This window comes from Oryzias latipes, chromosome 4 (genome assembly GCF_053564925.1).
Source record: "Oryzias latipes strain Hd-rR chromosome 4, Olatipes_Hd-rR_3.1".
Lineage (NCBI taxonomy): Eukaryota > Metazoa > Chordata > Actinopteri > Beloniformes > Adrianichthyidae > Oryzias > Oryzias latipes.
Window position 1 is genome coordinate 14,225,155 of NC_136240.1, and position 144,179 is coordinate 14,369,333.

At 36.5% G+C, this 144,179-nt stretch overlaps 6 protein-coding genes, 2 long non-coding RNA genes and 3 other non-coding genes across 34 annotated transcripts; 8 read left to right on the forward strand and 3 right to left on the reverse strand.

Moving 5' to 3' along the window:
- Positions 1–912: 912 nt before the first annotated feature.
- nppc (natriuretic peptide C) lies at positions 913–3,691 on the forward strand. The gene is made up of 3 exons (NM_001104684.2): positions 913–1,114; positions 1,962–2,255; positions 3,182–3,691. Exons 1-2 carry the CDS (start codon positions 1,022–1,024, stop codon positions 2,232–2,234), a joined length of 366 nt encoding a protein of 121 aa, NP_001098154.1. The 5' UTR covers positions 913–1,021; the 3' UTR covers positions 2,235–2,255; positions 3,182–3,691.
- A 4,475-nt stretch (positions 3,692–8,166) lies between these two features.
- ncl (nucleolin) lies at positions 8,167–15,140 on the forward strand. The gene is made up of 16 exons (XM_011473963.2): positions 8,167–8,371; positions 9,378–9,476; positions 9,557–9,659; positions 9,957–10,064; positions 10,390–10,773; positions 10,946–11,089; positions 11,266–11,349; positions 11,529–11,652; positions 12,098–12,234; positions 12,323–12,449; positions 12,585–12,721; positions 12,890–13,019; positions 13,431–13,573; positions 13,763–13,889; positions 14,038–14,309; positions 14,392–15,140. Exons 1-16 carry the CDS (start codon positions 8,354–8,356, stop codon positions 14,451–14,453), a joined length of 2,199 nt encoding a protein of 732 aa, XP_011472265.1. The 5' UTR covers positions 8,167–8,353; the 3' UTR covers positions 14,454–15,140.
- LOC111947411 (small nucleolar RNA SNORA57) lies at positions 10,164–10,301 on the forward strand. The gene has a single exon (XR_002873239.1). It is a non-coding gene; the product is annotated as a small nucleolar RNA SNORA57 (small nucleolar RNA).
- Positions 11,394–11,450, forward strand: LOC111947410 (small nucleolar RNA SNORD82). Its single transcript, XR_002873238.1, has one exon. It is a non-coding gene; the product is annotated as a small nucleolar RNA SNORD82 (small nucleolar RNA).
- On the forward strand, positions 13,062–13,196 carry LOC111947419 (small nucleolar RNA SNORA75). The gene has a single exon (XR_002873246.1). It is a non-coding gene; the product is annotated as a small nucleolar RNA SNORA75 (small nucleolar RNA).
- A 9,627-nt stretch (positions 15,141–24,767) lies between the features above and the next one.
- Positions 24,768–28,186, reverse strand: b3gnt7 (UDP-GlcNAc:betaGal beta-1,3-N-acetylglucosaminyltransferase 7). Its single transcript, XM_004067954.5, has 2 exons — positions 28,012–28,186; positions 24,768–27,240 (listed from the first exon to the last, which is right to left on the reverse strand). Exon 2 carries the CDS (start codon positions 27,237–27,239, stop codon positions 25,980–25,982), a length of 1,260 nt encoding a protein of 419 aa, XP_004068002.1. The 5' UTR covers position 27,240; positions 28,012–28,186; the 3' UTR covers positions 24,768–25,979.
- Positions 28,187–36,889: 8,703 nt separating this feature from the next.
- On the reverse strand, positions 36,890–67,022 carry armc9 (armadillo repeat containing 9). 20 transcript variants are annotated; one of them, XR_013655728.1, is made up of 27 exons: positions 66,781–66,961; positions 66,070–66,229; positions 65,805–65,930; positions 64,402–64,572; positions 63,915–64,070; positions 63,708–63,800; positions 61,247–61,271; positions 59,952–60,109; positions 59,678–59,764; positions 58,494–58,529; positions 56,254–56,288; positions 56,056–56,167; positions 55,742–55,834; positions 54,218–54,308; positions 53,674–53,797; positions 53,265–53,404; positions 52,335–52,411; positions 51,989–52,063; positions 51,785–51,875; positions 51,620–51,672; positions 49,948–50,046; positions 49,555–49,670; positions 49,209–49,363; positions 48,139–48,241; positions 47,172–47,309; positions 44,813–44,997; positions 36,890–37,870 (listed from the first exon to the last, which is right to left on the reverse strand). XR_013655728.1 is itself a non-coding variant. In XM_020702341.2 (26 exons), exons 2-25 carry the CDS (start codon positions 66,142–66,144, stop codon positions 44,814–44,816), a joined length of 2,475 nt encoding a protein of 824 aa, XP_020558000.1. In that variant the 5' UTR covers positions 66,145–66,157; positions 66,781–67,022; the 3' UTR covers positions 36,890–37,870; position 44,813. The 20 variants fall into 20 exon arrangements, 11 of the variants coding, with proteins under 11 accessions (XP_020558000.1, XP_020557999.1, XP_078802672.1 ...); XR_013655729.1 differs by lacking the exon at positions 36,890–37,870 and adding an exon at positions 39,939–40,289; XR_013655731.1 differs by lacking the exon at positions 58,494–58,529 and having other exon boundaries at positions 66,070–66,157; positions 66,781–67,022.
- On the forward strand, positions 66,701–69,790 carry polr2h (RNA polymerase II, I and III subunit H). 3 transcript variants are annotated; one of them, XM_078946552.1, is made up of 6 exons: positions 66,701–66,802; positions 68,203–68,296; positions 68,675–68,758; positions 69,028–69,121; positions 69,224–69,307; positions 69,461–69,790. In XM_078946552.1, the coding sequence occupies exons 2-6, from the start codon at positions 68,224–68,226 to the stop codon at positions 69,576–69,578; spliced, it is 453 nt and encodes a 150-aa protein (XP_078802678.1). In that variant the 5' UTR covers positions 66,701–66,802; positions 68,203–68,223; the 3' UTR covers positions 69,579–69,790. The 3 variants fall into 3 exon arrangements, with proteins under 3 accessions (XP_078802678.1, XP_020558003.1, XP_004067933.1); XM_020702344.3 differs by lacking the exon at positions 66,701–66,802 and adding an exon at positions 67,025–67,160; XM_004067885.5 differs by lacking the exon at positions 66,701–66,802 and adding an exon at positions 67,309–67,498.
- A 1,464-nt stretch (positions 69,791–71,254) lies between these two features.
- On the forward strand, positions 71,255–82,953 carry mfsd8l1 (major facilitator superfamily domain containing 8-like 1). Of its 3 annotated transcripts, none has more exons than XM_011473971.4 (12): positions 71,255–71,718; positions 75,773–75,958; positions 76,095–76,157; positions 76,949–77,068; positions 77,206–77,285; positions 77,363–77,702; positions 77,924–77,997; positions 79,089–79,302; positions 79,761–79,883; positions 79,987–80,117; positions 81,544–81,653; positions 82,564–82,953. In XM_011473971.4, exons 1-11 carry the CDS (start codon positions 71,643–71,645, stop codon positions 81,619–81,621), a joined length of 1,485 nt encoding a protein of 494 aa, XP_011472273.1. In that variant the 5' UTR covers positions 71,255–71,642; the 3' UTR covers positions 81,622–81,653; positions 82,564–82,953. The 3 variants fall into 3 exon arrangements, with proteins under 3 accessions (XP_011472273.1, XP_020558002.1, XP_004068003.1); XM_020702343.3 differs by having other exon boundaries at positions 71,256–71,718; positions 82,525–82,953; XM_004067955.5 differs by having other exon boundaries at positions 71,256–71,718; positions 82,530–82,953.
- A 48,089-nt stretch (positions 82,954–131,042) lies between these two features.
- LOC144992025 (uncharacterized) lies at positions 131,043–132,404 on the reverse strand. The gene is made up of 3 exons (XR_013655737.1): positions 132,308–132,404; positions 131,877–131,930; positions 131,043–131,238 (listed from the first exon to the last, which is right to left on the reverse strand). It is a non-coding gene; the product is annotated as an uncharacterized LOC144992025 (long non-coding RNA).
- LOC144992026 (uncharacterized) lies at positions 131,233–132,977 on the forward strand. The gene is made up of 2 exons (XR_013655738.1): positions 131,233–132,085; positions 132,782–132,977. It is a non-coding gene; the product is annotated as an uncharacterized LOC144992026 (long non-coding RNA).
- The last annotated feature ends 11,202 nt before the right edge of the window (positions 132,978–144,179 follow it).

Genomic DNA, 144,179 nt, shown 5'->3' on the forward strand with positions numbered 1-144,179 from the left:
TTGCTGGTGTGTAACTGCAACCAATGGTACAATGACTGCTCCAGAATTCTTGCTGCTTTAATTGATTAGCCTTACATACTTCATATTGAATTTCCTCAACATGTTAGGTCAAGATTTGGTGTCCATCCAGAGATTAACTGGTTTGAGGGGTTAATGGTGATGCCAAGAGTTTGTGAGTTAAAATCCTCATAAGATCTGTGTTTCCTGACTGTGGACAAAAAAGTTTCCATTACAGAAATATTTACTAAATTGATTTGAAAGATTGTCATTTGTATTTGGTAAAAAATAAATAAATAAATAAATAAATAAACAAACAAGTCTAAAAGGGCCTTTATCCAAGTTGAATTAACTTGCTCACAAAATAGAAAAATAGTATTTTTTGCGTAAACACTTCGCCTAGATTTTAGGTAAACCAATCCACCCATTCAATTAATTTCACTGAGCGTCCGGCTGACATTTTGAAGGTTTATGCGCATGTGTTTATGCGCAATAGCCTGATTGAGCACTAAATTAAATTTTTCCCATTAAAATTATAATGATTTTTTTGTAACAGCACCGTCCGAGTGGCATAAATGTCATGTTAAGTGTAATGATCCCCCACGTAACTTGTTGAAAACAGATAACGGGTTCTTGTGCCAATTTTTTTCCGTTCCGACGAGGACGCAGCATTTTATCAGCTGCTGCGTCATAGTCACAAGTCCCAAAAGTTAGGTCTTTCCTTTTTAGACAGCTATTGGTCGATATCATTTCCTCTTAAACCTCCCATGACCGCAATTATTTAATGAATCCGTGCTCAGGGGCAGGTAAGGAAAAAAAAAGCCAAAGGGAGGGCCATTAGTAAGGTTGTCATGACATCATCATGGGCTGCCTATAAAGCTGGGAGAACGAATTCTCGGAGTCAGAAGAGAAGAAGCTTTGGAGTTAAGTGCGCCTTCAACCTTACACTGAACAAGCAACTGAGGCTGTTGTCCTTCTTTCTGAGCGCCAAGAGGAATCCCAGCAAAAGACGTCTTTTATCAAAATGAACTTGTCATATTTAGTTGCATGTGGACTTCTGGTCACCTTCCTTTCAGATAAGATGGATGCACAACCTTTAACTCCAGCGCAGCAGAAGGTAAGACAAGTCACTAGGATCCAGCTGACTAGAGAGGAAAATATATATTTCTCTTTGTAGATTTTTTTCTTGAAAGGGGGTATTCTGGCTCTGGCGCAAAAAAGATCAACAAAAACAAAACAATTTGACACATCACATTTTACTTTTATTTCATAATCTTATAGCAAGTAACACTTTAAAACATCTCTTCGGTGTAAGAAGAGCAAATATTGTATTATTGACTTTTGTCATTTTTGCATTTACGCGCAAAGGACAGATGGACTTATGATGAGACATGTAACAGTAAATGCTTTTTATATTCCTAATTTTAAAAAATCATCTTTTAAAGTTTTCTGATTCGTTCTAGAGTAGGAGAGCGGACAGGCACCTGTTCCGGCCGCAGTGCAAAATAACCGCTAAACTGTTCTTGGAGAAGTGAACTCAGAATTTAATTTACATTTTTAATTCTTTGATTTATTTTTTCTCGTTATTTCATGTTGCTCTATTTCACTAAAGACTCTAAAATCTTTCGGTGTTACTTTATAATTTCCCTTCTTTTTCCAAACGTAAGGTGCGCATCACTGTTGCGCCTCAGTCAACTTTGAACTGTATGATGTGTGTATTTTTGTTGTGTGTCTGATCTTGTTCGGGTTGTACTGGAATGTAATTTCGTATGTCAGTGTAAAAGCTGTACATTTGACAGTAAAAGCTTCTGATTCTCATTAAATGAGTTTGCCAAAAGTGACATGTAGACTGGCCATTTGCGCATATAAATTAGCAAGCGTTTCGTTGTTTCTTTTTTTTTTCTAATTTTCCTTTGCACTATGCATCAGCTTACACTGCTTATCTGGTTATGTTGACCTTCCAGTCTCTTAGAAGTTTGCTTGGTGAGGAGCTGGCAGAGTTTCTGGAGTCTGGAGAGAACGAAAACCGACTGGACGACGTGCGCTCCCGGATGCGGTTACTGCGAGATTTACGCGTGGATACCCGAGCCAGAGGGATGTGGGCTCGTCTCCTTAACGACCAACCTGCCTCCAGAAGACACAAATCGGGAAGCAAAAAAGGGGGCTCCACATCGCGGAGCGGCTGCTTCGGACACAAGATGGACCGGATAGGGACCATCAGTGGAATGGGCTGCTAGGGTTGGAGCAACGCTGTGAAGGTGAGTGTGATTTCCATTAACTATCTTCCGCGGAATAAAGCTGGATTTTAAAATGAGATGTAGTAAAATGGGGATGAGAATGAACTGAAGAAGGGGAAAATTGGTGAATGAATTAAAGTAAGGAAATTCTGAATTAGGTTTGTTTTTGCTAACAAGTTAAACTAATTCAAAGAAAAAATTCTGATTAAAAACGTATAAAACAGCAGCGTATCTTGTTTCTTTAAAGCATCTTTGCAGATTTTCTCAATCAATACAGATATTTGCTTAAAAAGGCTAAATGAAAGAAGGAAAAAAGGCAAGAACATGTCAATAAATCATATTATAAAGTTTTTTTCCCCACTCTTTTATCAAGTAAAGGTAAACAATAAACACATGTATTGCAATAATTGAAGTAAATATTGTGATTTTGATTAGTAACAAGTTCCGCTTTCAACCTATTGAATTTGTCTGATTTTGCTTTAGTTACTTTGGGTGTCCGCTTGACCACATAGTTGATGTAAATCTGAACCTAGTCACAAATTAAAGAGTAAAGCCATTCCCCCCATCCCAAAAACAATGATTCAGTGAGTATCTTTGTGGGAATTCCTCTTTTTCAAAAGTGTTTTGGCCACAGACAACAAGGGATTGTTGGTAAGTAAAAAGGAAATAGGTGACACACAATTAGTCCTCAGGGTTGGGGCCCCTTTGTGGTTGTGGTGAGGTGTGAAATCTTGTTAGAAGGGTGTACAGTTTTATGACTAACTGTTGCTCATCAGTTGAAGCAAATGTAAACGTCTGGTGTAAACTGAGGATCAGTCCAAGTGACATATTTTTCTTTATCTACCCCAAAAAATGAGCAGAAATAACATAAAAATAAAACAGATTTATGAATGTTTTAACTATGTTGTTTCTAAAACTCTTTCTTCTTCTGTTTCCTTTTTTTCTAGATCTCTGGACGATGGGTATGGAGAACAAAAATGGAGTTTGTTCTCACCTGAGGATAAAGGGGGAAAAGGTATATTTGGTACGAAAGCAAGCCTGACCAGCATAAACAAAGACTGGGATCAAACAAAGTCTTCATATCCGTTTATACATATATACCACAAATATGACATACACATGTATATATAGACATACATGTTTGCCGCCCAAAATGTTCAACAGATACGAACACAGAGAAGTCATACAACATTGTGAACAATGCTGTAACAACTACAAGGCTGTATATTATTGCTGCTGCTGTACATTCAAGTACTTCATCTCCCCCTGCATAAATGTATTTATGTTTAAATAATATTTATATGTTTATAAAAAATATATTTATAAATGTGTTTTAATTTATGTAACAATTGTAAAATTGATGCAAACTGCAGGCCAATTCTGTTTGTTACATTTTCTGTCTCAAATAGTTGTGAATGTTTCAGAAAATGATAAAACCATAAATTCACATGCACTCTTATGTCATCTCTTGGTCTGTCTGTTTCCCTCACAATGGCACATTTTGGACTATAAAAAGTTTTTTTTTATGGAATTAGTCTCAGCACATGTGATACTAAAAAGTAGTAGGATATCATTTTACCTTCTTCAACACAGCAATTTTTGGTGAATAAAAAGTAAACAAGCTTTTTAGGTTGTTAAAAAAAATAAGTGCCCGGGTCATTGTCTTTGATGAACTTTTAACAAATAGGATTTAGGTCAAAATTTGCAATAGAAGTTAATGTAAAATGTGTAGAATTGTGACCAATAATGACTTTGAACCCCTTCCGTGCTCGTCTTTTTATCACTTTTTGCAAAAACATCCCCAGACGTTAGCAGTTAGCTGTTCATCATTTGTGTTACACATCATGCACATGCAAGTTTTTATCCAACATGGCATAACACAACATTTTGGAGGATCCTGAACATCAAAAAAATACATTAAAAAACCATGACAGTAGCAGCTCATTTAACCTTCTAGTGCCATACAACAGATGCATACAGGAATTTGACAAAGAATGCAGCCACATGTAAAACAATGCTAGAACAGTGAAGATCAGGCTCTTACTTTAAAAGTTTTGTTACAGTAACATTTAGGATTTGGATCAAGATTAAGATTTTGATGCCATAATTTAAGAGATTTATTGATATTTATCAAGTTGATACTTATATTGAACTTTGCAAATATGAAGATGTGCGGTGCCTGTTCAACACAGTTTCCAGGGCTACAGAATGAAAGAAAAACATTCAAATCAATGTGCTAGCTGTTCGAAAAAAGGAAAATATATGACAAAAGCAAGTCTACAAAATGTCTTTTATGAGGAAACTGTGATAATAAATTAACCATTAGTCTTTAAGAAAGGTTGTTTCATAGACTTGAATGATGCTCTATTACAAAAGGTAATGGAAGAATCATGATCCTTTTTGATCATGGATACATTACAATGTGTCAGACCATCCTTTACTGCTTCCATGTATAAGAATTGTGTGGACCATTATATTCTACAGTCTGCAGAGAAAAACAAAACTAACAAAAGAAGCTTGTTAATGTCTTCTTCACAACAGATGATGTAACAAACAGCTTAAGTGTTGTGATTAAAAAGAATAATTTGTCTTAAAATACAATCTATCTTAACACATAGCATGTGCCCATAGTACAGAGTTATTAACATGTCAGATAAGGGTCCATAAAAACTTCACAATAAATGTGTTGCTTACTTTGCTCAAATTTGAAATAAGAACAGTTAAGAAAAGTGTCTCCAAAAATTAAATGCACCATAGTGTAGTCAGTATACAAAAGCTCCTGGTTAATTTTATGCTCCTTTTGGGTTTTGGGGATTTCCACAAGCCTGCATTATAGGTTTAAATTGTGGTTTCAAATTGGCCTTAGAGTGTATAGAGTGTAGAGTGTATGCAGCATTGTGAAGAAATTTTGACCGTAAAGCATTTCTGTGCTACAGCATTATGAGAAACACCAAATCTAAACCATATTTTAAGGATCCACACACAATTGATCAATTCCTTTAAAACAGAAATGTTTGTTTTTACTTTGACAAATCAAATATTTCAACGTGCAAAACCTAGATGCTTTAAAAATGAGTTTGATTCCATACTACTACAAAATATATTGTTCTTTACAAATATCAATATGTCAAATGGCTGTACCAGTTTCTCTTGACTGACCTGACAGATGTAAAGAAAATTCACAAATAATGGTTTCAACAAAAAATAAATAAATACAACTTTTTGTTGTTTTTTGATGCATTAAACATGACTATTCATTTTTTTAAACATATTGCAACATATGACATCTCAGTACTTTGAACACATTAGGAAAAAGATTCTCTTTCTACAAAACTAGACACAGTGTTAACACTGAAGCTCTGTGGTGAGATGCAGATGTAAAACGCAATGCTGCCTCTTTGTGGTGTTGAAGGTTAATTACTCAGAAGTGCTGCGTAAGTCCCCCTGGCTGTAAATAAATTACTCATCAAAAAAATCATAAGTACATAATTTGAATATTTTTTGGTGACTTAAAAACGCTTTCATCTGTCGCAAAGAAAGGTTTTTGTAACTCACAGGGAAAAAAAAAACACAGAGAAGCTTTTCTTTTATTCTAGAGCCATTTTTGCCTTCTCTTTCTTAGGTTTCTGTGCTGTGTTATGCTGAGAGTGAAAGTATTTTGTTTTATTTATGAGCTATTATGACTGTTGTTTGTCACCTCCCCTTCCCTAATATTTATACTTCCATTTCCCGTACATGCTTGTTACGTTCCTGACTTAGGAGATTTGAAAAGAAGAAGGCGTTACATAAAGAGGCTTGGGGTTCACACACAGTCGACTGGCTAATAACCAACATGGTTGAAACAAGAGCCACTGCCTTTGCAGGGCAATGACAGTTCTTTTATGTGGCTGTTGATCCGTTGCCGTTGGTGTGATTGGATGCCATCGTGAGCATTAGGTGTAGGAGGCAAGTCCATGACTCTTTTACCCCAGCAATCCAAACTTTCATAGACACACAGAAAGAGTGACAAACACACCCTTTGATGATGCAAAAATCCCCCAAAATCCCCCTCTTGAAGATGCAAATCAAAAACCATTTTTATTTCCTGGTTTTGATTTTTGCAAGCCAATAAACCAAACAAATGTGTGGGTACTCATGATAGCCAATAGAGCATAAGCTCAGGTAGAGTTACGGGAATCTGGACAGGGCATCATCTACCAAGTTTCCTGAGCCTTTACTATGTTAAAAAACAAGGTTGAGCCCAGCGCATGAGACACTGTTTGTGATTACGCATGTGCAAGAGAAACACAAGTGGGTTATGTTAAATGCAAACAACAACTGGATGAGAGCTTGACACCACCAGGACTGTAACATTTGACAGACATGTTTGTGATTTCAGCATTTTCCAATAGTGAATGCACTTTGCAAAGACTAAGAGGAAAAATGTCCTCAGGAGTAAGAATCAGAGGGTGAAAGTGATGACTTGAATTGAAAAAAAAGTAGAGTTAAAAAAAAGTAATATATACAGTCATTGCAGCCATTTTTAACAGGCAAATGAGAATATAATTTAAAGGAAGTAAAATAAACATGTATACTTGTTTATAAGTGGCAGTCCGATACCATAGTTGTCCCCCCGGACAAAAACAAACAAAAAACCCCATCAACATTGAAATTTCTTAAACATGACAATTATTCCAGTTTAGTCAAGATATCATTCCGTTTAGGGTCAGATTGCCCTAGAACACTTTCACTATAAAAGGTTCCACCATCACTTCTGCTGTGTCATTTTTACCCGATATGATACATCCAACAAAAAGTACTTGTCATAAAAAATAGATCAAAACATGAAAACACATGATAAATTAGAGTGGTTTTCTTTTATTTTCAACTATAGTATGAATAACAAAATGAAAAACAAAAACTTAAGAAGCTCCTAAAAACATGATCAAAAATTACTGAAAAATTAGGAACTTGAGAACCAAAAATTCCTAAAAAATGATCAAATTATATTAGAAACTTGGTCTCTGTACCACCCATTCCTGGGACATGTGAAATTTCTTTGGTGAAGGCAGAGACTCCTTGACCACACGAAATATTGAAATTCATGTAAACAGTTTTACTCGGGTGAAAATGTACCCAGCGATAGTGCTTTAGATAACAGCCAATATAAGTAATCATTACAGGATTTTCAATGTGGTGACTAGCACTTGTACATGTGCGTTAGCGCTGAAATGATTAAGTTAAGTGAAGGTTAAACTTTTAAAAAAAAATGTATATTTATGATTGCAAGAACTATTTTGAAACAAACAAACAAAACTTTAGGAAAAAGAGAAAAGCAAACGAAGAACTAAAACAGAAGGTTCCCATAGCAGTCAAGTGTTGAGAGAAGACAGGTGGCATAAACCATCTGGTACAATCCATCTGCGCACATGGGATACAAAAGACCTTTTATGTCGGCTTAGAATTTAGCTTCGTGCGTAAACACAGCTTAATATCTAATACTTGCCTCAACACACAATAACAGCACTTTGCAACTGCAATTTATTTTGCAAAATATCGTTTCCCCACTTAAAAACAAAGCCAGGTTTCTACATTGCATCATTTTATCACTCTTTTTATCATGGTGTGTGTATGTGTGTGTGTGTGTGGAGGGGTCGGCATTGTGCGGATTTTAAACCAAACAATTTTTTGTCTTGTCCCTTTTTTTAATTTGATTATAATTTTATGCATAGCACTTTGAGTGACCTGAGTTGTAAAAGTGCTATGTAAATAAGTTTGATTTAATTGGATATAGTTACCAGACATCTAAAATGAATTATAATATTAACAATAATTAAAGAGAGAATGTTTATTCTTTTACAACTGAAATTTGCACTTGTACAGCAATCCGTGACGTTTATTATTTTTTTGTCAGCGCGCGGGCACGATGCAAAATTACCAACCTTTGATTGGTTAAGCGCCGTCATGTGGGCGGAGCCTCGTTGGAGGGCAGACCTGACCAAACGCTGTTGCGGATCCTCTGTCTTTCTCGTTTAATGTCCCACTGAGTAGACAGGGCCACGTGCATACAAGCAGTTTTACAAGTTGCATTCAGAGATCCAGATTCTAGTGTTTCTTTGAAACACTCTTCAGAAGCAACCATGGTGAAGTTAGCTAAGGTAAGATTCTAAATTGCAAATTGTGCTGTTGTTCTGTGTTGACGCAAGTATTAGATATTAAGCTGTGTTTACGCACGAGGCCTAAATTCTAAAAGTTGATGCGTTTGCTAATAATAAAACTGCTATACGTGCCAAATGTCTAATCGTGATTTCAAAACTAGGTTCGAATTGTTATTTTTGTAAATAAATTAGCTATTTGGGGAGAAACGTGGGTTCCCTCGTTTTTAGACGTCGCTTTTCTGTCGACAGCACAGCAGCCATGTTGGTGCCTTGCTGTGGATCGCAGGCCGAGCTGGGCCTGCTAACGCTAGCCCTCTACTCAAGATGGCTTTCACGCTCGCCCTCGATTTCAACTTGAAGAAAATACTTCCCCGTCTATCGATTTTCGATGAAAATTGTATTTGAAGATCGTTTGTGTTAAGTCAATACAGTCAACGATGAGATTAAGTAAACTTAATATCGTATTAAAATATTAGTGTATATTTTGTGACGCCATTCCCAACTTAGCGTAAATGCATATGTTTAGTCTTGGTTGATGGCTCCAAATTTTACAACATAATTTTCTATTTTATGATATGGTAGTTGAGCAAAAATGTTTTAAATTCGCGTTAGTTAGCACTAAAGGTGTTTAAAAAAAAAAAAGCTAGCGTGCTGCTACTCTGCCGGCCTCCCCTCCCGTGGCCCACGTGGGTCGCACGAGCTCTTCTGACTGATGCATGAGGCCAACAACGAAAACCCAGAAGTATTTTCGATGTGCAGTGTAAACATTTAGTCTTGGTATGTGTGAATCAGCCGAAAAGGACTTTAATTTTTTTGGCGTTTTTGAATGCTACGATAAGGACTGTCAAACTATTTTTCCACCTCGTGTTAGTTAGCATGTGGACCATCGTGCGAGCGTGGTATCCGGGATGCCATCATTGTCACGTGTTCCTTACAGCCTTTACTTTAAAAATGTGTGTCGTGGCAATTTTTTATTATTAAACCCATTTTTAACTATATCTTCCAGCCTGCAAAGCAGCAAATTCAGAAGAAAAAGGCCCCTCCACCCCCTAAACAGGTAGAAGAAGAATCGAGTGATGAAGACGGCAGTGAGGAGGAAGAAGAGGTAAACCATTTTCCTCCTTTATTACAAATTTTGGAATAATTTTACCAACACCCACTTACCTTTTTCTCACTTTTTTTAAGAGTCCACCACCTAAAGTCACAAAGAAAGCCACCCCAGCTAAAGCCACACCAGCTGTAAAAAATGGAAGCCAGGCTAAAAAAGCAGAAAGTGACGAGGATTCAGGTAAACAAGTTCTGTATATTCTATTTTAGACATATGGGTTAATTTAGGTTAAGATTATTTTACAACTTCATCTTTTAGTGTTTTTCTTTTATTCAAAGTGATTCATTGGGTTGATTATTTGAAATAGCATATCTTTTATATGTATAAATCAGTAAGGTAGTTTAACATTCTATCAAGATTGTGGGTTAAAAACTTTAGAATTTGCCCTGTGTCGTTATGCGGCATCATGCACACATGTAGTTTGTAGGTGTTCAATTTGTGAAAAAGTTTTTCATAATGACTCAAAATCATTTACAGAGGAAGAGTCTTCTGAAGAAGAGGCTCCACCCCCAAAGAAGGCACCTGCAAAGGCAAAAGCCCCCGCCAAGGCTGCCCCTGTTAAAGCACAAGAGTCTGAGGAGGATGGTATGTAGAAGCTACTGTTTTTTAACTATGTATGACCACACCACTTTACGTTACTGGTAGGCTGTTTTTGAGGAATGTTTTAGAAAAGTTGTTGCATCTCCTCCATTTCTTGGCATACATGTGGTTGTTTAGTACTCATGTGTGTTATGTACGGAGGAAAATCAAAGGCAGCGCTATGTCTTCGGTGCCGGTGTGTATTTGAATCATCCGGTTCTATCCTCAAACGCTGTCACATTGGTTTGGTTGGAGGGGAATTTTCGTGTTTATGCTGGAGACGTTTTCCATTTTCGCTCAATAGTTTTGATTTCTTTTTTTAAATTCCAAGATGAGTCTGAAGAGGAGGCCCCACCCCCCAAAAAAGCCAGCAAGGCTGTTGCAAAGCCTGCTGCCAAGCCCCCAGTAAAGGCTAAGCCTGCAAAGGAGTCCTCAGAGGAAGAAGATGACGATGAGGACGACGACTCAGAAGAAGAAGCTCCACCTCCAAAGAAGGCTACTCCTGCAAAACCAGCCCCCAAAGCCAAGGCAGCAGCTAAAGCAGCCCCAGCTAAAGAGGAATCTGATGATGATGATGACGAGGAGGACGATTCAGAAGAAGAAGCTCCTCCCCCCAAAAAGGCTACTCCTGCAAAACCAGCCCCCAAAGCAAAGGCAGCAGCTAAAGCAGCCCCAGCTAAAGAGGAATCTGATGATGATGATGAAGATGATGATGGTAAGTCGGCAAAACAAGTGTCAATTAACTTCTTTAACAAATATGATCAAACAGGGACTTAATACTGATCATGTATGATGTCACCACTTAAAACATCTGACAGACATGAGCTGTGGAGCTCTCAGGGGTTTGTTCAGGATGGAAAACGCATCTGCCTTCTTTTACTTTTCAGACTCTGAAGAAGAGATGGACACCACTCCCGCAGCAGCTGCTACAAAGGGAAAGAAAGCTGGAATGGTGAAGGCCAAAGAAGAATCAGAGGAGGAAGATGATGAGGATGAGTCTGAAGAGGATGATGAAGAGGAAGAGGGGGAAGGTGAGTGTTGATAAATGTTGCATAGTTTTAAAGCATAAACTCACGGTTAAACTAATGCTAAGACAGCACATCATGAATATAAGTAACAAATATTTTTGGTCTCGATTTTGCATTGAAAAAAAATTAAACATTTCCTGCATACAACTTTGTACAAAGTCTTTTTTCTGTCTGAACAGAAGCCCCAGCTAAAGCTGCAAAGAGAAAGGCAGATGGAAAGAAAGAACCAGTTCCTGCTAAGAAAGCAAAGTCTGATGGAGAAGGCAAGTACAGACATGTTGGTTTATCATTCTGAAGTTTATTTCTCATGATGATCAACAAGGGACTTAATACTGATGTGTGATGTCACCTTGAATTATTCTGAATATGCTTGGCCTTATTCTGCATTTATTGCTTTCACCCACATTTGGATTGTAAAAACTGTTGTTTTGTGTTTTTCCAGGCTTCTGCTTGTTTGTTGGAAACCTCAACTCCAACAAAGACTTTGACGAAATCAAAGCCTCGCTCAGAAAATTCTTCTCCAAAAACAGTCTAGAGATTGTTGATGTCCGGTTAGGAGGTTCCAAGTAAGTTTAAAAAAAAAACACACACGTCTTGCCCGGACAAGAATGTGTGTTAAAACCTGAGATGTAGGGGTGTTTTCCCCACAGTCATTTGGGAACCTTTGTCCTTTTAAAGGTCTTCCTGGTCATTGCTTCCTTTCATGGCTCACTTGTTTTAACTCAAATAAATATATGGTTACCCCGGTTTCAATTGCATTGCACCACAAGTTTAAGCTTTTTAAGAGTGTTGTTCAAAATGTTTGTTGCTTGCTTCACAATGTGTGATATAGCGATCCTGCAATGATTCATTTTTAGGGGTTGGAGAAGAGCGACTGAATTCAAGACAACTCAAATGTTTTTGTGATCTTAAATAAAGAAATTCACGAGTTCAGCCAAAAACCTTTGATGTTCATTTAAGGTAGATTTAATTTGAGGTCTAATTTTCTAATTTTGCATCTTGCTTCAATAGGAAATTTGGCTACGTTGACTTTGCCTCAGAGGAAGACATGAACAAGGCAATGGAGCTTAATGGCAAGAAATTCATGGGTCAAGAACTAAAGCTGGACAAGGCCCGTCAGAAAGATAACTCACAGGAAGGAAAGAAAGGTAAACATGCACCTTTGCAAAGTTTGTCTGCTAAATGTTTGAAGTCTGTATTATCAGTGTTTTTCTAAAATTGATATTGGTTCTACAGAGAGAGATGCGCGGACCCTTTTTGTTAAAAATCTTCCGTTTTCTGCCACGGTTGATGACCTGAAGGAATTGTTTGAAGATGCGGTTGATGTCCGGTTACCTCAGGGACAAAACGGTTCAAATAGAGGGTAAGAAAAAACTCAATTACAGAAGTCACTTTTATAGTTTGAAATCTTTAAAATAACTTACCAGCCTTATGCCCAATTGTTTCTAGTTATATCTTACCTTGTCCTCATATCAGCTTTTCTGTTTCTTTAATGCAGCATTGCCTACATTGAATTCAAATCTGAAGCTGTCGCAGAGAAGATGATGGAGGAGGCCCAGGGAGCCGATGTGCAAGGGAGGTCCATCATTTTAGACTTTGTTGGAGATAAGAGCCAAAAAGGTGGCAGAATGTCAGGTACTGAGTCCTGTATTGATGATATGTAACTACCCAGAACTGTTAGTAAAATCCTTTAAATATATGTACTCAGTAACTGGTTCAAATGCTCAAACCTTAAAACCTGCTTAGGTGTGATGAAAGTTAATTGGGAATTGAACAATTTCTACCCTTTTTGTTGCCGTTTAGCATCAGGAGGAGTCAACAAAACGTTGGTTGTAAATAATCTGGCCTTCAGTGCCACAGAAGATGTTCTACAGTCTACGTTTGAAAAAGCAGCTTCCATAAGGATTCCTCAAAGGGACGGCAGACCTAAAGGGTAAGTGCTGGAGAAGACGGTTATTGTTTACAATTCTAGAGCACCTTCTCATGAGCTCCTCTCAATCGCATCCATGATTCTGTACGGATTCGCACGAGAAGCAGAGCCAGTGCACAGATCAAAACAGGCTCGCCCTACATGCTTATGGGTGTTGCCCATGTCTGCTGTGCAACAAATATTTTGATTTGATGAATATTTGATAAAATGATAATTTAAGAAAGCTGTTTAAACAGTTGTAATAAAATTGTACCTGTATAAATTATTGTTTTCAATAAAAAATCTTTCTAGTGTTCTCAGTATTTTCAGTAGCTAAATACCAATTGTAATAAATTTGAATGTCAATACTTCATCAATCAGAAGCAGCATTCTGTGTTGCCTGGTAATAATGTTAGTTTTTTTTTTTTGCTCTAGTTTTGCTTTTATAGAGTTTGAGAACGCAGAGGATGCCAAAGAAGCATTGGAAAACTTTAACAACACAGAGATCGAAGGCCGATCAATCCGTCTGGAGTACAGCCAGAGTGGCGGAGGGAGAGATGGAGGCAGAGGAAACTCGGGTAAGAGCTTAGTCTTTGGATGTAATCCGGAAAGATTTTACCTGATATGATGACAATCTTGATCTCTTGAAACTCTGTGAAGAATCAAAAGATAGTCAAGTCCTGATCTGGTCAATGTTAGATCTTTAAAGTGGGTCCATTTGTTTTGTTGATTATTTTAACAGATTTTGATTTTATCCTCTCCATCAGGTCCAACAAAAACCCTCTTTGTCAAGGGGCTCTCAGAGGACACCTCAGATCAGACGCTTAGGGATTCCTTTGAGGGAGCTGTTGGAGCCAGGATAGTTACAGACAGAGAGACGGGGTCCTCCAAAGGGTAAGTTGGGTAGATGCAATGATGGGCCTTGATTTCCAATAAAAACCTAAGAAGGAGCTGTTTGGCTCATGTGAAGTTCAGTTGGATCATCTTTATCTGTTGGATCTGAATAAAACTGTAAGCTCTAAGGTGTGTGTTTCTTCTCCAGCTTCGGCTTTGTGGATTTTGACAATGAAAATGACTGCAAAGCAGCCAAGGAGGCCATGGAGGATGGAGAGATCGATGGCAGCAAGGTGACGTTGGACTACGCCAAGCCCAAGGGTGAAGGCGGCTTCCGCGGAGGAAGAGGCGGCGGTGGCGGCTTTGGGGGCCGCGGTGGCGGCTTTGGGGGCCGCGGTGGCTTCAGGGGAGGCCGTGGAGGAGGCAGAGGAGGAGGAGGAAGGGGTTTCAGCCGTGGTGGTGGACGTGGTGGTTTTGGAGGTACGGAGAGAGAAAAAGACATCTGGATCACCCAAAATGTTTTGCTATCAGTTCATTAACCGTTTTTGTTCCTTCTATTTAGGTGGAAGAGGTGGTGGATTTGGAGCAAAACCTCAGGGGAAGAAAATCAAGTTTGATGATTAAAATCTGTGTTTTACATTTGAATGGACTCTGTTTCACCATCTTCTGAACTTTTGGACATTCCAGGAAGTGTCATTGATTATTTAACGGTAAATGGGCTTTTTTGTTTTTTGCCCGTTTGCATAGACCCCTCACACCTACTGTACCCTGTGCCAGAAGCATACTTTGGACCTTTTTGAGCTTTTCAGTGTAAAGTGTGAGGACTGAATGTCCCAGAAGAAAGCCTGCACTCGTTTCCTACCCAAACAGTCTTTTGCTGAAGGATTGAAGTGGATGGAGTCTGGCAGGAAGGGTTGTGAGAGAAAAAAAAAGGAAAGATGCTTGTCCAGTCAGATATATGGTGTAAATTTAAGCAGTTTGTATGATTTAATTTTACCTTTTTTTGTACAAAAAACAAATTAACTCATTTATCCATACATTTTTGTTTTTATTTTTGTCATGCTTTCTTTAGATGTTAAGTTTTACTGTTGTTTTCATAGTCCATGCTCAGAAGTTATTGGATGTTTGTTATGGTTGTTAAACGAGGCTGTGACTGAGTCATGGATAAAATCTAATCTATGTAACAAATGTTTGTAGAACATTGAGTATTTTTTTCCTCAAGATTTTCACGATAAAAATAAACCTCATAAGTTGTGATTTTTAAAGGTTTATTTTTATTTTACATTTCATTAAATCTAAGTAAAACTTGCAGTTTTGTTCATTTGAACTTAAGTTGCCTGGTTTGAAAAAAGCTTAAAATGTTAACAAAACCAAACATGTCCTGTTTTCAAACGTCTCACTAGGGGGCATACTTGTCATGTTTTAGGATTTGTGCTTTTGTGTAAGATTCAGCCCACAAATTTAGTGTGGAATAAGGTAATGGAATGTTACAGATTTAAAAGTAAGATTAAATCTTGTGCAAATTTAAATTGAACTCTGATAGAATTATTGCTTTTATAGGGCACATACAGCTAGCTTCTCAATCCACACAAATTCAAATTTGTTTTACGATAATATACTGGTAATAAATTGGTCTATTTTAACCAATCAATGCTAAATCAAGAAATATATGAACATGGATATGTCAAGCTGAAGATATGAACTGATAGGAAAATGAAAACATGTATATATAACAATACTTTTATGTATCGTAAATGCCATTAAAATTTAAAGCCAAAGGCTTATCTGCATTTGAAAATATACAGACACGGAATCCATCAAATATTAAGTCGTCAAATAGTTTGATTACTTGATAGGGAGTGGGAGTAATCACCTGTCAAATATTACCTTCAGGGACTTTGTGCTGGGAAACGACAATATCCTTATGGGAAATCTTTCACTTAAATCCTAAATAAATGATGACAAATCTAGGACATTTGTCTAAAATCACTCAATATGAAGAAAATAAAGAATTTCAGTAAACGTCCATGAGAAACAGTGAGGCACAGAATACTATCTGCATAAATGTTGAAACTGGTTCTGTCCAGAGTCCCACACTATTACTTTGAGCACTACTTAAGTCTACATCTATGGCTTTATCCAAGTTCCTTTACTACTCCCTATAGTGTGTTTGCCATTTTCTCACTAGATTGGGGAATATATACCACAATTCACTGAACAATTTTTGCGAAGGACATTTTTTAAATTATTTTTTAACAAACCGTTTTCATAAGTAGTTGTCATAAAACGCTCATTTCAATTAGATTTTCATTTCGTAAAATCAGTGATGTCATATTCGCCATTAAAAAAAACAAAAAAAAAGTAGTGAGCATGGTTTTTGGTAGTTAAGGATTAGGGTAGGAATTCAGGCACATCATACAATTCTAAAAACCAGTGACAGAATTTTCCCAGAAGCCAATGCAAAAACTAGTGTGCATTGATGCTCACTAGTTGCTCACAATAGTGAATACAGACCACAGTGCATTGAATTTTCTAATTTTTGTTTTTATATCATCCAAGTTTTTTATCACCACACACCGGATTCACAAATAGTCTCTGTAAAATGTTCACATTTATTAGGTTCTAACTTTAGCAAATGGGTGGCGTTTATAACCAAAAAGTTGTGAGTGTGTGTCTAAATTTCATTAAAATCCAGGGCACTGGATAGTCCAGCACTATATAGTCTTTTAGGAGATACAGAGTATTGAGGGAAATCGGACACAGCATTAGACTTCCCTCTGATCCCCTTTGAGCGACCCCTTCAGGGAAATTGGATTTCCAGAAGCCTAAATACAGAAAGCAGAAATTGCACATATATGCAAAAAGTACTTCATACATTATTTTCTTTCTCTTTGTTATTGGGAAGTTGTAAAGTTTGATGGCATGGGGAACAAAAAATGTTCTTTTGTCTGTCCTACACCTCGGGAGGAGCAATGTTTCACTGAGCAGAATCCTCTGTTTGGTGATGATGGTGAGCACGGGGTTACTGTCACGTCCAGAATGTCCAGCAGTTTGCCCTATATCATGTCCTTTCTGCCATAGTCAACAGAGAGTCCAGTTTCATGCTAACACCAGACCCAGCCTTCCTGACTGATTAACTTGTCCAACCTAGATGTGTCATTGAATGTGCAGGCGCCTCAGCACAACAAAGAGAACATTACAGAATGGTCAAACATCCTCAGCAGTTTGCTACAAATGTTAAATACTGCAGTCTTCACAGGAAGTACATCCTGCTCTGTGTCTTCCTGTACAGCTGGTTGGTGTTAAATATTCAGTCCAGTTTGTTATCCAGCTGAGGTATTTGTACTTTTCAGCAGCCTTCATCTCAGCTCTCTCTAGCAGGAGCGCACAAGGTCTTGGTCTAGATCTCCCAAAATCAATGACCATCTCTTTTATCTTGGAAGAGTTAAAATCTAGGTGGTTGGTGTTGTAACAAGCAGCAAAGTCTTCTACTCCTCTCTGTCACCCTTACTGTCACCCTTAATGCACCCAACAATTGTTGTGTTGACAGTATACAGTTCTGAGCTGTAGAAGTTAACGATGTACGGGGTGAAAAGAGCAGTAACCCTGAACCCCGTGGGGTTCCAGTGCTGCATACCAGTGTCCTTCCCTCTGATGCACTGTGGCCTGTCAGTGAGGCACCCAGTCCTCCTAGCAGGGGTCTGGAATGGTTCAGAAAGAGGATTTTCACTGTTCTAGGCCTCTCAGCCAGATGGGAGTGGACTCTGTGTATCTGGTAGAGAGTTGCATCCTCCACACATACGCACCTGGTTTGCAAACTGCAGGGGGTCATGGACATATTGCACCTGGAGGCAACCCAACTGCTTTTGGGCAGAAGGCGGGGGGTGGGAAGGGGTGGGGGCACACTCTTCATCACACTGCACCTTCTGTGACTGTGGTAGATCTCTGATTGTAATATCACTGGTTTAGTTCCTCCCATGCCCGACCATGTGTCGTAGTGTTTTTTTGGCAAGAAACTGAAACCCACATTGCTCCTGGTGGTGCCAGTGTTTGGGAGCGGAGCTGCCATCAGATTGTGAATGGGTGTCTGCATGGGTAAACAGGGCTGGGACTATAAAGCACTTTGGGCCTTCAAGGAAGGTAGTAACGTGCTATTTTGTTTACGTCATTTACCTTTTACCCTGAAGAGGTCGCCAGTCCGTTGCAGAGCCATAGGACCACAAACACACACTGACATGCACACCTAGGGGCAATTATAGAGTCATTAATTAACTATGAAACATGTTTTTAGACTTTGGGAGAAAGCTGGAGTGCCTGGAGAAAAACCCTAAAATGCTTATTTACAAAGTAAGGTCCCAGCTATGACAAAAACATCCATACTTAAAATGCTAAGTTTATTCAGTTTAACTGACATTAGCTGGTGACTGGGTTTCATCTGCTCAACAATGACCCTGAGCTTTGGCAGCTTTTTCATGTCAGTGACACCCCCACATGAGGGACAGTGGTAGGCTGTCATCCAGCACCAGCTTCTGAACAAAATCTTTGTTGCTGAAGGTGGCTGGGAGGAGGCTGTGATGATGGAACCACTGAATAACTCCATTTAGTTGTTTGCTAACTCAATGCTTGAACACTGTCAGACTTCCGGCTACATTTTCTGTGTGGCGTCTGCCGTCTAGGATGACCTGAGTGCTCTATGAAGCTCTGTCAAAATTGTCACTGTTTTGTTTATACGAGCATGTAGGTTTTCGTGAGTTATTTAGTCAAGCAAAACATTGATAAAAATGCAAACAGCCCTACTTAATATTTCTGCCAAGATATACTGTAGACTAATTAAAATTCACTTTTTTTTAACTTCTGCTAAGAAGTGCGGTTTAATTCAATGTTCAGAAACATGCAAGTGAATCTTTAATTCTCAAGGGAAAATTGCTCTAGGCAAATTAACTTGGATTGACATGTACTTATCAGATTAACGCAGTGACCTGTTAAAACATTTATTTTTGTGATATCCTTGTTTGTTTTTCCAACACTTGACACACTTCACAGTTGGTTAACTGGCATGCAACCTCACCCAACCTGCTCTACCAAAAGAATGATTTATTTAGTCGTGTAAAATTTATAACTAGGTGACTGACATGATTCATTTGCATTTTTTTTTATGATTCTGCTTCGAATTTCAGTAAAACTATTGTCACATGTGCCAAAATGCCACAGTGTGGTGGCATTTGTTATCGGGAGGCGGCAATTAAATTTTTACACGCTGCCCAGCGGCCGACGAGGTCTTAAGACCTGGCAGGCGGGTGGCAGGAAGGCAGCAGCGGGATAATTGACTAATAGGAGGGTCTCCAAGATCCCTAAAATCGTCTGATGATTGGCCGATTTCAGACTGCCACCATGCAGCCACCCCCTGCCCCCGTGCTGTCGCCTCACTGCCACTGTCCAATCGTCAGAAATCGTATGGTAGGAGTACGGGCAGTCAACAATGGCTGGGGTTCAAATAGTAAGACAGCATTGATGCTGCACAAAACTCATCATGACGTTGATAGCACCACAGTGACTCAGAGGTCTGCGTCTTGACGAATTGCGTTTGATTCTGAGAAGAACACGAAGAAGACAGAACATTGTGCTTTCTTGGGAGGCATGTTATCTAAGAATGTGTAAATTGACAAGATTATAATGCGCGCTCAAAATCTGAGTTGCAAAAGATCAGTGGTGCTATTCGGCACCACTGACCACCTCTGTTGGTTGGCTGTTGGCCGGTGCCACTTGATATGGACGGCCGCTGTCCAGAGACATCTAAACATCGTCCAGTCAGAGCTGCTGCCGGTCGGGGTCTGGCTGCCACCACCCTGTGGTTGGTTTCATATTGACGTCATCCTGACTGACTGCCGCCATCTTCATTCAACATAAGATTACCATTGATTACTGGTAATCTTTGATTAGATGAACGTTGCAATGGTAATCTAATGTTGGGTGTATTAGGTCAGAGAACTTGCCTCAGTTTCTCTGAATCTTTGGATGCTGTTATGCATTACAGTGTTTCAGTAGCCTCTGCCCATTTAGACTTCTGAGAGCCATCTATGACATGTTAGCCATGACATAATCTGTCATGGATAATTGTAATGCACACTTAAAATAAGTTGCAAAATGTTCTCTTTTTTTGTTACTTTTCAGTAATTTGTTGCACTTGTCCTAATTATCTTAAGACAAGTTTTGTGCTTCAAATTTAAATTGCAACACTGAGCATTTGAAACCAGCTGTGTGCTGATGTAATACATGTACTGCATTTCTGTTTAAGGTCATGAAGGTGGTGATGCTCTTGCAGGCCTTTGAAGAAAGTTGAGTCCTTCTGTTAAAGTCTACATCTCAGTCTAGTTCACTGATCATTAAAAACTTTCTCCAATTAGTGTCAGTAAATATGAAGATCCTGGTAGCGTATAGTGGAGAACGATGGCTGTGTTCTTCTTCAAAGCTGACAATCATCACCACAGTGACAAATGTTCTCGGGAAACTAACCAAAAAAAAATCAAAGATATTTGGCCGCAAAACATTTTCATCCTGTTTTTATACTCTGTAATGCAGCATGTTAATATTTTATTAATGGGATTCATTTCCTTTTTTATTTGCAGACTTCCAGAAGGACTGGTTCAGCTGAATCTGGATGGACATAAATAAAGACAAGGCAGTGTGGTATAGCATAAACAAATAATCCTTTTTAAAGAATCTGTCGTGTTTGTAAATGTTCCTCTTACTTGTTGGGTTTAAACCAAATATTTATTTGCTTTTCTGCACAGATTTCCAACTTCTTGTGAAATATAATAAAATTAAATGAAATTCCTAAGTTGCTAATTGTGCATTTTTAAATTATCAAAATGTGTTGAATCCTTTTAAGATAAATTTGCATGATCACTTCTCTGTGACTGAGATATTTGTTTCTTCATACTTCGTAAAAGCTGCCATACCTGCTTAATTCTCTTTATGAAATTTTTCCAGCTTAAACCACTCATTACTCACTGACAGGTGACTTCTGAATTGCCAGGGAATGAGGATATACATCTATGTAGAAACCTGTCTTCAATCAAGGAAGAAAAAGAAAAATTCTGTGTCTTGTGAAACTCCCTGAACTCTTGTGACTTCATTCAGCCTTCAACTGGGCACAGTTTTCCATCAATCCTGGTTTGTTATTGGACTTTGTTAAACAGCAATACCGACATTACTCTGAATAAATAAACAACAAATCAAAGATAAAGTCTTCTTAGGATGAACTTGATGACCCACACTGATGAATGACTCGGCCACACAACCTTGAACGTCATTTCACTCTGAGGTTTGACATCAGATTGTTTCACCATTGTTCAGAACAAAGGCAGAATTGAAATAGAAAAACCTAAAACCGTGCTTGTTTTTTTTTCCAACACTATTCTCATGAAAGCTAATATGAGGAGGTCAAGTTTTTCTTTGTTTCTTCTCCTTTTCTCTGTCTGATTGTAAAAAAGAAATGTACTTCTAACCCACTTTTTTAAGGAGGTCAACTTATGCTGCATATCATGTTTACATACTAGCAGTATCCACCTTTGCAGTTTTACTGTAAACGATGAAATGATCCAATTACTTGGTGGATAAAACTTAAACAGTATAAAATGTCACACCAAGTCAAAAATAAATGAACAGACACAAAGAAAGTAATGTTTAGTTTAAAAACCATCAGTAATGTATTCAGAAAAAATCAGATAATCTAGTCTTTACTGCCACACCCAGGATGTATAAAAAATATACTTTAATCTCTGTGTTTCTGGTATATCAAGCTTCCTTCCAAGAAGCAAATTCAACAGTTGGGAACTAAGTGGTTGAAATTCTTCCTTGCAGTCACATGACTGAAACACCTTGCAGTCATTGAATTGACAATGAACTCTTGTTAAAACCAGATATTGTTGAGGGAAATGTGAGGCCATATTAACCCTTGTGCTATCCTAGGCACTTTAACATTGGGAGTTGGGTCATCTAGACCCACTAGACAGTGCGATGAACCTTTTTTCTTCAATAGTTTGTGATCTTAACTGGTGTCCATGGATTACATGAAATCTTTCCACCTTTATCCACCTTTGTCATGGTAGGAAGAACACGTCAATGTAAGGGTGGGGTTTTACATGGCTTCTTTTCAAAACAAAAGACTCTGTATGACTTGTGCTGCACTTAAAATACTTGGATTTTGTTCAATAATTGACAGTTTAATTTATAACCCAGTGCGCTGTAACCCTTGTGCTATCCTAGGCACGTTAACATTGGGAGTTGGGTCATCTAGACCCAGTAGACCAGTGGTCACCAACCCTTTCGAGACTGAGGGCTATTTCATAGGCACTAAGTGGTATGAAGGGCGCCACAGGACCTGTTTACTTTACCCCCCCCCCCCTCGCACACACAAACACAATTTGAAGACGTCCTTTTGTGTGCCCTATTTTTATTTGCTCATTTTACACACAAAAACATGCATGAATTTTCTAGGCTCGTATTACATGGGGGTGAACTCAGTTGCAGAAGGGGGGGTCTAAATCCAAAACACACTTTAGGTTGCGGGCCGAATAAGATAAACATTTATTGAACACACTAAAGCTTAACTTTTAAAACTTTAACTTAACTTTAACTTTTTAAACATAAATGTGAAAATCATGTTTAGGTCTCATAAAACATCAAAAACTAAATTACAGAACTCATCACTGGGATTACGCCAAAATTATTTGGCATTTTCCTAATTTTGTGCAATACCAACGGTAAAAATTCTCCAAAATCCTCAAAATCACAAACAAATTGTCTATTGTTTATTCATGGTCTGAAAAAGTGCAGCTGTTTTCCAGCCTGCATTACCTGCTGTCTTTATTTATACGTTACTATCACCAAGTAAAAAAACGTAAAAATAAATGTATATGGAAAAAATACAGACAAGTATTAAAAATGTCCGCAATATTTACAAGTATGAATAAAATTCTTTGAAATTACAATCAGTGCATTAATCAGAAAGTCCAGATTTTTGTCAATTAATTGTTATCGAATTTTAATTGTATTCCAATTTAAAGGGTTAATGTTGATATTTTTCGATTTGAGCCAATTATGTAAAGAAGACCAAAACTCTTTTACATGAAAACATTCAAAGAAAAGATGTTCTACAGTTTCTACATCATTTCCACAAAAGATAAAAAGATCACTATCCCAGTTAAAGCGAGAATGTAAAAAATGATTGGAAGGGTAAATATCATTTAACGGGAATGCTCAATCTTCACTAATTCTTAAAGGTGAAACCTCAGATTAATGGATTACTCAACCGTCTCAACCTATTCTCTAAATCTTTACATCACATGAATCATAAGAATTTCCAGACATTGTGTAATTTATTTGATCTATTTAAACTTTTGTTATAGACCCTTATTTTTATTGATTATTTTTTTAGGTCATATTAATAATAATAATCCATTTTATTAAAAGCGCCTTTCAAGAAACCCAAGGACACTTTACAAAACAAAGGTTAAGGTTATATTTTTTTTCGTATTTGTTTTTTTGTCTACCTTTATCTCAGAGATATTGTTGTCATTGACAGACATGCCATGATTGATTGTTGAATATTTGCTTCAATTAAAAAAAATAAAAAAATTAAAATTGGCGCATTCCCTGCGGGCGCCACAAGGGATGTTCGGGGGCGCGTGTGCGCCCGCGGGCACAGGGTTGGTGACCCCTGCACTAGACAGTGCGCTGAACCTTGATGATTTGTGATCTTCACTGGTGTCCATGGATTACATGAAATCTTTCCACCTTTATCCACCTTTGTCATGGTAGGGAGAACACGTCAATGCAAGGGTGGGGTCATCTCAGATAGCACAAGGGTTAAGTACAAATTTTGGCTGTGCTTACTGACCTCAAACGGATTTTTGTGCTACACAGTGTTTAAAGGTCTGTCTAAACGTTTGACTTTGGTAAACTATGAAGCCGCACTGCTTGTTGGATAGTTGGAGCATTACCTGGCAGAGTGATCCAAACTGTGCATCAGCTTTTTTGGGAATGAATTGAGTAAAATTTGACTTGTTGGACTGTTTAGTCTTGCTATTTAGTCAGAAAAATACATAACTTTTTCAAATTAAAAACGTTTTATTTTTCTTTAACTAGAGAGCCACATGTGGCTCTGGAGCCATAGGTTGCAGACCCCTGACCTAGGTCATAATGTAAAGATACTAAGTCAAACATGTGTCTCAAAATCTCAGTATCTCAGAAATGTGACTAAGTCAAGTAGGTGAACTAAGCTAAACAAACAGGCAAAGTTCTAAATCAGAATTTCAAAAAAATGTCTGCATTTTCGAGTCATTTGAAAATCATGCAGGAAGCCAGTTGCTGGGTGACTTGGTTGATGGTGAGTCACTCAGACAGTAATATTGGAGCTAAAGGGGACAGGTAGATGACATTTGAGGATTCCAGCACATGCTCATATTGTCTGTTTTAATATACAAAGGCATGGCAATAAATATTTACAAAACAGAAGAGTATTAAAAGAATTTAAAATGTTTTTCTGTTGAAATGACCATGTGTAACTTGAAGGTTTATTGTGTTCTAAACACCCACACAAACAGAGATATTAAACAAAGCTGTATTGTACAATTTAGTTTGAACTTTTCTTAAATGAAATATATGAATGTCAATAATTTACTCTTTCAATTATTTTATATTTTAAGAAACTTTTACTTGGAAACGCTAGTTGTGTATAAAATACCTTAGATGACATTTCTCAGCTGTGCTTTTGATAGGTAGCGTATTTATTTATTCTATTTTATTTTGTTATATTTTTTTTTATTACCTTAACCAAATCTAGTTAGTTGCATGATAAAACTCTGGAAATATTTGGGTCATGGTGTTTTACAGAGATGTGGGATTCTGATAGGCTCCATATCAATAAAAGAAAACTATTTTGAACATTTTTATTCACAAATTACATCCTATGCAATTTTTACACACATTCACATAATTTAGACATCATCACATACTTCAATAAAGGTATAGATTATCATGTAGAACTTCAAAAACCTTTGTGTTCTTGTTGCATTAAATTAAATGTAAGAACCACGTGCATCCCTTTCAACTGGGGAAGCAATTTAAATGATAAAATAAGCTCGTACCAGCAAACATTTACTTCACAGTGTCTTGTATGCTTTGTGGCAAATTCATATCAAATACAGCACATTCAAATCCACAGACAGCTGGGTTGAAACATGATAAATATTCTGGTTATAGTTTGCAGTAGTTTCAAAGCAGGAGACACTCACATCCAATTGCCCCTTTTCCATACCGGGAGTACAAACGTATCTGAAATTCCAAAGGGGAATTCAACCATACGATACCACTGAGAGAAGCCAATGATAAGGGTATGTTTTAGTTAGACTTAAGTGAGGTAGAGAGTTGTGCCTTCATCTAAAGTGAAATCATTGTCACATACCTTATAGCTAAAGAGTACAGCACCTAGAGAAAAGAAAGTAGATTATTGATTTTAACCCCTGTTTTAGCCTTCAAGTTAACCTTACCTGATTCCTTCTTTGTGATATTTTTGCATGCATATAATAAAACAACTAAACATATAGTTATTTAACATGTTTCCTCCTAAAACAAAATTTAGTGTTGTTCCAGTAATGGGCTCAGTTTCAGAGTGACAGGTGACCATGATGCTAGTGTCAAATTCAACAAATCCCCTCAATATAAAAAACAAAAAACTCTTCTCACCACAAAGTATGGAACAAGGATGAAACAGAAGTATTTCATTTGTAATAAATGGAGGGGCCTTGCTGAATATTTTAACATCATAAGTTAAAGACATAAAAAAAAAAAAAAACAATGTCCTCTTTGGTTTGTCCAGTAGTCCCATTTGCTGTATCTGCATTTTAAAGCTGATCGTATGAGTTCTTCCAAATTAGAAAACAAAAACAAGAAAGTCCCAATTTACTCAAGGTTTGAGTAAATTCCTCCAGGACTGGCGTTGGTGTGCAGAATCAGCAAATTCCAAGATTCCCCTGGTCTCTCTCCACATAAAAGAGAGGGATTTGGGAAGTTTGCCACACCTGTACTGAAATTTTATTCACTTTTTTTGCATTCACTAAAGTGAATCTCAGTTTTCTTTTCTATCGGCTATAGAAGTTCAACTTTCTGTGAGCAGACCAGGTCACTGTTGACCAGATGCCACATGTGCATAAGCTCTGGTGGAAGCAGTTTGTGCACCACAATCATGTTTTTAAAGAAACAAGGCTCTCTGTTCAGCCTGCTCTTTCTATTCTTCACTAAGCCAAACGTCTTAAAGGCATTGTGTTTCGTCGGGGTCACGTGGAGCACCTCCAGACACATGCCCAGGAAGACATCATCAATTGGAAAAAGCTCCAGTGTATTTGCAGCCCTATCAAGTCTCCTGGCCAGAGGCCCATCCATGAGGAAACCCCCTCCGCCTGCATACGGAGGGTAGTAAGTTTCATTGTACAAAGCCTCTGGGATGTAATATTTGTTTTCCTTTTTGCGAATGGGCTTAGCTTTTACAAGAACGTCCCCTACGAACATGTTCTTTTCGTTTTTGATGCTTTCCAGATACTCAAAAATGTTCTCCACACTGACGAAGACGTCATCATCTCCCTTGAAGACATAACGCACGTTGGGGCAGTAGGTGTGGAACCACTTGAGAAAGTGAGTCTCTTTAAGTGTCAGATTGAAGAAACTATCTAAGAAGTCCCACTGGAGAATGTCCCCATAGATTTTGTCTTCATATTCCACTAGTTTCTGATGGTTTTCTCTTTCTGCTTCGTTGGAAGGTTTGCCAAGGAGGAAGAGAGTCTTTACCCTCTTACCATCTAACACTTGTTCTTTGCCCCAGGTTTTTCGAATGACCTCTCGACGGTCGTGCTGCGTTGCCACGGATTTTATGACAATGAGCAAAAATATCTCCCCTGAACACTTCTCTGGGTGGTTAAAGACCATGGGAAATAAGCGACAGTGGCGATAAAGCAGGAACTGCTGGAAGTTGCTCCCCAAGTCTCGGAACCACGACTGTTGTGAGAGGTTGAGGTTGGGACTACAGTTCAAGGTGGTCACGTCCCAAGAGGTAGGGCTGAGGCCCTCAGTGGCAGGAAGCTTTTCAGAGGGAGCTGTAACTATCAGCTCTGGCTGCTGCTTCTGCTCTGCGACGTCCCAGAAATCTTTTACACGGACCGAAAAGATATGTTCCTCTTTTAGGGCCGCATTTGGCTCCACTCCATCAGAAGCATGCATGCGAACCTGCCTCTCCAGCTCGAAGCGAGACTTCATATCGATGCTCCCTCTATGGACGACAGTCAGAGCCACAGCAGCCAAGAAGAACATGACAGTTGCTCTCTTGCAAAATCTCCAGCGTTCACGATTATTCATTCTAGGAAAAAAAAACAGAAGGAAACAGGATCAGACACATTTTCCTGGAGTTTATATTTAAATTAGCGTTTCAAAATACAGTTTTTGTTTTACATTCCCTTTTCAGAATTATTAGCTGGGTAAAAAATGCCTGTGGCTTTTAGGTAATAATCATATAAACACATTTTCATTACAAATATGTGTAAAAATGTTATGTCACAAAAGCAAACAAAAGGCAAATCAATGTTTACAACCTCAATTTGATTACAGAAAAGGTCTATTTAAAATCAGTATGACCAAATATCATGCTAAAGAATGCCTGAAATCTAACAGACGTTCTCACATTTTCATCATGGCAGGCTGGCCCCTATCACTCACAGAGACATTCCTGTGTACCCCCAACCCCCCCATCCACAACTGTGGCTAGTTCAGGGAAGAAGTTGGGAGAATATTTAAATAAAAAAAGGATGTAGAGTCCATCCAGCCAGCTTTACATTACCATGGAAAAAGGAAGACAAACTTATTTGCATGCAACATACAAAATGTAAATAAAATAAATAGGGGAAAAATCTTAAAACAAACCATGAACAAGTTCTAAATGTGGTTTTATGTCTCATTTTGAAGAAAAAAATACAGTAAAAAAAACGAAATCACTGCATCTTTATAGTTTAATAGTTTCAAACTGTCATCTATCAAGATGAATGAAGAGACTATCCTTCCTTATGAGTGTTGAACAAACTTGCTGGTACAGATAATAATAGGGAAAAAAAAGGAGGAAAGAAAGGAAACTTACTTTCTCCGTAATGCTTCACAAATACGAGAAACGGAACCAAAACGGTTTACTTTTCTTCGGTTGGTAAATAAAATATAAGATTTATCCTTTAATGAAGCAAGTGCTGCTGTCCTCTTGCTCCTGGAGGGAGGATGATCGCTCGGAATCTGCACCGGCGTGGTGCACGAGCTCCGCAGCTTTTAAAGGCTCCACACTACGCGTGCGCGTAACCTGCGTACCAGGATGTGGAGGAGAGATGGACGCAAGACTGCAAAATCCCTTTAAGACAAAGCAAACAGACGGTTTCTTTGGTTAATATCTTTAAAGGCTGAGCAAACGACATGTTCTTTCCATCCTCGTCTAAGATTATTTGAAGTTTATTTTTTCTCATGGTAACTTTAGTCCATCCAGTCTAAAGTTAGTAAAACCCTGAATAGGAAACACGTTCTTTTAAAGGCGGAAATCTTACATAAAACAGAAAATATCACTTAAGAAATAAGCCCTTTGAGGTCAGAAGGTTTTATTATTATTATTATTTTTGAGCAATACTTACAACACTGACTCTATATTTTCTAAAGATTTCCTTACTTGGTTTGTCTTAAACTCAAAATGGCTTAAATTACTCCTGTTAATAATATCAACACAGACATAATTCAATATGTAAGCACATAAACATTTAAAATTATTTTTTGTTGATAAAAAATAATTCTCTCCTTTTCCCTCAAAAATCTGAAGTTCAAGCTCTGACAGTGTATGTCAGAAAATACCTTTAGCAATGAAACCATTTTTTCCCTGATGAACGTGTTTGTTATATCTCACAGATTGTGCTGTTTGTCGACGAGAACAAGGTTCAAGGTTTTTTTAATCCTTTTTACAAGTAGAGAAACGAACCATCAAGACCAGCATCATACAACCAGCATGAGCCTTCTGATGTAATAAAAGCAAATGGAAATGGTCTAATCTAACTTGCTAAATATGTATTGATATTCAAATGATTTTGAAACAAATAGTACACTTTAAAACACATGTTGAGAACATTTTGGTACAGGAAATAAGCTGCAGTAAACCAAAGTTTAAATGTGTACAGAAAATCTCTATTTTAGCATAAGCATTAAACTGTGAAAGTGTCTCAAGAGTTCCAGGATTTACAGTACAGACCAAAAGTTTGGACATACCTTCCCATTCCTTTGAATGAGAAGGTGTGTCCAAACTTTTGGTCTGTACTGTCTTTTAAATCATTTGATTTAAGAAATTAAGAAAAAAACTTTTTTTAAAGTATTTTCTTTGCAATATTATTTGGTTATTGATTCATTATTGATTTTCTATAATCTAAAATACTGTTACTAAATATTTCTTTACTTTTTATGTAAAGAACCCAGAGATGGTTATTTGTTTTTACTAATTTCATAAAGACTGTTATTACATATTTTCTGATTCTGATTATTATTATTTTTTTGGTGAAGAACCCAGAGAGGAGTATTTGATATCAGATTGGGTTATTAATATTTTTGTTATGTGTGGCTTTCAGTTTACATTTTGGCACCCCTGCGACTGTCACACTTTCTCTGTTTCAAACTGACACCGGCCCCCGATCAGAGAATGGAAAGGTCAAGTGGCCCTTGCTGGAAAAAGTTTGGGGACCCCTGGCGTAGAGGGTTAACTCAAACATTAGCTCTGGTCTTAAGAGGTTATACACCTTAATGATTTTGACCTAAAAAAATGTAATCTTTATATGTTTTTCTCCTGAAATATATACAATTCCTGCTCTGACATTTTAAATGTAAGTCAGAAGTGACCTTTAACACTGAAGTCTAAATGTTTTCCGGATGAACAAGTTTATCTCACATGTTGGAACAGATTGTGTTGTTCGTCAGAGAGAACAAAATTTATCATCAAGACCAGCATCATATACAATCAACATCAGCCTCTGAGGTGATAAAAGCATAAACAAACAGTCCCATCTAACTTGAATATCTGTTAATATTGAAGTGATGCTAAAAAAAATTTAAGATTTAAAATTTAAAAGTTGAAAACATTATGATATGGCTACAATTAAAGTTTGAATTTGTGTGGAAATGTTATCATCTTTTAAATTTTATTGTCAAAATGTCTTTCGAGAGTTTTCATGTTAGAGAAAATATTTGCTTGCAAGATGATATCTAAATCTGAGTGGATTTGCATGTTGATATTTGCATGTACTTAAAGTCTCACTCCAATCATCTTCTGATCTTGTGTAAAAGTGTTCCCAGTCATCTTTCAATTATGATTTTGCCGTTTTTAGCCTAAATAATAAAAAAAAAAAAAACTGTTATTTTTTAGGACATAATTTCTGCAGAGCAGCAGTTATTCTGAATTCCCCTCCAAGCTGTTGTCGAGACAGCGTAAAGGCCCGTACACACCGGGATGAATATTCGCCAGCCGTTATTCGCCAGTGTGTTCACACCCAGGCGATTTTCGCTGACGATGAGCCGAGCGAACATGCAATTTCATTCCCTGACATTAGATAGCGCTTAATGTAAAACAGAAATACCCCTGTACACAAGGTGGGACTGCGCAACTTTACGCTTCTTAAAGTCGCTTTTCACTCAGAAGAAGAGAGCAAGTATTTACGCGCTTGTCAGAATCAAACAAAGAAAACATGAATATTTCCAGCACCAGTAGCTCTAGCTCCAGTTCCAGCGATGAAGAAATTATTGTTCTGTTGAATTATGAAAGACGTCGATTTTGGGTACATTCCATAGTTACGAGAAGAACATGGGGAGTTTTATCGACTGGTACAAGAGCTGAAAATGTATCATGAGCGTTTTCGGGGATATTTTTTTCGGGGATATTTTTTCCGTCGGTGAGTGCATCTTCTTCGTCTTATTTCTTCGCGGCAGTGTAGACGCTACTTGGCGTCTATCTTCTTCGCCGTGACGTATGTGTGCTCAGCAAGACAATGTTGTATTTGAGCGCCCCCAAGTTTTGTTTTACTGTAATTTCAGAAGCTCCAGACACGTGTGCAAAAGCGCCATTCTCATTGGTCGTATAGTTTTTGACGCGGCGTGTCAAACCAAAAAAACAACCCCGAGGCGTTTCTTAAAAAATGACGCTTTACGCGTGGCGTTTTCCGTGTCGGTATGCACACTCACATTGGTGCCCTTTGTTTAGTCACGAGGCGTTAAACGTCGGTGAATATCGGGCGCGAAATTCGTCCCGGTGTGTACGGGCCTTAAGCCTGCCCAAACGTCCCATCATCCCTTTGTTTACACATTCTCCTGCCAGCTTACAGTCCCTCACAACCCCAAGATAACATTACTGGTGCAACAAAATGCAGGCAATACCGGAGCTATCCAGCCGTGCATTTTTGAGCCAGAGGCCAACTCAGACGAGGTAAATGAAGATGTTAATGTGTCTATTTGTTAACAAGTGGATGCATCTAAATGGAGTGGAGCAGGGAGCTTGTTACCCCGCCGTCTTTAGCACCTACATCACTGCTACAGGCTTCTGATTCACAACAATTTGAACAAAGAAATACTTAAAAATGCAATTTGAAGATGAATTTTCTTTAGATGTGTCCTCCATTATGAAAAATATGTCTCATCAAACGTGTTGAAAATACCACAACATGATACTTATTGGAGTGGGTGTTTACCTGTGACATCACACAACACACCAGTTTTAAGTCTTTGTGTAGAGACTTGTTTAATTTTCCAAGTTGCTTGTAATGGAAACATACCCCTGAGATGATGAGCTGTCACAAAGTACAGGTTTCTTCAGCTTCCCAGCCATTCAAAGACTATGTGAGTTACCTGGCATCTCATGAATTCTTGTGTGACTGAATGATGCCACATCTAGACATCGCTCAAGTACACATTCTTTCAAAATGATTCACAAAGTACAGCAGAAAAAAGATTGAGACGTTTTTTTTTAAACAAGTTTATCTTGATGCTGGGAAAATAGTTTTTATTTAAGATTAAAAGAATAAACTTTTAGCTCTCTTCTCACTCCTCAAATTGTGTCTAAACTCTGAATAGCTTTGTTTCAATGAAAGAGCAACAAAATGTCTCCGTGGTTCAAAACAGGAATCTTTTGAACTGGACTCAGCCTGTGATTCAAAATCTCTCCTTCCTCTCCTTCTCCCTCTCCATTTCCTGGTTCTAGCCAGCCATCCTTCTCAGGCCCATATGCATCCTGTTGCTTGCTGATGGTGTTTTTTCCTTCACTTTTTCCCCCCTCTCCCCCTGGTTTGTTCTCTGCAATAACTGCAAAAAAGTTAGGTGGTGATGGACAAGTGAGTAATCCTTCCTTGCCTGATAAAACAAAGTCAGTTACGTCTGAAAGAGATGTCAGCTACCAACAAAAGCCACATTTTTTAACCCTTGTGCTATCTTAGATGATCCCACCCTTGCATTGACGTGTTCTTCCTACCATGACAGAGGTGGATAAAGGTGGAAAGATTTCATGTAATCCATGGACACCAGTGAGGTTCACAAATCATTGAAGAAAAAAGGTTCAGTGCACTGTCTGGTGGGTCTAGATGACCCAACTCCCAACGTTAAAGTGCCTAGGATAGCACAAGGGTTACACTCAGTGTTTTGACAGTACAACAATTATTGTTCCTTGTTCATCTAATTGTTTTCCAAATCAAAAAATCTGATAAAAAACAGCTAAAAAACAAAAACAAATGTTGCACACAGGCTTACGGGGCTCAGGGAACTGGATGGGTGGTACATGCTGGCGGGGCTCACTGGGGGCGTCTCTCTTTGGAGTTGTGTCGGCGCCCTCCATTCCATTTTTCTCGCATATTAGAAACCTTGATTCATTTAGGGCCTTGTGTGGATGGTCTGGTGGAGGGGGGGAATGGTGAAACATCTGTGCTCATCTTTCACTGGTCCGCCCCACAATTTTAACTTCCACTTTAGACACCACACACTGCATGTTAGCAGCACACACACAGCAAATACACACCACACACAGAGGGACGCCGGAGGGTGTGTGTGTGTGTGTGGGGGGTGGCGGGGGGGGGTGCTCTACTGCTTGGCAGCAGTGGGGCCCGTAACACTGGAGACCACCTATTTTACCTGCAGCACACACACAGTACACCCACACCACCATACATCGGTGGGGTTGGGGAGGGGCGGACTTGTCTTCACCCACCTGTTCCCCTCAGGGCGGGCTGGCTTGTGGGGATCCTGTAGGCTTGATTGGTGTTAGGGCGTGCGGCACTGGGGGGTTAATTGGCCGGAGGGGGTAACTGCGTGGCGACGGGGGGTGGGGGGGTAACCAGAAGATTTTGAGTGTGTATGTGTATGCATGGGTGGGACAGACCGTGGGGGCTGGCTCACCGAGATACCTTGGGGCTCTTCCTCACCCATCGCAGAGTGGGGAGGGCATTAGAGGGGGTATGGGAGGAGGGGTCGGAGATCATGGCAGGTGAGGAGGGCTGTAGAGGGTAGAGTAGTGTGTGTGATGTGTGTGTGGGAGGGGGGGTGGTGGAGCTGTTGTTGCGCGGTGATCTCTGGGTTGCTCGGGTCGGGTGCCGGGGCTGGGTTGTGGAGACGAGGCTCTGGCTGGGTGGTGGGTGGCTCATGGGTCCTCTGCGCCCTGGCTTCATCCTTGGCCCGCGTCTCAGTGTCCGGCACCCGGTGGCCCCCATGGCTGCCGGCCGGGGGTTCTCCTGGCCTGGGGGTCCCCCCCCCCCTCTCCTAGTCTGGCTGGTCGGGCTGGCGAGGATCATGTTCCCCTTACGAACACACGGTTCACTTCGGCAGCATGCATGCATCTCCACCCCCATGTGCACGTGCACACTACCAAACCGCCCCCTCTCTGCTTCATCCCTCCTCCGAACCCAAAGCATATTGATGGACAGATGTCTTCTGCTCATCTTCGTGCATGTAATATTTGCCGTCTCAGCAGATTTGGTATAATTGTTACACATCTCAAATAATAACTTATTCAAATCAGCGCTTGTATCCCCCACTTTCTCCACCTCTCTTCCGTTTATGCCCCCCCCGCCCCAACCTTTTTCCCCACTCCCTCCCCACAAACACTAGATGTAAAAAATAATAAAAAACAAAAACCGCTTCTCCTTCACATCGAAAGGAGCCAGTTGAGTTGGCTCGGGCATCTAGTCCGGATGCCTCCCGGACGCCTCCTTGGAGAGGTGTTCCGGGCATGTCCCTCTGGGCGGAGGCCCCGGGGAAGACCCAGGACACGCTGGAGAGACTACGTCTCTCGGCTGGCCTGGGAACCCCTCCGGGTCCCCCCAGAGGAGCTGGAGGAAGTGTTTTTCACATGTTCTTTAAGCTTTTTTTTCATGATGGATTACACACATAAAGAAAATTAAGCATAAAATTACAATTCTGACTATTTACTTATTCAAATTTTGTAAATTAGGAGCAGACACAAAAATGCAGTTGGGAAATGCTTGTAGGTGCGATGTAGAAGCTATTACGGCAAACCACAAGCTCCCACTCCAATCTGATTCATCTACTCTTAGATGACCAGATCCACGTCCGTCTTCATTTTCCCCTTTTGAGCTGGCGTCTGGCTCTACACTGTACGGCCGGATAGATCTGATATTGCTTTCCATTGGTGTTGTTGCACCGGTGATGTTAGGTTGGGGTGATGTGGGGCTGTGAGCTAGTGGGAGAGCATGTAAACAGATGGATGATGGGAAGGGGACAGCCTTACTCCGCTCCAACTATGTCGCCAAAAACTCAGAGGTGAATTTCTGATTAACTACTGCTGCTCTGCATAAACTATGTCCAAGAAAACCACAGTTTTTTTTTTTAATTTAGACTAAAAACAGCATATTTGTAATTAAGAGACCACTAGAAACAATTTTACAATAAATTCAACAGATGATCGGAGTGGGATTGTGAAGAATATTACTACAAACGTATACTGATGAAAAAGTTAATACGTTTAAGAAAGCTGTTATAAAGCAACAGTGCAAAAATAAATATAGCTCCCAGGTTACAGGACTAGGGGTCTGCAAGGTGCTTCAACCACTTCACTCTGCCTGTTCTGACAAATGACTTTGTAAAAGTGGTTAATCATTACTTCCTTGGTTACATTTAAGTCACATAAGAAATGAATTACACCCGTTGTCTAGAAATAGAAACGTAACCATGGAATCTTTGACCTTAGCTGGTAGAGTTACCTACCACAGACACCTAATCAACACTCCCCCTTTATTCTGGTTGTAGGTTAAAAAAAGGCTTATATAGCAAAAAGGCTTGGTAGTTCAAGGTGGGGCATTGATAAGATGTAAAACAGCGAAAAGGAAACTTTTGAGGAAATAAGTGATGCTCCAAGTGAGATTAGAAAACGTTTTGACAAGGGCTTACTTTTGAATTTAGAGACTGAAACTGAGAACTTTGAGAAGTCTTCAGGTTTGGGGGATTGCTGCCTAAAAAGACAAAGGAGGTCTGATGAGAGGGTGCGATAATTGCCCTTTGAACCAAAGGTAAACACTGGCCTCCTTTCTCAGTTAAAGGTTTTAGCAAAAATCCCATCTTTGCTAAACAATGTTTTTGAAGATAATTAAATACACATCTGTGTATATCTGTGTATTTAATTATGTGTTACATTTGTAAAGTCACACAAAATTATTCTTTTGTTTTGAGGGATAAGGACATTTTGGATGCATTTATGCACATCATTTCCAGCAGTTCTTGTTCTGAATGTGGGATGTATTTATTTTTTTAGCATGGTTTTAGCATGGCCATGACTGCCTCACTGTTTGAGCCAGAGGGTGCATCCAGCATGCTGTTGGTTTAGGTGTCATACCCCCCAGAAAAGAGTGAGTCATAGTTTCATAGTCGATGCTAGAATGGCCCTTGTTGGAGCTTTGAAATCAAAATGGCGCAAGCTCTGTCAAAGCTGCAGAACAAGCAAATGAGTTTCCTCTATCAGTAACACATTTCTGTGTTAGCACTGGGATGTCCTACTCTGTGATACAACGACAGAGCTTCCTCTAGACTGTTGTTGTATATTTTTGCAGGGACGTGTCTTGTTATAATTCATTTTTTTAACCTCAAATTTGTGTAACTACAACCTGACTTTGGTCTAGTGCACACGTTAAAAGTGCAAGTGGGTTTCCCTTCTAAAGGTTAGTGGCTGTTTTGTGGGCATTCCTGAGAAGGTCAAAAATATAAAAGCTGAACTCCAAAATGGCTTTGCATTTGAATGTGTTTGTGCAGAGGCCTCCTGGTCCTTTCAGATTATGCATTTTAAAAGGCAGGGTGTCCTTTTCTGTCTCCTTCAGTGCTCTTAACCAAAACAACCAAGCAGAGCCTGAAAGGGAAGACAAGTGTTTATGACAAAGTGCAGCTGTGAGCGCCGACTGTCCAAAAGGTCTGAACAAAAAGACGCAGGAGGTTTAGGAGACGGTGCAAAAGCTGTTTTTTTTCTTTTCTTTTTTGGCTGCCGTTGCCTTTGAATTAGACGTGTGCATGGCTGTCTAGTCATAAACACAGCTGAACCGGGTGCCGTTGGTGACGGTTAAAGGGCCTCAGCCATAGTCATCACTCGTACTAAAGATGAGTGTTGTTGTCGTTTTGGGCACCCATTGCAATAAAAGAATCACATTTCCCAAAGGCTGAAAATGAAAATGTAATTCAGTTACTAATGCATGTAAACTTTAAAGTTCAACTGCCCCCCGCCCCTTTTTCCTTTTGGTCTTTTGCACTTTTGTTTTGAGTAAAAGCAGCTGCTTCCTTTCTCTCGCTGTTACAGCTGGACAGTTCCAGCATGGCTCAAGCTCAGGGTTACACGGCCACCTGGCCACGTGCGTCAGCCTGTCATGTGTGGCCTGTTTCCTCACATTGTGCTGAGGCTTTAGTGTTAACTGCTGATATGAAATCTCACATGAGAGACGTTTAGAACCCTGAGCAAAACTATAGACACAACGTACAGCAAATATCACACATTTATTTAAAAGACACTCGAAACGCGTCATATATCAAAATGTTACATTTAAAAATGAACGACAATAAAAACACAGCACAACAAAAAATGCAAATCACCACATCAGGAAACTGTGCAACTGAACAGTACAAAAAGTTAAATTAACAATATCTCCTTCTTTTTCCTTTCGTGGTGAAACTATTTAAAATCTCTTATCTGACCAGAACATCTTTTTATCAACTACCTCTCATATAAGCTGTGTCAGGTAAATAAAGCATTATTTTAGAACTGGTATAATTGTTTATCATCACAAACAGACATTTCCCACATAAAACAATACAAATGAAAATATAACACTTTTTTTTGGAGGGTAATGATAGAAATGTGACTGGTTTTTGTCAAAATGTAAGTTAATCTAAACTGTACAATAAATAACGCCATATGTTTACATTAAACCATATTTACCTTTTAAACTCATACTGGCTGAGTTCAAATGTAGTTACAAAGAGAAGCAGATCTGTGCACATATTTTATGCAAGCTTAAGAAAACACGAAGAGCTTCATCAAGGCAAACTTCTCTTACATGGCAATAAATTATATAATTTTCCTTCAGTTTAGTTGTAACACAACTTTTATTCTGTTGGACATACATTTTGTAAAATGTAAGTGTTTCCTGTTCCACCTTATGGGAAAATGCAAATGCTTCGAGGTGCACAAGTCTGCCTGACTGGGGGAGGTGATTATTACCTGCCTTCCTATTATGTTACAAAGTAGACCGTGTTGAGGCCAAAGAGGGAAAAATGCAGACCCACAATCCTACACATTGTTCAACCCAGTCCTCGTCCTCCTCTTGCTGCCACTGCTGATCATTAACAATCTGCAGCCTTGACCCCGATCATAACCTGGGGGATGATGTTACAGGAAGCCCGGTGATCCTGGGGAGATAGTGCAACCCCATGGTGACAGCTCCCTCTTCATCTCCTGTCTGAAGATGGAGAGTGTAGAGGCAAAGAAATGGGCAGGGTTGTTAAAATTAACACATTTAATTCAATGACAGCAAACATTTGCCATCTAGATACTGTAAGTAAAGGTATTAGACATTTTTTAATCTAATTTTTACTTTTCTTTTGCCAACAGTTGACTTTTTCAACATAACAAAACACAACAGACTCCTTTCTAAGCTGGCCAATGATTTGTTTTTAGTAACACTGCTACCAAGAGAATGGAGAGTAGTGATAAGAAATCCTGCCTCACATCCTTTGCCTTCTCTGGTTGCTTGCCAACATAAGAGGAACCTGTCATCACGTTTCGAAAACCTGCCTGACCTGTATTGACTACAGTTCCTTTTTTTCCCCCATCCCAGCATCATGGAGATATGACGGGTCCTCTCCTTGTTTGCACAGGCTGTGTGGGTGGCCGTCTCACTCCCGTCTTAAAAGGTGGAGCATGTTTGTCAGCCAAAGCCCTTCTGTATATCAAAGGTGTTCCTGAAGCCAATCTTTTCTCGCTGTGTTGTCACATTGTAAACCTAATTAATAATAATAAAAGGTGCTTGTCATAACATAGAAAGCTGAGCTTTGATTTGAGTGACCTATGAGGCTTTATTAAATCAAAAAACGCTTAAAGAGAAGACAGAGGTCTATTATGTTAGATAACTGTAAGTGACAGAATGAAAAAATCCATAAAATCCTTTTGCATATTTTTTTACATAATGGTGTAGAAAATAAGCCTTAAGCTTAGACAAGCAAGAATTGTGTCCATCACAGACCTGTTACTACTTTTAAGACCCACTCCAATAAAAAAAGTGTTTTTTTGTTTTTAACTTGTAGCATGTTTCTTATGATGGATGACATATAAAGAAAATTAAGACTAAAACTGCATTTCTGATTACTTCTTTTTTCAATCGTCGACTTGTAGACAAATACATCCATGTACGTCTCCGTTTCCCTCTTCCAAGCTGGCATCTGGCTCAAAATTGCACAGCTGGATAGTTCTGATATTGTTCACCCTTTTTGTTGAACCGCTAATGTTGGCTTAGGGTTGTGAGCTAGCGTAATAGTGTAAACAAAGCAAGGATGGAAAATGAAGACATGCTTACTCTGCTCCAATAGTCTCGGCCACAACTCAGAGCCTTATTTCTAATGAAGTCCTGCTGCTCTGCAGAAACTATGTCCTAGAAAATGATAGGTTTTTTGTCTCTAAAAAACAGCATAGTCATAATTAAAAGACCGCTGGGAATGTTTTTAAAATAGATCAGAAGATGATTGGAGTAGGTTTTGAGAAGCCCTTCTATTCTTCACTTTTTTGTTATATCCATAGCTCCTGTTTGAACTGATTATCTCTAAAAAAGACACCTGTCCACACCCAATCAGAGTGTAACCTCTCCACCATGACCCAGACCAAAGAGCTAAGGAGACCAGGGACAGGATTGTTCTTTCAAACAAGACTGGGATAAACCAATCTACAATAAGCAAGCAGCCTGTTGAGAAGAGATCAACTGTTAGAGCAATTATTACAAAATGGAAGAAAAAACCAAGATCACTGACAATCTCCCTGCACCCATGGTTCCATGCAATATCTCATCTGGTAGAGCACAAATGATCTCGAAACAACGGGGAAACAGGAACTGGTCAATGACTTGGAGAGAGCTGGGATCAAAGTAACAAAAGTTACTATAGTAACATAGTATGTTGTCATGGATTCAAATTCTGCAGAGCTCCAAAGCCCCCCCTGCTTAAGACAGCCCATGTCCAGGCCCATCTTAAACTCTACAGAGACCATATGAATAATCCAGAGGAGGATTGGGAGAAGGTCATGTGGTCGTATGAGACCAAAATGAAACTCTTTGGAATAAACAACACCAGCTGTGTTTTGAGCTGCATCCAAAGAACACCATACCCACTGTGAAGCATGGAGGTGGAAACATCATGCTCTGGGGCTGCTTTCCTGCAAAGGGGTCAAGAATGCTAATCTGTATTAAGGAATGAATGGATGGGGCCATGTATTGTTATGATGAGCGTGGCTGGACCCAGAAGCAGGACAGAAACAGAAGGTGGCTGAATAAGTGATATTTATTGAGTCCCAGTGGTGGTGGAGGGTTCAGGCTTGGATGATTTGTGGCTTTGACAGGTGACGGAATTGAACCTTGCTTGGAGTGCAGAAGAGTGACAAACGGTGATCTAGGCTGGAGGCGTAGCTGGCGGTGATTCCGCATGAAGCAGACGGACTGACGTCGGCTGATGGGTGATGAGAAGATGGGTGGCAGGTGTGATGAGGATTCCCTGGTAGGTGTGGGGGAAGACCAGGATCCTAACATGTATGGACAAAAAAACCTCCTTCCACCAGTGAGAGAATTGAGGATGAAACATAGCTGCATCTTCCAGCATGACAATGATCCAAACCGCCTGCAACAAAAGGAGAGGCTACTTGAAAAGCATTTCAAGGTTCTAGAGTGGTCTAACAAGTCTCTGGTCCTCAATCCAATGGAAAATCTGTGGAGCAAGTTGCAAGTCTGTGCTGCCCAGCAACAGCTCCAAAACATCATAGCGCTTGAGAAGATCTGCATGGAAGAATGGGCCAAAATAGCATCTACTGGTGAAGACCTACAGGAAATAACTGACCTCTGTCATTGGCAAACAGGGTTACATTACAAAGTGATACGGTAAGCTCTTGTTACTGACCAAACTTTTTCTGCAACATTATGCAAATATATTGTTTAAAAATCAGAGTGTGATTTTCTGGATTCTTGGTTTATATTCTGTCTCTCACAGTGGAAGTGTATCTATGATGAACATTCCAGACCTCTCTCATCTAATACTTTTTTGCTCCACAGTACATGCCAGACACTGGGCAGACCTTACAATGACAGCAATCATGAAGTTTTAGCATGACCACTTACTGCTATAACAAGCTTTTGGAAAGTGCAGCAGGCCGGGAGCTGGAAGATATCACTTCTGAAATGCAGTTAAGATGCATGACAGCATGGCCTAATGCAATTATAAAGCTAAAAGCCTCAGATGTTCTCTGCACTGACAAGTTCATTCTTGAATGGAAGCTAATAAGCTGCTCTCAGAATTTGACCTGTCACAATGTCACATTTTTCAAGCATGACAGAGATTAATTGTTTTTGTGTAAAACATTGATGGGGTCTCAAGATTGGCAAAAAACAGACAAAAAAACCAAAACCAAAACATTTGTTTTACTTTTTCTTGCTGTCTTATGCTTCCAATTGTTTTCTTACTTTGGATCAGAAACAAACAGCAACAACTCTTATCTGATAAAACTTGATCTAAATCTAATTTGGACCATTTTTTTGATTAAACCGTCTCTGTTGGACTGAAACAAGGAGATCGGGACATGCCCTGTATTTATGGCAGCTGCGTAATTTTTGTAACATAATAATTTTTTTTCTCAAAGTAAAAGGTAACAAAGTGATTGCTTTACCCGTCGATTATTCAATCCCTTCACTTGTGATTTGGGAAAGTGGTATCCTCATATGATTGTACGAAGCGCAGCACACTCAAACCAGGATGTGGTGGTTTTGAGGTGCCCTTGAGTGATCATTAGCTACCACTGTGAACGTTTGGTAAAAGCACCAGACGGAAGAGCCGGAGCTTATCGCTAACAAAATGCAGTTAAGATGCATGAGAGCATGAACTGATGCTATCGTTGTGCTAAAAGCCCCATATATTTTCTCCAATGACTCAACGTTTTAGTGCATAATGTGGTTTCTTAAAAAACTGATCATATTGTTACATTTTTTATTAAAAAAAAATCCAAAATTTAGAAAAAAAATTCTTTTTGATTTTCTTTTTTAATGTCTCCCAATAGTTTTTATGAATTTTTGCTAGAAACGTTTCTCTTATGACCTTATATAATAAAAATTGATTTAAATAAACTGTTTATGTGTAGCTGATATTCAATATGTTTCACCTACATTTATGACCCGCCACCTGCTAAACCCCTACAGGTGTGTTGACACGGTTATCCAAAGCTTTTATAGCAGCATCTTTGTGTTTTTGTTTGTTATTGTTTGGAAAAGGATCCTAGAAAATGCAGAGTAACTGGAGAGGATGTGTCAACTTACAGTAAATGAGATATTTGTCACGTATGCTACATTTTAGAGGTATACAATTTACACAAAGAAAAGATCAGCTGTAATAATATGTGAGGCAAATGTGGGAACAACTTCATCAATATGTGGCTGAGATGGCAAACTGAATGCTTTTAGGCAGACTGAACACTCAACAGTACACATTACCTTGTACCTGCCTAACAAGAACAGGACATCATGTTCAAGAGTGTCTGGTAAATACATTTAAGTCTTCATACCATTTCATAAAAAGGGAAAATCTCATATAGCTACGGTTATGATCTCAAAGACTCATTGGCCACCTTAATTAAGGAGAGACAGCAAACGCTGTAAACAGCTCCGACCTACTTCCGGTGGCCACGACTCAAATCTCAAGACTTGAGTCGAGACTCACAGTTTTGAGCTGTGACCCGCCAGCCGGTATTAGCACCAGCACACCAAAGCTTCAGTAAAATATTATGCCACAAATTGAGCAATGGAGCGCCTTTTGACATGGTGAGTTCAATTTTTCCCATGATATTATCCTTTAATTCAATTCAATTTTATTTGCATAGCCCAAAATCACAACAACAGTCGTCTCGATGGGCTTCGAAGTGAAATATGAACTCAAAAGGATCATGAATACAAAGAGTTTAATAGGAAAATACTAAAATGCACTAACAAACTGACTAAGCTATACTGGCATCCCTGCCCTTAGACCCCCCTTCGCGGTAAGGAAAAACTCCCAAAAAAATGGAAAAAAAAAACGAAGAAACCTCAGGGGTGCCCACATGAAGGAGGGATCCTTTAGCTCTTATTAACCTGAGTTTTGTTGATAAAATGCACGGATATGTGTCACGAGTGGCTCTGAGCGCCGACTTCTGCTGCTATCATGGTGACATTTCTTATTCCATAGTTTATTACAACAGCATGACAGTAGAAAAGACATGACTATTGTGGAGGTTTTTTTTTGTCATAATTCAAAGTCTTCTTCCACTTTCGGCTTCTCCCATCAGGGGTCGCCACAGCAAACAAGTCGCATGGTAAATTTGGCAATGTTTTACGCCGGATGCCCTTCCTGACGCAACCTTCTCAAACCGGGCTTGGAACCGGCGTAGAGAAGGGAACAGGGAGCAGCCCGGAGTTGAACCCGGGTTTCACGGACGGAAGGCGCCGCAAACCAGCATGAGCTAATTCAAAGTAATACGCTTAATAATCTTAATTGACAATTCAATTAGCAATTTGATCATGCAATTAGAAAATACATTTTTCAATTGACAATTCAATATGCAGTTCAGACTTGGAATTTGAAAATACATTTTGCTATTTAGAATTTAATGTTCAAATATGCAATTGAATTTGACAATTTGAAAAATAAAATATTAAATAGAAAAAAAAATCTATTTTATTTTAAATTGTCATGAGTTTTTATGTAATAATTGAAATAACAATGCATTCAACAATTCAATATGCAATTTGACCATTTTGAAAATACATTTTGCAATTTACTGTACCATATTAAAAAACGATTTTTCAATACATGGTTTGCCTTTAAATCATTTTAAAGTGCCTTAGATCAAGCGTTCATCGATCACGTGTTGGGAGTTTAACCAGTTAAACTTCTTGACTCCTAAATTGCAAAAAAGCTGCACTTTAACAAATTAGATTTGGTAAAGACACGTGGATAGCATCCTTTTCAAAACGTGGTAGTGCTAATTGTTGTAAAAATGATCAAAAATAATAAATAATAATTGCTGTTTGTGCCAGAATGATATGACACCATGACTTACATTTATAGGAACAGAGCTGGGAAAGAAAAAGCTTGGAGAAAAACTTGCAGGGTTTGCACTGCTTTTACATTTGGCATAGAACCTTTTCGGATTTTACTGTAGGTGGCAGACAAGCGCTAGTAAACAGTGGTAAAAATAAAGAAGAAGACACCACTCCCTGCTTGTCCGATGTGTGAACACCACTGGCTGAATGTGCTTTCATGAAAGTGCGAATATCGTGTTCTTGAACAAACAACACATGCCTAGTGTGGATGTAGGTTAACGTGCATATACGGTTTACATAGACTTTTTGTTAGAAGTGGTTGCTTAAATGCACGTTTCCAAGCCCGGTGTGAACGTAGCATTAAATAAAGTGGTCTACTCTGCACCCTGCGATGGATTAGCAACCTCTTCTGGGTGTACCCCACCTTTGTCCTGCAGCAGCTGGGATAGGCTCCAGCAGTCCTGTGACCCCAAAGGGGAATAAGGGGCTTAAGAAGATAGATGGACGGATGGTCTACTCTGCACTGTTGTTGCATTTACTAAGGTGAAAGAACAGGCGAGCCTCCATTTTATAGATTCACAATCTATCTATAAGCAGGTATATACAAACTTGAGCTTTTTGACTCCAAGTACAAAAAAATTTGGATTTAAAGTGATTTATTTTGTACAACTACATGCTAGTTAAGATCACAATAATTTTGGTGGCTTAGGTAAACATGAGGCTGTTTGAGAGAGACTAAGCAGTTGCATATCTCTAGAATATCCAAAATTGACATCTTGACTCATTTCAAAACCTCTTGTACATGTATTTCAGGTGCTTTTTGAAACATACTAGCGGTTGTTGAGTGTACTTCAGGGAATTAAGTTATCATTTTTTTTCTTTAAATAATAAAGAAATATTTTTCTCAAAATATTGACAGATTTAAAAAATAGCTAATGCTAAAAAATGCTTTATTAAAACTAGATATTTCCTGAAAACACAAAATCTGGCTTCATGACAAAAGATCAAATACCGGTAGTTCAGTGAGAAACATGGTTTGTCACACCGGTTAGTATCAGTTTCTCACCCTAACTATCTGCTTACCTTAATTTCCCCCTCTACCTGCAAAACTGGCAGAGCTGGGTCTGTTGCTCTGCTGGGGTCCTGATTGTGAAAACTTGGGTTGCAGGGCCAGACGCCGATCATGCTGAGCACTGCTCGGGCTGATCAGGGTGTCAGGTGTACGTGGAATTTTGGGCTTGCTTGTGAATGCAGTCGTGTAACCACCACTGATGACAAATGGAACAAGAAAAAAGAAAGGAATGCAGATTAATTATACATGCCTCGAGACATTTGGAAGGTGATATAGTATACTTTGATTACAAACTCTTTCTTTTTTTGTTTCCTTTTGAAAAGTCTGTTAACAATGAATCATAGTTTCTCCCGTTCAGGAAGTAAATTGTATCGATTTTCTATTATTTCAATCTGGAACATTCCGCTGAATTGGTAAAAGACTGGATTAATGAAGATTCCACATATGAACAAAATCGTAATGACAAACCCCTTTTTATTTTAACAGTTAGACACAGATAAGAGAAACTCTACATCAAACAGTAACTTGGAAAACTTACTAATTAATTTTTGAGATAGCAACAGGTTTAGTCAGCTAAATTATTACTTGACTTGTGCAAGTTCTTCCGTTCGGCAATACTGCAGCTAATAATGGGTTAAATGAGCTACATTTATATGGAGTCTTCAGCACAAATCATGTTGCAACTCGGTGCAGAAAACCAGCTGCACTCATGGTTCCTCCCACTGCCAATAAACAGTATCTGTTTTAGACAATGGGCTTATTTCCTGGAGATAAAGCCCTGATGGTCATAGAATCTATATAGGGATTGAAGTATGATACTTTTCATACTAAGAGAAGCATGCATTTAAATTATCTATGCAAATGTTTTCATTTGAATTTATAGCTTCAGCCACGGCTCAGACCTTACTTGGATGGATTTCCATTAAACATGACATTTTTGATAGATAAGGACAAATTATTCGCTTCAAATCCTGCATTTGACTAAACCTTATGTCAATATTTTATTTATTTAATAAAAATAAAACAAAATGATGCAAACAAATATTTACTATATTAGTTGATTATTTAACATTCTTCTTTTTTTAAATTCAGCTGCAGATGTTTCAGACACAACCACAGTATAAAAAAGCCTTCTTTTTAAGCTCAGACTGCTTGTTTTGGAATCTGTTGTGCTATCAAAACAGAACCTAGCACTCCACACAAAGAATTAACCAAAGATTTGTAACATTTTGTAGCAAATGTTTAAGAAGCGGGGCTTCAGAGTAAAGTGCAGTCTGATCTGTCCTGCTTTGCCATTTTGAGATCAGTTGGAGATCAGCCTGACTCTTTAGTTTATCCAAAAATAATTAAAAAACAAAAAAACAAATGAGGTTCTCTGTTCACAGAACATGTTCCTTTCACATGTTATAGCTCTTGCTTCTGTTATCCAGATCAATATTAAGGTAGCTGTTCAGTAAAGTCCAGGTTGGACGTGTTTTACACTCCAGATGAAAACCAGGAGGCATAGCTCTGGCAGTTTTCTGGGACTCATTACAGGCAGGATTTGGTTCCTCCAGGATTTAAACGAGGGAAAAAGCATAGGAGGACAGATTGAATGAGTCTCTTTGTGGTCACTCCTTGTGTAAACTCATGTCGCAGTCTCACAGAAAAACTCAGCGCTGCTGAGTCACTTAGAGGAGTCCAACAACATTCTCGTGCTGGAAAAAGTTGAACCCAAAAATATAACTTGCCTAATTTTTAGACAACACTAATAAAAATGTTCAAAATTATATTTCAAATAACAATCTTTAATACTGAATCTTTTCAAATGCATTTTAAAACTACTAGCAGTTTGGGGTCTAATTTATTCATTTGTACATTAACTCTTCAATTAGAAATCGTATGAAGTTATCTTCTTTGCTTCAATATTATTTACCATTCATTAGAAACCTGTATAGCAATTTCATTGACTGTATTAGTCTTTCTTTCTGTTTTCTTCTAGCAAATAAACGTATCTAGCTGTAACAATTTTCCGTCATTGGTTTGTTTATATAGAGGCTTGCCTAGACTGAATAAACAAACCACTTCCAGACTATCTACGTAACAGCTATTATGGAGATCAAATCCTCCTACAGCTGACGCTCTCATAAAGCGTGTGCGCAACATGAAAAGTGCGTGAAAACACATCACTGCTGAATCATGTATTTATTAACACTATAAAATACTTTTTTCTTTAACAGTAATAATACCAAGCAGCCCTGATTGTGGGTTTTTTGGTTAAAAAAAATGTTGCTGAAAGAGAATTGAAACAATATTTAGCAAGTACGTTCTAATGTATCAGACATCTAAAGTGAATGAAGTACTTTCAGGAGTACAGAAGGGAGTGTTAACCTTTCAGCTGACCAAAAGACGATGCTCAACTAAGACTGTGGAGGCAGAGGACAGAGTACGGATGGCATCTTTCTTCCAATGCCACGTTGTGCTCTTACTTAAAGGTCCGGCTGGTGTTGACCCACGTACTGCTTACACCTGTTTGAGTTGAGGAAAAACTGTCACGAGAAGGTCGTTTGGTTAAAGGTAGCAGTTTTTAGTGGACACTTATTAGTCTACTTTCTTGCTGATGATGCTGACCTGTGCATTTGCAGCCTCTAAGAGCTCCCTCATCAAATTTTAAGCATGCTCTCATCTCCTTTTTGCAGACTAAGCATGTCTTTGCGTAAGCTAATTCTTTATAGAATTAGGGGAGCAGGACTGATTCCAGATTGCAGTTGGTTTGTCTGTGCCCCTGTACTCGGCTGTGGACCTCACCTCTGATTCGTCTCGCGCCCCCAACCGTTCACACTATTCAAACATGCAGTTGTGGAGTTAGATAAGCAAATGTTTCTCTCAGAGTTCTGGTACATCGCCTGTCCGTCATGGGTGAGGATCCCCCTTTTATGTGAACATCCCTGAGGTTTCTTTTTTTTCTTCTGGAATCTTATTTTTTAGGAGTTTTTCCTTACCGTGAAGGAGGGTCTAAGGCTAGGCAGGCCCAGTTTAGCTTAGTCTATTTAGTAGTAGTAGTTGACTATTTTGTGTTCTTATACAATTACTGGTCTGCTGTGATGACTATTGTTATAATATTGGGCTACATGTGTAAAACTGATGTGAATTGAAAAAATATTAATACTAGAAAAATAAACTAATAGGAAGTGCTGACATGGCAACTTCAGTTAATTAGATACATCTAAAGCTTATAGTTGTTGTCCTTTTAAAAGTGTTACTTTGCTCTGTCAGTTGATAAAAAAATGAAATTAAATACATTTGCATGAATATACCACATATAGGTTTGTGGGTGTGTCTGATGGTGCCACTTTACCTTCCGTGTCCATTGTGTTCTGCATGGGAATATTCTTTCACGACTCGGTGTTCATGACTCCCATCTCCCTCTGCAGCTTGGAAGAATTGGCCACTTTCTGAATCTGAGTAAAGGTGTGACAGAGTTTTAAAAGAAAAATATATCATCATTTTATTTTCAATATATCAACCCACTCTGATGAAAATTGTGTTTTTATTTTCTTCTTGTGCCATTTTTCTGATGAATGATGACATATTAAGAAACTTAAGGTCAATTTCTGCGTATTTCTTGATTTTAAATTTTGGAAATCACGAGCAGACGTAAAAATGTAATTTGAAAAAGAGCAGTTTTTGTGATGTAGAAAACGCGCTGGATGAGCCGCAAAGGGTAGGGGAAGGCTGGCGGGGTTACTTCACGCCAACAGTCCTGCCCACAATACAGAGTCGAATTTGTAATGAACTACTGCTCATCTGCAGAAACTATTTCCAAAAAAAACGAAATAGGTTTAATAATGCAAAAGACCACTGGGAATGCTTTTAAAATAGCTCAAAAGATGATTGGAGTGGGTCTATCTATAAACTGAAAGGATGACAAATGACAAAAAAATGCTGATTAATGTTAAACCAAATTTCAGTTAGGAGTGTAACCGGATGTTTTACAGAAAGACAAAAATTGACTTTTGATATTTTGTGTTTTCAAAAACGTTGCTATATTTTCCAAGTCCAAAAGTGGACCAAGCTCCATGTTAACGCTGAGTAACTTGAAAAGATACAGCACGGAGCAAAAAAAGAGACACCAGTTAAAAAAATTAATTAAAAAAATTAAGGCTCTTAGCAATACTTAAAGGTGCTTTTGACTCCGCCTCCCTTTCCTCCGATCCTCTGATGTCACGACAAGCTTTGCTATGACAACAGTAGTAACAGGTGATAATAACTGAAAGTTGATTGTGACCCCCTAGAAACGCCAAAATGCATAAACGATTTAAGTGTAAATGTCTGATGATCAGCTGAGACGAAGTTCAAACACTGTGAAATGGCTCTACCCAATGACACGCGCTAGATGAACTGAATTCGACTGTTAAAGCTTCCCACCAATGCTGTGACGTAAGGAGCTGTCAGTGCTTGGGCGACTGCCAGAGCGAGTTGGAGGCCGTGAATTGTATTGGGATAGAGGAAAGCTCCTCTCCACGCTCTTCTGGGGAACTTCCTGGATAAGTTCAGGTCCTTGATTGATGGCTCGAAAGTCACTAAGAATTTCCCAAAAACAAACAGGAGTGTTATTTACAGACTGAACTGCAACAGTTCCTTACTGTTTAACGAAGTAAGCATTTCTTCATAGCTGTTCCTTGCAGCTCTATGAAATATTCTCACCTTTAAAAAGTGTCATCATATGGTTGCACTCTTGTTTTTGTGATATACCTTTGTGTGTTTAACTTACCCTGTGGTTAGATCACGGTGAGAACTTGGTGTCACAGGGCGCTGAAGAGGCCCATCGCCATTAGACTGCGGTAAAGGCGTTGATCTCCTTTTTGCTTTTGCCATGTTAGTCATAATCTGCCACATACACAACAGTAGATAAGTAGAACAACCAGGAACTTTATTACCCAGCTAATTTGCAGTTGGTAGGGCACAAATTAGAATACGTAAACAAACAGGCTCATCGAAACCATGGTATTCTTGTGTTTTAGAAAGGGCAATCAATATTCTTTCTGTATCTGGACAATGAAATAACAACATTTATAATTAGACTAAACGAAAAATATGTGCCATATCCTGTCAAACATTTGGTTAAAAATGGAACCAAAAATAGGACCATGAGTTTTGGCCTTACTCCCAGGTACTCTGTGGTCAACAAACTCTCTCCAGACAGTTCTCCGTGCTCTGGTTGAAGGAGTTCCTCCCTGTAAAGATCTGTCTCCAGTAAATCTTCCTGTGAAAAAAAACAAATCAACAAGAGTTATACATGTATTGGTAAAAGAGTTTTTTTTAATTAATTAACATTTTCTGGTAATGATTTGCCACAAAATTGTTTAAAATCCTAATTCATGCTTCTGTACACTTCTCTCTTCTCTAAAAAAGCTATTTAAAGGCTTTGAGTTTTTATAGTTCCACAAAAGTGAAAACAGAAATCTTGCATAAACTGATTAAAGTGTTTTAAAATCTGAAATAAATGGTAAAAATGTCTCATAAAAATCGTGATATCTGAAAAAAATGAACGGTCATCCATAATCTGTCAAATTATGACATATGTATTTCTCAAAAGTTCCCCATCATTCTTTCCATTTTTTTTAATGACTCAAGAACTGAAGGAGCGCTAAAATAAAAACTAAAATTTTGCAGCAACTGGTTAAAGTATCGGAAATACCAGAAGTCAATGACAGAAATACTTTCAAAAAACCTTATGACCTAAAAATGAGCTGTACAGTTAAAAAATGCAGAGTTAGAACAAATGTATGAAAAAAGGAAAAAAAGGGGAATGTTGCTGAACAATAGGTAAGGTCAAACAGTAATACCGAAATGATATACTGTTTTATAGAAGTGATATAGGAAAAGGAGCAACATTTAAATTGATCTAACTACTAATCATGTGTAACTTGTTCAACCAAATGCCAAAGTACCACCAAAAAAACAACAACTTTTTTCCTAATATGTCATAAAACATTAAACATATCCATAACAAAAGTATAAACAAGTATCTAACAGACAAGTACACTTTGACATAGAAATGACTTTCATAGGTAAAGTAATTTTGATGAAGGATTGAAGAGGCTTAAGCATGCTAAAAAAAACACAGAAGTAGAATCAAGATCAACCTGCTGTTCCTTAGATCTTTTTGATTTAAAGTGACAGCAAAGACAGAATTTGCTTGGGGTGATTTGAATTCTTAACATTCAAATATGACATTGCCAGTTAACCCACCCACTTCTCAGACAGCTGGAGCCAAACCAGCATTCCAAACTAATACCATCTAATGGGAAATAGTTTTTTTTCCAAGATACCAGATCCAATTAAAAAATAAATAAATTAACAACTTGGTCATTTTTATTAATTTGATCATTTTTTTTTTATCAGGATGGAAAAAAAAGTATACCAGTAAAATGACTTGAATGAAGATAAAACCCAAAAGCTAAAGTTAAACAGGTGTCATCATGAAACCACAGGATGGGGTCAACTCTGTGAACTTTCATATAGTTCTTACAATTCTCATATACTACATAAAAGTGTACTCTTTTTTATATATATATATAAAGCAAATAATATACATAAAGAATTTTTTTCAACACAAACTTCTGGCAAACTTGTGGGACTTCCAGTATCTATGACAGGTTTCACACCTGTCTGCAGCTCATGTGTCAAGAATATTAAAAAAAAACAAAACAGGTTTCTCTGGTTTGGTTCTTTTGTTTCTTCTTGCATATTTGAGCCAAAGTTTTATTAAACTGTTGTTCTGCTTCTGTCCTATAGTCTAAATATTTTTATTTTACAGATACAAGATGCCTTACGTCTTTGTCATCCTCTTCATCTTCGTCGTCTGACTCCGGCCCCTCTTCCTCAGCTAGATAAAAATAAATAAAACTAAAGTAAAGCTTCAAACTGTTCACACGCTTCACTTACACCTCTTATGCTTCACAGTGAAGTATTTCTCTAAACTGGAGCCGTTTACCAACCTGAGTTCAGCTGTTTAATGATGAACTCTATTTGCCTGTTAAAGTCTTGGTTCTTCTCTTTGTTGTAGCAATGAAGAATCTCTTCAACGCTCTGCAGTTGAAAGGTAACATTAAAAAAAGATTGAAACATTTTGGCTGGACTTTAAAGGAGAGACATAAAATGGTGGAAGGCACATCATTTGAAGCTGTTTTTAGCTATCTCACCATCTCTTTGGCTTCCTGTCGCACAGAGGGAATAGATAAGATGCTGTACAGGGCTCCGTTTACATATGGTCGAATCTGAGGACGACAAAAGCAGTATCAACAAAATCGATCTCCATTGTAGGAGTTTTAGAACAACAAAAAAAAAGCAGGCATGGAGGAAATATAATATACAGCAAAAATGCAGTATACATAACATGGAAACCACAAACAAAAGCTGTTGACACCACCACTACCAGGCCTGGGTTTGTCAGCACTAGTAGGTGACACGTGTTATACATACATGTTCTGTTAGTATCGGTAATCTACACTACAGCTGTGTCTATGTGTGAGCATGTGAGCGGATCACCTCGTGGTTCTCATGTCCGAGGAGATCTGTCAGAACTTTTAGCACAAGTTTTGCGTTCTCTGCACACTTCTTTTTTCCTGCAGAAATAACACCATAAACACACACATTTGAACACATTTCATCTCTCACACCCTCTTTAAACCAACAATTAAAGAAACATTCTGGAGTTAAACAATGACCTTCATTTTCTAATATGTTGAGTCATACTTATAAAGTTTTGAAACATTTTCTTCCTAAGTGTTTTTTTAAAGTGTTTAAACCACTCCTTCTTCTTTAGATCTTCTAAACCGCACTAATATTTACTGGGCGGAGAGGCAAATAGAAAAGCTAATGTCTTGAACTGAATGAAAACCACAATCATGTTTTAATAATAAAATTAAAAAAAAGACATCACATTGAAAATAGTAAATTTGACAAGAAATAAACCAATCAAATAAAATGTGTCTTTATATTTTAGTTACCGGTAATATTAAACTAAACCTTAAAATTATTTTTATCACTTTAGGTTATTAGTCCATACTTTTCTCTAATAAGACATATTTTATGGTTTGTTGATAATTACATAATTGAATATTTATTTATGGATAACAGTGCTGAATTATAGTTCATAAAATGTAAAAAAATTCAAAATGTTTAAATACATAGCTTTTTAGATCCGGAGGAATTGATGTGCTGCATTGTTGAACATTAAAGATTCCCTGTTCTATTGATTAAAAAGAAAATGTTGGCTTTGTTTTGTCATTCATGCTGTGAATAATATACAGTGAACATTTATCTGTATGACGCTTTGTTTTTAATAATAATATTTCCATTAGTTACATTTTTGTTCATTCTTTAAAAAAATAAGAGTGGATACATCTGGGAATGGACTTAATTTTAAAAGTTAAGTTGTTTTGGAATGTTTGTGTTGAATATTTTTGACATGGTCACCTTTTGTTCGCAGACACAAGTTCATCAGCAGGGCTGCAGAGTAGACCAGGGTGTAGTCGCTGAGGCAGTCTGAGTCCTGCAGCTCATCTGTAAGCCAGCCAATCAGATCATCTGCTATCATGATTGTCTGCTGGCTTCGTCTAACAAAGGAAAAAAGGCATAAAAACACTGTAATACTCTATTTATTTCAATCCAAAGGAAAAATAAGCTATGATAGTTAGATTAAAATATATTGTAGATTTGAAAAATGCAAAATAAAGCTATTTATCAAATATAAGTAAACATTTTCAGGGTGCTAGAAAGGTTTCTTTTTTATGCTTTTATTACAGAAAGTCTTTATTTATGGCCATTGGTGGTTTTTCTGGTAGAAATATGTTGACTAATAATATTTAAATGATCTCAAATTTACCTGAGGCTAAGTTTTTGAAGGCACACCAGCACATTTTCCCAAGTTAGGGAATCTTTTTCCTCCTTCCTCAGGGTTTCCATCAGAATTTTCAGTAGAACGGGGATGTGGGAGAGGTAAATGCGCCCTAAACAAATAATCATCAAATTAGGCAATCATCAGGATGACATTCACAACTTTTGAATATAATCCTCGTTTCCTCTCAAAATGAAAATAAAATTATTTATTTTATGTTTTTTTTTAATAACGGAAGAAATCTGCCATAAAGTTTAAGCACAACGCTTGCAAATATGTATCTAAGAAGAATGACTTTAGCTGCACAGATAGAAATAGTGACTTAAGGTCTGGTCAGCAACACCCAAATACCACCACTTAAAACTTTTGTCCATCAGAATGAAAGAATCATTTTTTCTCTCTTTCCAATCTGCCCAAAGCGGTTGCAGCCATGCAGCTTTTAAGCTTCATTAATGACCTCCAACTTGTGCAAAAAGCTATTGAGGTTTTTAACTCTATGTTTTCACAATAATACATTAGACTAAAAACTTACCCTCTACAAGGGAAGCGAATGCGTTGATGAGTCGAGCCATGTACTGACGGACAATCTCGTTTGGTGATCTCAATAAAAGAAGTACAGTTTTCTGGGAGACAAAAAAGATGACAAAAAGTTGGTAACGATTTTGCTTACCATTACTTTACATGACATCACTTTAATAAAGGGTAAAATGTATATAAAAGACAATAAATAAGACAAAACTAGCAAAAACAAAGTTTTCATTTTAAAGAGCAGCCATTAAGGTTAAGTAATACATGCCAGTAGTAAAACTCTGATCAATTCTTTGTTTTCTGATGTGCTTTTGCTTAGCTTGTGCACTGTTTTGTTATTATAAGTTGCTTGTTTAGAATATTAGATGTATTTTTCTTTAAAAAATAACAGTAAAAAAGAAGTACCTTTGTTTTAAGGATATAATATTAGTCTGCTGCAGACTATTCCTACATCAAAGCTAAGGTGCATCACTAACAAACATCACACTTAAAAATTCTATTTTAATTCAGAATTCCAATGTTGGTTTCAATTTCTGCAACAATTTTTTTTACAAGCACTTTTAAAATTCCGGTACAATCCGCCCTAACAGCTACCCATAGCTGTACTTTACATCCATTTTTTTGCAGTGATGGAGTCAGGACTATGTACTCTCCTAAAAGACAAAGTGTCTATAAAAAGAGAATCCAAGTAAGAAAATAAAAGAGGGAGCACAAATATAGTTTAAGAGTGCAAAGCATCTTTTTACAAGGTATGAAGATGGGAATACAAATCTCAAATTGTGAAATTTGCTAAGGACAAATATATAATTATATTTATATATATCCAAATGTTTGGTGTTTTTAATCAAGTTTCAAATTTAAAAAGGGAAAGACTTCAGATTAATAAATGTCAGAGCAATAGTCTTGAAAGTTTTGTACGATGATGATAATTTTGCAAATGGACAAGCAAGGAAACTTTGTATGCCGCGTCTTCTTGTGGCATCTTTCTTTAGAAATGGTGCAGGAATGTTTAATAATTTAAGAAGCAGTTCTTGTGACACTGAAGAAGAACAAAGAAATGCTGTGAAGGGTTACATGCACATGCTAAAAGAAATACTTGATTGTGATGCGAACGATTTTGTGAATATAAAAGGCGAGTAAGGATCTAGTTTTAATGTAAACTTGATCCTTTACGACAATATTTATATCTACTTTTAATACATTTTTTTAAAAACAATTTTACCTTTTATAGCAACATTGGCCTAAAATGTATGTGTAAAGATATGGCGATGGTTAGAGATGACACATTTCCATTCAATAGTATTTGTATCAGGGAAGTTATACCTTCATGTAAGTTCTCTTAATGTTGTTAATCACAGAATTAAAGGGGAGTCTCTATACATAGACTTTTACAGCCAATGTATGTAAACAATAATGATTTGACATTTTCTAACTTTCTTTGTATAACGTCCTGCAGTCATTACTGTTGTGAATCAATGCTTATAAATAAAGGTTGCGTTATTGAAGTGCCCTAACCTGGCTGCCTCACCTGCTGCGTACTGTAGCGTCCCAGCAGGTCATTGCCGATGTAGGCCTGCAGCACCGTTTCTCTTTGCTCACCAGGCAGAGAGCGAGTCAGTCGCTGACGAACAAAATAACAAAACAACGTAACAATTACGGCTTCAAAAGAATGGAAACAGGTTTAAAAATAGCCTTTTACCACAAATGTTGAACAAAACTGAAACAAAAGTTTAGTTAACTTTATTCACCCACAAATGGTACAAATTTAGGTTGTACTTTGGTAGCTTTAATGGAATATTCTGTTGTACCATTGTAAAAAGAGACAGTATTAAACGTTATTACCCATCGCAGTGCTTGAAGCAAGAGGGTCTTCAGTCTGTCTGAACCTTCAATCAAGTCTTTCTTTAGCTTCTCGTAGTCTAAAGAAGGCAATATTGGCACTTCCTTTGGTCTCCTGGATATTTAAAATGTCAGCCATGTTTTAGTGGTACACAAAAACCAAAGTAATCAGATAGGAGAAACTTGAATTATAAAACTTACGGAGGTGCAATGGATGCCCGCAGCATAGAAGAGGCCTAAAACAAAAAACAGGTGAATTTAACATTTAGATTAGTTGGGAAGTCATCTGTACTATTACATAAAACATGACCCATGCAGATGTCTTTTTTACTTCTCCCATGGAGTATCCCTTTCAAATGTTAGTTTAGTCCACCAAAGACATTGAAGCTGTTATCATGCTTGGGTTACATGCTGAAGGCTATTCTGGATTATTGTTTTTTTCATGCAGAGAATGAATTGTGACAAATCCAAAGTTAGTATCTGAGCAGCCTTGAAAACTAAATACTGTGCCCCACTCTAGAATAGATTAAAACAAAAAAAGCATATCTTTAAGGTGGTTGTGGAAAATGAGTGAAATTGAAAAATATATATCTTGTATTGTTTTCTTTTTGTTTTTTTCAGTAAAAAGAAATGAACTCTTAAATTAGTTATGAGGCCTTAAAAGCTGAACTTTCAACCTGACAGGTCAGTATATTGGTTAGATAGTGCTCACATCACCAAAGACATCACTTGGTTTGCTCTTATTTCACTTCCGTGTTGTGTGAATGGTTGATACAAAGCAAAAAATCAATATGAAATGTTATATGATATGTTATCTTTTCTTGCTTTTGAAGTAAACAAGTTGAAATTGCCCTGTGGACCTGGCTGAGGAATGAGACTAGAGAAATCAAAACAGAAACAAATCTGAATTTGTACAAAGTAACATAGATTTGGTTTAAATATCTATAAACAATCTATACATATTTAAAAAAAAAGAAGCTCAATTGGACAATTTTTTTTATAACAACAGATTTACAACCTAAATCAGAAGGAAAATCAATTATTACTGTCGTCCCTTGGGTTCCTATTTAACCACTTTTAAATCCAGATATTCTGTCCATCTAACACTTCTATCCTTCACACTATACAGTGGAAACTAAGGAAACATGTTTTCCTTGGTTTATACAAAAAACCTTGTGTAATTTTAAAATTCTTTTTATTTTGTTCTGATGAGGCAAAGGAAAAATCTGAAAGTCCAAGCAGACCTGACACTTGTTTAAAAGACTGCAGGATTTTTGTTAAACCATTCGGTCCACCAGACCAGTCCAAGGTCTTGGTTGTCAACAACGTGAAGGACTTTGAGAAGTGTTTGATCACGGACATCTGAGCTAACAAATGCAATAATAAATAAAAGAGCCAAATATAATTTCAAGAAAATCATGGGCACTAACCTCAACCTACTCAGTTGCACTGATATCAGCTGCAGAAGGACAAGGAACTCAACAAACTATGTCTGCAGATATTACAGCAAACATCTTTATAAACTCTGTTAAATCCAGAATGACGGCTGTCAATCAGGCAGCAGAATGAATTCCAACCTTGGACAAGGGACGCAATATGAACCATTTTATTTCACAGCATTACCTTATAATTATTATAAAACAATTACTTCATTATTGAAGATGGTTAAGTGAAGTGACTGATCTCTAATTATATCACTTCACTTGGTTTCCCAAAAAGTGATTCATGAATTTTCAAATGAAAAATAATCTGCACATATTTTTGATACTTGAACTGCATATGTTATGATGAGTTCTGAAACAGTGTTATGTCAATTTTACGTAATTATTATGTACGTTATCTTTGTCATGTGATTTATTGATACGTAAGGATTCTTACTGACCTGTGTCTGTGTTGGTAAGGCTATGAACCTGATAATAATTCAAGTAAAGAAAATGGTAAGGTAGAACAGGGTGGGGATTCCACTCCCTTTTAAGCAATCTATGATTTGATGGCTAATTATCCAATGTTTGATACGTCTTTGTATGGATGTAAAACTCTGCTGATTGTATTTTTTTGTACATTACTCCTTCTTTGATTGCTTGTAATAATAAATCCTTTCCTAATCCAAATCCAAAGAACAAAAGAGGAAAGCAGAAAATATCAGGGAAGGGACCAACGAGGAGGAGGACTAAACGCTAGGATTTTGGGGAATAAGGGATAGTGGTGAGGTAAGCTCTACAGCAAGCTCCTGTTCATTTTCAGAGTTGAATAAGGACTAATGCAGACAACTGTCAGATAAAAGATTAGGTATAAATAATCAAGTTGGATTATTCAAAAAATGGGGGGGGGGGCAGGCAGACGGGAAATGTGAGGGGAAGAACACAAAACGAGGCATAAGCAAGACGACACTGGGTGACGTGAACAATGACAGGAAGAGAAGATGAAAGCATCCAACTTACATAGCCATCATCATATGGACTCATAGAGTAATATCCCTTTGTGGACAAAAGCACCACACACGCAAAAAAACAGACACATATATTTTTAGTTTAAAACACAAGAGCAACTGAAGTTAAAATGTCAGTTTTACAGTACTAACTTAGTGAGGACAGACTGGATTTAAGCTGTGGATACTTTTTATGGCATTGTAAAGTGTTTTATATTCTGTTTATTTTTTTTAAATGCCTACACACATAAAAGTTTGCTAAAAGAAAACAAACACAAAAAAAGACCCTAAATCTCAGCCAACTCCCTGAATCTTACCATACAAACCCCCCCAAAGAAACCCATAAATACTACCAAAGGTGAGATAAATCCAAATAGAAGAGCTTTTGCTGATTATATTATCTTGTGTTGCAACACTGAACAATAACACAGCCTTCCTTTTGTTTCCGTTATATCATACGACCTCAGTTTAGTCTGTAACTCTTGCTCTTACAGATAATATTGCATATCAGCTCAGTATGTGTGTGGGCGTTAAACAACACGCCAAATTAGCTTTCGTTCTAAATGAAAAAAGGTTTTCTTTTTAAAGTCAAGTCATGTCATGTAGTGAAGCGAAGTGCTCTACATATTTACCGGTAGTCAAATAAAGCTAATGAGTTCTTTGAACTATACGAATAAAATAACTGCAAGTATTTAGAAGGAAAAAAAACTAGTTTAGCAGCTGATTTGATGTGTTAAGGAAAATATAACTCTTCGTTAGACTTTTGCCATTGAGAGAATTACAGAAGAAACAAAAAAAGGTCAGTTATATATTTAAGAACTTCCTGAAAGTAAAATAAAAGGATGAAATAAAGAGGTAGCACCAAATTCTACACAAGCACTGGTCAAGATCAAGGATGGTATGAACTACTGCAGAAAAATACCAAGCAAGTTAACAGTGACATTTTTTTGAACAGTGAACAAAAAGGATTTTTCATTGTAAAGCTTGTCCTTGTTTCTTGCTTAATTTACTGGAAGACACCGGTATATCACTTCCAAAGGTGAGGTATCTATTTTATGATCACATCACTTTCCAGAAATTGTGCCACCCCAGATAAAGGATCTCAGCTCTTGTTCTGGGAACAAATACTACTACTATTACTATCTGGATATGCCAAGTTATGCATCGGGCTCGGAAAAACTCATATTGTGTACTCACTGTGCCAGGCCTTGTGAAATCACTACTCTGCCTCATCTGATTGTTGAAAAGGCGAGCATACACACTCTGGAGATACTCAGGCGAGATCTAAAAAAAAACAAAAAAACATCACATCAGCTTTAATAATCTGTCAAATGACAGCCATTTTTTTGTCATGTCCACATGGTATTATATTTTAAAGGTTTTTAATTTGCACAGTGCACACTAAACTCGCAAACATAAGTCTGTGAGTGCACCCACTACATGTGCGTACTGGGTTTCTGAGGCGGCTTACCATTTTCCCACTGATTGTGGCTTCCAAAGAATCAACCAGCTCGGCGGTGATTCCGATCAGATTGTGGTAGTCTGCCTGCATCTTGTTAAACTTCCTTAAGCAACTGGAAAGGCGACGGTCCGACTCAGCAAGCTGAAGCTGTAGCTGCTGTATAATGTCTGAAAAGTAACAAGAGCTCATAAAGACATGATTCAGGCAACTAAGGTCCATTTGTATTCTTCCAATTTATTACTTCTGGCAAATTTATTATATTTAACAACATTTTTCAGGAAATTCTTGCTTGGACTTTTACAACTTTACTTTATTTTACAAAACATATGTTTATGTTAATTGAAAATTTATATAAAGCAGTGTTTCGCTATTACTCTTATTTTGTTTAGAGATGTTATAACACCACTATAGTTCAGTTTATTTCTTTTGGTTGAGGTGCTAGCATTAACAGCAATCTTGAATTTCTCCTCGGTGTGATCACTAAAGTTCAATTCAATGCCAAGTATAAAGATTTTTTCAAACAATATTAAAAGTGTTTTAAAGGAATAAATATATTATTTAAAGTATTTCAACTGAATAATTATTCTGCAGGTACATTTATTTGATCATTGTGGAGATATTCATCTTTTTTTAAACTGTTTTGTATTAGCCAAATTAGTCTCTAGCACTTACATCCCAGGTTTTAGTAAATAATACGAGCCTTTTGGAATTCTTTACCTGTAATTAGTTATATTTTTAGTAATATATTACACTTATTTGATGATTAATTATTTACCCTTTAAATTGGCAGTTTCATTTTATTTAGTGTTGATTAGCATCATTCTGCTTTTTCATTAACTTTACTATTTCTTTAACATTTTCTTTCTCCACATTAGAAATATACTGTATATGAACTACTTTAATACGTAAATTATTACCTTTCCTCTTGAGACACAGAAGTATTGATAAAACTTTCATCCATGCCTAAGCTTTGGCAAACTGTTTATAAAAACTGCCCAAAGCATACATGTACGGTACATCTTAATCAGATGTATATTTAAGAGGTGTGGTCTTTGACCCTAAATCCTTTAGTGTCATAATCCAAAGAGCAATATTAAAGGGTGTTCAATGTAAATTAGTTAAAACATTTCTTGAGAAAGGAAATAAATACGGAATTGGGAGGGTTTGATAAGTTAACATAATTTAACATTTTAACAAAGTGGAATTCACTTATTTAAAACATCTTTTAACTTAATTTACAGAACAAATCAACCTATTTTAACAGTTGCATGTTATTCTGTACCATCATTCTGAAGGTTATTTACCTTTAGTAACTTTGCCGCCCTCTTTCTGGAGGATGTCTGTTAAGAATGCATACATTATTTGTTATTTTTCTAACATTAATGTTCTGTAGGATTTAGCTAGAGGCACATGTAAAGAAAGAAGGGAGTGAGAGAGACAGCCATATACAGGATCTTCATAAAGCTTCACAACGGACAATACAAACATGCGTGTTGAACATCCTGTTTGAAAATCTATTTATTTTAGAATCAAAATTATATGTCCTATTGTATGAAAAGACGCAAGTACTGATTCAATATTTACTTACTTTCATTAAGTATTATGCTTTAACCAACACCCTTGTGCAGCAAACACACCTGTCATCTAATATTTTCAGAAACACTTATGCAATGACTTGTGAGTTTACACACATGCACATCTTTCACTGCCTACATAGGGGATGGCTTTGTTTTCTGAAAAGGTTTTAGGCAAAGCCTGACTCATTTCATTTTTAGAATAATCCAAAATTTTAATAAGTATCAAAACAGTATAAGGGCTCATGGAGAGGAGTTAAAAAACCAGTAAAAAAAAAAAAATTAAAATAAAAAGTCTTACACCTCGTCAGTGGCTAAGGTAAGGTGTGTTGCTTGAACATTTCCACAGCTATGTCATTCCAACTTGTCATGAGGTATACATTATTTCTTAAGCCTTTTCTTTATTTGTGTCTCTGTTTGTGGTAAAAGCCACAATTTTTGTTTGGGCATTTTTCCACTTGAAACTAGGACTACTAACAACTGTTAACCCCTTCATGCCTGACTTTATTTCCAGTTATATCATAAAATATTCTTTTGTGTTTTTTTTAAGCTGATCTGGATTAAATGCTGCATCGTGGATTAGCACCATACTGTGAGAAGGGGTTAAAGATATTTTTATTACAACACCCATTTTCTCCTTTTATTAATAATTACAAAAAAATAACAAAGTCGCATTTTTTTTTACATTAAATTGCCAATAAACTGAAAATAGGTTTATGGTAAAATCGGTCTTCCCTGTGAATGAAATGTAGGCATTACATAGTAACTACCAGTAGTTGCTTCAAAGTAGACATAAAAACAACAAAATAAAATGAAAACTTTTATAGACATTGGTAAAGTTTTATGGAAAAAAGAATTCTTGATATCAGCCTATAAAACCTAAAAAAATATATCTTAAAAATAATATTTTGACTTTTATGCCTATTACTATTTGTTACATTTCAAAGCTATGGAAGCATTTGTGTAGCACAATTAAAAATAAAAGTCAAAACCAGAAATGCTTTTTCATTTTCAAAATGAAGCTGCATTTTTTGACTAAAAGTTAAAATGAATTGCAAAATTGCATTTTCGTTTTAATTATGACACAGAATAAGCGTTTTTTTTAAGTAGAAAATGAAAAAGCATTTTGAAGCATCGATTTTTCATTTTAATTTTCGAGTCATTTGATGCAGTTACATTTTGAAAATTAAAAAGCATTTCTATTAATCCATTTTAATTGTCAAATTAGACATTTCTAAATGAGTTTTGCTACACATTTACCAGAGAACTTTTTGAAAATAAAATGTCAAATACCATTTTCTTTATCATTTGAATTAAGTGACAGAATAAGCAGTGTTGACGTAGAAAAGGAAAAAGCATTTTGAAGGATTGCTTTTTCATTTTAATTTTGAGTGAAGAAATGCAGCTTCATTTTGAAAATGAAAAAGCATTTCTGGTTTTGACTTTTATTTTTAATTATGCTACACAATCGCTTCCATACAAAGCTTATAATAAATGAACAATGAATTATATAGTTAAAAAATATTTACTTTTACATTTTTTCCGCTAAACTTAGGAAGAGTACTGTAATTCAATTTTAAACTGGCACTTAACCCAAAATGAAAAAAAAAAAATCATTTTGTTTAGTTTGTTTGTTTGGTTTAAATGATTACATTTTACACCCAATAAATACACTAAATGTTTTGAAAAGTGAGGTGTCAAGAGACGTTTCATCAGTGAGTGGTGGACAGGGAACCTGCTTTCACTTTCTGGTGTTGGTTTAGCTTCTTCTTGTGGATTAAAGAGTACAATAGGTGTCTACTAAGAGGTTTTAAGCACACATGTTTTTTTTTTCTGTTTTCACAACTGCCCCTGTCCATGCTGTCAAAAGTATATATTCCTGGTTTCAGAACATTGGACCATGTCTGTCTGTGCTCACCACACTTACCAGACACTCACTAGTCTATGAGGTTTTGTGTGTGGGGAAAAAAAGATACGAGATGCAAATAAACTCTGAATAAGTGGGAGGAGTTTTTCCTTCTTTTGTTATTTATTCTTACTTTATAAAATTACAATTCTACAATAATAAATGTCTATGCCAAGAGATTATATACTGGTATAATATTCCTAATATGTAACAGGAAACAGGTGCTACACCTCTGTTTTGCCTGACAGTTTTCCCAGCAAAAGACCAGACCAATGAAAAGGATACATATAAAGTCATCAGCCTTGGAGTCTTGGAGGGTTTTAGTGTCATTGTCAGGAATTTGTCCAGTCTTCCCTTCAACTGCTGAATCCAGGTATCCTAAAGGTAGAAATACATTGTTTGACAATAATGTCAAACCCTGTTGAACTCTGTGGTACCCAGTAATAAACAATGAATGAAAGTTAAAGTCAAAGAAAGTTTCCTTTTGATCACCTTAAAGAGATCTTTGAAGGAAGGGTGAACAGCAGGGAAGGGAACAAAAGGCAAAGCATAGTAGGGCAAAAACTCTGCGTTTTGGCTCAACTCTGCTCCCCGAGTTTCAAGATATTGTTTGAAGTGGGAAATCCGCTCTTCAAATTCCGTACGGTCCTGGAGAGGAATGGAAGTTAGAAAAAAAATGAACCCAAATAAAAAATGGTGCCTTTAACCCTTGTGTTATCCTAGGCACTTATACTTTGGGAGTTGGGTCATCTAGACCCACTAGACAGTGCGCTGAACCTTTTTTCTTGAGAACACGTCAATGTGAGGGTGGGGTCATAGGATAGCACAAGGGTTCAACTCATAGCCATATAATTCCAGCTTTATTGAATAAAAAAAAGCAAAGCTTGTAGCACAACCTAGTGGACAGCATTAAAAACAACAAATCACAAGACTACTGTTTTCGTTTTTATGAGAACAAGGAACAATTAGATTCACGTACTTGTCTAACTGGATGGCTCCTCAGTGGGAAAATGGTGAAGTGGACATGAAGGTAGAACTCCAAGCCCTGGGTCTCAGCATCTAAATCTTTCACCTCAGAAGGAATATTCTCTTTCCACAGCTCAAAGAAAACTTTGTGGTCTCCATCGTCAAAAGAGCTAAGAAGGTCTTCCTTCAAGTCAGATTTAAAAAAACATAACAAACAAAAAAACTTGAAAAGAAAATCACTAACAAAAACATTCAACTGTTCTTATGAACATTTTATTAGTAAAATAATCTGCAATCTGGTCAAACATTTTTCTAATAGGCTAGACTAGAAGAAAAAAATGTAGAAATGCAATTTCTCCATATATGACTTGTATATGTGGAATCATTTTGTGTCTGCAAATATCTTGTTCGGGTTTGTTTGTTTATTTCAGGAATCCCCACAAGTCTTCTCCAGAGTAAAGATTATTCCTTCTGCGCTCTATTTTTTTAAATATACACTACTTACTGTTTTACACATAATTAGAACAATCACGATACTACACATATAGAAAACTTCAATCACTTTAACTAACATTCTAAAAGTATGCATGGTTTCAATGCTTTTTATACCTAGAATGGTCTGTAGCCTACACATATTATCTATAACTATCAGGGGGTTGACAATTCTTCTTTCTCTTTCGGCTTTTCGCATCAGGGGTAGCCACAGCGAACAAGTCGCATGGTAAACTTGGCAATGTTTTACGCCGGATGCCCTTCCTGATGCAACCTTCTCAAAGCAACCGGGCTTGGGACCGGCACAGAAGTAGAGAAGGGAACATCAACTTAATTGAATATTAGATTTACAATCCTAAGATTCAACCAAATCGATCTGTCTGAAGTAAGCCATTTATAGAAATAGGTCGACCTATACCGTTATAAAATCATTTCAAAATGAAACAAATCGATTATAATCAATATTGGAAAATACCGTTTCGATTGAGGTACGGTACGTTTATTTTACTATAATGTTAAAACTACCAAGTGCATCACAGCGGACAAAACACGTGATGGCAGCATAAAACTGATCAGTCCGTCATTACTTTGAATTTAGTAAAGACATGACCATACAGTGTGGCAGAATGTTCTGATAATGTTTAATTTGTATTTTTTTGTGGAAAAACAACAGTGGGTTGAACTTTATGAAACTAAAATGGGAATGGATTTGCCATTAACTCTTGTTTACCGGTACTTGTTTGTTTGCACACACATTTAATTTATACTTGATTATTTTGCAAGAGATACAAGGAATGTGGAAAACTTCACCTGCACTGATTAGAACCCAGGTATTTTTCTCTGAGTGGAATTGTTGTTAAAATGAATCCTTACACCCCTGATTACTATCAAGGACTAAGATATCTTATGAAACGTATAATTTACCTGAATGACACGAGTCTTTGAGTCTCTGAGAGCGTTTCCTCGAGGCTTGGAGACAAGTTTGCCTTTGCTTTTACATTCTTTGTCAAAAATTTGAACCGTTTCTTCAAATTCCCCAAACTTCAGGTACTAAAGAGAACAAACACAAAGTGTGTTAATTATACAATCACCATCGTGGAATACATTGAAATGTTAGATCAACTATCAGAATAAACAGATTATGGATTTTAATTGCAGTTTTTTTCTTCACATCCCTATCATGCTTTACCTCTTTAATCATCCCAAGGAGATCGGCTTCAGTTGCCAAGATGTCTCCCATCTTGGCTGTCTTAGTTGAACTCATCCGTGGACCACAGCTGTCAAAATACCGGCCGTCATTTGGGGCTCAGTTTGAAATTCCTTTGCACTTACAAAAAACAGGTAACAGTCTGAACAGACAGAATAGCACAGACAGGCAAAAAGAAAAAGAAAAAAATACTTCAATAATTTCACGTTTTAATGTAAAGATGACCAGTCTTGCTTATTCGAACAAGAGCAAATAATTACAACCTGTATTAACTTGTACGGTTTCAGTTTTCTTTCCGAATTATTATTTGTTTGTTCCAACCGAGGTTACTGTAGTTGTATTCAATTCAATTACATTGTATTTATAGCCCAATATTTACAGCAATAGTCATCTCAATGGGCTTCATTCCGGTAATTGTGTAATAAACATGAATCATAAAGAACATAAAGTCATAGAATTCAATAGCTGATTGCTAAACTAAACAGAAGAAACTAAGTGGACATCCCTGCCCTAAAACTAAGACCATCCTAATGTTACTACTATGATCAAAAAAAAATTATTTTCATCTTTGTATGCATTTTATAGCGGAAAACACGTTAACTATAACGGCAGAGATTTGAAGAGCTGCAAACTGCAGGAAGCTAGTCAATAATTGTTTCAGTCAGGTTTGTTCACATGATGAGCGTTCCTTACCTCGTTTGACCATCTTTTCTTGGTAAGAATCCGCATTAGAAGTTTCATTAAATATTTTATTTATGCTTAAAATGTATATTGGTAATTATTTTTTCGATATAATGACGCTTATGGTAAAAACAACAGCCTTAACATTAGCTAGCAACCGTCCACACAGAGGACGCTAAACGCACCTAGCAACAAGATGACGACAGACGGAAGTTAGTAAAAACTGTCGTAAAATTAGTTCAGTTGTTGGTTACTTAAATTATCAGTTAAATAATTGAGAGAAAACAAATACTTTTATAAAAATCTTTTTTTTATTTGCTACGTAAAATTTAGCCAAAATATTATTCGTTTTTTCCCCATCTTTGACCTATTGTGAGCCTTCAAATAAAACGGTAGGCAAATTTAATTGGTGTTATTTTAGTGATCATTTTTTCTACATTACACCATCGCAACGCATTTTTCCCTTTCTAAAAAATGTATAACATTCAGTAAAGCAAAACATGCGTCTTTCTTTTAAAAGAAAAAAAGAGACAAAAAAACGGAAGTTCTTGTTATGTCAAAGGTCGAACACGCTGGTTCTGCGCGGTACCGACTATTTCGCTTAATAATGAATGAAAATCTATCTAAATCAAATATCTGACGTCTAGGTTACATTATTATCGTTTTTACACGAATTCACCACATTCCAGGGCATACTATTTACACAAAAATACAAGAACAGCACTTGGGGGTAAGTATTATATTTTGTGTGGACAACATGATGCTACAGTTAGCGCGTAAGTGAACATTGTTAAAGTTGTCCAAAGTTGTGACAAGTTTTGTTCACCCACTTTGACACGGTGGGAGAGCTTTGTGATTTCCATTTGTTTTGACCTATTCCTTTTTCTTTTTAACTTGTTTTTAATTAATTATAGTCAAGATCGGGACCAGAACGCTTAGGAGTGACCAGGTTAGACAGGATAAGGAACGAGTACATCAGAGGGACGGCCCATGTTGCCTGTGTTAGCGACAAAGTCAGAGAAGCCAGAATGAGATGGTTTGGACATGTTCAGAGGAGGGATAGTGGATATATTGGTAGAACTAGAAGGATGTTGGAGATGGAGCTGCCTGGCAGGAGGCCAAGAGGACGGTCAAAGAGGAGATATATGGATGTCTTAACAGAGGACATGAAGTTGGCTAATGTTAGGGTAGAAGATGTTCATGATAGAGTGAGGTGGAAAAGGATGATTCGCTGTGGCGACCCCTGATGGGAAAAGCCGAAAGAGAAAGAAAGAAGAAAGAAGAGTCATAGGAATTTCACACTGAAACTGTGAAAAACACAATATAGCACTCACTGCTATAGTGTGTTTTTCTTGATTGACTTGGCTACGTAAAATGCTTTGCTGTGTGACTAACCTTCCCTTTTAATTTTGTTTTATGATGAATCTGTTTTAGGTTTAACAGAAAGGGATAAAGATGGCTGGGATTTTGTTTGAAGATATTTTTGATGTGAAAGACATTGATCCAGATGGCAAGAAATTTGACAGAGGTATGTGGACTGTCACTGTAAAAACACAAAAACGATCTTCACCAGTAGATAGTTTCAGTTGTAAAAGTCATAATTACAATTGTATATTGCATTTTTGTTCATATTGTGTTAAGTGTGACTAAAAAATTGTGTTGTCAGTAATTACAGCTTTTATTTTATTATTTTATTACAGCTAAACATTACAGTCATCACATTACTGAGTTGGGAAACCTTCAATCCTGCTTTTTAGTAGCTTTAAAACTAACACAATAACAAACATAATCATTATATGCATTTGCTTGAAAAAGATGGATATCTAAAAGCGCGTTAGTCAGTTTCATAATGTTTTCAGTTCTCTTTAATATAAACTAATACAGGTTATTATTACTTATACTGCAGTGTCTCGTCTGCATTGTGAAAGTGAATCTTTCAAGATGGACCTGATCTTGGATGTAAATACTCAGATTTATCCTGTTGATCTTGGTAAGAAATTAACAATGTCCTTTATTGTTTATGTCTTGTTTGATCTTAGACATTTGGCCTTTGTGGAGGAATTTTTAAATTGATTATTGGTAGTATTTAGTGAAACTGTCATTCTTCACTCTTGTAAGGTGTTGGTGCAGAATTGATAAGTTATTTTAACTCAGTTTTGACTCAATGTAAAACTATTGTATTAGAAGTGTAGCTTGATCTTAGGTGATTATGTACATTGCTATGATAAATCCAGATTTTTTTTTGCATGTTTCAAAAAGGGGACAAGTTCAGACTGGTGATTGCCAGTACATTATATGAAGATGGAACGCCAGATGATGGAGAGTACAATCCCCAGGATGATCGACCATCTAGGCAAGGCATTTAAAGAAGATAAATGAACATCCATGTCTTTCAATCTGTGGCAGATAATGTGTGATGCTTTTGATTCATCTTCCATTTTTAAATTGTTTCTAGGGCAGCTCAGTTTGACTATGTAATGTATGGAAAGGTCTACAAGATAGAAGGCGATGAGACCTCAACAGAAGCAGCCACGCGTCTGTAAGTTCTACACAAATGCATGTAGATCATTACAATCCTTTATTTAAGTTAAAAGTCAAGTGCTGTCAATTTAGTGATTAGTAAAAATTTAAATAAACTGTATGTATGTGTAAATGTTGATCAAGTCCTCTAATGATGTGCTTGTTCTTTCAGCTCAGCCTATGTGTCTTATGGAGGCCTTCTCATGAGGCTGCAGGGAGATGCCAACAATCTACACGGCTTTGAGGTAGACTCCAGAGTCTATCTCCTCATGAAGAAGCTGGCCTTTTAACCCCCCTCCTCTGTTTTCTACCGCCTTCATCCACCTTTGTAAAACTGGGATCTAGAAAAGTGGAACATATGAACATCTTAGAGACAAAACACCATGTTTTTGTAAACCTCTGTTGTATTTTTTATAGTTCCTCCAACAAACTACACTGAGGTCTGTGATTTCCACTTGGTGGTACACTGTAAATAAATATTTCTTTCTTTTATACAAAACAATTACAAGTGTTGATTAACTTCATTTTATAGCGATGAATACTCTTCAACAGTGTTGCAGAACGCAGCAAAATGAAACCTGGAGACAGAAAATTGAATTATAGGGAAATAAGCGGCTTTTGTGCGCCAAACAGGACACTTAAAGACTGTTATAACAAATGTCACAAGATGGGAATCACTCTGACTCACTGAATACTGGTATGTGCACACAAAGCTTTAAACACAAACAGAATGGATTCATGTTGTAAAATAAAGTTTTGCCCTTTGTGGTACTGACATGTATTTTAGCATAAAGTCTGGATTTGGGCTTTATGTAGTTATCCAGCTGATATGTGATCAGTTGCATCTCATGATATGTATGACTTGTCTAAAAATTTCAATGCTTTTGCTAGTAGAACAGTTTAAAATCTTCATCTCTTACTTCCATTTTAGTTTTGTCTGCCTTGTTTCAGCAATGACATTTTCAGCTGCATTCTGCTGCTTATGGTTCACTTCAGATTGCCTGAGCCAAAAATCTATTTTTTTTCTATTAGTACAGCTCATAAAAATTGACATGCCATCAGTGAAGACCTTAAATGCAAATAATGAGAAGTTTCCATTTTTCCAACCAGCCTGACCTTGAGTCAATTTCATGAAGGGTTTATTATATTTAATTGAAGACTATTTTATTGGATTAGTCATGCAGTAAGAACAACACGGGAATACATGCTCCATACAGACAAAACATAAATGACATTCCTTCATTTTGAAGTTTCTTTATTTTTCTAAAATAAATTATAATTCAAATGAGAATCTGGAAACCGGAGAGGATCCCACTTTTTGAAAAGTACCTTTTTACTCAGGCACTGAACAGAGGATGCAGTGGAATCTTGGATGATGAGGTTTATAGTTGTCACCAAACTTTGACTCATGTTTATTTTAATGTTTCATCCAGTTGAACAGTTGACTCCTGATGATCATGAAATGCTGTGAGGAGAGACAGCAGCTTCATTTTGCTAACCAACTCTTAGGGCAGCAGGAACACGATTGAGGTTTAAAAGGTTCTGATATTGCTTCTGCATTTTGATTTGGACTCAGATAAATGAGGAGTCATTGTAATACATTTTAACTTGATCTAATCTTTGCTTAAAAAAAATCCCTTTTGCTATTGAGGATTTGTTATTTTGTCTGGTTTTATAAATATCTGACAGAAAAATTGCTGTTACATATCCTTCATGGTAAAATCTGAAGTTTAGTTGACTTTTTTTTATCATGCAAGCTTAAATAAATGTGAAAACAGGGTAGTTCTATCATGATCCCTGACAGCATTTTGTTAGACTTTACTGCAGGTGGTTACATGACATCATAACAAATGGTTAGGCTCTAATCAACTTTTCCTTTTTTTTGTATCTGTTAAGGCATCTAATTAGTTTAAAAAAAATGTCGGTGACGAAATTGATCTAAATTGGGAACTGGCTCTGAAATCAGTGCAAAGCGCGCTCCCGAGACAAGACTACTCCTTTCCAGGAGTTCGTTCCTGCACAACACCGGAAAAGACGGTGGCCATGGAGGGGCATGTCGAATTGTTTTCTTACGAAAAAGCGTTGCTGGACTTTGATTGACCGTATGTGAAGGATCTTCGGGCTCCTCTTTGGTCTTAGAATCGCCCCAGGCATTGCTAAAATATCGTATTTAAATCGTGGAGGAAAATGCTGATGTATTTTGAGCTTTTCTCAGATGAATAGCCAGGTTTAGCATCTTCCCCAGCTTTAATTGGAAGCCTCGCTCTGTGGATTAGCTCAGCTGTTTGTCAAAGCATGAGGAGCGCGTTCAGAGAAATGATAGAGACGGGAGAATAGCAGACCACACCAGCAAGATGGATAATCGCCGTAAGAGGAAACTGACATTCGCTACTATTGGACTCATTTTTCTTCTTAGCGGTGTGGAATATGGTAAGACCCCTTTCTGTCTTTCTGACGCTCTTTATTATGGACAGACGGGTGATAAGGATTTAGTTATTAGTTATCGTAAACAGTGTTTTTCAACCTTTTTTGAGCCAAGGCGCACGTTATCCTGGACAAAAGTCCCGCGGTACTCCAGCATCCAAAAATTAAAAAAGGAGAAACTCTAGTCTGTATTGATTTATAGTCCACCCACAATCTCACGTGAATTTTTGTGATAATTGTGGTAGAAAAAGCTGGAAGTTGCAGCTGTTTTTGTTAGTTTTCAGTAATTGTAACTTAATTATTTGACATTTTACCCTGGTAGTTGTTTTTTTCCTCCTGTTTATTAACATACAATTTTATGTAACCTCACAAAAAACATTAGTCTTTCTAAATATTGATTTTTTTTTTTAAATGTTGGTAAAATAAATTTTTTATTTTTTTACAATATGATCACAAATGTGTTTGATAAATTTTACACAAAAAACTAACATGTTTATGTTTATTGTAGCTACACAAAAAGTGAAAATGTTGAAGTTTTATTAGTTTTTCTCTTGTCTTAATCAAAAATTAAGTCTTTAACAAAAATGTTTTATTTCTTTTTGGATTATTAAATACGTTTCAATTTATTTTAAATGTGTCTGTTGGCCACTTCACCTTAATCCTGTTTCTTAAATGTTGCTATTACTTCTACTTAGGTTTAACTTTTCATTTTTTCACAAGTGATTGAAGTCTGAAAGCGAATTTGTCTTTGAATCCAGACATTATTAGAAAAGTGTTTCAGTTAGAAAGATGACTTGGACCAAACTCTGGGATGTTTGGTTGTTAATAAACACAAAGCTTGAAGGAGAACTAAACTGTTTATCTCTGATTTCATCAAGAAGATTTAAAAACTGTTTGTGTTTTCGTTGTGGTTTCAAGATGTTTAACAGGGAAGACTCTTTGTACGCCAAGATGCTCTCACTTTAACGCTATGCACCATGGGAGATGTCGTGATGACAGACAGACTCGCTTCTCTGAGCTTCATTGTTTTGTCGACTTGTTCCACGGTCTGACATCAGATCCCACGGAAAGCTACACCGCTAAAGACAAGCTTTAGCTGTTTTTGTTGGAACTGAGAGACTTTATGAGCAGAATCGGGACAAGCATGTGAAGACTTTAACCACTTCTGATTGGTCGTATGATTGAGCCTCCAAGAATGATTGGTGGAGACAGTTAAAGGGGCAGGACTTTTCCGAAAACAGCTGAAGCTGTGGTTAAATCGCGTTACCTTCATTCTTATCAAAGTGTCTTTTATAGAATCAAATAAACACAAAGAAAAATGTATTTTATGATCTTTCATATTCCTAACCGCTTAGTGTTTTATCAGGCCTATTTGGATGAACACAGAGCTGATATCCTGGAGATGGAAAATGTTTTTAGATCAGTGAAAAATGGGCAATTTCTCATGGCACACCTGACCATCTCTCACGGCACACCGCAGCACACTGGTTGAAAAACACTTCTAAAACAGTCAATAGTTTGCTTATAATCATGTTTTATTATCCACAATGATACAGTTAGAATTGCAGTGATTATAAAGAGTCAAAACTGATGCATAGCCTAAAAAAATTGAAAACAAAAAAACTCCAGATATGCGTTTTTTTTTTTTTTTTTTGGCAAACGTTCACTCTCTTAGGTTTCTTCCTTTTTTGTTTATTTTTATTTTTTATATGCACCCTAATATAAAATCAGACACTGACAGTTGCAGTGAAAAAAAAATAATAAAAACAATAGAAACATCTTGGATCAAGCCAAACTTTATTCATAAAGCCCTTTTCAAACAACAGTGTTTTACAGAATTAAAATTAAAAAAATCTTTCAACCTCAACTAAAATACAAAACAAAAATCAAATACCTTTACATAATAATAATAATAATAATAAACAACCACAAATTAACCTCACAGAAAATACGTTTTCCCCCCACAGATTAGCACAGGTGGATTGGCAGTGAGGTTTTTTGCACAGAATGCCCTTCCTGACACAATCCTATGTTTTATCCGGGCTGGGGACCGGCACAGGGGGACCCAGACATGAGCCCTTTTGTACGCTTAACCAACTGGGTTATCCAGCTGCCCTGAAATGACCTATAGATAAAAATAGAAAAAGCTTTATGCTGAAGTGAGAAAATTATTTTCTTGGGATCTGTCCACACCAGCAAATCAAATCAAACTTTATATCTAAAGTCCGTTTACAACTCGTGCTACTCAAAGTGCTTCACATAAAAACATAATCAAATTTAAAAAAAAAAAGGGCAAAACAAATATTTTGTTTAAAACCTACGCAATGCCACACCGCCCCTTACACACAAACCATGGTAAGAAAAATGATAACCTCCCCCAGTCAAGATCACAAAGGACATCTCCCCAGGATCCCCTCTTATCAAAGCGAGCAGCCAGAGCTAGAAGATCCCACTGCAACAACCCTGTTCACTAGGACGGCCGAGTCACTGGTGTGGAGGATTCCTCTGAGGAAAACACTGGAGTTTAAACAAAATGAAAATAATATGCATAAAGGTAAAAACTAATGTCCAATGAAACCTTAAGGCATTATGAGCACGTATAATCAATGAAAATACATAAGGGTCTAATAAACAACAATCCTCCTGGATAAAACAAAACAAGACGAATACATCAAATGTAATTATCAAATTGTATTTCTGAAATTCTGCCTAAAGCCAGGATATTCTGATCAAAAGATCCTTCAAATGTGTGTGGTAGGCTGATTAAAAAAAAAAAAGATACGGTATTTCTTTTTTTGTGTATTTGTTTATCCACTTATTCATTTACTCTAATTTTTGTGATCACAAAGGAGTAATTACTTTTTAATTGGCTCTAATAAAACTACAAAATAGGGATCTGTCTTTTTCTGTTATTAAATTGGACTTTTTTCATTGTATCTTTGTCTCTTTCAGGCCAGAACAAATTAATTTGAATTGATTAAAAAAAATGTAAAGATGAATGGGTATAGCATTAATGTGGACACCCAGATAGAAGAATCAGGCCATTCAGAAAATTAAACCAGAAAATACTTTGGAGATTCTTTGACTCCTTGATTACTGTGGAAAGGAAACAAGTCACTTGCTGAAAGCTGTTTTTAAATGGTTCTACTTTAAAAAATATAACATTATCTCTTTTTAAATGATTATACATTCAAAAATGAATCATTTTCTTTATCACACAGTCCTTGTTGTGTCAAAACCCTTTGATAAAACCACATTTCAACCAAATACACCTTGGTTTGAGTGTTGAGGTGGAAAACAGGGCTTATCTCGACGAGTTTAAGAAGGCTATGTACTTTTAGGGTTCCTACCCCTCAAAAACACGTGGACTGTGATTTGAAAATCAGGACTTCAGCAAAAAAAACCAATAAAGTCTTGCTAAAATATGTTATTGCCCTACTTTTATAAACTGGTTAGTCTTTGCTTGGAGGTCAACTTATTAAATCTTGCTGAACAACTCTGTAGTATTTAGATCTTTCTATGTTTTAGTTATAAAAAGGTCTAACGTTTTTAAATCTGTGCATATTTTATTATTTATCCCTTTCAATGATATAAAGAAAACAAAAGGGCACAATTCTACATTTTCCAGTATGAAAAAGTAAGTTATATTCTTTTGCACATGGTTGGCTGTGTTGAAACAGTGGAATCTTCTTTTTCTAAATTGCAAAAGAAGTGGAGTTATCACTTCCTCTGCAATCTTGACAGCATGTGACATGGGACACTCCTATTGGCTCCGGGTTGGCTTTAGTTGGGGCAATTGTTTGTCTGTGTGCTGATAAAGCTTCAGTCATTGATGGGGAGAAAGAGCAGTTTCAGGAGCTCCCACTGGGAAAAAAAAAAAAGAATAAGCTGGTTAATAGTTTCATTCTCATTTCATATTGTGTTAAGTAAAAGTTCACATATTCATATTTAAAAACCAAAAAACACAATTGTGCATGTTCTTTAGTCCCTCCATGGGTAGTTAAGAACTAACATTTTCTCTGTTTCATTTGTCTCTTTTTTTTATTTTTTATTTCCTCAGCTGTGATATTACCCACCATATGGAGATATTTGCAGACTTTAAATGCGGAGCCTTATTTCCTGGGTTTAACACTGTCTGCATTCAGTCTGAGTGGCCTGCTTTCAGGACCGCTGTTTGGTCACTTGTCCGACAGAACCCAAACCACAAAGAAGATCATTTTGTTTGCCAACTTTTTCGAAATAATTGGTAAGTCTACAGTTTCTTCCATTCTTTCTCCTCACTTGGATTGTTTGCATTGTTAGACTTTGGCTCCCCGCGATTATGAAACCTTAAAGTTCCAATATGAGTTTTGAATAATATTTCTTATCCGTTTTATTTTTAGGTAATTTAATGTATTTTATGGGCTACTCCAAGTGGCTTTTACTGTCCAGTAGATTGGTAGCAGGTAAGTGACAAAAACTAACACTCTTTTGGGATGAATAGAATATACTTATCTCACAAAACAGCATGACCCATTTTTAAATTTACATAAATCAGCAATATTTATCTTCTGGGTATTTTTTTTTCCATTCATAGTTAATGTCTATATACTCATGAGAAAGGTAAAGTCAATTAATATAACTAAACTTCTCTTTTTTTTGTTGCCATCATTGCATTCAAGTCAATTACAGCCTGAAAGCTAAATGCCGTTCAGCCTCAGAAAATAAGTTTAAATACACACTCCAATGAAAGTAGGATTTTTGGGTGTTTTAATCATGTTCTTATAGCCTTTTTCTCATGATGGAGCACATATAGAAAGAAAATTATGCCTGAAAATACACATTTTGCAGATGCAAAAATCCCATATGAAAAAGCTTGTGAGTGTAAAGTAGAGGTTACTATGGCAAGCTACGAGCTCCCTGCTGCGCTTCTTGTAGACGACTCAATCCGTGTACGTCCATCTGGCTTAAAACTCGTGGCTGGATAGCTCCAATAGTGTACAACATTTTTGTTGAACCAGTAAAGTAAGGTTGGGGTTAGCTGTAAGCTAGTGGCAGAGCATGTAAACAGATGGATGATGGGAAGCGAGCACAACTCTGAGGTGAATTTCTGATCAACCACTGCTGCTATGCAGAAATGATGCCCTTGATTAACAACGCGCTTTTTGATATTGGCCAAAAAACGGCATAATCATAATTAAAAGACCAGATTTTTGTAACTTTGTTAGCTTAGTTAAGTGATGAAATCCATTTGTAGGAATCGGCACCGGAGCCGGCTCATCCATCTTTGGCTTTTTGACCCGAAGCACAGCGTCTGAGGACCGTGCCACCGTCTTTGCTGCTGTCATGGCATGTCGACAGGCTGGCCTTTTGATAGGTGAGAATGTCATTTTCTTCTCACAGTGTACACTGAATAAGTTTGTCTTTTTTTTAGGTAACACATTGGTAATCTAGGAGCAGAGATGCATGGTGTTCTAGTAAGATGATACATGTTGAACTCTGTGCTCCACACAGGTCCTGCATTTAACATCTTCCTCAGGCTGTGTAATTTCCATTTGGGCTCCTTTGTCGTTAATAAATATACTGCGCCGGGGGTAAGGATTGAAGCATGTCTGAGTTTAGAAGTAAAATGAATGTTTCCTGATTCAAACTCCCTCTGAATCCCGTGTAGCTGTTTATGTGCCTGCTGTGGATTCTCCTTCAACTGGTTGTGGTGTTTATGTACTGGGACCTTCCATATTTGGAGAGGAGGAAGACCAAAGATAGTGTAATACACAAGGAGGAAGAGAACACACACGCATCTGTGGAAGATGAGGAAGAAGGAGACGAAGAAGTAAAGCCGCTAATGACGTCCCAGGAGCTTGTGGGATCCTACGGCTCTGTGGTGGCACCAGACCCCTGCAGGAAACACTCCCGTGTTTCCTCTATTCATAATTCTCCAATTTCCTCCCCTGTAACGTCTCAATCCCATGAGCATGTTACATCCCTAAAGAGTTCCAGCTTATACAGAGGTAAATGGCTGACAACAGGTTGGAAATGTTAACTGAGGCAATATTTCAAAAGACGTAAAGCAAACAGATAAGATAACGAGTGTAAGCTTTAGAACTATTCTTGAACAGTTGCTAAAAAAGTATTTTCATTTCATCAGTGAGAAGAAAATTGTGTTTTTTGGTATTCCTTCCTTGGACTCTGCCGTTGATTTCTCTTTTTTTTCTTTCTACATTTCACACAGAGTTCCTGAGAGAGGAGGTGGTCGTGCTCCTGGCTGCCCAGTTCATCACCCTTTTCAACCAGACGGCTCTAGAGGTGTACAAACAAAAGAAAATGCACACGCAGAGGAGGCCTAAGTCACACCATTAAGCCTCAAAAACAATGTGTTTTGTACAATACATAGAATAAAACCATTCAGAATGACACAGACAAATTGCATTAGTCCATGTCTAATTTGTAAGTTCTGTAGCCTGGGTGGGACTGATAAGATGCACAGGTGAACCAAAACATGCATCTCAACGAGACAATTTATAGCTGTTTAGGTGAAAATTTTAGTTTTGAACAAATTCGTTTTATAAGCTAATATATTCTTTTTAATAATGAATTCAGACCTTTCTGATGGTGATCTTCATTTGGAGTTACCTCCTCATTACGTAGGTGTGTCAGATCAGAGATGAATCCACTGTTGGAATCCACCTATGGATGACCTTTTATCGTCATGGTTGCGTCCAAATTCCTTTACTGCTCTCTACATAGTGCGTTCGCCATTTTGTAGTGCTCTCCAAATCTACAATTCTAATATCGAGTGCCCTAGAAATTTCCCAGAAGTCTCTGTGAAAAACCTGTGTGCATCGATACTTACTAGATTGGCGAATGTAGACCACAATGCATTGCGTCTGAAAATGTTTTGCCAAAAAAATGTATTTGCAGGTATTTTTTTAATAAACCGTCAACATTTTTATCTTCAGAAGACAGTGGATTCATAAATGATCGTCGCAAAACACTCATCTCAATTAGATTTTCACTTCGTGAAATCGATGATCTCATATTTGCCGTTTGAAAATAAATAAATAAAAAACCAGTGAGGATGGTGTACGAATTGTTTTTAAAATCTAGGGCGCTACATTGTCCCGCATCATCTAGTTTTTTAGTAGTTGGGGAGTAGGGTGGGAATTTGGACACAGCTATGGTTAATAATTTGAACCAATTTTTCAAACAACTTAAAGGTTTTCCAACAGAAGCCATGCTTCACATCAGACAAAGCAAACCCTCATCAGTGCAGAACCGTTTTCAAAGAAATAAAATGCACACTTTTTGTATGTAGACATATTTAAGTGTTCGTTTAAGCATATTGAGATTTCCGGGCTTTGATGCAGTGGAGCTCATTTTGACTCGTCTCCCCACAGACCATGGTGACACCCCTGACCCAGAAGTATTTCAACTTTGGGGAGCTGGAGAACAGCGTGATGTATTGTCTCGGTGGCGTGGTGGTGATTGCTGGATTCCTGTTTGTGCGCTGGCTCAGCAAACATGTAGCGGAGCGGGTAGTTCTCGCCATCGGCTTGACCATTTGCAACATCTCCTGTATCTGGTGTCTCATATTCTTGGCTAAACCTTTAGGTAAGACGTGAATCCAAAGTGGGGCTGAGTTATTGCTGAAAAACAAACCAAAAGGATTTTATTACCATTTGACGAGATCTGATTACTTGTTAGTTCATCTGTCGAGTTTCCTTTTTTTTTCTTTTTTATAAAAAAATTGTTTATAATAGAACAAAGTTAGAACTTTCCAAAACAAAACTTTTTATTTTTTTTAACTCATGGATTTACTCAATAATATTGCATTGTAAAATGAAAAGTGATTCAGTTTTTCAACTTGTTTACCCAGTTCTTTTCCAAATATTTTACTCCTCAAAGTTTGAATCCTCTCATTTTACTTTTATCTTAAGCAGTGTGTGTTGTATTTAAAAAAAAAAAAATTGTAATAGGCAAACAAACAAAGACTGCGTCATCAAACTGAGCTAAGTTTCTGGATTTGTCATGCTTTTTTGATGTTCTTGTTTTTATTTTATATTTTTTAGGAGGCTTCTCATGGCAGTTGACCGAGTTCATCATCGGAGTGTTTCTGCAGGTTTTGGGTCTACCGTTTGTTGCTGTGGCTCAGGTGTCCCTCTTCTCCAAAATTACCTCTGAGAAAACTCAAGGTGGGAAACGGCGCCACCTTGTGGATTTGTTTGCTCAGTAGTGTAATTTAAGTGAAAACGTTTCTGTCATCTGACTGAAGTGAGTTTGTTGCCGATCCTGCAGGTTTCAGTCAGGGGGTCCGTCGCTCAGTGGGGGGTTTGGCCACCATCCTGGGCCCGCTGTGGGCTGGTGGGCTGACCGACAATATGTATGTAATGATGGGAGTGATGGTGGTACTACTGGTAATGTTGACAGTAAGTAAAAAACAAAAATAATTATTTTTAAATCATCACAGGCTTCAAATAAATATTTTTATCTTCTTGAATCCAGGTTCTTAAATGAGCTTGAGAAAATCAAAATGTTGTTCTCAAAATGTGGACAAAATTTAGTTTGAGTTATGCCAACATTTGTGACTGATCAATATCTTCAACCTTTGTCCAACATACATTCAGAAGCAAATGACAATTTATGAAAAATATAGTTTTAAAAAAAGACATAAAAAAATGAATATGGGGAATCCATGACCAATAAATTTACAAACAGAAAAGAGAAATGTCTCCCTCTAGTGGGGAAAAACCAAAACAAACTCCAGAACAGACTCCTTACTGCACGTGTCAATCTCAAGGTCTGGGGGCCAAATGTGGCCCGCAAGAGCACAAGTTTTTTAATATCTTAAAATAGCATTTTTCTTAGTTGGTTACATATTATTTATGTGTAGCTGCAGTTGTAATTGTTCAATGTTTGCAGGTCTTATGTGTGTACGCAGATAAATTGTTGTCATGAAATCATCAGATGGATGAAAGGCTGTGTGCAGCCTTTTTTTGTGAAATGATACACTATATTACACGTTCTTTCCAGCTCAGTTTTATGTTATTTTTCTGTTATTCACTTGGACAGTTTGATCCTAGGTTTTAATAAGAAGACAAACTTTAAAAGGATTTATTCTAGAGTAACAAGCAAACATATGTTTTCTATGCAACTGTAATTGTCACTTTAAAAAGTTATAGTAGACAAATAACGAGTTATTTAACATTAAGGAGTAGGTACATATATTTTTCATTACATTTAGTTACATGTACAAGTTATATCTGGCCCTTTGAGGACAACCACTATGCTGATGTGGCCCTCAGTGAAAATGAGTTTGACACCGCTGCCTTACTGGCTCCAATGGTCGAAATGGAAAAGGATAGGAAAGAAATTATACACCTGAAGACTTTAAATTGAAAAAGAAAATAATTCCTTTACAGTAAATAGGCGTTGAAATAAATTCCCTTTAAAATTTTAAAGTCAGTTTAGCCTATTGAGTCTGTTTTCCAGGAATGAAAAGAAACCACAGCGAGTTCATAATGGACACTGCAGATGAATGTTGCATGAAGATGACACATTGTCCTTGTACACATAAAATTTTCATAGTGAAATCACTTGTACCTATTAGCATCAATTATATAGCCTTGTATGCAACAGTGCACAAGTACAATGCAGATGAAAGACCAAGAGGCCTCATGGCCTTAATGCTGCAGCATACAACCAGCCTAAAACAAAGCATGTGCCAATTATTAGAACAAAAAAAGAAACAGGAAAAATCATCAAAAACATGTTCAAATCATCCTGTAATCTTTGTTTTTGAAATGTCTGATATTGCGTAAAGGTGAAGACTGTTGTTTTTTTTCCCCCCTTTAGATAATGCTGGCATTTTCATATAACCGGCTGGTGGAACCTGCGGAAGACCAAATAGACATTTCAGTAAATGGAGGTTAAATCTGCAGTTCTCTAAAAGAGAAATAACTAAGGTATTTTGCCATGGTTTCATTTGTTTTGATACCATTTTTTCCTTTACAAACAAGAGGGGGGAAGAATCAGAGCCTCAACTCAATTGTTATGTTACGGTGAATAATTGGTTAAAAGAATTCAACTTAACTTAGGTTCAACTTTTCAATGTAAATAAAAAAAAGAAAATTTTTGTTTAAAAGTCAAAAAGAGGGATCACATTGGAAAGCTTTAATCCGCCTTGTTGGACACTGACTTTTTGACAAGTGTTGGTATGACAAGTAAAAGAGATTCACGGTTTAAAAAAACTGTGGTACTTGATCAACCAAAATAGGAGAGGAAAGCGAGACGAGCAAAGTGAACACTATTGGAAGGCTTTAAAGTGTTTTCAGATACTATTTACAAATTAGAGATGCTACAGTAGGAGCTGTGGAGGTTGATTTAATGTGTGAAAATTAGAGTAATGTCTTAAATATTAAATATTATATTATAATGAACTTCTAATGTTTGCTCTGTTTTTAAATTCATTTGGTTGTTTTATTATTTATCTTAGTGTAAAAGCACTTTGTGATACCAAGTATAAAAAGTGTTATATAAAAAAAGATTAACTGATATTCAAAACTCAAAAGCAGAAAATTCTAGATTTGTTACAAAGAGTGCAGATTGCCTAACGGTAAGTTTTAAGCACCTCATTTATTTATTCATTTATTAATTAGTTCAAATCCAATTTTTAGTTCTAGCACATTTTATTTTAGACATACCTCTTTAAAAAGAACTTTTAAATACATTATTTTTATTTGATTTTGATAAACTATGCTTGGGTCTTTTGTTAGAACAATGCTTTGCTAATGTCAATCAGTGGACTAAGTTGATTTTCTCCTCTCTGTGTGGGAGTGCAGCAGGGTCTCCCTGATCTCCGTCTTCTGTCTACAGTGGAACAGTTGTTGGGGATGAAGCACACAGGAGAACGTGGCCCTCTGATCAAACAGCTGCTTGTGCATTTTAGAGGAATACCACCTTGCTGCATGTTTCCTATGGAAATAATAAAATCCTTCTAGGAATGCATGTAGGGAGAAAAAAAAATGCTTCCATCACAGTTAGACACGGCTTATGGTGCGCCGTCTGTACATTCTGTTCCAGGACACCAGCTTTAAAGACCAACAATGAACCAAAGGTTTTGTGAATTTCACTGACTGAAAGGTTCTTCTTTTTTGTTTTAATATTTAGAAGTGATTTATGCAATATATTTAACTTGGTATAATTATGGTCTGCATTAATTGTTATAATTTCAATAAAACAGAGTTTTATACTTTGTCAATGTCATTTTTGTTTGTCAAATTATTTTAATTATTTAAAATGATGGTGTTATTAGGTGCTAACATGAGCAAACATGGTGTATCTGAGGTTTTTCTGGAGTGTTTCAACAAACTGAAGTCTTAATAGAGAATTTTGATTTCATTTTGCATGTTTGCTTTCTTCATGTTTTATATTTTACTCATGCAAATAACAATTAAACTAATTTCACTTTCAGGAATTCAAGGAGTTTAAATGCTTTTTTTGAATGGTTACATATTCTAAACTATTTTATTTAAACAATGTTTAATATTTTGATTTGGTCCTATTTTGTGACTTGCTTAGAATAAGTCATTCCTGTAAGGATATTAGCCTGCAGTTTAAATTCTAAAATCCAATCATTTGAACTGGTACTAAAAAAAAAATAAATCACTTTCTTATGAAGTCAAATATGAAGATTAGTTTTGTACTAATGTACCACAGGTGAAATCTTTCCAAATTCATGGTCATTTGAGATGGCATTAGCTTTTTTTGATTTTATTTCAGAGATGCAATTCTTTTTATTAACATAGGAGTGCGCTCTTAGTCTTTGTCCTGGAGGATGGCATTTTCAGCATTGCTGGACTCTTTGTGTCTGTATTAATTCTTTGGCCAGTCAAGAGCTCTGAAACAGTAAATCCATTGAAAAAAAACTGTTTACTCTTGAAAAAGTTTGAAGCCAAGACAAAATAAAGATTAATTTGTTCCAGAAATTGAGAAAATTGCTCTTCGAGTTTTTTAATTGGACATTATAACAAACACAATAAAGATTGTAATTAAAGTTTATTTTTATCTCTTTTTTTTTTTTAATTTAGCTTATCATGTCTTGTTTATATTGTAACGCCTGTGCATTCATATAACAATTTGAATTATTTTATTTTTTCTATTAAAAAGGACCCCCCCCCCAAAAAAAATCAACTGCCTTAAGAATTATTGTAAAATCTGTAAAACTTCCATACGGAAACAGTACAAATGCATTACTTTAAACGTTAGTTTTACATTTTAATGTTTAATTTAAAATGTTAATCATTTAACAGATTTTTAGGGTAGTCAAAAGACAGTTTTATTAGGACTTTAGCTGTTTTATTTGGTATACATCAGTTAGGCATTTATCTGCATTTGCAATGTAATTTTATCATGACAAAACAGTTTTTTACATTTATGTTAAATTTAGTGTTAGTTTATAATACATGACTAAATATTAAATAAAGGTGAATGTATAACAATAGTATTTCATATTTATTTAATTTTGTATGACAAGACAATATTACAGTTAACATCTGGTCAGAGTTTAAAAATATTATTACTGCCTAAACATTACTATTCTCTTATTGACAGTTTTGAGAGTATAACCGGTTTTATGAGTTATTTTATGTATGAACAAAATTAAAACAAAGCATTACAGGGAAAAAAAAAATCTTTTTTTTCTTCCCAAAATAAAAAAAAGTACTGGTATCTGTGTTAAAACAAACAAAATAAATAATAATAATAAAATTATTGTAATAATATCAGACCCCCAAAATATTTTAACAAAATAATTTGATGAAAAAATGTAGAATTATTTTTTTTCTATGATTTTAAAATACAGAACAAAATCTGAATTACCATTTCTTCTAATTAGGGATTATATACAGTTTTTCCCTTATTTTGGCGTTATCTAAAATAAAATAAAATCAACCACCTATGCAGTTTATAGGTTTAAATACAAAAAATAATTAAATACTAAATAATTAAATAAAAATAAAAATATTTGTAATTTTTGTTTGTTTAAAATGTAGTTGTAAAATGTAAAATGTATGTTTTTATTTTGATTTTTCTGTGTTAGTTTCCGTTCTGTCAGGAGTTTGTCCTGGGCCCGTCTGGGGTCGCTGTGACCTCGCAACAGGCAGCTTGGATGGAGGTTGTAGATGAACCATTGCTCATTTATGATGACACATCGTCTGCTTGGTTGCGAGGAGGCGTGGCTTATACAGTGAACTTTAGATGAACCTGTTTTGATGTTGGGCGCTGCAAGCTCAGAGGTGTTACGACACAGTGCCAGTATCAGAGATATTTTGGGGTTTTTCCAGGTTTTTTTTCTGCTTTGTTTTTTTTTTTTTTTTTTTTTTTAAACTAAACTGGGTCCCTTCACCCATCATCACATACACAGTTGGCCCAAAGCAGCACTCTGACCGAACAGTGACCCTGTGTGCCGGGGTCGAAAGTACAAAACGCGTCATATAGTTCTGGGTAAAGTTGGCAAATTTGCTCCTCCTCTTTCCGGTACAATCATAGACTTAAACTACCAGGTTCAGCTCTGATTATGGACGTGAACTTTTGGTGAACTTTTATTTTACCTCAAGAGAGAGCAGCGGAGGGCAGGTGGAGTTTAGTAGGTCTTCATATTTATTGTTGTCCATTTTTTTTTCATCCTTTGGCTTGAACATTGATTGACCCGCCTGACAAACTGGGCCGGGACAGACATGATGGGTTGTGACTGGGTTTTCTTGGGACACTGCAGCTATGGTGACACAAAAATTTTCTCTGCAGCTGTGTTGACAAAGCCTGAAATCTAAATGATGCCAGACACTTGTCCTCGAAAGTCCGCTTTCAGGCATAACTAGTTAGGAAACAACTTCATAGAACATTATTTTTGTAAAAGAAATGCACCAAATTAGGCTAAACAGGCATTTTTTTCTAATCAGATCTAAATTTTAGCACTTATTACTCATATTCAATTTTTTGGGTCCCTTTTACTCTTTTTAAGTCAAAAATAATATCCGACACTAAAAAAAAGCTTAATTAAGGCCATGAAAATGCAATGTTTTATATTAAAAAAACGTTTTTTTTTTAAATATTTTTATTTCATTCTTTTTCAAGTATTAAATCTCAAGGATATTTTTTTGCTACACAACTGCTAAAATTACCAACCACAAAAACACATCACTACGTAGGCAAGAATTGCCACTTTTAAGAGTCATCAGTCCCCGTTTGAAGGTTTTTTTTCATCCCTTCACATGCGTTTTAAATGATAGAACCGACTTTATAACTGGGTAAATGCTTCTTAAATGATTTCCAAAGTCTTGCAATTCTTACAGTGAGGCAATCCACTGTTGCTCTCATACCATAACTTTGAAGTCGCCAAGTTTATGAAATATTCACTTTGTGCATTGTGTGACAGATTTCTGATGCTTGCACAAACTCTGTTCCAGCAACAGCCAAATCAAAACGATGGCACTAACACAAACATGTGAAAGTCTCTTAGTGTCCCCCACAGGGATTGCACTTGAGTCCTGTCTTAATAATACATGTGTCACTTTGAAAGTGTGACATTTCCTGCGCTAGATGGTTATAGAAAAGGGAGAAGCAGAGAAGCAGAGTGCTTCCCCCGTTTTTGTTGTGGTGTCCCAGTGAAAAAAAGGATGCACTCTGACAGAAGGTCGGCCGAAGAAACGGTAAAATACAAGGTGATCTCATGCCTAAGTTATTCTTTGCCCCAGTTTCTCCTGTTTAAAAGGTCACGTTGAGAGTGTTGCTGCATGTGGTTGATGTAAAAAATTGAACTCTGTGAGGAAAATGAACTGTCAGCCATGCTGTGAATATTTCTTCATCATTGGTTTTATCTGGAAGGCACGGTTGTGCAATGCTTTTTTCTAACTGAATGAATAATTAAGTCTGCACAGCTAATGGCCCATGCAGGCACCTTTGGCTGGATTGTGCAAACCTGCAGCTGCCACAGAGACTTTAATTTCACCACGCATCAGTCTTCTTTAGTTGTAGATTCCAACGACTTCTTGCCCTTTGCTTTCATCTTAAAATGTGAAACGATTATTAAGGATTTGTTTTTATCTGCTGCTCATGATATTTGACATCTCTCACCTCCTAACTGTGAGGTCAAAGAGTATAGAGCCTTACCTAAAGGATTAAAATATTTCTGTGGAGTTTTAAACCACCCAGACAATGTATTAAGCTCATTATTTATGCATGTTTTATCATTTTTACTTTTAGTTTGTAAAACTAGTGACATCAGGAACAATGCTGCCTGCTTAAAGTATGAGAAAATGATACATTCTAATAATATCTTTTGCTTTGGGTTAATTTTAGGGGCATAATTCATGCATTAGTTCTGAGCCTATTATTTATTCAGTTTTTGCTCTAGTCATCTGTTCACTGCCTGTTGCAGTCTCATAAAGTCCCTTTCCAATGTAAAATCTAATATAAAAGTGGTCTTTTAATTATGATTGTTTAATTTTTAGCCAAAAAAAACAACAATCGTCATTTTCTAAAGCATAGTTTCTGCAGAGTGCCAAGAAAAATTTGCATCTGAGTTGTGGAAGGGACTGTTGGCAGGAAGTGAGCATTCACTCATTTCCCATCATCCCTTTGTTTACATGCTCTCCTGCTAGCATACAGCCCCTCATGTAATATTGGTCCCAGTTGTACAGTTTAAAGCCAAATGCCAGCTTTGATGAAGAGAATAAAAAAAAATCATACATGGATCTATTTGTCTGCAAGTGGCTGCATCGGATTGGAGCAGAGCAGTTCGCTGATTGTAGTTTTTACATAACTACAAGCTTTTTCAAGCAGCATTTTTTCATCTACTCCTGATTTATCACAGTTTAGATAAAGAAATACTCAGAAACCAAGTTTAACTCTTAATTCTTTCTTTCTGTATGTCCCCCATCATGAGAAAAATGATACAAGAACATGTCAAAAAACACCACAAATTTTCATTGGAGTGTGTCTTTAACGACTCTCCCAACTGCAGCTACCCCTCTCCAGGTGACACCAGAGCACCAATTGCCACACTCTTGTGTGCCCTTCCCTCTCAAAAGAGAGATTACCGTCCCATCTGTATCTCCCTCGCCAGGACACACTAAGCCGATGGGAGCACTGCTCAGCAAGGCCCCGCCGCAATTGTTAACCCTGATTAACTTGACGTGCTGTTCTGCTGCGGGAACAGTGTGAAAATCAAGTCAGTGCTGTGACCCAGTGCCCTGCCACTGAACCGAGGGGGAATTGGGCCACTTGGGGAGGGTAGATGAGAACTTCAAGCAGAGAAACCGGACTGAAACGGCAGTCACTGTGATTGTATATTGAGTAAAGTAACCTCAAGCCTTTTGTTAATATTGAAGTATGTGCTCTTTATTCATTGTTTACAAATTCAGCACAGAGACAAAGGAAATGAAAGCTTATAAAGGATGGCCTGTGTTCCTCATAGCATGCTTTTGAATGCTGTATGACAAGCATATGACTGTTCATCCGAACATGTGTGTAAAAATGCACATTTGTTGACCGGCCAAGTAATCTGCTGATTCTATGATAAATGCAAGTTTTAGGACAGATTCCTTGTTGAGTAAATTACAGCATTTCTTTATTTTCCTTAAAAAAAAGAATCAACTCATACACAAACATTTGTAGTTTAATTTGAAGTGTTTCATTTTTTTCAAGAAGAATGGCATTTATCTCTTTAAATTCTGCTCATTAGCTAAAAATACAAATGTGTTGTTACTTTACATCAACACTTATACTTGTATTCATTCACTGTCCAGAGATCTAAACGGAAAAAGCAGGAAAAAAAACTTTTTTAGAATTTTACTGTGCATGATGTTTGGTTTGTCCCGCTGCTTTTCATTGGAATGCAAAAACTTAAACCTATTTATGTCAGGCAAAAAAAACTTCAATCTGGCCTTTTTCCTTCAACCCACTAATGCAGCAGCTTTTATCATTAAGTTGGAGGAGCAAATTTGCCATTTATGTATTGACAAATCCCTTTAAATGAAATGACTGTTTAGTTTCTGTGACTCCTTTTCCTTGCAAATCAAATATTTTTACTCTTTTATGCAAGAAACAAAATATTTTAGCGTACTATCCAGATTTTGTGTTATAATTAACCTTCTAAGACTAAATGTTGGATGGGCTTCACCATTTTTACATGCTATCATTCTTGTTAGAACTTTCTGCAAAGGTTCAAATCCGGCTCCTGGACAGGCGGTTGTGATCATCAAAGAGGAGAGTAGTTGAAAGGAAAAACAGGGGGAAGATGTGCAGCTGAAGCCTGCAACAAAATTGGAAGTGTTCCACAAAGGGGAGGACGGCTGGAAATTGCTTTCATTACAAAGGAGTGACCCAGGATTAAGCACAGTAGCAGTTTGATTTGATTTTCTGGTGTTGTGCTGTTAAATCGCTCATTAAATCCAATTAGGGGGAGGTGGATGGAGACAGAAGCGGTGGGGGGTTGAGCGTGACACTTGCTGCTCGAGATGAATAGCTTGCCAACTCTAACAGGTGACAAACTCCAGCTCTGAACTCTTGCTCTACTAATAGAACTTGAGCCTCTCCCCCCCATGTTCTTTTTTGGCCGTCCATTCACAGCCTTCACCTGCGACCTCCCTGTTTTTTGTTCTGTTCCTGGGAGGTGTGAGGCCGCTGGAAGCGCATGTGACACTGCTGACATGTCAAACTGCAATCAATCGAATCTGCGCTGCACATCAAATCGCTGTTCGGCCAATTAATGTCGCATCAGGTTAATAAGTATCACAAAAATGTTGCTAATGGACAATGCTGAGATGCTTCCGTCAAGCCACAGCAGTGTCAAAGCAAATGCCTGGCAGCGTAACACCAGACCACCGTGACCACCAAGCAACCTTTCCATTAACTTGCATAAAAATAAACTTTTATAATCTTTGTGATGTCTGACTCTTTTACCTTGATAATACTTTAAATTTCTGTGGTTTTTAGTATGATTTCTGTAATACGGGTAAACATTCTGCAGCAGAAAGAAATAACAGATCAAAAAGAAGATGCCAAAATGGTGCAAAGAAATAAGTAAAATCTTGGTAATTTTACTTTCAATGATTTACAACATGAAACTTAACAGTAGTAGTTTTCAAGTTTGATTTTTTCATGTCATTGTTAATAATTGGTATCTATCACTTAATAATATTTGCCAAGAATATTAGCATCACCTTAGAGGGAAAAAAAACTGAAGAATATTTTTTATTTATATAATTGCTAAGGCATGAATAGGTTAAGCTTGTCACTTTCTGCTTGTGCTTTAGGAAATGGAGGATGATTCTCTAGTTGAAGTTGTGAGGGATAAAGATTGAAACAGAGGATAATTCTACTTTTGGCTTCACTGGTGATACAGTAATCCACAACCAAGAGTAATTCTCTGGTGAAACATTTCCTAAAACCTTTAAGCTCCAAAGTAAGTATGAGTTGTTCTTTTAGCGTGGCTGAGAACAACCAATCATGCAGTGATTGTTTTGATAAATGCTCCTTTTAATCTTCTGTTTCTCTGTTTTTAATGTGCAGGTAAATGTAGAGGTTTTTTGTGGCCACAAATAAAATGTTCAGACTATCAGGCATCCATAACATAAAATAAAAAATAGAAACTTTAGTTGATTAGCAGTCTTGTCCAGAGAATGTTCCAAAAAGCCATTTTTAATGGTTTTTCTATTTTAAACATTTGATTCTGAGTGGATTAAACATATATAAACTGCATAATCTGCATTTCCAGAAAGATATAGTTTTTGTTCGTTCTTTTCTGTAATCAGAGCTTTAATCTACTTAGTGTTTTGGTAGTAAAAAAAAACAAAAACAAAAAATAAAAATTGCAGAAAAACCTTTTTTCCTCTTTGAACTAGTGACTCATTCCCTTGTTTTAAAGCCTCATATAGTAAATAGGTTTCTATGCCATTTGGGCATAACATGAAGATATTCTCAGTGTAAAAAATCTTTTTTATTAAATCTTTTTAGAAATATAATCTATTTATTAAAAATTAATATACAAGAACAAAGAACTTGATCCTGTTAAAGTCCCAGAACATTTCTGTAGCCTGTGTGATGTGTTTACATCAACATGTAGCTTAAAATTTCAGAGGAAAAAAGCACTCAACCGTATAGAAGTACCTAAATCAAACAGGATCCCAATCAAGGCTATTGCCTGTGTAATGTGTGATGTAATCACTGGTTGGTTTAGTATTTTGGTTAAACAGAAAGAAAAAGCAAACCAGCAGATGGAAAGTAGTTAAGCAGATTGAAAGTAGTTAAGCAGATTGAAGAGGGTGACTTTTTTTGTCAGATGGATCAAAAAACTTAAATTATAAAGTGCCATCTGCTGCTCTGTGTCACAAATCTTACATCTGCAGTTACATTTCACAAAAAACAAACTAACAGAACTTCCAATAATCTAAATGTGGTTGTAAAATCTTTGTAATCTGGACTAAACAATTAACTTGTTTAGTCCAGATTTTCTTTAACAGGGCTGCTGCAAAAGCTTCTTTATGTCTGGGTTAAAGTCAGAATTATTGGACTTTCTAGCGCAGGAGATAAAGGGATTGTATGGTTTCATGACCGACACATTTTTATGTCCAGAGTAAAAAGTGATTCTAACTTCAAAACCTTATTCGAGAGAAAAGATTGGAGTTGTCAAAATGTTTTGATTCACTCTTGTCTTTAATAACAAAATGATCAAAACTAAACAAATGAATTCTTTTAGAGAGCTTATGAAACTATATTATAAGTTCTAAAGGGATTGTACCTGTAACACTTTCTGCAAGTTCATTAATGATACAAAACTGTGTTTATTTTATTAAACTATTTTGATAGTTTAACTTAGTTTTATGCATGAACATGGCTATACATAAAACACTGTGCAGGATTTCTCTTAGCACTTTGATAAAATCAAGGAATTTGTGATTTTTTTCATTTGTTTGGATTTATTTCCTAATTTGTTTTAAATAATGGCAACATTTAGTGGATTCTGACTTTTTCTTTTTTTTTGAAAAAATTAAACACAAAAATCAGAACCATGTCAACTCAAGACAAAATGCTTGGCCTTTGTTTGTGTTGTCTGTCTAAGATTAAGTTCAAGATTAATTTTTTGCTAGCCTGGTATTATGTTTGCCCTCCTTGTGAAGGAGTTGAAAGTCTGTGTCTCCCAGCGACGGCCCCAAAACCTCCCAGTTCTTAAAAAGATTTGCCCGGAAAAATTAGCAGCTGTAGTGTGTTTTTTTTAAATTAAATTTGTTTCAAACACATTAACAATTAGAATAAAATCCATACTATAGAAACTTATAGATAATATTAGTAATGATAACAACAAAAACAACAACAACGAACGATAATATTAGCAATGCAAAAGATGTTTGAAAAAGAGCAGACACGAGCTTAGAGTATTGAAGCCTGCCCTTTAAAAAAAGCTGTGATTTTACTGTCAAAATAATGACAAAAAGTCTCTGATTAACATAACGTAACCTAAACAATAATATATTACTTCTACTATAATTATAATTAACAATCAATATTTATCAATATCCAATTTTTATATATATTTATGTATGTGTAACTACCCATGTTTTTTAGGTTGTGCCGCTACAGTGTGTTGTGTTCAAACCTGATGAGGACTAAAACCTAAGAAAAAGTTCCTTCGTGTTTTAACAAAAATTTTGATCACAGAGTTTGAATTGATACATTACTAAAGAATGCTTCAATAACTAAAGAGCCTTTAATTTAGTGAAACTTTATTTCAAGCCAAAATGAAGCCTATTGAAAATAAATTAATGGAATATTTTATCATTTGAGCATTGGAATATAATCATGATTTAATTATCCTTAAACATTTTAAGATTTAAGGAATGCGTGTTAAGATGTATTTCTTAAACTATCTAAATGCTTCAACCTTCCATTTTTGGTGATTTACAACTGAAAAAAATGTTAGATAATTTGATTTTATTTCATTATCTTTTTATTATCTCTGAGCAGCATTTTGGCACCCACATGATACTACCTTTTTACAATCTGCTTGGTAACCTAAATCCACATCTATTCATCATATCCATAAAAGGAAAGAGCAAAGACAGCTTTTATTACGGTACTTTTTTTCAACCACAATGATTGAAAATAACGGTTTAGGCTTTTTCCAATGTTAATGTAAGACTATAATAGCTACATTAAGTACTCCTTTTTTTACAAGTCTTAGAGCTGGACATCTTAATCTCCCATGCGGTTCCTATCTGTCCAAATACAAAGGAAACCTCTTGTGCATGATGATCGATGTGCTGTTAACACACAGCCAGGTATTTAAAAAGCTCCAAATCAATTTTGAATACATTATGTTTGCAAAATTTGAATGTTTAATCAACAATCAATTTTGGTTGATATTTCCAACTGATATGGCTTATGACAATTTCTCAAATGGGAGTTTTAAGCATATTATAGGGTGCCTTAGGGAGTTTAGCAAATCTTTAAAGTTACTTCTCTTTTTTTAAATAGTTATGCAGCAGAAATCTTGAAAAATTTGTTTATTGAAATGTGATCATGCGTTTTTAGTCTTTATCTGTTAAAACCTTGAAACTATACATCATACACAGAAGCCCCAGAAGCTGATCAACAAGTATTAACGCACATTAGATAAACTTGATATGCACCTCAGTCCATGTTTGCTTTGCATTTATAAAAGGTGCCTTTATTTGCTTCCAGTTTAATGGACTGTGGTTAATCCCACATTATCTGCATTCCAATCTTGAGGTTCCTGTTATGTTAATCAGGGACTTGCAAAGCACCAACTCTTCCTTTTTGGCCTGGGTTTCATGTATCTCTTGTCCTAACTTTGGTTGGAACAATTTACTGGTTTTTTCTGTGCCTGTCGACAGATTATAGGAGTTTCATATTGTTAAAAGCCTTACATTGAAATGAATTTTTATGACCTCAAGATCTGCTTTGGTTATCTGTCCCCAAGGACGGAGCAAATTAATGCCGGCAGAGAGGCTTTTAGGCTCCTTTGTTACTACCCCTTTAGCTTGAGAAGCACAGTAGACCAATTTAAACTGAAACATCTGCTTTATTAGACAATTAAAAATATTTTGAGAAATGTGATATTTTTAATGGTATTTCTTTTATTGGGCATTTGGTCTTTACCTATATGTGCATGGTTTTCTTTGAGAAGTCATTAATTTTTTTTTTTACTTTCTTTAGCCGAAACTCAAATTATGACAACTTATGTTTAAAAAAAGTAATAGAAATAATAAAAAGATTAAGATTTTGCTGATAAAAATATATAAAATAATTTTAATGTGAATAAATCATTTTAATCAATCTTAGAAAAGTGTGGTCTGCATGTAAATATTACAAAAAAATTAGATCTTTTTTTCCCCACAGAAATGTCAACATTTTAAGTAGTTGCAAGAAAGAATCTTTACCTTACAAAAATACGTATATATGGAAGGGTCTTTATCCTCTAACTGCATGTAGAGATTTTTTATTAGTCTTTTTAATGGTTCTTTAAAGTTTTGGCTTAGAATTCACACTTTATGGGCAGAAACAAAGCAGGTTTTCAGCATTGCTAATCGTCTTGAAGCCTGTAAACATACTGAGCTGGAACTACACGCGCCACATACTAAATTGACTTTTCACCTAGTAATTTTCATGTTTGCCATTAAGCCGCCTCATACACAAGTCTGTCTGCCTTTGCGTCAAAAAAAAAAAGAAAAAGGTCAAAGTGGAGGCGGTAACTTATTCAGAAGGAACAAGATGTGGATAAAAGTGCCTTTTTGCTCTGAGCCTTAGTTTCATTCAGATATGCATCTGTGTCTGCCCACCAAGGAAGTGCTACAAGCCATTAGTGTCACAGTAATATTCACCAGAGTATCCACAACCCTTTTTTGACCTTTGCCATTCTCTGCTGTATTCACCCAGTGCTTGATCCTAAACCTTGTTGTCTTTGACTTTTACTGACCTAGAACAGCAAAGGAAAATAAAGTTTCCTGTGTGCACGTTTCTCTTTAACAATGAAATCAAAAAAGGCTGCCTCTTCTTTTTTTTATCATGAAAATGTGTTGTGATTGCTTAGGGAGACAGTAATGCTGAATAACTGGAAATACTGAAACAAAACCGGAGATCTTCCCTAACAAGGTGGCCTGAGAAGAAATGACAACTTTGACACTGATGCTTCACGTCACTGCTGTTCAGTCATGGAAGGAGGCCAGTTGTGGCTTGATGCAGCAGCGCAGGCAGCAAGCCAACACAGATACAAGAGGAACACAGGGGGGAGGCCTATTTAAAAACAATCCTATCTGTGAATCCACTGTAGGCTAAACAAAGGATTGGGTCTCATTAAGATATAAGTGTTCAAGAAGGCGGACCAGTTGTGATGTGGACATGTCGCCGGAGAGGCCGCTGAGAGGCAGTGGCCCATTTTTTTCGTCCTCCGTATGCCTCTAAATAGCTCCAGTCACCGTATGTCCTTGGAAGTATGATGCACGCTCTTCAGCATCCCCTTTCTATTCTCCTCCATCAAGTCCACGTTGCCTGCGGTTATCTCTGTTGGAGTTAGAAAACAATGACAAGCACCGACAAACAGGCCGGGCTGTTTTCCTAAAGCGCCATGGAGCAGAAGTAACAGTGGGCAGCTGGGCAGAGCAAACTACTCCCTCAAAACACTTCTTCATGCAAAGTCAAAAATACAGAGATATTTAGGTGTTATGGGTCAGGTAACGCATGTCAAAGATATACTGAGACTGCAGTGGGGCATCAACATTTGGTATTTTATTGATTTGTTTGTTTCATTAGAACTTGATAGCAGTTTTTTTTCTTTATCCAAACAGCAAAAAAGAACAGAAAGAATTACAGTTTTAAATCTGTTGCTTCTATACTGCAAGAACATATTCAAATAAACAATAAATAAACAAACAAGTAAATTGTTACAGATGAATAATACATTCATATATTTTTGGGGAAAATAGTATGAAAGATTGTTAAATAACTGACTAAAATGTTATCTTTAAAAGATTTTAATGTTATAAAGATAAATACAGAAAAACATTTTTGTAGTTGCTTAAAAAATCAGGTACAAGTAATACTAGAAAATGCATAAATTTGCTTTAAAACTATTAATAAATAATTACAGTGAGGTAAAAAAAAAAGTTAATTTTTATTTGGTTTTCCTGTAAACAGGCCTTTAAGTATAAATGCTTCAGAGCCATAAAAGAAAACTAGTTAACTTACCATTTATAGTAAGGAAGAGATATCTTTAGATGAAGAAAAATCAGAAAAAGCTTAAATTATCCATGACTCTCACTGCTTTCATATGAAACCTGCAAGCAATGGTGACACAATAAAAGGTTTGGGTGAGGTGAAGAGAAAATAAGTCATTTTTAATTCAAATTATTTATGAAAAACAGCCTGTTTTAACTCATGAAACCAAACAGATTTTTCTGATAAATAAGTTTTCAATTGTATTTGTCCACAATAAAAATAGCTGATATTAAACAAAATGGAAAACAACAACATCACACATTTCTTCTACAACCATTATTAGAACTCATTAAATAAAAAGTACAAAAGCTTTACAACTGGGAAGATATATGTTGACAATTTTGTGTAAAAAGAAAAAATGCCATTAAAATCTTTTTTTGTTCTTAGAATCCAGACATGTTGAGCTTAAACGAGATGGCCATCAAAGTTTTATTTTTATAATACATTCCCCAGTTTTCTTAAAAAAGTTGTGTTGATAAATATCAATATTTTACATAAAACAATTATAAACAATTGGGAGAGCTGATGGTTCTCAGTAATCAAACTAGGAAAACATGTTTTTTAATTGCTTTTGTATTTAGAAAACAAAATACTCTTTCAATTTAAAGAGATGAAGAACGTTTACTTTTTACTTTAGCTTAGCTTTCATCGATTCAAGTTATCGGCAGGGAGTCTGCAAGTGCTGTCAGTTGACGTAATCCCCAACAGTGTGCGGGATGCTTGGAGCAGCCAAATGCTCTGAAATCATTAAGAGTATCAGGCATGTCTAAGCATTATTATCTGAGAATAAAAAGAAGCTTAGCTGTTAATTCAGACCCTGTGAACTCTAAATGACTCCGAGTTCACCGAGAGGTTACTGGCTCAAAATTAGCTGAAAGATTTGAGGAGTTGACTAATGTTTTCAGCTTTTTGGCAAATGTCTCCACTAGGGGGCAGCATGCTACCAAGACTGCCCATGATGAACTGAACAGAGTAATGAATGAACAGAGAAATAAAAGAGTGAGAGAGACATGACCCGCTGATGAACTGCAAATCTGCTGGGAGCTCAGTGGGGCAGTGCTGACTGGTTAAATGCCAACCCTCCACCTGCGAGAGGAGAACAATGACAACTGTGCATCAGTGTGTGAGCCAGAGAGTCTGATTCAAAATGAGTGAATATCCTGCTTATCTGTTACACTCTTTGGTGAGTTTCAAGTGGGCTTTGTTGCGCTAGCACGTGGTGAACACCAAACTATTTGTTAAAATCCCACTCTGATCATCCTTTGATCCATTTTTAAAGCGTTGGCAGTGTTTTTTTTTTAATTGTGATTATGTAGATTATACGCAAAATAAAAAAATCTGTTGTCTTCTAGGGCATAGATTATGTAGAAAAAAAAAAGAAATTCACCTTTAAATTATGTAAGCCTGCCCCAACTTCCTGACATCCATCTGTTTACACGGTCTCTTACTCTGTTACAGCTCTCACAGCCTCAACATGACATCACCAGTGCAACAAAAATGGCAAGCAATATTGGAACTTTCCAGCTGTACAGTTGCCAGGTCAGATGAGGAAAATGAAGACGTACATGGATCTAGTGTAGGCATGTGGCTTCCCATAGTAGCTTCTACCTCACTGCCTCCGATTCACATGGTCTAAATAAAGAAATACTCAGAAATGAATGTTTAATCTTAATTTTCTTTATTTTGTCCTCCATCGTGAGAAAAATGCAACAATGAACATGTAAGAAAACACCAAAAACACAATGTTCATTGGTTGTTAAATGGTTTTTCCTGTTCTTGCACATGTATTTTTCATTGAGGTTCTATTATTCAGACCCTCTGCTGCCAAATCACTTATCTAAACAATTCTCTAGCCTTTCTTTATTTGCCACATTTCCCGGTTTTCCTTGCTCTCTGTTTATTGGGCTCTCTTGGTTTTTCCTCCTCTCCTTATTTTGTGTCCTAACAAAAGCCAGGACTGCAAGGCTCGTGATTAGGCCACCACTAATTAGTATCAGATTCATAGGTTTGGAAAAGCACCCTGCTGGCTGCAGCCAAAGTTTTGTTCACATCTGCACAGAGAGTGTGCTAAGCTGTTGGCCCATCATCAGTCTCCCCCTCACAGAGTTGTATGGTCCCACCTTCACACAAACAGAGCTCTGCGGCCAGACGAGCTCCAAGCGCACATGCAAGACAGCTTTAATGTGCAGGCCAAATGTTGATGAGAGTACCTCAGCATTGACATCTTTCATGCTTTGTTAGTACCTTGAGAGTGAAGAAGCAGGACAGCTGTGGAATTTGCTGTGGGAGGGACGGAAGCAACCAGAATGGAGATTCAAAAAAGCTATTGGTAACAGAAGAGAGACAGACATGGGAATTAAGGAAAAATAGCTTGATGTGTTTCTTGTATTTATGGCCTCAAGACAAAGAAAACATAAAGTCCTGGTTCACTTTTGTGTCTGTTTCCTTCTCTGGAGTCTGTCTGTGGACTGCATGATTTGCTGCATGTTTTGTGGACACTTTAGGTTTTATGTTGGAAGCAAATTTAAATTATCTTGTGTGAGCTGGTGCAGATGCCGTCAATGCATCTACAGAGATTCACCTGTAACAAAAAATGAGATAAGGTATATGTGGCACTTGCACGCTCACAGAAACACACCATTTGTGCCTCAGGGCTTCCCCGACCCAGTAAAAACAAGTACACAATAGGTTACCAATAGTTAAAGGTTGTTTTGTGGCCACGGATCTAGTGGAGCTATTGCATGCCTACCACGGCACACACATTTGCCAGCAGCAAGCGCTTGGAGCTCTGCTTTGCATATGAGACAGCCACAGGAGGTTTCAGGCCAATGGTCCAACAGCGGCCCTGCGTCAAATGCTTGGCAGCTTCAGCCCTCTCCTCCTATGATTAACCCCTTATTTAACCTGACAAGTTCACCGGAAAAACATGTTTGGTCACGACAAGGGCCTTAGGGTGTGATTGCAGGGGAGAGGGCTGGATATGAAGCTGTATGGTTCTACCTGAAAAGGTCTCTGTAGCACCATAATCCTCTTTTGTTCTAATGTGATGCAATTTCCTAAAGTATTTTTTAGATTGTGCCAATGAGATGAAATTCCAAAACACATTTTTGTTCCTACTTAAGCTTTAAAATTTAATGCGATGCTCTCTCTTTTCAAATTTCCACATTTTGGTGTACAATATAAAGTCCTGTCAGGGTAGGGTGGTTGTGCATTTTCACTCTCATCTGGTTTTATGATGTCCGAGTGCTTAACAAGTTTAAAGGCTTTCTAGAGAATTGTACTGCTGAGCAGCCTGAAAGAAGGCAACCTGGGTATGAAAAACTACAGGTAGGTTTTCCCTTCAAAAACCCAAGATACACAGGACTTGATTTTTTTGTCATTAGCTCCCCTTTAATGGTTAATTATCTAAGTAACTTTAAATGTGATTGCAAAGCAGCACTTCAGTCAGAGTACTTAGCTTACTTTAAAAATCAAAAGTAAACAGTCCTTTGTTAGTCATTCCTGTGCACATTTCATCCTGTCATTATGAAACAAAAAAGTTGAGAAGAGCAGAAAAAGACAATGTATGTCAAATTTTTTCAGTTACCATAAAAAGTATGTAAACAAATCATTTCCCCTGTTTTAAAAAACATATTGGCATATATTTCATTAGATCATATTAATCTAAAAAAGAAGGATGCATTCAGGATTTCTTTTGTACACATTTTCTGCTGAATAATTGTGAATTTATACAAAATTAATTTTGACTGAATATTTATATATATATATATATATATATATATATATTTTCGGTGGAGCAACAGGTCAGGGTGTATTTATATATATATTACAAAAGTGTTCAAAAAAGGGGTTAAAATAAAATCTAATTTATAAAGCAGTTGGTTGGATGAGGAAACCTGACATCCAACTATTTCAAAGTTTCTTTTTATATGCACCAACAGCAAAGGGACTGGAAGTAGCATAAGAAATGGTGCCCTGGGTAGCTCTGTATCCAAAAGCAATTATGGAGACATATTAGTTCTCATTAATGCTACTGTTGCAGCACCATGTTTACCAAGAACAGAAGTTTTGAAAGAAACAGGAGATTTGAAAGCTATGTTATGAGATATGTTTTCCAAAATAAACAGACAATGGACTGCAAAAGGATCCCATTTTCCGAATCATTTTGCAAATATCCAATTATCTCTTGTTATCATACTTTTGTTGTCATATACACAAGCACATTGTTCTTCCTTTGTTATGTCACACCTCTCACCCCCTGCTGACGCTCCCCTTCTAGCCTTTCACATAATACGGACCCCTTGTTGCTCTTCAGCATCACTGCTTCCTTTTCTCACCAGCACAATCCTTGTCACCCCCTGTTTTTCAGCAGAATCCTGCTACAGCTTTTTCTCTTCCTGCTTTGGTATGAGGAGGTGGAGGAGTGTACTCATCCAAAAATGTGGAGCAAGTAACTATAAATGCACACTTCTCTGACAGATCTTGGCCATCTGGGTGAAGAATTAGACCTGACTAAAAGTAAAAAGACTGTACTTTTTACTTGATTTAATATTGAACCACAAAATCGAATTTCTCTTAATAAAGTCCCACATGATCATATTTTGATTGCCTTTGAATTGTAGCCAAACTGTTGGGACAGAGTAAGCCCCCCCATTTCCTATCATCCCTCTGTTTACACAGTCTCCTGCTAGCTTACAGCTCCTTACAACCCCAACCTAACATTATCGGTGCAACAAAAATGGTGAGCAATATCAGAGCAAAATGTCTGTCCAGTTTGGAGCCAGATGTCAGCTTGCATGAGGAAAACAAAGACTTACATGGTTCTATTTGTCTGCAAGTGGTTGCATTAGAATGGAGAAGAGCTTGTGGCCTATTAATGTCACAGCTACACACAGCCGTTTTTTCATCTCTTCCTGATTCACAACGACTTGAATAATGAAATATTAAAAAATGCAACTTTAAGCTTAATTGTCTATGTTAATGTTCTCCATCACAAGAAACATGCCACATGAACATGCAAAACAAATTTTTTTATCAGAGTGGGGCTTTAAATAAAGCAACAGTATAACTGGACATCTAGTATCATTTTTAAATGTTTGTGTAAATAAAGTAATTGAGCACTTTTACTTATTACAATTCCATGTATCTTTGTCTTGTTCCCAATGAAAGTCCTTAAATCCAGAAACATTTTCAATCACAGAAATAATGCAGCATGTAACACAAAGAAAACCACACAATTTCCCCTTATTTGCGTCCTTTTTTTTCTTGTTTAATTCTCTCACTCATCCATGCAAGCAAACCAAATCAACTGGAGGGAGTAGACGCAAGCTGCTGTCACCGGGCTTCATGTCCCGAAATTCCTTGGAGAAAAAGTGTGGAGAAGCAAGTTTATTGCCGTCCCCTCACCCCCATTAGTTGTAATCCCCAGTAGAAACCAAAGCCTGGAAGAAAGGGCAGTCTGCTGCCTAAAGACGCTCCAAAAACAAAAAGAAAACCAACTTACTCTTTCGTAATCTCGGCTACAGAGGGAGGTCTACAGGAATCACAAGACGGGTGAGTGTATATGTGGTCAGCCTGACAGTTCCACTCATGGGTAACAGATGGTGCCTTATCATGGACGGGATCGACCGTGCAGCCTGCATTCCTAGACACGGCGGTAATGCCTCTTGTGATGTTCAGCTAACACCAACTTCACATAGAATTACACTCCAAACAGCAGTTGGACTGTGCTCGTTATTCATTATTCAGGGTTTCATCAGTGTTGAACTGATAGATTACCAATGGTGTGGATATTTATTAAGAAATTTGTAATCTAATCATTGAACAAGCTAATACATCTTCCTGTGCTTTGCTTTTAATTATCCTTTTCGACAGAACTATGCCAACATTCATTACAACCACCCTGACCTGTTGCTCCACCGAACGAGCGCTTCTCATATTAAAGCGCCTCCTTACCTGGCTACCTTATAAGCTGGCCTTTTAGTTGCCTCCCTCTCTTTTCACCTGTTTTGTAATGCCCTTTTATTCTTGAACACTTTATTAAACACTGTCAGTCAGGCAAAATACCAGGAATAGTTGGATAAAGGCCCATACAAGGATGAGGGGAGATCACATTAAGTTTCCTGAGTGATGGATATGTTGACTCCATAAATGCTGCTGTTGTGAATAGAGGGAAAAAGGTAAAAAGCTGGAAGACTGAAGGGCGGCTGGAGGAAGGCCAAGTGCATTATGGTGGGGGTGAGGAGTTCAGGCTGGAGTGCAGCAGGGAGGACGATATTGACTCTGGTTGCACACTGTGACGGCTAGTCAGCAAAGACGATGATTGACATCTGATATAACTTGACTCAGTGATTGACAAGTACAACAGGCATTTATACTGTCGGGGCAAAATATGATGGAGACGTCTTGAAATAAAGAGGGCACATCAACTGAAAACAAAACAAGACTTTTGGAGTAGTGTTCAGTGCTTGGACAGAAATTCACAAGGCTCTGAAGACAGTGAGAACGTACATAATTTAGAACAAAATTGATATTGCCTCTTTGTTGCTAGCTAAGAGAAGGATACATTTTCCACCTTATAAGATCAACAGAAAATGTAATTTTTTATTGAGCAAACTGAGGACTACTCTTTACTCCAGGCTGGGAAAAGCATTTGAACCTCTATGCATGTGAGACTACTTGGATTTCAACATTGCACTGAAGGAAGCTGGTTTAGAAATGTGCAGTTTCCTATAAAGCAGGTCCTGGTCACACAGCTTCTGCTCTTCTCATGAAAAAATAGCTCTTTGACTTGATCCCAACCTTCTCAGGAGTTTATATATGAGTGCTCCTTAATCCACAAAATGACAAAATGTCGTCAAAGGCCCTCACTGCTCTCCTCTGAGTAGGTGTTATGAAAATACCACACTAGCAGCTTGACATGTAACCTTGACAAAGCTGAAAATGAACCCAAGAAAAACACAAACCAGCTGATGTAAAAGTGAGTTTTCAAAGCTATCACAGTACCAGCAGTTTTCTCATCTCACCACAGGGTGACTGGAACAGAGACGCAAGGATCACCTGCATGGAGACAGGGTGGATTATGTAGAATTAGGGGGTTCCGTGCAACTCGGCACAAACTAGGGGACCTGTTGTCGTTGGCATTGGATTTGATCATCTGCCAAAACGCATTGAAACAGTCCAGTGACAGAGAGAACACAGATGCCTGTGGACACACATGAACAAACACTTGCAGGAGGTAAAAAAAAAGGAGATTGTTCCCAAGTGGATAGTTTAACATACATTTTTTTTACATGTTGCACACACAGAAACAGGGGGGCCCACAGGGGGGCCCACAGGCAAGCCCACGAGTGTGTCCTCTATCCAACAGTAGCAACTGTAACAATGACAAAGCTTAACACTGCAACAGTACCCGACTCGCAGATTGACACATGAGACCGTTGTTCGTACAGTGCGGCCATTCACAGCCTCAGAGCGTGATAACTCCCTTTTATCCTACATTAAACAGCAGCTGTAGACCGTTATAATTAACAGCAAGGCCTTTACAAGAAATGTCAATCTACATTCCAGCTTGCAGTGACCAGCTACAGCATTTGTGACGGAGCTAAATGAAGACAAAAATGAGATTGAAATAATTAAACAAGTGACTATAGCAATAATTACATTGTTTAACTGAGCCTTGTTCTTGTATTATAATTGCTACAATCCTGTATTTTCTTTTCGAATAACACTCTTGTTTTAATTTATATTTATTAATGAAGTTATTGGTGTGTTAATTTAATGCACAGCGCTCATTTGTGAGCGTTTCTTCATCAGTGCAGACTTTTTTTAAGGGACATATCTTTTTAACTTAGCATTTACACAATTAATTAACTTATTTATTTATTTAGCTTTTAAGTATTTTATGGCTTTTTATGCTTTATTTTTTGCACGTTTTTACCCTTTCTATATTTAACAAGTACAGTGGACAGCCATTCCATGCTCTGTTCGTCATTTCATTGTTGTTGTTTATATTGTGTTTTATGACTTTTTATTGTTTTAATCTTTATTTATATATGTTTTAATGTCTAGCACTTTGAGTTCTACAGCATGTTGGTAAAAACTGCTCTACAAATAAAGTCATTGATTGATTTTTATTTGCTCACAAATGAATAGTTTTATTATCAATTTTAAAATATTATTTACCGGTCGTCTAATTTTATCTACACAGGATGGAGTCGCAGGATTTTTTGAAAGCACAAACAGTATAATGACTTCTTAGCGGCTAGATTTTCTCTTTCTATGATGACATGCCGATTAAACTGGAGAAAGGCCTTCACACATTGCCTTTAGAAGCACAACATATAAAGTCGCAATATACACATACTTGACTGTACATAGAGACATTCATACCCCTCATGCCCTCTAACAGTTGTCAGTCACTGCCTTTGAGCTCAAAGCATGAAGCACTAGATTAAATCCTTCTGGAGACAGACTGACGGGTACAAAGATGTGTGCTGAGCGCACATGCACACACCACACACAAACAGTACTGAAGCATGTCCAGTTGTAACTCCTTATTTGTTGTTTTCTTTTTAAGGTCAGGGTAACTTTTTCACTTTTATCACATATCTGCACAAAAAAAATGATACTTTACTTATCAGCTGAGCTTCATATTGCCGTGCAGACAAGACTTCAGGGAAATGGGACAATTAAACTTTTAGTCAACTGTGAGTCATACCAGAGAGGAAATGAAGAGCCCACCAGCAAACGTTTTGTTGAGATTTTCCACTAAGAATAATAGACAACATTAAGTGTACTCATAAATATTTCACTGCCTTGGCCTCCGGGGATAATGCAATCAAATAGTTGACTTGATCTTTATCTGTTTAATATTACAAATCACAGATTAAAGGCTTTAATCTTACCATGCTTGACAGAACTTTTCGATACCCCAGTTTATGATACACAGATAGTTGCCACACCAATTTATGTGAATTTTTAAAAGCACAAACACTTTAAAAGCAATGAGGTACAATGATAATGTCATGGATTTATGAAAATGAACAGGCTACTTGTTGTGATTCGTTAACATTTTTTAAAGAGTCTTCCTATTATGTGCTGTTTGCCACAGACATCTAAGCAACCAACAGAATCAACCTTTGCCTCTTTTAGCTCAAGAAGGAAAGGTAAGCAAAGGCAAACAGATGGTGATGAGATGCTGAGGACTTTTGGCACAGATCTCAGAAGGTTTAGTGTGTTCTCTTGTTGTTCTTGAACACTGACATCAACTGTCTTCTTGGCTTAAATTCAAGTCGCTGCAGCAGCTGAAAAAATTCTGTTTGAAGAGAAACATGAGGTGTTTTTGACTTTTTTTTGAAGAGAAAGCCGGATGGGTTACAGTGCAAGTAACACCCAACTTAAGCTAATTTTTAATATGTCATGTGTAAAAGATTTTTTTGTATAGTAACGGTTCTCATCCTTTGTCTGAACTTGAAAGAGCTGAATGGGCACATACGGAATCTCATGAATTTTGCATGCCTGGTAAAATGATTGTTATTTCAATTCATTGAAAAATCGGAGGGCGATGCACAGTTGCTGTGGGAGCAAAGCGTGTTTTATTGACAGATGACATAATGTTATGGTTGCCCCCATCTCCTCTTTCAGATGAAAACTTTGCTGTTGATTGATGCCAGCAACATCTGAAATGTCCTCCATTTTCTCACCCAACACGCATTAACTGAAGTGTTCCCAGAAGGGGGAATTTGCTGTCGAAAATACTTAAGTACCAATATATTTATGCCACTCATGGCAGTAAATTTCTCCGGGGAAGGGAAAGTAGCACGAACATTTAAACTTGCACTTCCTTCTTTGCTGAATGTATTACCGCCATCGTGTTTCTGAAAAGGCCTCCAGACACTGCTGGATCCTTGATTTAGGCAAAAAGCAGCTCTAGTATAATTATGTCTTTGATGAACAGGCCATCTGAGTCCAAACTCAAGGGTATGGCATATATATCTGTCATCTGTCAGTTACTTTTCATCTGGCTGCAGTAATTACACAAGTGTAAATACATCTGGAAGACAGCTGTGTGATAGGTAATTGAGATTTGGGTGAGGTGTAAACCTTTGTGTCGAAGTTAAAATGGATAGAAATATTAAAGAAAAAGGTTTTGAAGCTTTGAAGGTGTAAGTAGCCTAAATAGTCTCTTTGAAGTAGATGAACTTCTTTGAGCCTTTTTTTTTAACATGTCAAGAGAAAAACAGCTTCTGTCTTATATTGTCAGACAAGAGGTTTTTCAATAAATATGAGAAGTGAAAGGCAAAGAAATGCTAATGAAGGAAATGTGGGAAATGTTTCAGTTCTGAGGAAAAAATGCTCACAAATATTTTTAGTTGACTGGAAGAACAAACCACTACAATCTTCCTTATGCTTTTATTTATGCTTCAGATAAAAAAAGAGAAACAAAGATGCTGTAAAGTTTGTATAAGGGGTGTAACGATTAATCGACCTAATTGATGAATGGATTTCTATTCTTTCCTACCATCCAACCAGATAGATCTGTCTTATAATCAGATCCAATTTAATTGTCCTATACCATTATAAAATTATTTCAAAAGGAAGAAATAGATTATATTCATTTTGAAAAATACCATTTGGTTTGACTCACAGTAGGCTTATTTTACTATGATATAGAAACAACCAAATGCCATCACAGCGGACAAACACTTTGAATATTGCAGTGTAACTATGCAGTGTGGAATAATGTTCTAATAATGTTTGTTTGTCTTATTTTCATGTGGAAAACAACAGTGGGCTGAACTTTAAGAAAGTAAAATGTGAATGGATTTGCCAATAATTCTTGTTTACTTGTTTGTTTGTAAACATATTTAATTCATGCTTGATTATCTTGCAAGAAATACAAGGAATCTATAAAACTTCACCTGCGCTGTCCATGTATTTATCTCTGAATTTTTGGCAAAGATGTCCTGGATCGTTTTTAGGTCAGTGAATTGGATCAAATCACATCGATTAAAATGAACCAATATCGAGAATAAATCATGAATCCACAAATACAAATTGTGATATAAATCAAATCATTAAAATTAATCTTTACACTACTAGTTTGTATAAAAAAAAAAAAAAAATCACGGCCAAATCCAAATTCTTCCCCTACCCATACAGCTTCTCCCTACCTCTGCATTTAATCCTCCAAACGGAGAGTTATAGAAAAATATTGTTTTCTAATTCAGACATCACTTCCACTTGATGAAGACATAAATAGTTGTAGTAGTCATCCTCATTAGAGAGTAGCAGCCAGCGCTCGGAAAATGCAACAACATTAGTTTTATAACTCAATTTAAGTCATTACTTCCATTAAAATGTAAACTTCTGTGCTTCAGAGCACACCCGTGTGAAGAAATGGGGTTTTCCTCCTCGCCACAGCGCAGTGCAGATTATCCTCATGGTGCAGGGCTCTGGTTTCCCATTCAAAAAATATTTCAGATATCCCTATCCCTCCAATTGCCCCTACAACTGGAAGGATAGAAGCCGGAGGGGATAGGGAAAGAATTTGGCCCATTATTAAAACCTTAAACATCTTAAAATTTTGACGTACTATAACAAGCAGTAATGCAAACAACATAAATCAGCTGATTCTGACTTGGAGAGAAGCAGCTTTTCATATGTGCAACACATTACAAACCTAAATTGTTGCATAAAGATGCAAAGTTGCTTTTCTCTATGACAGAATCAGCTAATTTACATTGATTGGGCAAGCACTCTGCTGCTAAAATGGGTTGCATAACGGCGCAAGGCTGCTTTTCTCCGCTTCAGAATCTACTAGAAATACATTAATTGTGTCAATAGATGGTAGTTGAAAGAGTGTAAACACAGGAGCGGTGTAAAAGGGTCAATCGGGTCAATGTCAAGTTGTTCTGATTGCTAACACACAAAGAACAGTTTAACACACATACATGCACAAATGTACAGTTGTTATTATATAATAAATGACTGCACTCTAGCTTTGTATAAACGATGTATACATTAGTACATTTTTATGTATTCACTGAAATATAGTAAGTTTTTGCTTTACTTTTTCTCCTTGTAAGTTCTTTTTAACTTTCCAAATTTTGCCCATCTCGTCAGAAACATCCTGCCAAACTGCTGTGATAGGAAAGCACAACTAGGTATATTTAAACATCACTGTCTGATACAAACAAACTCTAATATTAAGGCAAATGTTTTTTTTATTAAGAATTGATTTCTATTTATCCATGGAGAACCTACTTAATACATTTCAGGGATTTATCTGTTTTTAGATTTAATCTTGCTGCAGAAAACTCATGCAAGCTTTTAGTAAAAAATCTTAAAATACAACAACTTCCTAATCCTCTGGTGGGAGTAAATGTGACCCAAAAAATCTGTTATCCACCTTAAAGGAAAGGTCGAGTAGTAAAAAAGATGAAAAGAGTCAATTTAAGACAGAACCTCTTTCAAACACAAAGTAACAATTTATGGAGGGAATGAAAAGTGGGGTCAATAAAATAGTTTAGGGTGATCAAGAAAGCACAAGACTTTTAGTTTTAGTAGGGATAGTTAAACAACTTAAATCTTCCATCCCAAACATCCATTTTAGACTTTGGACCTAGATTTTATCTTTATGTGTTGGTGGTAGTAAAAGATTAAAGTTGTCCAGTGTAGGTTAGCTGTAGGTGGTCTGGCGTAACATGCCCCCCAGACTTTTACAAACACTCAAAGGAGACCTCACACTGGGAGTTTCGCTCATATTATTTATTAATCCACCTTAGTATAGATCATTGACAGAAACAAATGCACAAACAGTCTCTGTTCAGGTTTTAGTTTTGGAATTGTGGGAAAATTAGGTGAACAAAGTGACATCAGTGATATAAAAATACAAAATAATTTGTGCTTTTATCGCAGATGTATTATTTGGCAAAGCAGATCATGTTGACCCATGTCCATTTCTGTGGATGTTGTAAAAAAATGAAGATGGATGTATCGTGTCATTATTGTGTCTTGAATGACTGCATTTACTTTCTGCCTGTGGGAAAGTTTGAGACTCAAACTTCTGCACTTTTGATGTAGACTGACAGGTAAACACCGTACCCCCTGAGGCTTGGATCTTTATGGTGCAAATAGATCGGCCAACAGGGCAAGGCTGACGAAAATATTCAGCTGTTTTCCAGGGTGAACATAATGAAAAACACACTATCAGAATTGAAGGCCTCTTTGTGACAGGATAGCATTCGGAGTACATTTGAATCCTAAACTATTATTACTGTAAATATCTGAATAGGGCCATTTAAAATGCAGTTTTATTATGAATTCTATATGTCTTTTTTTCTGGATTTCCATGTTAGCACAAAGGAAATACCGGTTTAACAAAACTGGTTTCCACATATTTTTCACAGCATTTTATTTTCTCTGAGTTGCACATTTTAACTAACACAAAAAGGAAAAATATAGAAACTGCAAGGATTGTTCCCCTGTATTTTGTATTTTTTCTTCTGTTACTTTATCTTTTGTTCACATCATGTTCTGACTTCAGGTTTCGTGGTTTCCCCATGCAGTCACAGTCTCACCTGGTTTCATTTGATAATCATCAACAGCTGTTTCTCTTTTAGGTAATTAGTCCTCAGTCTATTTAAGTTCATGGTTTCCAGGTCATCTGTTGTTGCCCTTTTTGTTTCTGCTTGGTTTCATTGTTGTGTTCTGTTTAAGTTCAGTTGGTTTTGTCAACTTTATGTTTATTAGTTTTAGCATGGTCTCATGCATTTTGGGTCCCATGCTACCCCTGACTGTGGCAACGATTTAGTTTCAACTCTAAATGATTATTTTTTTAGTCTTGTGTTGCACAAATGGACAAAGAATGAAACAAATATTTTGACTAATAAACTAAATTATTTAAACTTCAGGTGTAAGAGTTTTCCTGGTGACTGAGACCCAAAATGTTCCTGAAACGCATTAATGGCACATGTCTAATCTAGCTGGGCTTTATGGTTCTGAATTTCTCCCAAGACAGCAGTTCACCAAACAAAACTGCTGTGGGTCCAAAGAGGATGGTTAAACTCTGACAGTAAATGAAATGCACCATGAATGAGTCCTGCGTCTCTGATTTATGCCACTGGGATGTTTTAAGAGAAGTTATGAGGTCCACAAGACTAATCAATGCGTCAATAGATTGTCTGTAGCATTTGAAAGTTTTGGCTTTTACTTTTTCTTTACTTAATGAATCTCAAAGGTACAAAAATGTTTTATTTATAAATTTGTCAAATGTATTTACTTCATGCTGAATAAAGTGCTAACTTGAAATATTGTGATTGTTCCAATTGATCAAAGATAACATTTTGACAAGGCAAACAGAGTTGATATAACACAGGGGTAATGGTCAAAGAACCAATGGAGCTATTTCCTTATCTACCACAGCCAAGCGAGAGCTGCATTGTTTAAACAAAATCTATATAGTATTTGTGGCTATTCAGCCAAAAAGCTTTTGAATATATTAACAATTATTGAAATATAGTAAGAAATAACCATAGTGATCGTGATTTTTTTTATAAATAGTAATTTTATCTTATTTTACTTTTGCTGAACAGTAAATTCCTTTCAAGAAATAGAAAATGCAGGAGAGTCGAGGAAAACACATGTGCTTTAACAATCAACTACTATGACTGCAGATTAAACTTTTTTACCAGAATTTTGGTCAGTTTTCTGATATGTTAAAAATCTAATTATAAATGACAACTTGACCAAAACAAAAGCAAAAACTACAAATGCTATTATTCGTGTAAATTGTTAGCATTGAAAGCCAAAGAGCCACAATGGAAGTATAAAAAAGTCTTCAGAGCGTCAGGGGGCAGACCCCTGATAAAGGATAAACATAATTGATCAAAAGCATTAAAAAAGCATCTTAAATAAAATGTGTATATAGTTTTTGTGCATATGCAATCTAATACATTACTTGTATTCTCAGAAGGTCTTAGTCACATGTTTCTGCTTTGCATTTATACTTTCTCCGCAATCTTACCTTGGATGTCCACCTGAATGTCAATTAATGACCATCTTTCTCTTCTTTATTGGGATTAACAAAAAAAGAAATGCAATCATGCTGACCCTAATCTGGTGTAGATTGTTTTTTCCACTTAATTCCTTTTACTGTGAACTCTTGTGTCTCGTTTTATTTAGTTTGCCAGGCATTTTAAAGGCTCCCAGGTCAAACCAATAGACCTCTTTGAGTGACAAAAAAAACCTAGTATACATGTGTTTAGAATATGGTGTTTATTCATTTTTCTACCAATACAGCTGCTGCTATCAAGAGAGATTTCAGACAAAGTGTCAGCCAGAGGTTTACAAGGTGATTGTAAAACCATCAATGTCAAGCACGATGACGGTAGTTTCAGCGTGAAGACAGGGAGGGGCTTTTGGGCTGGCTGAGTTAAGGATGCTGTTATTTTCAGGAAGAAAAAGATTGACAAGAAAAGAAATGGGGGTGTTGAAAGAACATGCTTAGCTTGACAGTTTTCGGATATAGCAAGGCAGCCACAACTGTTATGGCTTGTTGGCATTTGATTGGAGCACTGCAATATAAACATCAGTTGCTTTTTTTATTTTTTGGATTATTCAGAAAACATTTTTTATATATTTTATGGTGATGTCTTGAATTCATAGAAAACAGTTCCACACCATCTCTTGTCTCTTTGTCTTTTTTTCTTCTAACATTTATAATTCCAAAATGAGCATAGTAAAGTTTAGGCTAAAAATGTTATCACATTTATATGACAGTAAATAGAATAAAGATTATAAAATAAAAATGACGGCAACAACAACTTTTAAGAATTGTCTCATTTTTTGGTCTACTGCTCTTTTTTTATTTTTAAATCCAATATAGAACAGTTTCCTCTGTGTTTAAACCCAAAAATACTCCATAAACCAGGACTATATTACCATTATCTTTATTAATTCTAGAAACAGAACCAAATGATTTTTTTTATCTCGTCACGTGACATGCAGTTTACACTCAGACGAGTGAAACATTGAGAAAGTTATGAATAAATTCCCGTTTTTAGCAGTTGGATTTGCTGTTTCCAATCACTTCACTTTATGTTAAAATCAATACTTAAAACCATGGATGCCAGCTGCCCTAAGGAACAAATTATTGTTTGTAATTGATTAAACATGTTGACTGCAGTCATTAAAAACTCTTGAACACTATATCTTTGTTTGGGCTTTTATGGCCTTTAACAGACTCCAGCATCCTGCTGCTGTGTGCACAAAAAACTTTTGGATGGATGGCCCAAGAGTCAGCTTTGGAGAATAAATTCTATTAAATCATTCCCTCTCACTTATTAAGACTTCATTAAAAGAGGCCAAAATCTGGAGCAAAGTACATAGAGAGTAGGAAAAACAAACCACTCCACGCAGACTGGATCAGTACCCCTTTTTTTCTTTCGCTTTTGGTTGAAGTAGAAGAATAACAATCTGGTCTTTTACTGGCTGTAAGCTCCCACCCCACTGCTGGAAGCAAACAGAGATGAAAAGAAGGGAAGAGAGGGGTACATTGCTGTATTGAGGATTTAGAGAGTACTCTGGACGCACTGGGTGAAGCATGTGAAATAGAATGAGACAGGGGCGCAGAAAAAAGAAGAGGTTAGGGACAACCAGAGGCCTTAGCTGAGCCCAGTTGCACAGTTTTTGTGAAGTGTGCACATGTATGTCCTTAAAAAATAAATGGGTTTATATGGAGCAATCTTTTAAAGGGCATGTTTACAGATAAATCTCATGAGACAACCACTGGAACACACACCAGATCTCCTATCATCAGTTTTTAGCCGATCGCTGCCAGGAAAGTCTAAGCTGCAACCTGTCGCTTCATAGCAGTTCCCATTCCAGATCTGCCAGACTCCAAGAAGTATAAATTTTTAATGTTTCTGGACACGTGCATGTACTCAAAGCTGTTTTGTTGAAATTTTGGCCATGTTCGACAGGTTGTGTGCGTGCACGGATTGAGATTTACGGCTTTCACATACTTTTTCTCCGAGATCCAGTTCACACGTTTTCAGGAGGCGTTTAAGTGGGTGGCCATGCCAGAGCCTTGTCATCCTTTTCCACTCTCGGGATTGTTTGAGAAGGAAATGATCGGCTTCCATGTTTCTCGTTTTCGCTTGATCGTGATTTTAAAGGCAAATCTGCATTAAACTAAATCAAAAGTTTTTTCCTTTCATTTCCCCCCCAGAGTTTTCAGTTTCAATTTTTTTCAACTCTTTTCATTAGAACTGCTATGCAAACAAAAATGGATAATGTTAACTTTTGGTGACTAATCATGACATTTTTTATATAGCAAAGTTGGGGATATCAGTGACAACAGGGTAAATTACTGTACTTGAAACATATACAGAAAAAATATTTTGATATTCATTTTTTCCTAGGGGTATTGGTTAATTTTCTTTACTCACTTTACCATGTTCATTATAATAAGAACTGGACCTTTTTTAGTTTGTTTTTTGTGAGAGGGTGGTCACACTGGACTTTTTACTGAGTGTAAATGATTTTTACAAGCTGGTTGTTTCCTGATTGTTGAAAAATTGGCCATGTACAATACTTTATTGATGAGTTCTGAATCAATACAAAGAGCTTTCTAAAGGCTCATGTGTAAGGCATTGTTTTGAAAAGAACATTTTGGGAATATTTTGTAAGTGAATCAGTTGGCTTCATTATACTTGTGTCAAATAAAATCACACCGAGTTGGTTTATTTAAAGTTTCAAGTTTGGATTTTTACATTTGAAAAAGGTTTTACTGTGCCTGTAGTTAATTTTAGGTTTGGTGTGGGGACTGTTATGTTTCCAATTATTCTTAGCCAAAAACTATTGTTTTTTATTTTTATTTTTTTTAAAGTATTTCACGGAAAAACAATCTTTCAATCAAGATGGTTTGCAACAGTTTTCTTAAAAAGACGTGAAATGAATATGAAAATATTTACGGTGTGTTTTCTGTTGCATTCTTTTGAACTCAGTGGGGTAATGGCTCTTTTCCCGTTTGGACGCAAATCTTTAGATAATTTCTATTAAAGCAATCAGTCTTTCTCACTAGCTTACTCAAAAGTTTCAAAAGGATATGCTTTAAGATATTTGGGCTGTAATGATTTGTGAGCTCAGCACCAACGTGCAGGTGAAGGATTTTCCTCACCTTCAAACTCAACATAGAACTACAGAGTTCAACATAAATGGTGCAAAGCACAGACACATACTAATTGTTACATTAGAAGAGAATGCACAACAGTTTCAGTGAGATCTTAAAGAGTAAAGTTTACAGTTTTACACTTCAGTGTTATGCACATACCCACACTTCTAAATTGCTTCCTGTTTAATCCATCTCCTTGGTTGATCCCTCGGTCATTGCTTACATTGTGAGTGATGTGTTTACTGTTGGGGTTAGGGCCCAGAAGCACCACAGAAAACTGTTATTAATTCTACAGACTGCCCTATCTGTATCTGTCATCTATGTTTACTGTTTGTGTGTTATTGTGTGCACATTCAGAGGATTTTCATGTCCATCTTAGTTAGCTGAAATGTGTTGTTGGGTGTGAGGACTTTTGCTGCAGTCTTCCTAACGATCTATCATTTTCCCGTGCTGCCCAAAATGCACACTACTAGCCCCAATGCAGCATCTACCTCCAGCCAATTGTCCATCAGTGCTGTGCTTTTATAATATGTATTTTGTATACGACCTGAGATCATTTCAGTAATGGCTAGCTATTCCACATAGATCAGCACTGACAAGAGCAATCTGTCTATATGGCAGCAGCTCCTGCAGTGAGTTGCACCCCATTTACAGTCCATAGACACCCCAGCTTGAAGAAGCTGGCCGACCAGCAAAGCAAAATGTTTAAATTTACCACCATCAAAGATTTTCAATGACATCCTATATATTTTTTGAAAACATGTTACCTTTGATCAAAAATTATCCAAGTCCTACATTGAAATGCATGTTCTGTTATGGCATTTGGGATGACGAGTGTGGAAGTAATACCTGCAACTGAAAGAGTATCCTTTTCTTTTAGTTTTTTTTTTTTTAGTAAATAAAAAGCCCCTGTCTTCGCCCGCAAGTGGCCGGGAAAGGCGAGGCAGCCCGTGACCCTGAAAGGGAACAAACGGATTAGAAGATGAATGAAAAACAAAACAAAAAAGAACTTTAAAAAATGCTATTTTCTAAATGTCTCAATAGACTGCAGGTTGACTTTATTTGATATAAGTATTTGACATCCTGACTTCAGCAAATTTGGAGTTTTACCATACATATAGTACAAACATTGTTAAATTGATTGTTTTGTGCATTGGAAACAAATATTTAAATTGTATTTAAAAGCTCAAAGAATTATATCGGTATCCAGCCAAACCCATAAATGCTTGGTAAACCTACTGCCTGCTGAGATTTCTGGTCACATCTGGGATTAATATTTCCTTGTCATGTAAAGGTTCTTAATAAAATGGGACAAATGCTCCATATCTGAACATTTTTGACTGAATGAAATGTGTTTGGGGAAATCCTTGTTGAAAGGCTGTAATTTTCCTACTTCTCCATATACTAATTATATTTGCCTGTGTGAATGCTAAAGCAACAAAATTACAAGCTAACAAGCATACTTGATGTTTTTATGACATGGGCTGTACGAAACGTTTTGTGTTTTATCAACGATGACTCTTTAGTACTGAATTTTGTAATTTGTTTCCCTGACTTGTGTCTTTCTTTATGTGGTGATGTGAATATTTTCTGTGTGTAACGATGACGGGTCATTAAAGGTGTTTTTAAAACCAAACCCTCTCTCTCTATCCATCTATAACACATGATTGCCTTGGACTGTGGATGACAGAGGTCAGAGTTTTCTGTGTTACAGTGTGAAAATGCAACAAATTAAAACCAACAAAAGGCTCTGGTGTGACGGAGTATCGACCAAAACAACGCTGAATGCTAAACATGAATTCATCAACAAACTGACGTGGATGACACACAACTGATGGCAAACAAGTGTGACAAGGATCTGGCAAAGACTGAGTGATGGCCACAAAACAACACAACGCAGCTGTGGTAGATATAAACCAAAACCAGGTGTAAACCGCTGACTGGAAATAAATGTAAAACAGAACACAAGAGGCACAGCTCAGCAAACAGGACAGCGATCGAAGGTTGTACTCACACTGGCCACGATTTATCGCTCTCTGTTGGACCATGAATGCCCCTCCCCCCCGTCTCCCCCACTGTTCTTGCTCTGTCTTTGCACTCATTCATCCGGTCTAAGCATGGATGGCAAAATTGTATGCATCCCATCCCAGTACCTGGTAATTTGCACGTTTCTTGGTTTACTATAGAAGCAATGAATAGAAAGACAAACTGCAAATTTTAACATCAGCATGTGGCATTTAAAGGGAAAACAGTCTGTGTTATAAAGTTTTTGAGGGTTATGGTCTGTAGCTGCCAACACTGAGCTGTCTCTAGCAAAATAACATGCAAGAAAGGGAAGCAACACTTAGTTCCATGCACTTATGTAGGGGTTGACCCGTACAGGTGCTGCGAGTTTTTGGGTTGGGCCCATGAAGGTTTGTTTATCGATCTTAAAGGGGGCGCAGGTTTGCCTTGCAGTTGTGGATTGTGCAGCCACGTTAAAAGACTTCATAGAAACAGAACGTACAGTTGTCGTGCATATGGTAAGTATATCGTAAAGGATTTTTTTTTGAATAATGTAAGTTGCATGCACTTATGACGCATAGGTGATGCTGTTGTGCGGTGTCCTTATGCCACAATTTAGTAGTTAGCAAGATGTGTGTACTAGTTACTGACAGCACACAAATGCTGCAAGCACAGGGTATGGAAGTGATACGCAAGTGCCTGAAAGTTACCCACACAAACTGCACTGTATCTAATTTCCTATCTTCTAACACTCTGGCTGTAAACACAGTGCACTCACCTGGTGCACAAGGAGCGTACACCTTCTTCTTGAACAGGACTGATGGATCACTTGTGCACTGTGCAGATTCCTGGGGGGGGGGGGGGGGTTAAAAATGATAAAACTGTATGCCACAGTTATGTTTCACCTACCACACCCTTACTTACCCTAATGTGTTCTTTAAGTGTTCACTATGACCTGTCACCACCCGTGAACAAAAAATATGCATGAACATTTTCACTTGGCCCACAGACTACTCCACAGTCTTAAAATTTTGCGCAGGCCAATAATACACACAGGTCTGCCCATTTTTTTCTGCACAAACAGCCTGTATCCACCTGTAAGGGTACTTGTGACTAAGTTGCAAGCCTTTTGCTCTGATTGAAGCTCACCTGAAAATAAACAAACAACTTCTGCTCTGTTTTACATTCATGACATCTTCATGGGAAGTCAAATTTTGTGTACATCATTTTGTTCCAGTTTAACTTAAAAAAATTGAACAGAAGTTCTTTCAGGCTTGTTTTTTTGTGTATTTACCGGTTCTTACGTTTTGTCAACATCATTTAAAGTGTTAATATAAATCAGCACGTTTTGGAGTGACACACTTTTTTCCCCCATCTTTTCTCTGATAATAATCTTAACAAATATAAAACCTAACCGATCAAACAACACAGATGCAAGTCAAATATAGATATTTTCTAAACCAATACATATTTAATGAATAAAATAGGAAAAAAAAGAGCTTAACCGTTTAAAAATGTGAAAGCAGCTAGCTTGCTTTACTGGACAGTGTTCTATTTATTGCATTTCCTTCCATGTCCTTTTCTAGTACCGACAGCTTCCCTAATGGGTTTGTTCTTTCTTTGTGCCAGTTTAGTTTCTCTACATCCCTAAATATACATTTTTTCTTTCAAATATCCCTTAAAAAAATAATCGCTGCTGACTGTCTAACCATGACAGAGCTGAACGCTGGGGTTGGAAGAACTCGGTCTGTTTCCACTGTTTGTCAAAACAGTGGATGAATGTAAGACATTATCAACGAACCATGTAATCCTTCTCAAATGTGTCTCTCTCTCCTACATTTGAGAGTATTTGAGATTGTTTGATCTAAATGATGGGAGCAAATGATTCACAGAACATATATTTATTGGCAGAAACATCTTTTCTGCCTACAAATGTCACATTTCTTTTGCAGCAACTTAAGTTTTCTTAGCTAACTACACTGAACTGCTTCTGTCTGTGAAAGCCACATTCTCCTTTCTGTTGCCAGCTTTGACCCTTTTAAACATCTGAAAATCCTTAAACTATAACTCAATCTGCTGGACAGATGCACACACATATGCATGGACACATTTTGCCACGTGAATTCTCAAACTAGCAACGGCTTGCACATTTGGCGTGCGACACAAAACAAAGAGTCTGATACAAGCCAGCAGATAAAGAGATTGCTCGACAGAAATCTGTCTCTGCTGAGGAACCTCACAGGGGAGGACTGACAGAGCGATAGACAGCACATATGACGGCACGCATTTGTTTCCCAACCTTCCACAAGCTCTGTCACTGTCACCGCCAAGCTGAATTGAGTGATTCTAAAAAAACCCAAATGAACTGTCAGTAAACAGCCTTGATAAATAGAACTCTGGAAAAAGATCAGAGAGCTAAGCCTTAAGCTGTAAAGGAATGTTACCAAAAAGAATAACGGCCAAAACCCAGCAGAAGGATTACATATAAGGTTACAGTCGCTTTTGCAAATGGGTCAGACATGAATCAACTCTCACACACAATGAAAAGCCATGTGGCCCAACTATCATTCGAATCAAAAAGACAAATATTAACTTAATTTCCTGATTTAGACCATTGAAAAAAAAATCAAAATGCATTTAAATCATAAATATATTTTTTACAGTCAAAAACGTTGCTGTGATATTACATTTACAAGAGACATTTACAAGTTTAGTTTTGAATAAAATTTAATTTTTTGTTTTTAAATTAAATTTATTTATTTATTTATGTTGTATTGTCAACATGCAAACACTAAATAAAGTTTCTCTACAAATTTGAAAAAAAATTCTCTCGTTTACTTGGTAACATTCTAGTTAGACATGAGACTTTTTGTTGCTAAATTGTCAAATTAAACATAAAATAATATAAAACAAAACAAAACTGAATAAAAAAAATAAATTTTAACCCTTATTTAATCAGGTAAGCTATTTTGAACATTTTCTAATTTAAATAACAACCTGGGAACGGCCTCGGATGTATGTGGCTGGGATAAAAGTATGCAAAACGTCCCAAAATGAAGGGTCGAAAAAAAATCAGATTTATTAAAGAAAAGATCAGTGCTTTTGATCATTAAAACAGGCTTTCATACTAGTAGACACAGTAAGATGATTTTCCACTACCTCATTTAATTAAAGCGCTGCAAACCAAAAGGGTGGTTCTTATAGAGACAGAAAGGCTATTTTGTAATGTAAATGGATAAGACAAGTGCTGTTACACACAGACAAGCTTTCAACCCCTATTAATTTAATAAAACGCATAACATTTTGCTGTTAATGTAGCAGTCAGAAGACATTTATTTATGTTTACTCTTATAAGGATCCATCTGAAAATACAGAGTAAATATTCAATAGACAACTTCTATTCTACAACAGGATCAGTACACAACTTGCTACAGATATAATATGTTCACACACGTTTTTCCATCAATCCCATTCTGAAAGTTAAAAACAGATTTCAATAACTGCAATTGTTAAGCAACTACACAGTTTTGTCCACTGTCTGTTCCTTTTCATAACTGAAAAATAGAAAATACAGAAGGGCATATCGTTTTTTATACAATTTTTGAACTGAAGCTTTTGCTGAAATCTGGATGCATATTTATTTATTTTTACATAGTCTTCTTTTGAATGTTACATACTATTCCTTTTCACTTTACTTTTTGTGTAAAATTGAACTTAATTTAAAACTTACTTCACTATTTGTTATATATTTTTGAGCACTTCTGAAAATGTCCAAAAGTCCTTTTTATTTGAGGTATCTTTCATACTGTTAATTTATTCATTTTAATTTAATGTGATCTATAATTAATTAGCCACGGCACAGAATACACTACAAAACTATATTTGTGGCTGTTTTTTTTTTTAAATCTATTTCCTGACTAAAAACTTTCACAGATATTATAGATTTTACACCACGAGCTTCAAGTACTTATTTTGAATGAGAAATGGAAAAAGCTTTGAGAAATTACCACAACCTTAAGACGTAATCTAAATAAAACTTAAGATGTTGTTTGCATTAAGGTAAATTTTCACTATTGACCAGTTTTTTTTTGTTCCCCCACATGCTCCTAAGGCTTTTGTAATAACACTTCTTTGGTGTTAAAATAGCATTTTACTTTTGAATGAACCTACAATATGTCTTTTCATAGAAATGTTATGCTCTGTGGTTCAGGTTTCAGATTTAACCATACTTATTTATATCAAGATATTCATGTGTTGCTTTCTAAACAAATTTTCCATGAAATAATTTTAATTAGATAAAAGGAAAAAAAAAATCAGTTTGTAATTTTTTTTAGATGTCAAATTTATCAAATTATTTGGTACCCTTTAAACACTTATTTTTGGCTAAATTGACTTTTTGTCTTTATATTAATATTTCTTATAATTTATTTACCTTTATACCACCAGGGACACTAGTAAAATGCAAATTTCTTTTACTGTATTTATTTATTTCTGTTTTCTCTTTTTTTCCCCTTTTTTGTCAGATGACTCTTTGTGTTCTAAATAGGGACTGGTTTCACAAGGAAATATGCAATAATAAGTGCCTGTCATGGGAGGATTGACATCTATATACTTAGTTGATAAAAACATACTATTGTGATAAAAGAGAACCTGATGTTTCAGTTATCAGAGCCTTTCATCAAGCTGGAACTACAGGCAGTTTGAATCAGTTTTTGCTGAAATGGACTTACAAAACAATGCTAATAATAAGCACATTGATTTTTTTATATATTAAAAAAATTTTTTATGATGTTTTCTGTACTGCATTTGATTGTTCATCCAAAATCCACTTGTTCTGAGCTCTAAAATTATAGCCTTAAATAATGTTAATGGTAGTTTTTCTGCACAGTCCAGCATGTTGCTCTCTTTGTTGGAAAAATTGTAAAAGTTTGTTGTTGCTGTCGCCGAGGGCAAAGTTTACTTTTCTGGCATTACGGTACTTTTTCAAAACTATACAGGCTTGTTTTTCCCGTTTTCCCTAAGTGACAGATACACGTTCACACAGACTGGGGCATGGGGCTATCAAGGACTTCAATCTTGTTTCCCATATAGAAAAGACAAGAAAATACGATATTTTCCTTGCAATTATACTACTTATTTTAGAGAGACATTGTAGTTATTTACACCTCATGTATGGCTCTTCACATATGTTCTTCCGTGTTGTTTTTGTTTTTAGGACAAGTATATCTCCAGTTTGTTCCAAAATGTGACCCACAGTCAGAGCCAAACATACCAAACATTTCACACGTTTGAAAGACATGCAAGATTAAAAAAAATAATCCTGTCAACTATAATCTTGCATGTATATTGTATGTGAATAATTTTGACTCTTGCCATATTTTTTACTTAATTGATTTTTTTTCACCACTTTTAGTCAAGTAAAATTATAGTCCTACAATTTTTTCATGTCAAATAATGAAAAACATTTGAATGTGCTCTTGGAGTTCAATGTTACATTTCAGCACATAATCTGAACATCCTGATACACTGCATAAATTCTAAAATGTATTTTCCCTCACAAAGTGAATAATTTTTAATTAGCTGTCCTCAAATCTCACCCTCCATTAGAGGAAAGTCGTACCAGTTTGAGCCTAGCTGTGAATGAAGCTGCAGAAGAAGACTGGCACTTGTCTGAGCACTCCAAAAATCAGGGGGAAGACTCAAAAGACGGAGAACCACCCACACTTTGTCTCATGCCCCCTTGCTGTCCATCAAACGGCATCAAACTAGCAGTTTTCACTGGGGAAGAAACTGGCACTCGACAAGGGATCTCAAGAGGGGAGCACGTGAGATTTAACTGAGGCCGAAAGGGGTGCTTTTGTCTCAATAAACCCCTAATTACACTCGAGACTGAAGAGTTTCCGCTGCTGAAAGATCTCAGCGAGTTGATATAATGTTCCACAGGAAAGAAATGAATAAGCTCAAATGTAATGTAGAATGAAGCAACTATTGATGGCGCTTCAGATTAGACATGCTTGATTACTCTCATGAATGCCTTCATGGCAGGTCCTGCCCCACTCTGCACCGTACCATTTGGCCAGGCCACAGTGCACAGATTCCAGATAAACACTTCCACTTTATAACTGCCAAATCTTGGTGAGGAATGGTTCCCTGGCTTAGACATCCATCATATTACAGAGAAACTTTATGATGTTTCTTTTTTTGAAAACTGCCAACCTTGAAAAGAGTCAACAGGGGGAGCTGCAGCATTTCTGATTGGACGTTCAAGACAGAAAGAGGGTGAAAATAAAAAAAAAGGGCTGACCTCTGCAGTCCGTTTTCTGCATGTTTTTATTGGAATTATTTGCAAATAAAAAGGTAATATGTGATCAGTGCTTTGGCTCTTTTTCTAAATACAGTCTTTGCCACACATAAAGCCATTAGCCCTACAGAAATAGTGAGGCTTCTGTGTGTTTTACAGTGTTGTAATTAGTCTGAAAACCACTCAGGATAATTCACTTTTTATGAAAAAGTAAGGCTGTGGAGATGATTAGGGGCCAAAAATAAGCCTATTAAGATTTGGAAAATCATTCCACATCATTCAGTGGCCAACACTTGGTGGCTTCTTGCATGTAGGAGGGATAAATGGGCTGAAACTGGACTGCATAAAAGTAGGTTTGATTAAATTAAACGAATTGTAGCTCATTGACTTATTGCATCTTGATAACATTAATGGCAATGGACAGTTAAATTCTTAAAATCCCATCTTTTACATTATTAATGGAGCACATGGATCATCAAATCAATTAGTGATGATGAAGTTAACATTACAAAATGATGAGCATTGATCAATTACAGAGTTGACCACATAGATAATCAATTAGAAAAGGCAATATGTGATGACGGTCTGGAGGCTTTTGAGGAAAAAAATGATAGGAACTAAATCGGCTGCTGCAAGTTTAAAATAATGTAACTACATAGAACGAGCAACAGTAGTAAACATTTGTAAAAAAAAAAAGAGAAAAAAGTACAACATACTGGTTATTTGATCTCCATCTAGACTGATAATCTATGCATTTCCTTTGTTTTTTTTTTTATCATCTTTTATTTTCATTTATTAGTCCAGTGACAGTGACAGTGTCACAAGAGGGTTCTCTAATTTATTTAAATGTCATTGTTAATATTTTAGTATAATTACTATTTCTAAATATATTTGTAGAAAAGCAACCAATAAATGAGTGCATTGATATTTTTTACGTTTTGGTCAAGCAAAATAAAATAAATTAGAAAAAGACATAATAATTTTCTATTAAAATTGTATTCACTTAAAGGCTTCATGGTCAGTTTCAGATGACTATTATGCACGAGTATTAATGAAGAGCTAAAAACTAAAATCACATCTTTAAGCTACTACCAAGGAATCCACATATGACTTGTTCCCAAGTACTGACTAACCTACATCTGCCAGTATTGCAAGTTAAATGTAGCTCCTGAGCTCTGGGCAAGAGCACCTTTCTCACTTCCTGGCTGTGTGGGAAAGAAGGTGAGAGGTGCCATGAGGGAGGAGATAACAGAGTCCACAGAGTGAAGCAGAGCTGAAGGGCACATGACAGGGATTTGTTTGAAAGTAGAACATGTTATCGGAAGCCAAGTTCTTTTAAACCTACAGGGGAAATCTTAAGGAAAAAACTTCTGTTGCAAGAAAGATGTATGTGCTGAGGAAGATTTTTGTTGTGTTCACAATCAAATCCAACTATGTTTTAGATCAATGCTATTTTTCCTAATATAAGTGTGCGAGTTAACAATTTTTTTAATTTATTTCTGATTCTTTGGAAACACTTTAATTGTAAGCTCTGCAGCAATAACACTCATTGATGAAGTCTGACACAATAAATGCATATCATACATGTGGTTTGTTAAATGTTAATTTTTTGGAAACCATTTTTCATGCAGATTGTTTGATTTATTGAAAACGTCTTTAGAAGTTAGGTTCTTAGAGTTTTATAATTATACAATTTGAAAAACTGCAGAACAGAAACCTAATGTAAGTACTGAAATAAAATACATGAGTTTTAAAGGTAGCATTTGTAAAAAAAGGTTTTGTATTCATAGCAGACAGCATTCATGCTTGCTGGAGATACCGCTGACATTTCTTAGATTAGTTGCAGAATAGAGGACCTTGACCACCTTTTTTGATACTCCTGAGCTCCCGTTCGTGGCAAGAGGCCCAATTTTATCCATTAACATGAAAGTAGACTTGATAAGAAGCCCTAGCTTTGTAATCATGTAATTAAGGGATCAAATGAAACACCATTGTTGAAATTGGTGAAAATTAAAGAACAGTTTTCTTTCATCTTGACCACTAGTCAAGAGACACTAGTCTCTGTGAAGCTTTTAGATTAGAATACTTATTTATATAACTTGGGTACTGGGATTTACTCACTTGGATACTTTGAACAAAAACTACTTGTAAAAGCTCATTAGACGTTTTTGTTGAAGCATTATAAATATATAGATAGATAGATAGATAGATATCTATATCTATATCGATATAGATATAGATATAGATATAGATATAGATATAGATATAGATATAGATATCTATATAGATATAGATATATAGACAAATACCTGTTGCAGTACCAATAAACAAAAACTAAGCCGTTAAGCACTAGTTTGATCAAATAAGAAAAAAATAATAATAATAAGATTACGCTGTAACAGGCCCCGGAACGGTCAGAGAATTCATAAAAAAGTAGAAAAAAATTATTTAAATAGGAAAAAATAGTTGCCAATGGAGTAGAAAAATAATTAAGAATTCCTGATTTAAGACAAATAAGACACGTTTTTGTGAGATTATTTTGCTATTGAAAAAACTTTTTGATAAGTTAACTTTTCTTGTAAGACAGAAAACAAGACCTTTTTAATGTTTTTTTTTTTTTTTCTTTATTCAGATTCGTTTTTTGCTGTGTAGATTTTAAAGTTTGTTTTTCACTGGTTATTTAGGATTTCAGCTATAAATAAGACAAAGAGCCTTTATATTAAGAAATGCCACAGTACATTTTTAACAAAGTTTATTTCTCTATTACTTAAACTGCAGGTGAACTAGAGGACTAACTCACCAAATTCTTCAATTTATTCATCTATTCCATGGTGGTTTACAACAGCTATTTTTACAATGTTATTTTTTTTAAGGTTTCTAACATTTAAGTAACAAAAAAGCAAACATTTTGCAGTTCTAAATAGTACTGACAGTTATGTAAGACAAAAAATGTAAAAAAGTAAAAATGAGCTGCACAAGTGGCCAGATTTGTCTTTTTTATCTCACACACGTTTCTAACTCTAAACTAGGCTGAGGATGGCAGGGCTTCTCCTGATGGTTTCCATCACTACAAACCCTTTACTGCCTCAGCCTCCCTCTCCGTCTCACAAGTCTATTCCCTTGTGCCACAATCTCTCACCTCGCCACAAGACCCGAGTCATAAATCTTTCCCACCCCACACATCACGTCCCCTGCTGCACATTTACCTACCACTCATTGCTAGCAAAAGCCCTATTAACCCCTTGCTTGGCTGTACAGTGTTGTTGAATAATTGACGTGCTTCCAACCACGGCGAAATGGCACTTGAATTATAAATAAGATGGGGCTTTTTTTAAAGGTGGAAGGACCCTGTGAATAATAAATCAGGGGAATTTGTAGTAAGGCACCTGTTGCATAACAAAAATAAAGCTGTTACTTTTTCTTTTTTTCTTATTTTACAGGGGGATTTTTGTATTTAAAAATTTAAAAAAAAATTAAAAAGGTATTTGTTATATTTGTTTCTTATTTAATAAGAACATAAACACAAAAGTCCCTGAATTAATTTAGTAAGAATTTAATGTAATTCTGTTTAGACCATTTGATTTTAACCAGCCACACTTTGCGTGCTGCAGCTTCACCACAACTCGGTAAAATGTGGTGCAGCTGAAGCCATGCTGTTTGACTCAGCCCTTATTATTGTTCATTTGTTTATAATTCATTTTTCAACATCTTGAACCTGTTTGTTGTTTTTTAAATTACTAAGTGCACTCCGAGGGTTTTACCATTCAGAATGGTAAATCCCTGGTCTCCTCTTTATTCAGTTTCTCACCATTACTTTCCTTTTATTTTTCTGCAGAACTCTACTGAACTACTCTACTGTTGAGAGAAAAAAAAAAAAAAAAAGCTGTAGGCGTTTTTCAAGCCTACAGTTGGTCTTGGTCCAGTGCCAACCATTGTAGGTAACAAAGGAAGTCTGTCACTTCAAACCACTCACAGCAACGCTCACATCATTCACTTAAACATGATTCTGTGATAAATCAGTCCTGTTCTGAACCAGCTCAACCTATTTTTTTTTTCTTTCCTGTCTGTTTGTAAACTATCTTACTCGAATCTCTATCCCCCCCCCCCTTTTTTTTAAGAGTCTAAAAGTCTCTGTAGTTAGTGAACATGTAGTTATGAAGTTGTTAAATGTTAAGTAATGGGAAAAAATAGGACACCCTATGAAAGCCTGTATGTTTTCCCACATATTTGGATACTTCCCTCCCTACTATCTAACTACTAAAAAAATACATAGTGCTGGACTATCCAGTGCCCTGGATTTTAAAAGCAATTTGGACACCATGCTCACTACTTTTTTTTTTAATGGTGAATATGACCTCACTGATTTCATGGAGTGAAAATATAATTGATATAAGCATTTTACAACGACTATGAATCCACTGTGTTATGATGAAAACGTTGATGGATTGTTAAAAAAATACATTTAAATATTATTTAACCCTTGTGCTATCCTAGGCACTTTAACATTGGGAGTTGGGTCATCTAGACCCACTAGACAGTGCGCTGAACCTTTTTTCTTCAATGATTTGTGATCTTCACTGGCGTCCATGGATTACATGAAATCTTTCCACCTTTGTCCACCTTTGTCATGGTAGGGAGAACATGTCAATGTAAGGGTGGGGTCATCTATGATAACACAAGGGTTGAACGCAATGTATTGTGGTCTATGCTTGCCAATCTACACATTTAATATCAATTTGAACATTACGATCCAAATAATATAACTTTAAATTAAACATTTTTAAAGCCAATTTAAAACTTTCTATGAAATTTCAAAATAATTTAATTTCTGCGTACATTTAAGTTCAAACACTTCACACTTAAGACACATTTAAGGAACTGTTAGACGCCACAAAAACGTGTCTCAATGATGCATTTCAGCCAAAGGAGCAAACATGGCTAATACGAGGCAGGAGATCCAAACTTTGACCTCCATTAAAATGTAAATTATTGTTCAGGTCTTTTTTTCTATGACTAGAATAATAGTAATATTTTAGTTCAATTTGTATTTATTTTTTAGTATTTTTTCAAAATAAGATTGGACATTGATTTATGTGCATTTTCTTAAGACACAGCTGATTATAATTTCTTCACATGACTGTATATTTTGTAGCTGTCTACAATGCTAAAACATCGAAACTATAAGCTATACAAAGTAAACTGCAGACTAATAAAAAAAAACAATAAAACATATTTTAAGCTTTACAAGACTTGGTCTGAAGATTGCTTAAAACTTTCTGGGCTTGACATTGTGTACAGTTTTTCAGTATATTGACTGTCACCATTTTTCAAAATTCTTTGTCAGAAAGTACATCGACAATATAGCAGCATCAGATTGGCGCTCCAAGTTCTAAAACAACATAAACCAGACAGTAAATATTATTCTTGAAACAGAATAAAAACATTTATGCCTGACATGGTCGAGTGTGAATAGATAATGTGTCGAGTTGTAGTGAGAAGTGAAACCAGTGTTGTAAATGAAACAATAAAACATGAATATAAAATCAAGGTAACACTGCAGGAAAATGTCAGTAACCACTGGGGTCGAAATCAAGTGCTGCTGTTTGGAGAAGCTCCGGCGTCGCAGCTCCGGCGTTGCATCTCCTGTGGCGCAGCAGAGAACAAATCTCAGTCTGAGGTCACAGCCACCGCAGAGAGCACACTTTGCAGCACGGAAACAATCATTTCTCCACCAGAGGAGGGAGGCGAGTGCAAGAATGAAAATTAAATTAAGAGAAATGAATCAGGAGATTTGGGGATTGTTCACTTTATGTTTAAATGTCTGAATTAATTGTGAATCTTGTGATAGTGGTAGATTGCCAAAGTGAGTACAGTTTCGAAAAAAATAAAACCTATTACTTCCATCTTCTTCATCAAACCCCAGCATAATTCTAAAGTATAAAAACATTATTTATGATCAATAAAAATGTATTAAAAGTTTTTGTTTGTTGTTTTTTTACATTTCTCATTAAAAAAAAGTTTTTTCCTAGTTTGACCTAAAAAAGTATTTAAAGTATAGTTAACAGCTAATAAAGCTTGTAGTTGCAAGTTTGTTTTCTCTTTTTCCCAATCTTCTGCTGATGGATCTAAGTCAGGAAGCACTTAACCACCAATGTCAGACTCCCACAAGACGTCAACATCAGAAAAGATGACCTGGTTGAGCACCTTGTGACTTACCACTATCACTAGATCCAGTGGCAGGTCAGGCGTTACAGATGTCACAGGACATTTTAATGGAAAAAGATAAATAATTTACAAAAGAGACCTTCCTTTAGCTCTCTAGGTCCCCTCTGTGATCGTGCAATGATAGAACAAAACTGTGACAGAGTTCAAGAAAAAGTACATTTCACCAGCTTCTTTGACTTTAAGCAAAGCAAAAAGAAAAAAGCATTTTCTGTGATAAACATAGTTCCATTATATCTTAAGCCAATTTAGTTGATCACAATAGCTGCTTTTTTCACGTAATAATTTAAATTTTGACCACAGTTTGTTTTAAGCAGGCAGAACAGGCTGATCATCTGTGTGACCCGCATTGTTACAGCAAGGGCCTTGAACTATTTTGCAGTCTGTTAGGGATCTTCACACTTGTTCTCATTCATAATGAATGCTAAAGGAATGCAATATTAATAAGGCTCATCGCTGCGGGTGAAGAGTTTATTTAAGGTTGCAGATGAAGAGGACGGTGGAAGTGACACAAACTTTGTAGATGCAACGCTTGTGTAAACAGTTTGTACGGTTTTCTTCTTTTCCTTTTTACAAATAAAATACTCAATATATCATTTCTGATTTGTCATCATTTATTTCTATAATTTATTGTTTCCTCATGCAAATACTTAATCACTTAAACTATGAAATCTAGGAAATAAGTTTAGGAGTTTATGCAAAACATAGCTTTAGAAAAAACAAAAAAAAATTGTAATTTTTTTCTATGTTCTTTTTTTTCCATGTCTTAGCATCTGCCTAGCAGACCTGTTATGTTATGTTTTTAATTCTTGTTTAATTGTTTTTATGAATTTGAATGTATTATCATGGCGTTATTTATTGATTCTAAATTGTGTACAGCGCTTTGGGCTACCTGGAATGGTGGTGGAAGGTGTTCTATAAATGAATGATTGAAATGCTGTGGTTGTTGTAAAAAAAAACAAAAAAAAAACAAAACGTTTTGGCTTTTTTTTAAATTCCCTTTGTTTATTCATGTTGCATTTTACTCTTAAGTCAACAAGTTAAAATCCAGAACATAATATTTAATTTATCTTAAAAAGAGAGGGATTTCTAAACTTAGATCCCTTCTGAAAGCTTGGGACTAAGGTCAAGACAACTTTGAGAAAAATTTAGTAGAAATGCAATGGAAAAAAACTCAAATACACATTGTCTTGTAACTTTCTAAAAAGCAACAAAAGATTGTTTGACATTATTTATCCTAATTTTATATCCTCCAAAGACCATAAAAATTCCGGTAACGCTTCCTTTTACAGTACAGTACTTACAGTGTACTTAATTGGTATTTACATGGTACTTATAGTGTAACTACTGGGTACTTTCAGGGTACTTACATGGTACTTTTTATGGAATTTACTGGGTACTTACAGTGTGTTTACATGGTACTTTCTATGGGACTTTACTGGGTACTTACATGGTACTTTTTGTGTCTACTCTGTACTTACATGGTACTTTTTGTGTCTACTCTGTACTTACATGGTACTTACTGTGTATTTATATGGTACTATTTGGTTCATACCTATGTGGTACATACTGGGTATTTATAATATTCTTACTGGGTATTTACATGTTGTGCAAAGGTGTCTTTTATGGTACTTACCACATGTAAGAACAAGGTAAGTACAAATAAAGTACTTTGACCTTTAGGTCTGCACTCGCTGCATGTTTCATGGTGTTTACCATGAATTTACCACAGAACCTACCCCTTAAGTACACTGAAACTGTAACTGTAAAAGAAGTCAGCCCTATTTCCACTCAACTACATGGTACTTTCATTCCTAAATACTGGGTATGTTCACTTGAATATTACTTGGTAAATACCCCTTAAGTACAATGAAACTGTAACTGTAAAAGAAAGTCAGCCCTATTTCCACTCTATTACATGGTACTTTCAGTAGTAAATGCTGGGTATGTTCACTTGAATATTACTTGGTACATACCCCTTAAGTACAATGAAACTGTAACTGTAAAAGAAAGTCAGCCCTATTTCCACTCTATTACATGGTACTTTCAGTAGTAAATGCTGGGTATGTTCACTTGAATATTACTTGGTACATACCCCTTAAGTACAATGAAACTGTAACTGTAAAAGAAAGTCAGCCCTATTTCCACTCTATTACATGGTACTTTCAGTAGTAAATGCTGGGTATGTACACGTATTACCTTCCCGTACAGTGTACATACACACTTGGTCTTCTGACCTCACCAAATGAGACAATGCTAACCTGTTGGTAAGGGTAAAGTAACTACATTCTAAAAACATGTTCTGGCCTGATTACTTCTTGTAACATGAGGCAAGTTTAAAGAGAAACAAGACAGCAGTGAAAACAACAATCTTTAATATGATACATGTCTGCAGCATACAAAGTGTCATCACCATGAAATAGGTTTTAAGTACAAAACAGTGCAAAGGAGAATTCTAAAAAACACATTATTGGCCTGAGGGTCGTGCTTTTTGTCCATCAAAATTCTTTCAGCAGAGTTTGGTAACGGTGCAGGACTTCTTCAGGGTTTGTAACTGCAAGAAAATTCACAATATGAGCTCAAGTGAACATAAAAAGCAGAACGACTTTGATGAAGTACAAAATATATTTTACTTATTTAATCATTTCTGTAATGAGTTTGATAAATTTCTGTGAATTATTTTTCGCTTTGACTGTAATGCTTGAAATTAATCAATTATCCTCATTTATGAACATGACAATAAATTATTCACAACTTTATATTTTAGTTACATAAACAAGAACAACAAAAAAGAAATCAAAGAAAAAAAATCAAAATTGCCATAAAAAAATCTAATTTGTTTAGACAAAGAATGACAAAAGCAATGTTTTAATTGGCAATTGCTGTGTGTATTTCTTCTTTATAAATATTATTCGCACCTACAATTTGCATTAGCATGAAAAACATTGCAGTGTAAAAGAAAAGGAAAAAAGAAATAAATAGGCAATTTCAAATTCAACACAGTTATTCACAAAAATATGTTTTAATTTTCAAACAGTTACATTCACTGTGTTGGGTGGTATTGTTGTCTCTCTCATATTTGAAAATAAATAAATAAAAATAAAATAAAAACGGCGAAAGAAAAGAAAATGGGGAAAATGCAGTTAAACTCTTCATTAATGTAAATATGTCCACTTGGTGGATTTAACTTACTTTAGCTTACTCTCCTGTGGATTCGTCTGGAATGTCTTCTTCACCACAGCTGATCTAAAGCGGTAAAAAGACGGAAGTACGTCATCATTATTTTAAATAAACGCCTTTCTTTGATTTTCCCAGAAAGACGTGCGCTCAGTCAAACAAGCACAGAACAACAGACTTTATCATTTAGGCTACGTGCTTGTTTTACAGGTGCCCCTCTCCTGGTAAGTAACAACAATGTTTGTAGATTTTCATTACAAACTTTGAAAATGTATACATAAATAACTGAAATTATTGGAGTAAGGTAGACATGCTCTTACGTCACGTTTCAAACACAGAGATAGTGGCTTGAAATCACGAAGTTAGCTTCTTTATAAAGTTTGATCAGTTTAAATATTTGCATGTAATTTATCCAATATTTTAAAAAAACAAAAACACTGGTTTACCTGCCAGATGAAGAGAAATTCAAACTGTTGCGCGCGCCTCGAGGCTCTCCGGATTAATCTGCACGTTCACTTTGGGGGTAGTTGTGCTGCATTCAAGTGCGCTGGGAATTTTCAACGTTACTTGCCCCGACCTAGTTAACAAAAACACACACTCGGGGTGTTTTTAGTATTAAAAGTAAATATTTAGCCTTGTTGTTTTACATATTTTCCTGACATTATATAATATATATTAAAACAAGTTCATTTTTAGAACAATATTTAAAAAAAAGTTAAGTTTTGAATAATGTATTATCATGTTTTTAAATGAGGATAATTGATTAATTTCAAGCATTACAGTCAAAGCGATAAAAAAATCATAGAGATTTATCAAACTCATTACAGAAATGATTAAATAAGTAAAATATATTTTGTACTTCATCAAAGTCGTTCTGCTTTTTATGTTCACTTGAGCTCATATTGTGAATTTTCTTGCAGTTACAAACCCTGAAGAAGTCCTGCACCGTTACCAAACTCTGCTGAAAGAATTTTGATGGACAAAAAGCACGACCCTCAGGCCAATAATGTGTTTTTTAGAATTCTCCTTTGCACTGTTTTGTACTTAAAACCTATTTCATTGTGATGACACTTTGTATGCTGCAGACATGTATCATATTAAAGATTGTTGTTTTCACTGCTGTCTTGTTTCTCTTTAAACTTGCCTCATGTTACAAGAAGTAATCAGGCCAGAATATGTTTTTAGAATGTAGTTACTTTACCCTTACCAACAGGTTAGCATTGTCTCATTTGGTGAGGTCAGAAGACCAAGTGTGTATGTACACTGTACGGGAAGGTAATACGTGTACATACCCAGCATTTACTACTGAAAGTACCATGTAATAGAGTGGAAATAGGGCTGACTTTCTTTTACAGTTACAGTTTCATTGTACTTAAGGGGTAAGTACCAAGTAATATTCAAGTGAACATACCCAGCACTTACTACTGAAAGTACCATGTAATAGAGTGGAAATAGGGCTGACTTTCTTTTACAGTTACAGTTTCAGTGTACTTAAGGGGTAAGTACCAAGTAATATTCAAGTGAACATACCCGGTATTTAGTAATGAAAGTACCATGTAGCTGAGTGGAAATAGGGCTGACTTTCTTTTACAGTTACAGTTTCAGTGTACTTAAGGGGTAGTTTCTGTGGTAAATTCATGGTAAATACCATGAAACATGCAGCGAGTGCAGACCTAAAGGTCAAAGTACTTTATTTGTACTTACCTTGTTCTTACATGTGGTAAGTACCATAAAAGACACCTTTGCACAACATGTAAATACCCAGTAAGAATATTATAAATACCCAGTATGTACCACATAGGTATGAACCAAATAGTACCATATAAATACACAGTATGTACCATGTAAGTACAGAGTAGACACAAAAAGTACCATGTAAGTACCTAGTAAAGTCCCATAGAAAGTACCATGTAAACACACTGTAAGTACCCAGTAAATTCCATAAAAAGTACCATGTAAGTACCCTGAAAGTACCCAGTAGTTACACTATAAGTACCATGTAAATACCACTTAAGTACACTGTAAGTACTGTACTGTAAAAGGAAGCGTTACCAAAATTCCTTTAACGGTACTGTGCATTGCTTACCTTCCCACTTTCTGAGTAAGTTATATGTTTTGTGCACAACCCTCAGCACCCATCATATCAATTATTCTGGAAAGCATAAGAAGCGCACACGGGAAAGTTTTGCATGGTATTCTTTGGTCTCCCGCTTCTTGATTCTTGGCTTAAATCTTGATTTTGCTCAAATTAGGCACGTCTAAAGAGTGGACCAAGGGGAAATATTGGCTCTATAGAGCAGTCTGTCAACAGAACTTGAATTTCATACAGACATGACTATGGATTGTGTATGTGGATAAAAGAATGACATGATTACATGACCTAGAGTTAGATCAACACAGCATATGAATTACAATAAAGACATGTAAAACAGTTTAAAAAAAAAACAATGTGAACATTTCAACTAATTCTATGATTTGGTTAGTTGTTCAGTTATTTGAGCTAAAATATCAATTTTCTTCCAGTCTTCCAGTCTCTTGCATGAAGAATATATGTTTCCAAGTTATCTTTGCATTTGATTAGTTCCTTTCATTTATGCTAGTGCTCAACTTTCCTAGATCTCAACAAAGATTCATAAACCTTTTCTTTTTTGGACTTGCAATTTTTGTTGTTGTTGTCATTGTTTATTAAGCCCCAAACGTTTGGCATTGTACACATTAGACATTTGCCTTTAAATACCATACTGTAGTAAGGGAGGTGATCATTATTGACTTCCTGAGTATGGTGTTTTTAGGTCATTATTGTCCCACAACATTGGGTTTGTCATGCTGCGTTCACACTGGGGATGTGTCATGCATTCAAGAATGTGCTGAACATGGGTTCTTGAATTTTTAGCATATGTTTTTCTCACTGGAGTTTCGCAACCTGATACTAGCGAATGTACCTACACTGGAAAGAGGCTTGGTGTGAAATGTTGAAGCTGTGAAAATCTAGTGAATCTTGCAGGCTTTTTCTTTCACTGCTCTATTCTAATGTATGAAAGACCCTTATGTCATGTAAACCCAGATGGGCACAAACCGTAGTTTCTCCTGCATGATCAATTTGAAACGGTTGGCACTTCTGTGAATTAAAAAGACATCCAAGTCCCTGATTGGTCAAAGTTCAACTGTTTTAACTTTCAGCATGCACTCAATGGCCACCAGCGTGTTTTATACTAGAAGCCAAAAAACAGGCTCAAAAAACGCACATGAGAGTTTTGAATGTGGAATCCCGAAGCGTGCATATATACACATTTACATGGACTTTTAATTAAAAATCTGTCATTTTAACACGTACAGAGGCCGGTGTGGACGTAGCATAAAACATGTTAAATAGAATACACAAAACGACTGAAGCCTCATTCTCATTAAAGGCTTGTTTAAAAGTTATTCTGAAGGTGCTAATGCTCAGAAACAGATCAGTTTTAAAGTCTGTCTCTGTAGACTAAAGAACAGTTATTTAGGCATTGCAGTCATTAAGAAGCTTTTTAGAAGAGCAAGTAGCCTATGGTGAAACAAAAGCAATTTGATGTTTAGAAATGTATGTTGAGATTTAAAGCAAATATCAGTGGATTTCCTTGAGCTCCTTGAAAGTGAATCTTTGATCAGCCCTCTCTTTTTTTACGGCAAATCGATGAGAGTTGAAGAGTTCATTATCCGAGACAAATCCATACACGTCTGCGCCATGTCCTTAACCATTCTTCTCATCTCTTTCCTATGCCTTTTAATTGGCCTTCAGTCATCAGTCATCTTGCCTGGGCTTTTTCTTTTATTCACTATGTCATTGCTGTCTAATGACACAAAGGCTAAATTTACACCCAGCAGTCGTTCTATTTAATTACTGACTGTCCAAGCTCCTTTAGTTAAATCGATACCAACTGAACCAAGATGGAGAAAACTTCTAGGAAAAATCTCTTCAAGAAAAAAAATGTTTTAGAAGAAAGATTCATTTTATTGCAGAGACCTTGAAGATTTGCTTGTACAATGTCTCTGGCAAGTGCAGTTCTTTAAGATTCTACTTTTTTTTTAAAACCTGACCCAGCAAAAAAAAAAAAAAAAAAAGCTAGTGGGAAAAAAAAGAAAAAACTTAAAGCTTATATGCGCTTGTTACATAAATTCCACAAGTCACGTCAGTTCCAGAATTCCTTCATAACAATGCATTTGTTAGTGTCCATCTGTGTCTTATTATTTCATTACTTTTGGTCTTATAATTTACAGGTGGATCATTTAATTCTCTTTATGCAATCTCTTAACAGTCAGACTTGATTGTTTAAACTTTTTTGCTGTTTTTTGAAAGCCTGATTCAAGTGGCATCATAGCATTTCACGACAAATCCATTTTATTTCTCAGTTCTTTCGGAAACATACAGCAGGCAAACATCTTTTCAGTAAAACTAAATGTGTTGCAAGTATCGTTAGATCCATCCATCCATCCATCCATCCATCCATCCATCCATCCATCCATCCATCCATCCATCCATCCATCCATCCATCCATCCATCCATCCATCCATCCATCCATCCATCTTCATAACCTGCCGAATCCCTTTTGGTATCACAGGGCTGCTAGAGCCATTCCAGCAACTGTTGGGTGAAGGCATGGTTCATTAGATTCATAAATGAGGATATTGAACACGAAATAGTTCAACTTAAATCATTTGCATGCTCTTTCAATCCACGTGTGGGATTTCTCTCTCCCACGGTCCAAGAACAGGCTGCATAGGTTAATTGGTTACTCTAAATTGTCCCCAAGTGTGAATGGGTGTGTGATTGTGGTGTGATTGTGGCCATGTGACAGACTGGTGACCTGTCCAGGGTGTACCCTGTCTTCGCCCACCAGCGGACGGGTTAGGTTCCTGCAGTGCCGTGCCCAGACAAGGACAGAAACGAGTTTAGAAAATGAATGAGAGATGAATGAATGAAAAAACAAAGTTGTTTTTAAACCAAGCAAAAGCTTGAGTTTATGGTATTTGCTAACCTGTAACAGGAGGAAGTTGCACTTTCAACTGATGATAAAAAACTTAAAAGGTTATCTGAGTTAAGATTGGTAAAATAAACATTAGATGCATATTTGTCTTGGAAACCGAATTAATCTTATGTTTAAAGAAACATGTATTTTTTTTAAATCACATTTCTTTGTTTTAAAACAATGAGAAAGTTATCTTATGAGCTTATTTTATGTTTAAAGTATGATGCCATTACAGTATAATGCCATTGTTTTTACTGCAGAAATGATTCCTTCGGACAATGCATAATAAGGAATATAGAGAACATACAAAGGCTTTTAAGTCTGGCTTATTGAACTTTATTGACATAATTGGATAGCAATCCTTCCAAGGCATGTCGAAATAAAAAATGGAGCACTGCTGAAGGGTTTGAGAAAGTTGTTTGCCTTAACTTTTGAAGAGGAAAATCCCAGGAGATTTACCTTTAAACATCAAGCTCCTATGATCACTTTGAAGCAAATGTATTTTTCTGTTATTGGCATAAAAACCTAGAATGTTCTAAAATATGTCTTAAAAAGTTTTGTATTTTTTTTCAATATAAGAAAACAGTTTAGAACTAAAACTGTTCCTGAAAACTCTTAGCATATTTGGAAATCTCATGTACTTTGATGTCAGATTGATGACTACTGAAATTTGCAGTACACTGGCTGAGGGGAAGGCCATCTAAGATGCTTTTTTTAATTTAAAAAGGGGTAGCATTAAAAAAAAAAGTTTTTTTTTTGCTTCTGTATTCTAGGTAAGGGTTGTGAGAGGCTGTGAGCTAGCGGGGGAGAGAGAGTAAACAAATGGCTGATGGGAAAGGAGGGGAAGGCTTAATCTGCGTTACAACTTTAAGGTGAATTTTTATGAACTACTGCCGCTCTGCAGAAACTATGTCCTATGAATATTTTTTCTATAACATCCTAATCACAATCAAAAGACCACTTGGATAGATCAAACAATGATCTAAGTGGGTGTTAAAGACCAAAAATTGTCTGATATGTCAAGGTCAGCCCAATATCAGGAAGACTATTCCTACTGTGTCAAAAGTCATGATAATTTGTGATATTTCTTAAAAGAAATATAATATTGCACTGTAATATTCATTATGATTCATAATTCTTTTCATTATGTTTCTAAAGAAATTTCAGCAGCAAATGTTGACATTTTGACAGTTGAAGACTCTTATGAGACCCTTTTGTTAAACCCTAACTGATATTTCACTATGATTGGTGAAATTACAGTTCAGATCAATCACATTTCAAAAAAACCACATTAACTTTTCCAGTTTATATTATTAATGCTCTCACCCTTCAAGTAACATGCAGTAACAAGATGAGAAGTCGTAAATAGCAAGCAGTTCATGTTGATTCACACTGATGAATATTTCATCATAGATAAGTTGATCTGCAGAAGGTGCATCCATCTGTGCATACAAGCTTTCTACACCCGTCACACCTGAGGGTTTTTATCTCTGAAATTCTTTGAGACTAGCAGTCAGCAAAGTCATTCTGAAGCAGCTTAGTAACTTAGGACCAATGGGGGATGAGAGGTTTGGTGAAGATAGGAAGTGATGGTGGAACTGAGTGGTTGTGGCAGCATTAATGGTAAGTGAGAGGTAATTAGGGGCAATAGACTGGTATGCAGCTCTCCTTCTAATAAACAGAGCAGGAAAACTTGCCCCCCCCCCCATGCCTCATTTATCATCATCTGCTTAGCAGGCTGCTCAGAGTCAAGACAAACAGAACATTTCACATCCATCCTTCTCTTCCTGTCTGAGCCTCTGATCTCCTGTTTTTTTATTCTTTTAAATGTATCCAGGGTTCAGCACTTTTATTTCTTTCTTTTGTCTGATTTAATATTTCTTCTTGTGCCCAATCAATATTCCTTCGTTGCATCTTCATCTTTCTTCCCATCTTTTTTCACCACCTGACAAATTGTCTTTATGCTTTTTACATTTATTTTGCAACCTACTGTCAGGGCTCTTCCTTGTGTTTTGCTTTTATATCAGGTTAATGTCATTGTGAGACTGAATCATTTTATTGACACATCGGATTGGCTCGTTTGTAACTTAAATAACTTGCACTATAAAAAAATCTTTAACAAAATTGGATTAGCAAGATGTTAAGAAGAAGTACCAGAGCAAGAATGGTTATTCTGTCAAATATTTGTTTTATTTCTCAATAAAAGTCTATGGTATTTTGGCCCCTCTGAGCTAGCAGGTACTTCCTATTTAGAACAAAATGAGGGAGAGTTACTCACTTATGGAGCGATTTCAGTGTTCTAAGAACCAGAGTGTGTGGGTTTGTGAAACAGTTTGTGTGCATTGTCTAATTATGAGACTGAAATCGCTCCACTCAGTCCAGCTCTCAAACAGTTAGTGCCTAGAATACAGTAGTATTTTTCATGCAACAAAATAGTAAACATTTACATTTGTCTTTGCAATATCTACAACATAGAGTCGATTACGAGCGATCACAGAGAGCTCTTAGTACTGTGAAAAAGAAAAAAAAAAAACGTTATTAAAGTTAAGTGTAATTTCTGGAAAAAAATCTGCAGGTCTGTGTTTATAACAGACTGATGATCAGTTGATTTAATTTTTTTTTTCTTTTTTTCTTTAAAATAGAAGTATTTAGTATGTAAACTGGTTACCAACACAATGTGTAGTGACAGTGTAAACCTGAAGGACAAATATGTCAGACTGGGTAATCAAGCAGCTGCTGAAATGTGAGTGGCTTCAAAGTTTCAAATTCTATCATATATTTTATGCTCATTATTTGCAGAGTTCATTAGCAAAAGCAACCAACTCTTCACTGACAGCTTAATTTAATTAAAGTCCACACTTCTTTCTTGGTGTGTACAGTTTTATAAATCAATTTTCTTGTTTTCTTTTTTGTTGTTCAACAGTAAGCACTTGTGAACGGCAGAAAAAAAAACTGATCAAGAGTTGATATCAATAATTAGCATCGACACATAACAGGGAACAATGGAGTTTAACAATGATTTAAAAAAAATACAAGACCTGGACATAACTCAAGGCTGTGACATGTAATCTGGACTAATTGGAAGCAGAAAGTAATTTGTATCACTCCTGTCAGGTGGCACTTGTTAAAGGAGAGAAAATAAAATAAATTCAAGTACTTTAATTTATCATCAAAAGTTGTGTCTACTTTCAGCATCTCTTGGACATTTTGCAGTGGTTTTGTTCAGATTTTTGGTGAACCAGGAAGCTAAAATGTATGAGGGGGGACCAAAACAGCTTTTTACCCCAAAATGCCCTTTTCTCTTTTTTTTTCTGGATCTGGTTTGTTTTGATGCAATTGGTGACAGAATGTGTGATTTAGTTTATGTTTTAAAGATGTTTGTGTTCCTAATTTCCTATGACAAATTCTTTTTAGGGTTGCTTTCATGTGCAGATCAACAAATGATAATTCGGAGCTCTTCTGAAACATTCAGACTAATTTTAAGATAAGCAACATCCGTCAAGCAGGGATGGGTTGTCTCAAATTATGGAAAGGACTGTGGGGGTATGATCTAAAGGTAATTCTCATCATTATATGATAAAGGAAGATTAGCAGGGATGTAAAATAAAATGGAGAGAATTTTTAAAAGAAAGATGTTTATATGAGGGTCTACCAAAATAAAACTGTGTATTGTTTTCTTACTTTTCTGACTTTGGTGCTTTAGATCTTACTTTTTGATGTGAATGTGACTGACAACAGGAGCGTGTCAGTGCAGAAATGACTCCACATTGTTAGCACCCGGCCATAGATTTGTTTTGTTTTTTCATTTAAACTTATATGTCATGTAAACAGAGCAAAAAAGTGGTAATTAAATAAGTCAGATGGCTAAGTAGCTGGTAAGAGCCCTATAGGTTTACTAGCTAAGATGTTAACATTAGAGGGCTAAAAATACATTTTATAAGAAATGCTCAACAGAAACCTATCATTGAAACAGATAAAAGAAAAGAAAAGAAAAAGAAAAGAAAAACACCACTGTGAGATAAAAGTGAAAGCATAATCAAAAGAAGCAGAGTTCAGTGAATACTGAACATAAGCTGGGCCATTAGAAGACCAAAAAACAGGTAAACGTTAGCCTTCCTGGCACATAGCTTTTATTTCTCTCCTATTCTACCCTGAAATGATCGTCTCCATTCTTTCTTCCTCTTTAAATTTCATCTGGTTTGCACATCCATTCCACAGTGAACTGTCTGTTTTGTAAATTACACAGTAATACCAAATTGAAGTAACTGTAATAACTGTCTTTTCCAAATTTGTTTCTTACTTTGTTTAAAAAAAGAAACATCTGATTTTTAATTTTGATCCGCTTCGGACCTTTAAAAAATCTCAGTACGAAAAAGAAACAGAACGCCTCAATTTGAAAACCGTTGTTTGCTCCCAAGTTTGTTTTAGGCACAATGACAGGATTCATGCATTTATTTATACAATTTTCTTGTAATAATGTAAAAAAAGAGTTAAAAAATTCCTATGAATATTGCTTTAGATTTTTTTTATTCAACAAATGAGTGTGCTTCAGTGTTCATGCTCTTTAAGTGTAACTTTTAAACTAAATTTCTAACAAAAAGATGGCAAGGGAAAAATAGATGTGATTCTAGCAGATTGTATGTATAAAGGCACTCACTTAACTGGTGGTGAATAGTACAGACATTGTGAATCACTTGTAGAGCATTTGTGCAAGTATCTGAATCTCATGTTTGTCTCAGATTGGTCACACTTTTGTTTCATATTCTGCTGTCTTAGCCATTAAACAGGGGAATTTTGTGGTGCAGGAAATTCAATGCAAAGAAACAGACATCTTGGCAAGACAGGAGACTAGCTACAGCAGCAATTTGTGCTCACATGCCAGTATACTTTTGTAGCAGATTTTGGCAAATAATAAAGCTTGTCAGAAAAAAAAATGGATGCTTTTTCACTGTTTCTTAAATGTGCTGTGTGGATGTGCCTCACTGATCTGTGCTTGCAAACACAAATGGGATATTTTCACCAGATTCGCTCCAGTCTTGGTGCCGCTTTGAAGCTGTCTCTCAAGGCTTCCTCCCCGTTGCCCAATTAGGAGCTGCACTCAGCATCAATTAAAGCAGCAGCTAAAGGTGAAAGCTTATGACAGGTCACTGTGATAGCTGTCACCTTAAACATGCAGGAGTGGGATGAGGAGATAAAAATACACAGATACTTAACCTCCACTGCTCGTTGCTGACCTCCCACATAATAAAAATCAGCTTTTACAAAACCAAGATGCAGTAATAGTTTCAGAGTAATGAATGACCTCTGATTCATTTCAACCAAAACTAAACCACAATCCGCAATAGTAGGCCGGCAACTAAATGTAAATGCAGGAACACCAGTTCAAACATAAGAAATATGTAAATACAATGTGTTTGAGTCATCCAAAAATATTGCAGACTTATAAAATAAGAACTTATCACCTCTTGAATTTCTTACATTGCTTGCAGTGCCTAAGCCAGTTTCCCGGTCTTGGTTTTCATGGCTCCTAAACTGCATGTTTCAGCTATTTCCCTGATTTAGTTCATTAGCTGGTCAATGCATTCTAAAGCTAGTAATGACTCATTCATATAAGTCGAGTGTGCTGGAGCACATAAAACATGTAAGCCAGGGAACGGTTGGCTTAGGTATGCTATGACAATAATTCAAAGAACAGTTCATCTGCTGATCACAGCTGTTGAAAGTTTTCAGGAAAAAAGGATTATACAAGCCTAGGCTTTTTTTTTAACCCTTTAAAACTGCAAACGTTGTCTGTGACACCAAAATACTACACGCTCTTTGACCTTTCACGCGATCAGTGCTGATCAGCTGATTCTGACGAAGAGAAAAGCAGCTTTTCATTTCAGCTTTCCACCAATATGCAACACATTAATAATTAAGCAAAGCTGCTTATTTCTAGGACAGAATCAGATGATTAGTTAAGTAAGAACTTCTCTACGGTAAAATGTTAGATGTCAGCTGTTTTTTTCTACTTTAGAATCTGCTGGAATTACGTTAATTGTGTATAAATGGTTCAAGTGTTAAGGTAGTCGAAGGAAAGTCAACACTGGAGCTAATGCTCCAATGTTAAAGGGTTAAACACCTGTTTAACATTATAATGCTGCAATTTATTTTAATTTGATTCTAATACCTAATAAGACAATTAATAAAATTTGTAAAATCAAGGAGTGACGGCAAGGAGTCTCTAGTACGTGTTCTGTATTCTCAGTTTGACATTCCGTCTATCCTGCTCTCTGATTGGCGGATTCTCCTGGAGCATCTTTATTTTTGAATGCATTCCTTTGCGTTGTCCTAAAAGCCTTTTTACTCGTCTTAAGTTTTTTTTGTCTTAAAACAGAACTATCTCTCTGCAGTAGCAGCAGGGTAATCTTCTTCATGAGCTGGCAAGAATATTTAACACCATGTTCCCACCCACCTGATGTGTGAAAGTAGACATGGAAAAGAATTTGACAAGTTCTGCAAAGGGTAAATTCATCAGCACTGTTGCATGTCATATTCTATTTCTCTGAAAGGACCTCTCCTGTGCACACTCATCAGCTGCCCCGTCCCACTCTAATAGCTACTGTAAATTTACTCATATCAGATGGCAGGCGTTAATTTGGAAAATGACTGTCTTGATCTATATTTCATCAACTGGACTAAATATATTAATAGTAGATTTTCTTATTAGCTCTTGAAACTCATCAAATTCCCTGATGTGAAACTCACATTGAGACACATAAATAATCCACAGAAAGTACTCTTTGTGATAAATTTCACCAGACTCTTGTACAGACTCACAGTAGAGTAACTCTGCATGTCTAATTATTTTTACTGTGTTCAAGAACATTTGAAAATTCAGTGCCAATATTAGCTGTATTCTTCCCAACCCTGTTCCTGGAGATCCACCAGCTCATGTTTTTCAACTCTCCCTGCCCTGCTTGCTGTGGTTAAGCTGTGTGAAGAATATTTAGAAACTGCCTTAAACTTTTATTACACTAATGGTTTAAACTTAATTCACTGAGCATGTATTGTCATCTCAAAATTATATTACATTTGAAGACAGCACAGCCAAGCTATTGTTCTAACAGTTTCTTCCCATACTCCCTCTTTTCTGTGCATGTTTTCTGCTGAGCAGGCCTCAGACTTATCTTCACTTTAGCCTTGGAGGTTCTCTCCAGCAGTAACCTGTGGGCGTGTTTTTCACACGAGGTCCATTGGACGATCTTCTGAATATGCAAATGCAGGGTTTTTATACCAAAGCCCATCCCTGAACTCTTTGGTTCGGACTTTGAAT

Bases quoted from the DNA above. Each gene is read 5' to 3' on its own strand.
- polr2h (XM_078946552.1), top strand. From the start codon at position 68,224: ATGGCTGGGATTTTGTTTGAAGATATTTTTGATGTGAAAGACATTGAT. The intron at 68,297-68,674 runs GTATGTGGACTG...CTTATACTGCAG, and splicing joins TGGCAAGAAATTTGACAGAG to TGTCTCGTCTGCATTGTGAA. The intron at 69,308-69,460 runs GTAAGTTCTACA...TTGTTCTTTCAG, and splicing joins ACAGAAGCAGCCACGCGTCT to CTCAGCCTATGTGTCTTATG.
- ncl (XM_011473963.2), top strand. The intron at 10,065-10,389 runs GTATGTAGAAGC...TTAAATTCCAAG, and splicing joins ACAAGAGTCTGAGGAGGATG to ATGAGTCTGAAGAGGAGGCC. The intron at 11,653-12,097 runs GTAAGTTTAAAA...TTGCTTCAATAG, and splicing joins GTCCGGTTAGGAGGTTCCAA to GAAATTTGGCTACGTTGACT.
- nppc (NM_001104684.2), top strand. From the start codon at position 1,022: ATGAACTTGTCATATTTAGTTGCATGTGGACTTCTGGTCACCTTCCTT. The intron at 1,115-1,961 runs GTAAGACAAGTC...TTGACCTTCCAG, and splicing joins TAACTCCAGCGCAGCAGAAG to TCTCTTAGAAGTTTGCTTGG.
- armc9 (XM_020702341.2), bottom strand. From the start codon at position 66,144: ATGAGTTCAACTAAGACAGCCAAGATGGGAGACATCTTGGCAACTGAA. The intron at 64,573-65,804 runs GTAAATTATACG...TCTGACTTGAAG, and splicing joins CAAAGACTCGTGTCATTCAG to GAAGACCTTCTTAGCTCTTT. The intron at 51,673-51,784 runs GTTGGTAAACGG...ATTTTTATCTAG, and splicing joins CATTAAACAGCTGAACTCAG to CTGAGGAAGAGGGGCCGGAG.
- mfsd8l1 (XM_011473971.4), top strand. From the start codon at position 71,643: ATGGATAATCGCCGTAAGAGGAAACTGACATTCGCTACTATTGGACTC. The intron at 71,719-75,772 runs GTAAGACCCCTT...TTATTTCCTCAG, and splicing joins TCTTAGCGGTGTGGAATATG to CTGTGATATTACCCACCATA. The intron at 79,303-79,760 runs GTAAGACGTGAA...TATATTTTTTAG, and splicing joins ATTCTTGGCTAAACCTTTAG to GAGGCTTCTCATGGCAGTTG.
- b3gnt7 (XM_004067954.5), bottom strand. From the start codon at position 27,239: ATGAATAATCGTGAACGCTGGAGATTTTGCAAGAGAGCAACTGTCATG.